This window comes from Lagenorhynchus albirostris, chromosome 7 (assembly GCF_949774975.1).
Source record: "Lagenorhynchus albirostris chromosome 7, mLagAlb1.1, whole genome shotgun sequence".
Taxonomy (NCBI): domain Eukaryota; kingdom Metazoa; phylum Chordata; class Mammalia; order Artiodactyla; family Delphinidae; genus Lagenorhynchus; species Lagenorhynchus albirostris.
In genome coordinates this window covers 79,611,248-79,735,585 of record NC_083101.1, presented here as the reverse complement: position 1 = coordinate 79,735,585, position 124,338 = coordinate 79,611,248, and the positions used below count along the sequence as shown (strand labels likewise).

Genomic DNA, 124,338 nt, shown 5'->3' with positions numbered 1-124,338 from the left:
CCGTGCACAGCAACGAAGACCCAACACAAAAATAAAATAAATTTATTTAAAAAATTAAAAAAAATAAGTAGACTGATATAAATTAAAGATGCATGTTGTAAACAACAGAGCAACCACTATATGTACACATATATGGGTGGGGGGGGAAGAGAAAGCTAAAAGAAAACAAAGAATTTATAGCTAAGAAAGATAAAAGTAAAATATATATTTGATTAACCCAAAGGAATAGAGCAGAGGAACAAAATCAGATGCAACGAACAGCAAAATTGCAGTTTTAAACCCATATAATAATTAAATGGAAATAATTTAATGCTCCAATTAAAAGGCAGAGATTGTCAGACTGGATAAAAAAGAAACACCTATCTATAAGCTATATACTAGAGGTGCACTTCAAATATGAACAGAGAGGTTGAAAGCAATAGGATGGAAAAAGATATGCCATGCAAACAGCATAAGAAAGCTGTTACGGGTTTTGTAATAACACATGACGTAGACTTTGATATAACAAGTATCAAAAGGACATTTCATAATGATAAAGACATAATTTATCAGGAAAACAACAATCCTAAATGTGTATGCATCTAATAACAGAGCTACAAAATTTATGAAGGAAAAACTGATAGAACAAATGGGACACATGGACAAATCAATAATCATAGTTGGAGATTTTAACACCCCCCTCTCACTACTTGATATAACAAGTAGACAAAATTAGTAAGGGTATAGAATACTAGAACCACACTAATAAACCAACCTGACATAATTGAAATTTATCAAACATTATACTCAAGAACTGCAGTATATACATTCTTCTTAAGTGTATCTAGAAGATACTTGATATATCAAGATAGTCATTATATGCTGGGCCATAAGGCAAGTTTCAGTACATTTCAAAAGACTGAAATCTTACAACGTATACTTTTGGATCACAACAGTTTAAAATCAGAAGTCAATAACATCAAGCTGTTTAGGAACTTCCCAATATTTGAAAAATAAACACACTTCTAATTAACTCATAGGTTAAAGAAGAAATCACAAGGATACTAGAAACTATTTCAAATGGAATGACATTGAAAATACAATGTATCAAAACTGATGGGATGTTAGAACTTAGATGAGAAAAGGGAAATTTATAACCTTAAATGCTTATATTAGGAAAGAAAGATGTATAAAATTAGTGATCTAAACTTCTACCTTAACAAGCTAGTAAAAGAAGAGCAAATTAAACCCAAAGGAAGTAGGAGAAAAGAATAATTTTAAAGAGGGCGCTACATCATGACGAGATGGGATTTATCCCAAGAGTTCTAGGTTGGTTTAATATTCAAAAATCAATCAGGGCTTCCCTGGTGGCGCAGTGGTTGAGAGTCCGCCTGCCGATGCAGGGAACACGGGTTCGTGCCCCGGTCCAGGAAGGTCCCACATGTCGCGGAGCGGCTAGGCCCATGAGCCATGGCGCTGAGCCTGCGCGTCCAGAGCCTGCGCTCCGCAACAAGAGAGGCCACCGCAATGAGAAGCCCACACACCACCACAAAGAGTAGCCCCCGCTCGTCACAGCTAGAGAGAAAGCCGGCACATAGCAACAAAGACCCAACACAACCAAAATAAATAAATAAATAAATATCAATGTTTAGTATGTTAACAGAGTATATGATCACCTCAATAGATACAGAAAAAAACATTTGAGAAATTCAACACCGATTCATGATAAAAACTGAGCAAACTAGGAATACAAGAAAACATTAATCTGATAAAGGGCATCTAAGAAAAAACAACAGCCAACTTGTTTACCAAGTGCAAGCTTGTACTGCTTACCAAACGACAGGCCAATAAATCAAGAGATGAGGTGTTGGGGCAAGGAATAGCAACTTTATTCGGAAAGCCAGTGGACTGTGAAGATGGTGGACTAGTGTACCAAAGAACCGTCTTGCCTGAGTCAAAATTCAGGCTTCTTTTATACTAAAAGGGGAGGGGGTGTGGCTGGTTGCTGCAGACTTCTTGGTGCAGGAATCCTTTCTTCTTGCAGCTGTCTAGGTAGGCCTGGTCACATGTTCCTATAAACCCCAACAAGACAAATGTTATTCTCTGTTCTGCAACTTTTAATCTCTATATGAATGGAAAAGTGTTATACCTTTAAAGGTCAGAGCCTTGAGAATGGGCTATCCTGTCTATTTCAGGCTGGAGGCAATATTCTTTTGAGTTTGAGGAGACCTTGGTGCAGAGCCAGCGTGACTAAGCACAGGCAACAGAACACGAAGATTAGAGCTAAAGGAATAGATTCAATATGGAGTCAGGTTTGTTCTTCTCTGTTACAAACTTTGTAATTAAAGTGAAACATTGTTTTCCTGCTGAGACAAGTAATAAGGGTGTCAATTCTCAGCAGTTTTATTCAACTTTCTGTTGGAAGCCATAGGAGGTGCCATAAGGAAAGGAAGCAGAATGAAAGGCATAAGGACTGGAAAAGAAGTAGTAAAAAACATGTATTCAAAAATGACATGATTGTTTACCTAGAGATTTTTAAGAAATCTATAGAATAATCACTACAACTAATAAGTGAATTAGTGAATTCTATATACTAGCAACAAACAATTTGAAAATGAAACTTTAAAAACAATTCAATTTACAGTAGCATCAAAGAACATAAAATAGTTAAGAATAAATTTAACAGATATGTAGAAGATCTGTACTCTTAAAAGTATACAATATTGCTGAGGGAAATTAAAGACCTAAATAAATGAAAATTTACGTTCATGGGTTCAAAGGCTTGACATTGTTAAAAATGTCACTTCTCAAGTTCATCTGTAGGTTCAATGTAATTCTGATCAAAATCCCAATATAGTCAAAATCCCAGAATAGTCAATATAATCTTTACAAAGAAGAATAAAGCAGTATCAGCAACTAGATAAGTGGATCAGAATAGAGTTAGAAATAGACCTGCACACATACAGTCAACTGTTTTTTTTTTTTTGACAAAGGTGCCAGAAGCCATTCAATGGGAGAAGGAAGAGTTTTCAACAAATGAAACAGTTTGTGCCGAACAATTGGAAGTGCAGGAATAAAATGAAACCTTGACCTCTGCCTCACACCACAACAAAATTAATTTGAGATGGTCACAACCTAAACGTAAAAGCTAAAAGCACAAAGACTCTTAAAGAAAAGACAATATATTTATGACCTTGGAGTAGGCAAAGATTTACTAAAGAGGACACAAAAGGCAGTAAACAAAAATTTAAAAAACCCTATAAATTAGATTGCACCAAAATAGATTTGTGCTGAAAAGACACCTTGAAGAAAATGACATGATAAGTCACAGACTGGGAGAAGATATCTGGAGTACATATATTTGACAATAATGCACCGTTTCACACCTGGCAAAAAACCAAACCAAACCAAGCAAGCGAACAAAAAAACTGACCGACGCGTGTATTTCCTGGATGTGCATCACCTGGAGCTGTCTCACACTCCAGGAGGGAAGGGACCATGGGATGGCCATTTTGGAAGACAGGTGACAGTTCCCTGTAAAGTTAAGACACTTGGCCACAGGACCCACACAACCTAGGTAAGGTGGTTACACACGCATACATTTTCCAAAACTCAGAATTGTAAATTAAAATCTGTGCATTTTATTTTAACTAAATTTTACCTATGTAAAAGCAAAATAGAAAGTAAGATGAATAAAATGAACATCAGAAAGCAATTCGCAGGGTTCCTCTTGGGTCCCTCTGGATCAGCCTGCGCCCGCGGGTGGGCGGGCCCGGCAGCCAGAGAGGAAACGAAATCGCGCAGGGGACCTGCGCGAGCGGAGACTGGGCGGCCGCCGCCTACCACCCCTGATTGCAGTTTTGATTTTTCCTTGGCAGTCCTGGTTTCCCTGCAGCTCCGCGTCTCGGCGCTGGGTGCTTTTCTTGGACAATCCCTCTCGGCTTGCTGGGCTTTCTTGGGAGCTGAGCGCAGGGAGCGGAGCGCAGGCGATGCGAGGACCTCGCGGGGAGCGAGGAGCAGCAGAATCTGCACGCCTTCCGGGACCATGTCAGGAACATAGTGGACTCTACCTACATCCTGAGCTACGTGACCCCCTGGTTTAGGGACGGTGAGTGGTTCCCAGCGGCGCTTGCCCCTTGGGGCAAGAAAACAGTTCAGGACTTATTTCCGCCTTGCTTTTCCCCGGTCTTTCAATCAATACAGGTAGCCTGCTGGGAACACCGGGTTTGTGGCAAGATCTCCACAGCGTTTTAGACTAGAGATTGTCAGAGTTTGAGGAGCACTTGGAGGCCCAGATGGGGAAACTGAGTCCCAGCGAGGTGAAACGACTTGCTTAGGGGGGCACATCTATTTAGATTTAAAGCTGGGGAAACAAGTCGCTGTCCATTTCATTTATTTGTACTAATACTTAGCATCTCCTGTGTTTGTCTTTGGGCTGACATCAGAGATTCAGAATAAGATACAAGCCCTTCCTTAAAATACTTTAAAGTCCAAGGGTTTGGAGATGGAAGACTGTTGAGGACAGAAGTACACAAATGATTGCAAAGTGCTGTCAGAACTCAGAGGAAGTTGAGGCTTACTCTGCTGGATCTCGATCTTATTTGCACTACCAAATAACTGGAAAATTTTTTTAAATTTAATTTTTATTTTATATTGGGGTATAGCTGATTTACAGTGTTGTATTAGTTTCAGGTGTACAGCAAAGTGATTCAGTTATACATATATCCATTTTTTTTCAGATTCTTTTCCCATATAGGTTATTACAGAATATTGAGTAGAGTTCCCTGTGCTATACAGTAGGTGCTTGTTGATTATCTATTTTACATGTAGTAGTGTGTATACGTTAATCCCAGACTCTTAATTTATCCCTCTCCCCTAGGGTTCCCCTTTGGTAACCACAAGTTTCTTTTCGAAATCTGTGAGTCTGTTTCTGTTTTGTCAATAAGTTCATTTGTATCACTTTTTTAGGTTCCACATATAAGTGATATCATATGGTATTTGTCTCTGTCTGATTGACTTCACTTAGTGTGATAATCTCTAGGTCCATCCATGTTGCTGCAAATGGCATTATTTCATTCTTTTTTATGGCTGAGTAATATTCCATTGTATATATGTACCACATCTTTTTTTTTTTTTTTGATACGCGGGCCTCTCACTGCTGTGGCCTCTTCCAGACGCGCAGGCCCAGCGGCCATGGCTCACGGGCCCAGCCGCTCCGCGGCATGTGGGATCTTCCCAGACCGGGGGAAGAATCCATGTCCCCTGCATCAGCAGGCAGACTCTCAACCACCGCGCCACCAAGGAAGCCCATACCACATCTTCTTTATCCATTCCTCTGTCAGTGGATATTTAGGTTTCTTCCATGTCTTGGCTATTGTAAATAGTGCTACTGTGAACACTGGGGTGCATGAATCTTTTTGAATTATGAGAGGAGCAAGACTCCCTGGAGTGAATGGCTTTAGGCTTCAATTCAGGTGTTTCCATGTGGTTTATAAGTCCCTTGATGATGGATAATGGCCATTTTACAAATTTGTATTGAAGTGCTTTGTGGCAGAGGTGAGCAGAGGCTTGGGAGAAGAGAAGGGAGGTGGTGCCTGGAAGGGTTGAGATGAGAGAAGGAACCTGCTCTAAGTGCCTACGTAGCTTTCCTGATGTGAGGTGGTTTTTGGAAATTGCATTAAAGCAGACAGGTAACTTGAGTGCTAATTGTTGTGCAAAAGCAAAGCACAGGTTGTGTGGAGTGAGGAGTGAAAGAATGCCACCAACACAAATAGACCCCTACTTTCTAGTTGTACCCAGAGAAAAGTAACAAAAGAGTAGCTTGGGCCCTTGGAGAATGTAAGCCATGCAAGACATCTGTCTTTTCTAGAAATCCTTGGAATGAGTGAAACCCTAACAATGCTAGGAATCCCATTCTTTCATGCACTCATGTATTGATTCAATTACCAGCAACTTAACCCCAGTTAAGGTGTGTGTTAGGCATTAGGCTAGCATTGGAGACAATTAACACATATTACTACATATATTATTTAATAGGAAGCATCCTGTTAGGAACTGAGGGTTCACTGGTGAGCTGGATAGAAATGGTTCCTGCCCTAAGGGATTAGAGTGCACATGTGAAGGCAAGTAACAGAACAATGGTAATAAAGTGTGCTGAGTGCTTTGATGGAAAACCGTAGTGTACTAAGGGAGCACATAAGTGGGATAGCTTTTAATATATATTAGTTTTAATTTATAGTTACAATACAGTCACAATAAAAATACCAAAAGCTAAGTTAGGAAAGCAAGCTGAAGAACACTGTAAAATATTTTCTTATTTTTGACTGTTAACGATACCATAGAGTTTTTAGTTCGAGCCCTTTCCTGAAGGCAGCTGTTTTCATTTAGTTGGTTTACATCTTTCCTGTTCATTTCTTTATATTTTATCACATAAACTCTTTGCTTTCTCCCTATCTCTTTCTGTTTTCTGTTATATTGATAAAGTTCTCAATCCCCTATTTTTTTTTTTTTCTTGGCTGCTTTGGAAGCTCTGGATTCTATTGGTTAACCTTAACTGTGACAAATATATTTTATCATCAGGATTCAGTGAAGGAGCACAGACACTAAAGAGCATTATGGCTGGATAGAAGCTTTTTGACTCATTTTTTTTTTGCCTTCATTAGAAGGCAGTGGAGCTTATCCATACTCTCCTTATGCCCATACATTCCCCAGACACACACACACAGATACACCAATATGTTTAAATTACACTAGCAACATCCACTATCTCTTACTATAATCCTTCTCTCCACATGTTGGATATTGTGCATGAGGTGCCTCTTGCAACAGGAGCACTGCAGCCATGTTTCTTCTGGAGAGCTTGCTTGGTAACTGGGGTACCTCAGGGCTTTGCTTATTCACAAGTTATCCAGGATGTTTCAATGTAGACCTGGGTGTGGGCTACAGATTTTTTGCAATATGCCTTTGGAGTCAAGACTAACCCTTATCCTGGAAGGGTGCTGGTAGGCAATATTCTAAGCATTTCTCCATTCCTTCAGTAACATATTCTGGACACATGCATGAGCCGGGCACTTTGTTGATGATTAGAAGACAAAGATGCAGATAAAATGAGTACAACATGCTCATGGTCATGGTCTAAGGGAGAAGACAGGCCCCCAAATGATTACTATATACTATGCAGTGTCAGTGCTCCAGTCAGAGGCATGTAAATTAACTGAAAGCACAGGGAAAGACCAAGAAATTCTGCCTTGGGGAGCTGAGGATAGCATCACAGAGTGGCCAGGATGGCAAAAGGAGTGAGAGATACTGCCTGCCAAAAATGCGAGTTTCCATGCATTGAACTCCCAGTGCTTTTGAGGAAAGTAACACTACCTAGTAGCAGCAGATATTGGGACCAGGCAGCATCACAGTGGGCCCAACCATGTGCAGAGTAAAACTAAACTGCCCAGGATCTGGCGAGGCAGTTTACCTGGGAAGGTCTCAGTTGTGACTAGACGAATCTGGACCTCCATGTGGACTATCCGTAATGGCTCATAGGTAGCACGTCTAGCAGAAGAACAAACAGCAGCGAAGCCTGGGAGCAAGAACCCAGCTGTAAGGACTAGGTTTAGGAAAAGGATTAACTATTGCAAAGGGTTGTGTGCCCAAGGATGCTGGGATAGGGGACAAGATAGGTTACTGTTATGGATTGAATTATCCCCCAAAAAAGATATATTGAGGTCCTAACCCCAGGCTTCAGAATGTGACCTTATTTGGAAATAGTATCTTTACAGAGGTAGTTAGTTAAGATGAGGTCATCCTGGAGTAGGTTGGGTTACTGATCAAATATGACTGGTGTCCTAAGAAGACAGCCATGTGAAGACATAGAGGAACAAAGAGAATGGCCTGTGAAGGCAGAGGCAGAGACTGTAGTGATGCGGCTGCCAGACAAACAGAGGGGAAGGTAATGTGAAGAAAGAGGCAAAGAGTGGAGTGATGTGGCCGCAAGCCAAGGAATGCCAACAGCCACCAGAAGCTGGAAGAGGCAAGGAATGCCTTGTCCCTTACAGCCTTCAGGGAGAGTGTGGCCCTGCCAGCACCTTGGTTTCAGACTCTGGCCTCCAGAACTGTGAGAGAATACGTTTCTATTGTTTTAAGCCACCCAGTTTGTGGTAATTTGTTACTGCAGACACAGGAAACTAATATAGATGGCTAAAATTAAAAAGATAGTAAAAAGTGTTGGCAAGGATGTATAGAAATTGGAATCCTCATAAATTGCTGGTAAGACTGTAATATGGTGCAGCTCCTTTGGATAACAGGTTGGCAATTCCTTACAGTGTTAAACATGGAGTTACCATAGGACCCAGCAATCTCATGCCTAGGTGTATACTTAAGAGAAATGAATACATATGTCCACACAAAAACTTGTACATGGATGTTCATAGCATTACTATTCATAAAAGACAACATGTAGAAACAACCTAAATGCCCATTAACTGATGAATGGATAGACAAAATGTGGTATATCCATACAATGACATATTATTTAGCAAGGAAAAGGATTGAATGATAACTGATACACAATAGATGAACCTTGAAAACATTATGCTAAGTGAAGGACCACAAGGACCACATATTATCTGATTCCATTCATATGAAATGTCCCAAACCGGCAAATCCAGAGAGACCCAAGAAGATTAGTGGTTACCTGGGGCTAGGGGGAGGGGAAATGGGGATGACTGCTAATGGGTACGAGATCTATTTTTACAGTGAGGAAAAGGCACTAAAATTAGATTTAAAACTCTAAAAACTATTGAATTTTACACTTTAAAAGGGTTTGTTTTAGTGTTGCAGAGGAGGAATGCATTCTTTCTTCTTTCATTCATTCAGCATACCTTTGTTAAGTGTATATTAAGTACTAGGTCTTCTTCTAAACTCTGAAAATACAGAGGTTAACCAGCCAGACAACTGGCTTACTCCATTGGAATTTACATTCCATTGACAATGGGGAAAAAAAATGGAAAATTATCAAATGTCAGGTCATGTGAAGGCAAAGTTTTGGTCACCAGCCCAGGCGTGGAGTTAGTGTACAAAATCAGTATGACCACCAGCTGGTTGGTGGATAGTTTTCTGTTACCTGACCTCACTGTGTTTCTCTTTAGCTTCTTTTGCTTTCTCTTTTCTGCTATATTTCCTACTGTCTGTTGGCCTGAAATGAATAGACTGCCAGATATTTCTTCAGCAAAGATGGGTTTTTCAGGGTCAGCAGAGAATTGCAATCTGGGGTCTGTAACCATGGCAGCTGTGTGCAAGTCCCTGCAGGGCAAAGGGAGGAGAACACTTTTTTAGAGAGGAAAGGAGGCTGGGAGGGCTGTAGTAAACAAAGAGTCCATGGCTTTTCATTGGCCGAGTCGTTACCGGGAAAGAAGAGTCTGTCTTCTTCCTCTTGGGCTCTGCTATGTTCACAGGGCATGAGAGCGACCCCTTCTGGTCTCCTGAATATTTAATTGAGGTTTCTGTTTATTAATTTTTTTACACGTCTTAGCGAAAGCCTGGAAAAAGGACCATGAAAGTATCTCTGTTTATCCTAACTCTGCTTGCTGTGTCCACTGTAACTGTTACTGATGACATGAGTGGTCCTATCCTCACACTCTTTTAGTCCTGTAATTAATTTAGACTTTTGAACAAGAAGCTATCAAAATGTTAGAAGAAGCCTTTGTTCTTCCACCTAACCCGGTGCTACCCTAACTTCTCTCTTTTTATGGGGAGACTCTTGCAAACATCTTTAAGAAGCTCCTTTTCTTAAGGACTGCCCTCCAGCGTGTTCCCAGACTTCCACACCAAACTACTGAGAAGTTTCCAGAGAGGATAGGAGGGGGATTTGGTCAAGAATGGGCGTGATTGGCCTGGGCAGAGAACTTGCTGCCTTCCTGCAGTTCCTTTCGTCGCTGTGATTTGTTATACTCCCCAGTATCATTTGAGAAGGGGTCTGACAACCAACCCTTCCAATGATTAATGGTTTTACTTCCAATGATTAGTTTCTGCATTTTTTTTTTTTTTTTTTTTTTTTTTTTTGCGGTACGTGGGCCTCTCACTGTTGTGGCCTCTCCCGTTGCGGAGCACAGGCTCTGGACGCGCAGGCTCAGCAGCCATGGCTTACGGGCCCAGCCGCTCCGCGGCATGTGGGATCTTCCCGGACCGGGGCACAAACCCATGTCCCCTGCATCGGCAGGCAGACTCTCAACCACTGCGCCACCAGGGAAGCCCAATAAAGTACTATTATTATTTCTATTTCATACAGGAAGAAACAGAGGCTTAGAGAAACTAAATAACTTGCCTAAGATCACACCACTAATAAGTGGTTGAGCTTGGATTAACAAAATGTATTTGTGTCCAGAGCCTGAACACTTAACCACTGGAGTCCATAGCCTTTTTTCTTTTTTTCCTTTTTTAATTAATTAATTAATTGGCTGTGTTGGGTTTTCGTTGCAGCACGTGGGCTTTTCTCTAGTTGCGGCGAGCGGGGGCTACTCTTCGTTGCAGTGTGCGGGCTTCTCATTGCAGTGGCTTCTTTTGTGGAGCATGGGCCCTAGGCGTGCGGGCTTCAGTAGTTATGGCACATGGGCTCAGTAGTTGTGGTTCGCGGGCTCTAGAGCACAGGCTCAGTAGTTGTGGCACATGGGCTTAGTTGCTCCATGGCATGTGGGATCTTCCTGGACCAGGGCTCGAACCCATGTCCCCTGCATTGGCAGGCAGATTCTTAACCACTGCGCCACCAGGGAAGCCCCCTTTTTTCTTTTTATTTGCTAAACTGTTTGGTTGTATTTAAGTTTGCATAAAATATTATTCTCAAAAGTAATAAAAGAATTTTATCTGAAAACAGGGCAAACCTGAAAAAAACTTGCGACACAAAAATTACTCAGATCACAATTAAAAGTACTCTTCTAGGTAATTATGCCTTAGATTTGAGGACTTTTGTAGATTTCAATGATCTTGCTCAGGTCTAAAATAGCATAGAAAATAGAAGACATTACCCATGTTCAAATTTTTTCCCCAAATTCAATATTTAATATTAATTAAAATACCTGAATAACTTCTTCACATTCCTGATTAATTAAGCGTTCAGATATTTCAGGAAGGATACCTTTTGGATTGATCGTGGTTTTAAATTCTGGTTGTAAACACTTTAAAAGTAATCTGTACTCCTCCAACCTTTCAATTTTTTCGAAATCCCAACCTTCAATGGCATCATAAAGTCCAGAATAACCTGAAAAGTAGGAAGAAAATGGGGCTTTTAGAACGCCAACTAAAAAATACTTTGAGATTAATATCTCAAAATCATGATATGAAAGAGAACTGAAAACATATCTGTAAATCACCTCCATTATTTATGATCTTTCAAAAAGAAAATTCAGTATTCATTTTAGGCACCCCACATTTCAGGTCCTCTAACAACGTTTACCATCTCTTAGGAGAAAGTACTAAGGATAAATTTGAAGTCTTACATTTGGTCTTAGTATGAAATCTTCCTTCCAAGGTACCCCATGGACTTCACCTCAGCCTCTGATTTGCCTTTCAAATGAGTCAAACCATCATGCTATTAAGTATCTCCTCAGTGCAAATTAGTAAAAAAGGCAAAAAGAAATAGAAATTTTAATTCCTGCCCCTCAGGGGCTTACCTCCTACATTATTCCAAGAAAAGAATAGTAAGTATAATGGGAAATTTGAGGAGAAAAATTTATTTTCTACTGTAATAATCCAAGAATGCTTGGCCCTAAGATTCTTAGAATAACCAGGCTTGTCTGACTATAAGGCCCACACTCTTTTCATTAGGCTATAAAGACTATAACCACAGGGCTTCCCTGGTGGCGCAGTGGTTGAGAGTCTGCCTGCCGATGCAGGGGACACGGGTTCGTGCCCCGGTCCGGGAATATCCCACATGCCGTGGAGCGGCCGTGAGCCATGGTCGCTGAGCCTGCGCGTCCAGAGCCTGTGCTCCGCAACGGAAGAGGCCACAATAGTGAGAGGCCCACGTACCGCAAAAAAAAAATAAAATAAAATAAAAATAAAATTAATAATAATAATAGTACCTTATTAAAATGGTATTTTTATAGGAATTGAATGAGATAATATATGTAAAGTGCTTACATATCCCTGGCACATAATAAGTGCTCAATAAATTTTAATTATTGTGATTAATAATAAAAGTCATGTAAGTCCCACTACCCAGAAAAAAGCATTTGTTAATATTTTGTCATATCCTTCCAAATATACCTATGCCAATATACCCATATTTTGAATGGGTGTCAGATAGGTTCATTGTCTTCCTGATATAGCTGATGATGATACATATAACATCTCAGAGGAGGTAAGAACACATGGCTTGACATGTTGATATCACATGTAGAGGACAAGGATGAAGGAAAGCGTATCTTAAATGGTTGAGTTGGATGGGGCAAGAACGGTCATGAAGGAGACCTAGTGAACCAAAGTACACAATGATTTTAAATCAGGTAGTAGTTGAATTGATATTTCTTCAGTAAAAACTCATAAAACGAAAACTTTTGAACTTGATCAATCAACTGCATTTGTCTTGCTTAGATTTGTTCCAACAAGGGGCTGATGGCAGGTGCAGAGAAAATGGTTGAATGCCTTCTCAGATCAGACAAGGAGAACTGGCCGAAAACTTTGAAACTTGCATTGGAGAAAGAAGAGAGCGAGTTCAGTGAACTGTGGATGGTAGAGAAAGGTAGGGTATTTGGAAGGGTGGGAGGGTCTGAAAACATGCCCTTCCTCATAGTTCTACTTAGGGCTTCCTTCAGTCCTGCCTGTTTTTCTCTCAGTGTCAGAGGCATTTTCCCTGCAAATACTCATGGTTACATCTCTAGTGAGAGACCAGCATGAAATTGAGTTCTGGAAGGCAGGTGGTTTTTTAATCTACAGAATTAGTTAGGTTGTATATAACCCCTAACAAACCACTCTCAGCCAGAATTAGCCCATCCTGCCCAAAGCATTTGGGTAAGGCAGAGTCTGAGCTCGCTGTCTGGGTTTAGATTATCAGAGAAATAGCTTGAAAATTCTAGAGTTAAAGGTTCAAACTCCAGGACTCACCCTCTTTTCAGAGTAGAATCATGATGGACATTGCCTGGTTCTCTTGCCTGGAAGCCATCAGGAACTGAACTAGAACAGGATTGGAAAAAAGAATCTGTTGTGATTAAGTATCTGAGCCATCATTTGGCTTCCTGAAGCTAATAACATCTTCTCAGAGCATTATTTTAAAGGCTGAGTTTCATAAACCATCTGAGCGTCTGCTCTTAGCCTTTTTGTAGGCTTCTTTAAGATCACAAATTGTTCCAGAAATTATCTGTCTAAATATACATCTGATTTCTTGGGTCGGGTCAGGAATGGAAGACAAGAGTGTCTGCTAAATCGTGCTTCTCTTTGGTTTGATTGTAAATCACAGGGGAGCTTGCTAAAATGCAGATTCTGATTCATTCGGGGCTCAAGAGTCTGCATTTCTAACAAGCGCCTAAAGAAGTTGCTGGTCCATGTTTCACACTTTGAATAATAAAGTTCTAAATGACACTGGAGTTCAAACTCCAAATTGAGATTTCAATTTGAAATCAAAAAGATTCCTTTGGTTGTTTTAAAAGGTGGAGGGAGTAGTTGTGAGAAATCTTAATGGAAGTTTAAAATTTTAGTATTATGATCTCTTTGTAGGGCTTTCACCATCAAGATCGTAATCAAATAATGTAAAGATTCTAAGATGTGTTTTGGTCTCATAAAGGTGCAAAAGATGTCAAAATGAAAGATTTTGAGGATGATGAAATGAAAACTTTGGATGTACAGGTTTTCTACCGGGAAGAAACAGAAAACCAGAATCTTAATTCATGCCCTTCTTCAGGTACTCAGCATCGTTTGTTCTTATCCATAATGATGCTCTTTAGGTATTTTGTGTGGGGTCATGTTTTGCAGTGCCAAAAGTCATAGCCTAATGAAAAGTTATTTAAGGAAAAGTCAGAAAGAAAAGAGAATTTATATTAAAATGGATACTTTCTCTGTAATTAGAAATGTCATTCTCTCCCTTCCATAGCTATTGCTAGCTTCTCCCTTTTTTTTTTCTTCTTTTTTGTCTTCTTTTATCACTAAGTATTTGCATGTATACATTGAAAATGCAAATAGAGTCCTCCCAGAAACTCAATGTCTATGAAATCCAAAATCAGCCCTGCTTTCTAAAGAAATACTTCTACTCTTTGTGAGTCACCTGCTCAGTTTCCTCTCAATATCTCAGGGCTGCAGTGTATGTTGATGAAATGTGTGCCCTGCACAGACCTGTGGAGCTGAGAGGTTGAGTGGGGCTGAGATCCAGCCTGTCTTGTTTGGCAAACAATACACTGAGGGGCTGTGTCCTCCAAAAGGGGCTCCTTTCTCTAATTCTCACATAAGTTAGCAACGGCCCTATAAGGCCCACTTTATGTTTCTTGAAGCATATTTTCATGAGGAGACCAGAAAGTTGCATAATAAGCCATAGTAAAGAGTTACTTATAGGGCTTCCCTGGTGGCGCAGTGGTTGAGAGTCCGCCGGCCGATGCAGGGGACGCGGCTTTGTGTCCCGGTCCGGGAGGATCCCACATGCCGCGGAGTGGCTGGGCCCGTGAGCCATGGCCGCTGAGCCTGCGCGTCCGGAGTCTGTGCTCCGCAACGGGAGAGGCCACAACAGTGAGAGGCCCGCGTACTGCAAAAAAAAAAAAAAAAAAAAAAAGAGTTACTTATAAAAGGGCATCAGGGAAACAATTAGGATCGATAATGAATAGTGTTAGAAGAAAGATGTGATTTGGGGATAACAACACAAGGTGAAAATTTATAGATTACTTCTGCAACCGAATGATACACATTTTTTGTTATTCCAGAATAAAATCAATGAATGTAAATTGCTTTCATTTTTTCTGACATGTAAAGGTCCTTAGTGAACTCACTTAACCTTTTAGAAATTCCCATTTTCTTTAAAATGGGTAGGTTGGACTCAACAGATGATTTCCAAGGTCTTTTCTAGCTCTTAATATTCTGTATGCTTATCTGTTAGTGAGAAAAGCCTCTGATTATTTTTTAAAACTTCTGATTCTATGAAGAGAGAATACCATGTGAGAGCCTGCAGAATTACAAAGCATGGTTGTTTGTCAATAAGAGATTACTTTGGGAGTTCATTATTCACAGTTAGGTGTTTTTCAAAGATCTAGGAGAGGTTTGTGGTTGTTTTGTCTCATACAGCATTTCCTTTAACTGGTGGCCATCTATCTTGCCCTGAATTAGACCATTCTTGCTTTAGTTTCTCCTTATTAGGCTTCCATGATTGTTTCAGAAAGAAATCTTTGTGGGTTTGTTTTTTTTTTCCTTTTTGCCATTGGTACTTTGTCATTGGGGAGAATTCTGTACTTCAAGTCAGTGCAGAAGCTGGAATGGTTAATTAGAGACAAGGATTCTAAACTTTCTTGAATGAGGCCTTTCTTTCTAGAGACAGAATTCTTGTCTGTTGGACAATACCTGTTGCCTTGATTCCTCAGAGCAGTCACTGTCTGGTAACTTAGTTTCTTTTGTTTTACAGAAGTGCCTCATACTTACAGCCCATTGAAGCCAAGAAATTACCAACTAGAGCTTGCTTTACCTGCTCAGAAAGGAAAAAACACAATAATGTGTGCTCCTACTGGTAAGCCAATTGCCATTACTGATATAGTTTGTTTCTCTTTTGCTTCCTTTTTTCCCCTTTATTGAACACTGGGACACAATGGGCAAGTTTCAGTTTTTTGATTGTTCCATTTGTCTTTTGAGACAACCATTCTATTAATATAGTCTCAAGGTATTTAAGGAACATGAGGAAGGAAAGAAAAATGCCCTCATTTATTTTTTTAAATTTATTTATTTATTTTTGGCTGTGTTGAGTCTTTGTTACTGTGCGAGCTTTCTCTAGTTGAGGTGAGCGGGGGCTACTCTGCATTGCGGTGTGCAGGCTTCTCATTGTTGTGGCTTCTCTTGTTGCAGAGCACGGACTCTAGGTGCGCGGGCTTCAGTAGTTGTGGCTTACGGGCTCTAGAGCACAGGCTCAGTAGTTGTGACGCACGGGCTTAGTTGTTCCGTGGCTTGTGGGATCTTCCCAGACCAGAGCTGGAACCCATGTCCCCCTCATTGGCAGGCGGATTCTCAACCACTGCACCACCAGGGAATCCCCTGAAAAATGCCCTTTTTTAGCTTCCTGCAGGCCCTGACTGTCTGAATGCATGTTAACTAGGACGCAGCTTGGTTTTTCAGTCATAGTGTAAATTCTGCAGTTGTTAACCTGCCCACTTCACCAATTTAGTGTCAGCTCAGTGGGTTTAGGGGAGCCTAAAATAATGACCTTTATACAGAAGTATTTTAGTATACTATTAGTTACATGTTGTCTTTCTCTTTATATGTTAAAAGGTTGTGGAAAAACTTTTGTTTCACTTCTTATATGTGAACATCATCTTAAAAAATTTCCACAAGGACAAAAGGGGAAAGCTGTCTTTTTTGCTATGCAACTCTCAGTGTATGGGCAGCAGAAATCTGTGTTCTCAAAGTATTTTGGAAGACTTGGGTAGGTATAAGTTGGTCCAACTTCTTTTTCTCTAGCTTCATGTAACTGATGTGTTTTCTGCTTTGTGTTGCTTTTGGAAAACCATGATTCAAAAAATTTATAGTAGATTAAGCTTTTATATAATCTAGATGTAGTTCCTTCATGGATTCAAGTCTTTTTTGTTAGATAGACCTGAAATCCTAAATTCCTTTGATTAGCTCTTGTCGAATGAGTAAATGACTTAAGATAACTTTTATATTTAAATGGCACATTTAACTTTTTAATGATTTTATAATTTATTTAATATTACTCTTTTCCTTACTATTTTCTTTCTCAGTGGCTTACAAGAGTTACAGTCAGCCCTCTGTATCTGCAGGTACCACATGGAATATATTCTACTAGCAATTCTTCCTAGCTTACATTTATTGATCACTTACTATGTGTCAGGCTTCGTGCTGGCGCTTAACTTTTCTCCAGATCTGTTCCTTTTGAACTTAGGGAGAATTTAATCCCTCGATATTCTGACCTGGTATTTCATATCTTTGTGGTTCGTCATTCACATCATGGTTGGTAATAGGAAATTTCTGTCATTTTCCAGGTACAAAGTTGTAGGCATTTCTGGAGTAACATGTGACAATGTCTCAGTGGAACAGACTGTTGAGAACAATGGCATCATCATTTTAACTCCACAGATGCTTGTGAACAACCTTAAAAATGGGACTATTCCATCACTCTCTGTCTTTGATGATATTTGATGAATGCCACAACACTAGTAAACATCATCCTTATAATATGATCATGTTTAATTGTCTAGATCAGAAGTTTGGAGGGTCTTCAGACTCACTGCCCCAGGTATCTCTAAAGTCAGATGGATTTCTCAGAAGAGTTCTAACCTTCCTAAATCCTGTTTATTTACCCTTGTGGCCATACTGAGGATGTCCTTCTGAGATCCTGAGTGCACATTGTACAACTCATTCGTTAATTTTGATTGATTCATTCATTTATTCACTTAACAAATATGTATTAGGTGCCTCCATGTGTCACGCACTGTGCTAGGCACTAGGGTATAAATATAAAAAGACATAGTACTTGCCCACAAACAGCTTAAGTTTTGTGGGGAGCAAAATATGTGAGAATTATGTTATAATTTATGGTGATGGCACATGGTGGAGTGGTACAGAACAGAAATGACAGAGATCCTAAATGTGCTATGAAAGTAAGGCAAGACCTAACAGAAGTTAGGATAGGCAAAAACTAACAAGAGTTTACAAGGTAGACAGCTAGATGGTTTTCAGTAAAGGCTACTGTATGTCCAGAGGCAGAGAGTTATGAAAGAGCATGGGGTGCTCAAGAAGCTTGAAGTTCTCTTTTTTTTCTTTGGCCACACTGCACGGCTTGCAGGATCTTAGTTCCCTGACTGGGGATTGAACCTGGGCCACGGCAGTGAAAGTGCTGAGTCCTAACCACTGGACTGCCAGGGAATTCCCAAGAATATTGAGGTTCTTGATATTTCCTGAGTGCAGAGCGTGAAGTAGTGAATAGCAGCTGGTGAGGCAGGATGGGGGAGAGGGAATGACTGACAGAACAGGATTCCAGGAGAGACCAGAGGGTAAGGGATAGGTAGGCAAGTAGAAGCATTAGTACGGGAGAGCAGATGAAACACCATTTTTGGTGTCATCAGAGAGGAGTGGCTGAGGAGAGTCAAGACAGAGAGTAGATGGAGGCAGGAAGGGTAGGGAATCCCTGGCGTATAACCTCTCTTTTCTCTCGAATGTAGGAGAGAGAGATCGTTCACTGAGGATAATCAAGATGGGAATGGAGGAGGGAGCTCAGGGTGTATGGAGAGGATTTGAAATGGTCGAGACAGAACTGAGAGGAACACAGAAGAATCGCCTGGTCATATTGGGGCCAAATGAGGTTGGAAACCATGACTATGGCTTACTGATCTCACATTTGAGTTATGTTCTCTAACCTTAATAATTACCCGTTTAGGAAGCACAGTTTAAAAGAAATTCAGTATGGTGCCCATAGACAAAATTCAGTAGAAATCACATTTCTTACAGATTTTTCTTCTAGAATAAAATTGGTAGTTAACTAGATTCCTTGCTTGATTGAATGATTCAGTCATTCAATATTTGAGTGGCTATGAGAGGAAGGAATAAATACTTATTCGGAGACCATTAAACTAAATTCTTTACAAATGTTATCTTACTGAATTCACACAGCTACCGTTTTTTAAAAATTGAAGTATAGTTGATTTACAATGTTGTGTTAATTTCTGCTGTACAGCAAAGTGATTCAGTTATACATAGATATACATCCTTTTTAATAATCTTTTCCTTTATGGTTTATCACAGGATATTGCATATAGCTCCCTGTGCTATATAGTAGGACCTTGTTGTTTATCCATTCTATATATAATAGTTTGCATCTGCTAATCCCAAACTCCCAATCCATCCCTTTCCCACCCCCCTCCCCCTTGGCAACCACAAGTCGATTCTCTATGTCACACAGCTACCTTTTTTTTTTTTTTTAAGTTTTTTATTTTTTGGCTGCACCACACAGCATGTGGAATCTTAGTTCCCCGACCAGGGATCGAACCCATGCCCCCTGCACTGGAAGCATGGAGTTGTAACCACTGGACCGCCAGGGAAGTCCCACAGCTACCATTTTAAATGGCTGTTGTTTCCCAACTTTAGAGACAGCTGAAGATACTTGTCCAAGGACGCACAGACAGTGTGACATCGCTGAGATTGGAATGCAAGCGTGTCTGATTTTAGTCCTGTTCCTTTTCAGTATGTTGTTCTACACATCATGGGGGAAACAAGGGTAAAGAAAAGTCCTGCCCTGAAAGGGTTTCTTCTCTTGGCTTCTATGCTGATTTGTGTTTAGCTGCTGAGTAACTTATTCAGTGCTGAGTAACTATTCTTGCATTTATTCAGTGCTTTGCCTAATGGGGACCTTTCCATTTTTGATGTCATGGAGAATGTCAGAAAAAAATATAACGTTCTTGCTCTTTATCTGAAGTTAGTTTAAAAAACAGAACAAAACCTACTTTAGCGGGAAAGAGTTACATGAAGGGTTGTGGAAACATCATGCTATTTCCCAGACATCTAACGGTTTGGAGTGCTCCTCACAGGTCATTAGGCTGACTGCCTCGGTTGGCACTGGGGATGCCAGAAATACAGCTGAAGCCACAGAATATATCTGCAAATTGTGTGCTTCTCTCGACATATCAGTGGTAGCAACGAAGACAACTTGGAGGAACTGGAGGAGATTGTTTATAAGCCCCAGAAGTGTAAGTGGGATCCAGTAACAAGCCCTTTGGGACTTTGTTACTCTCTGCTATTCTAGTGCAGGGCCATTTAGATGAACCCTGAATTTTTACCCTTCCTCTGTTTAGTGGAAAATATTAACCCCAGACTTGGGAAGTAATCACATTTCCAACTTCTTTCCCCAACGAAGTTCAGGAGTGGCCTGTAGACAGCAAACATTCTTACTCTTCATTTCTGCAAAACTCTTATAAATGTACTGGCAGTGAGAGATGGGTGCTTAGAAAATCATGTAGGTGGCTCAGTCCTTCCCTGCTTTCCGTGCCTGAGGCAGACACTGAGTTCCCATTCATCATTTGAATATGTATCTGGTAATTTTGGTTGAAGTGAAATTATCTGAACTCATATTTTCCCTCAAAAGATCAGAATAGGATTTTATTAATAAAATCAACTAACAAATGTTTCTTGAATATGAATGCTATATTAACCCAGCAAGGGAGATGGGTACAGAAGATGCATATGAGTTCATCCCCTTGCTCTCTGAACAGGATATGACTGAATGAGTAAAAGGCAGAACATACATACCTGAAATAGTCAGGGAGCTGCTTGTAAGGAGTGTAGAGAAGGTACCCGGTCTACACCTTTTAATATCACGTACAAATTTCTTTATAGTCCAGTCCCCGCTGCCCCCTGAGTTTCATCTCCTCTCACGACCCATAAGCCCAACCAAGTCGCATTCCTTGGGCTCCTCAAACGGGTCATGTGTTGTGTTCTGTCTCTAAGCTTTGTCCATCTGAGCATTTGCACATGACTGTGCTCACTCCTTCTTGCCTCTTTATCCCACGACACTGCCTCCCCGGGAAGAATGGGAGAGTCTTTCCCATGCTCCATGACACCTTGCACATACTGTGTCACATCACTCTGTGTGGTCATTTGGCTGTGTATCTTTCTCTCCCCTAAGAAGACAGACCTCTCTGGAGCACAGAGCCTGTTCTTTTCAGCTATCACCAGAACGCGGCATGTGGTAGATGATTAATAAGTTTCTGTGGATACAATGCAAAAATGAATGTTAGGAACATTGTGAACACTCCTGGGGGTTGGGTGGGAAGGGAGAAGATCAAAGAACAGAGACAGGGTTTAAAATGTGGCATTTTCAGGAACAAGATGGATATCAGACTTGTCAGAGCAGGGCCTATGTGTTGAGTAACAGGAAAGCCTGAGTAAGAAGTTGAATTAGACCCAGACAGTGAAAGAGATGTTAGAATCAGTGCATTAAACACTAGGGAGCCGCTGCAAGGTTTCTGAGTATTTGTTTTATCATTCAGATGACTTGCCTGTGAGCCTGAGGCCCAGGGTTTTACAGAGGAAGTAACAAAAGCAGAGAAAGGTTTGGAGAGGCATGCTTTGAACTATGGAGTGTGCTTCCTGAAAAATACTCATTTTCCTTTGATGGCTCTAGTTTTCAGGAAAGTGGAATCACGGACCAACAACAGATTTAAATGCAACATATCTCAGTTGATGATAGAGACAGAGTCTGGTAAAGAGTATCTTTGAAGAACTTGGTACCATAACTCTCGGTGAGAATAACCTCATTTTGTACTCTCTCCATATGGGAACAGCCATCTATTGTTCACTGGTGTCTTGCACTCTCCTTAGTTCAGACAATGTCAAGACCATATCTAGAGGTTGACTTTCTTGATTATAGGTTATTCAGGAAACTTCTTAGTCCTCCTTTATTTTCTCTTGCTTTTTTTTTCTCTTTTTAAATCCAAAGTAAATCCATCTGGACATGCACACCTGAAAAATACTGTATTTAAATCAATTCATTGCTTTCGTGGCCTTCCAAATTAGCTTTCCATCCTGACCTCCCTATTTATATGAATGAAACCACCATTCCCGTGAAGGCTCAGGTTCAAACCTAGGGGTGATCTTTGATTCTTTCTTCTTTTGAGGCTCTCATGAAGTCACTAAGTTCTGTTCTCCTTTTTAAAATTAATTAATTAGTTAATTAATTCACCAGGTGTTGTGCCAGGTACTATGCTAGGTAATGGAAACACCAAGATTAAAGACAATCTTGCCCTCAAGGAACTCACAGTCAAACAATGAGAATCAGATGCGAATAGTTGCCATGCCATCGGGCAGAGTTACACACTGGGCATCATGGGAGCATATGGGAGCTTAGACATGGACTGGGCTGCAGGGAAGACTTCCCGGGGGAGGTGATGCCTGAGACAGATCTTGAAGTCAGCCAAGTTAAGATGGAGAGGTAATCAAGTGAGGTCGAAAAGGCATCAGAGTGACTTCCCTGGTGGTGCAGTGGTTAAGAATCCACCTGCCAATGCAGGGGACACGGGTTTGAGCCCTGGTCGGGGAAGATCCCACATGCTGCAGAGTAGCTAAGCCCGTGCGCCACAACTACGGAGCCCACGAGCCACAACTACTGAAGCCCGTGTACCTAGAGCCCTTGCTCTGCAACAAGAGAAGCTACCACAATGAGAAACCCATGCACCCGCAACGAAAAGTAGCCCCCGCTCACCACAACTAGAGAAAGCCCTCACGCAGCAACGAGGACCCAACACAGCCTAAAATAAATAACTAAAATAAATAAATTTATAACAAAAAGAAAAGAAAAGAAATGGCATCAGACGCAGAAGGAAGGAGAGAGTGCAGTGAATTTTAGGACCTGCAAGATTTCGTGATAATTCTAACAAGTGAGTAGTAGAAAGGAGTGAGGCTAATGGAAGAGGCAAGGGCCAGTGAAGGGCCCAGTAGGCCAAGCTGAGTTTGAATTTTAGCCTAAAAGCAATGGGAAGCAGCGGGTGATTTTAAACTGATTAGTCCTGAGATGAGGACACCAGTGAATGAAGAGAGTCAAACAGAGGCGGTGGAGATGGGGTGGTGAAGGGAGGAGGCTTGTGCAGACAGGAAGTGTTCAGCTTTAAGGGCTAGCTGGCTTTGGGTGGGAATGAGAAGGCGGTGGGGGGCGGGGGCAGGGTGGCGTGGCACCTGTGTGTGCGCCAGCAGGTGGTACTGGTTCTAGCGCTAGGAGCAGCTTTGGCAGACACAGGTGAGTTCAGAGTTTTGGAGATGTTGAATTCTTGATGTCTGCAAGGTAACTCCTGGTGTCTCGCCTTCTCTCACACTTAATTTGCTTTTCTCTTTCCTTTTCTTTCACAGCTTGATTTCAGACTTATTCTAACACCTCATTTGTCCACCTCTGTTTCCCATTGAACCCCCATTACCTGGCTCGTCTGCCTGAAATTACCAGTTTTATCTCGTCAGTGTCCTGCTGGCATCCTTGTTCTTCCAGGCCGAGCTCTAACCTGCCCATTTGCGCCCTGCTCGTGCAATCTGGTTCTGCTTCTCTTGCCAGGTTTCCCCTGTATGCTAGCTCTGTGACTTAGCATAATGATTTTGCTTCTCTGAGCTTCCATTTCCTAATCTGTAAAATATAATATCTACCTCATGGGGTTGTGAACTGAAGTGAAATTTTAAATGTAAGACATGTTGGTTCTTGGTACATAGTAGGTATTCAGTAAACAAGCGTATATGTACACAGACACACTACTGAGAGGAATATCTGTGTACAGAGAGTAAGGAAGAAAATTAGAAGGCAAGGCATGCTTAGAACCTTAAATGACTGGCCAGATGGCACAATGAAAAACTTTTTTTTTTCAGAAAACTTATCTCAAATTCAAAATAGGAATTTTGGAACACAGAGATATGAACAGTGGATTATCACAGTTCAGAAAGCATGCATGGTGTTTCACATGCCAAAGATGAAGAGAGCAGGATTTGTAAAGCACTGTTTTTCTACACATCGCATTTGTGGGTATGTGGCTTCTTTGGAAAAGCATATTTCAGTTGTGTCACCTACTGGGAGCTGCAATGTGGCAGCTGAGAGAGCATCACTTAGGAACTTGCCAGGTGGTTCTTATGAAGCAAACTCCAAAAGTTATCCCATTCAGCGTCTTCTTTGCTCTCTGAAACCTAGCACGAGAGGCAACGGGACAGAAACAAAGGCCGAGGTTGTATGTTGTGCCTCAGCATTCCCATAATTGGCATAATTGGAAAACACTGGGTGGTGATGCACATTATTGTAGATACGTGACCAGTGACAGCCATCTTTAAAGTTCAGTAGGTGGGTTGTGTTGCCATATCCTGAAGCACATGTCTTTCTGCTTTTGGTCAAGCCACATGCTGAGAAATCCAGAGTCTCTGGTTGTTTGCTGGCTAATCAAGAAGGTAAGCAACAACAACCATCATCACCTCTGCTTGTCGTGCCATTGAAAATATTTTAAAATGCACTCAGTCAGTATGAATTTGTAGAATTTTAATGAATTTAATTGACTATCTGGTGTAAGTGGTCAGCACCATCATTCTGAACAGGTACCATTACAATTCAGTGATGGCTTTGGGTGTATAAAAAGGTTAAGTTGAATGTCTGAATTACATTTTTGTGTGATTTAATCTTTGACATGCATTTTTCTTGGAATTTTCTTTCTCTTCTAAGGTAGAATTCTAGAATCCAAAGTGATCCTAATTAATTAATGAGTCTAGCTAATTGAAGGTTTCTTTTTTATAGTGTGGTTCTAAGGTTTTATTATAGTACTGTTAGAGACCATTCATCTTAAAAAAAACTAAGTTGGAATAGATTTGAGACAAGTTTATTATTAAAATTAATTCTGTGTTAATTACAGCAAATTGAACTTGAGTACAGCGAATGCACTAGGCATTAGAAACATACTGAAACTGTTTTCACTTTCAACAGAGATACAATGATGCCCTCATTATCAATGAGCATGCTCGAATGAAAGATGCTCTGGATTACTTAAAAGACTTCTTCAGAAATGTCCAAGCAGAAGGATTTGATGAGATTGAGCAAGCGCTCACTCAGAGATTTGAAGATGGGTAGCATTTCCAGGAGAGGAAGGCCAGTGGAGCCTGGAGACTCCAAGGGCAGCCTACACATATTGTGTCACACTTAGCGACACGTGGTTACGCTCAGGGACTTGTCCCGGGCTTAAGAAGGTATTATACATGTCAGGACTATGATGCTTCAGGGAAATCTGGCGCTTATGAAAAGAATCTGCTGCTTATACTATTTCTTGTTTTGAAGAAGGAAAAAATAATAGGATTTGCAAAGGATACATCCCATCAAAATAGTCAACTGATAGTAGCATTTTTTGGTTTAACTTTTAGTAAATTTATAAAGGTTTAAAAATTTTTTTAAAAGTGTTTTAATGATATTAAGACTGTAATTATATATATGTCTTTATAAAGAAGAAAACCAACATGGCTCATAATCCCACTGCCTTCATATTAAGAAAAATATAGGAAAATATTAACTGAAAAATCTCTCTTCTTCCTCTCTCAAATGCTTTTCCCAAAGGTAATTACTGTTAATTTTTTTTGCCTACCAAAGTATTAACTATACATATGTGTGCTGCTAAACACTGAACAACCAGATTTCTGGGGGAAAAATGTATGCATTTATCAGTATATTTAATGTATGCATTAAATTGATGGTTATTCCTCATAAAATTCTGGTCAGAGATTGGGAGATAAACTGTTTGAACTATAGCTAAAGGTCACAGTGTGTTCTACGTTGCTAGAACTTATAAACCTTTTGTAAAATGTTCCCCTTTTGCAGAGAAGCTGCAGGAACTAGAATGTATTTCCATGGATCCCAGCAATGAGAACCCTAAACTCAAAGATCTCTGCTTCATCTTGCAAGAAGAGTACCACTTAAGCCCAGAGACCAGAATCATCCTCTTTGTGAAAACCAGAGCACTCATGGATGTAAGCTTCTTCCGCTTTGTGGGTAAAAAATTGTCCCAGTACCATTTTATTGAAAAGATTGGCCTTTCCTCATTGCTTTGCAATCAAGCATCCATATATGTGTGGGTCTGTTTCTGGGCTCTTTATTCTATTCTGATTTTCTGTTTGTTTATCCTTACACTAATACTTCACTGTCTCAATCACTCTGATTTATAGTTAAGTTTTAATACCCATAGAGAAAGCACTTCATACTTTTTAATTATTTTCATCAATTTAAAAAATTTTAGCTATTGTATGGGTACCTACTGGTACCTCACTAGGGTTTTAATTTGCATTTCACTAATGACTAATACGGTTGAGCATTTCTTCATACACTTATTAGCCATTCATATATCTCCTTTGGTGAAGTATCTGTTCACATCTTTTGCCCATTTAAAAATGGGGTTTGATTGGGTTAATTATCATATTATTGTTGAGTTTTTAAGAGTTCTTTTTTCTGACAAAAATGTCCTCTGTCAGAAATGTGATTTGCAAATATTTTCTTCTGATCTTTTCATTCTCTTAACAGTATCTCTTACAGATTGAAAGCTTTAACTTTTGACAGAGTCCAGTTTATCATTTTTTTTCTTTTTGTGGATTGTACTTTTGCTATTGTGTCTAAGAAACCTTTGCTTACCCAAGAGCACAAAGATTTTTTTCTATGTTGTCTTCTAGAAGTTTTATAGATTTACATTTTATATTTAAGTCTACAGTCCATTTTGAGGTATGGGTTGAGATTTTTTTTTTTCTTTTAGCATGTGGGCATCCAATTGTTTCAGCATATATGGTGAAAAGACTATCCTTTCTCCATTGAATTGCCTTCATAACTTAAAAAAAATCAGTTGACTGTATTTATGTGGGTCTATTTCTAGATTCTCTATTCTGTTTCATTCATTTATACATCTATCCTTGCACCCATCCTACACAGTCTTGATTACTGTAACTTTATAGTAAGTCTTTAAATCAGGTAGTATGAGTCTTCCAACTTTTTAATTCTTTTCAAAATTGTTTTAGCTATCTTTCTTTACCTTTCCATTTTTATTTTAGAATCAGCTCATCCACATCTACAAGAAAGTGTGCTGGAATTTCATTTGGGATTACATTGAATCTATAGATAAAATTGGGGAGAAATGACACTGTAACAATATTGAGTCTTCCAGTCCATGACCGTAGTATATCTCTTTATTTATAGAGGGCTTCTGTATTAGTTATCTAGTGCTGATAACAGACTACCCCAAAACTTAGTAGCTGGAAACAACAGACATCTGTCATCTTTTAATATGTATGGGTCAGGAATCTGGAAACAACTGGGTATTTCTGTCTCAGGGTGTCTCATGAGGCTGCAGTCAGGGTGCTGGCCATGGCTGCAGTTATTTCAAGGCTTGACTCAGAGGACCAGCTTCCAACCTTACTGTGTGGCTTTTGGCAGAAGATGTGCTTCGCTCACTCACGGGCACCGCTCCACAGGCTGGCCTCGCAACATGGCCTCTGGCTTCCTCTAGAGTGAGTGATCAAGAGAGGTTGAGGTCAATATGGAGGTCACAGTCATTTTATAGCTTCAACTTGGAAGTGATTCCCCTCAGGTCTGCCATATTTTGTTCATTAGAAGCAAGTCGATAAGACACACTGCTATATTTAAAATAGATAACCAACAAGGACCCTGTATAGCATAGGGAACTCTGCTCAATATTCTGTAATAACCTAAATGGGAAAAGAATTTGAAAAAGAATAGATACGTGTATATGTATAACTGAATCACTTTGCTGTATACCTGAAAGTGACAACATTGTTAATCAACAATACTCCAATATAAAATAAAAATTAAAAAAAAGAAGCAAGTCAGTAAGTTCAGTTCACACTTGAGGGGAGGGGATTAAACAGGATCTGAATACCAGCAGGTGGAAATCCCTCAGGGCTACCTTCGAGGCCACCTGCCACATATTCTTTGGTTTCTTTTATCAGTGTTTTGTCGTTTTCAGCATACAGATTCTGCACATATTTTGTTAGACTTATACTTAAGTATTAATGCTATTATAAACCGTACTTCTAATTGTTTGTTGCTGGTATATAGAAATACAACTGATGTCTGTATATGGATCTTGTGTCCCGAGATCTTGCTAAATTCACTTATTAGTTCTACATACCCACTATTCTGAACCTTGCCTTTTTCACTTAAAAAATATCTAAGAGATTAAACCATATCAGATTACAAAGATCTATACCATTATAGTTAATTATTGCATAGACTTCAATTACAAGAAGCTTTTTTCCCTCAGGTTTATTAGTCTGAAAACTACTTAAGTATACTTGTCTGTATACTTTTTTTTTAATTGAAGTATAGTTAATTTACAATGTTGAATTTATTTCTGCTGTACAACAGAGTGATTCAGTTATACATATACATGCATTCTTTTTTATATTCTTTTCCATTACGGTTTACTTTTTTTGCGTATATTCAATATTGAATTAATACAGATAGTATACAAATAGTATCCAACTGATAATTGCTTTGTATTTTCAGGCTTTAAAGAAACGGCTTGAAGAAAATCCTAAGCTCAGCTTTCTCAAACCTGGCATATTGACTGGACGTGGCAGAACAAATCAGAAAATAGGTATTTATATATAGTGGATTAGATTTAGTATACTATATATATATAAGAACATATATAATATATTTGAATTCTTTCTTATTGCTTATATCAGTCGGGGTTCAACCAGAGAAGCAAAACCAGTAGGAGATTATACATACATACATATATACGTACATATATATATATATAGAAACATACATGTGTTGTACACAGACGCACACACAGGGATTTATTACAAGGAATTGACATAGACACTTGGACTGGCAAAGCAAGTCTGAAGTCCATAGGGCAGGTGCAGGACCAGGTGGAACCCCACAGGCATGAGCTATTTGGAGTCTCTGAGCTCAGGGGTCACCTAAGCTCTCTTTTAAAGGGCTGACTTGATCAGGTCAGGCCCACCTAGGATGAAGTCCCTTTTGAGTAACAATGTCAACTGATTTAAGAACTTAAATTACATCTGCAAATTCCCTTCACAGAAGCACCTAGGTGAATATCTGGGGACTGCAGTTCAGCCTAACTAAGTGGACACATCAGAAAGCCATCACAGTGCTCAAATGCCAGAAATTTGTAGACTTTGCCTCCTTCCATAAGTCCTATAGACAAAACCACAGTTTTTCTTTTAATATTGTTTGAGTATGTTACTCTCTTGCTCAAATTCTCAGCCAATAGATTAACTGGAAACAGAAATGTTCTCTTTCTATTTTATTGTTATTCTTTAAACTATAGATACTTTATATAATATTATGTATCTTGTAATTTTTAAAAAAGTCCTAGAGATAATCCTGAAATCTAGGTAGGGGGTTAAAGGATGAAAGGCTGGGCTTCCCTGGTGGCGAAGTGGTTGAGAGTCTGCCTGCTGATGCAGGGGACACGGGTTCGTGCCCTGGTCCGGGAAGATCCCATATGCCGCGGAGCGGCTGGGCCTGTGAGCCATGGCCGCTGAGCCTGCGCGTCCGGAGCCTGTGCTCCGCAACGGGAGAGGCCACAACAGTGAGAGGCCTGCGTACTGCAAAAAAAAAAAAAAAAAAAAAAAGGATGAAAGGCTACCTCTGTTGTCACCCAGGAGGATTCTAGGTGGCCGGTCCTCATCCTGACATTCTCACAGCCGTGCTCCCCATGCCTCAGTGACCGGCAATGACAGGTCCTTACTGTATCTCTTATTTAGTGTTATTTATAATAAGCAGTCCCCTTGCTGCCAGTCCTCGGTTGTCACCCTTGCACTTTCCCCTTATGCAAAATTTAAACTTCATGAATCTAAAAAGTAAAGTCAGATTTTGAAAAGTTGGCTTACCAAATGAAGTCCAACACCACATTACTGTGGTTGGAATTCAGAGTTCTCTGCCATATGACTCCAGCGTGAGTCTAATTTGATTTTCAAACTTTGTTATTCCTCCACACATAAGCACCCGGAAACTATTTTCATACTTGTTTGTTCGTCCGTCCCTCCATTCATCCGTCCGTCCGTCCATCCATCCACCCGCATTCGTTTAGAACTTACTCTGTTCCAGTCACTGTGTATCTGCCAAGCAGCGTTCCCCTCCTCTTAAGACTAGACCACCAGGGAGGGGTATCCCTCCTCCAGGCCCCACAGCACCCAGTTCCGCCCCCATTTCATTGCTCATCACACTGAATTGTAGTTTCCTATTTATATCCTTCTTCCACAAACTAGGAGCTCCTTGTAGATAAAAATGAACCTTTTCACCATTCCAGCCTTATCTGACAGACCATAACTGCTGAATGAATATTTGATGAACAAATGGATAAGTTCAGAAATTAGTGAAGTATGGTGTCTGTCTTGGGCATGTTCATTGTTCAGTAGAAATGATGGTGGAAAAAAATTGTTTTGGCCTCAACAAAATATATCTCAAGATTTTGGCTTTCTATATACTAGGGAAAAAATGGAACTTTTATAAATTCAGGACTTCCCTGGTGGAGCAGTGGTTAAGAATACGCCTGCCAGTGCAGGGGACACGGGTTCAAGCCCTGGTCCGGGAAGATCCCACGTGCCGCGGAGCAACTAAGCCTGTGAGCCACGACTACTGAAGCCCGCGTGCCTGGAGCCCATGCTTTGCAATAAGAGAAGCCCCCACAATGAGAACATGTACACCACAATGAAGAGTAGCCCCCGCTCACCACAACTAGAGAAAGCCCGCAGGCAGCAACGAAGACCCAATGCAGCCAAAAAAAAAAAAAAAAAAAATATATATATATATAAATTCTATTAACTCTGAGGTGGAGACCACTGAAATTCTTTCCTTCTCAGTGTATCAGTGGCTGGGAACTGCATACTGCTGAATCCTAGACTTAAATTCAAAGCCTGATTCTGCTGCTAGCTAGCTGTCAGTTTACTATACCTCCAAAACGTCAAGATCTTCACCTATAACAGAGGGGAATCTTAACGTTTGCCGCATCAACCTAAAATGGCCTTGTGAAATTCCAGTGAGTAAGTAGATGTGAAACGGTCTTGTTAGCTGAAAACTGCTGTGCGTGTGCAAATGTGCTAAAATTAGCTGTTAATATTTTTGCAAAAAAATCAGTATTTGTTTTGATATACCATGACCAAAGCCACATAGCTAGTAGTTGCCACAGCTGGGATTTTAGGTCAGGCAGACTTGTGGCAGAGTCCAAGTTGTTGGATCCCACCTTAAATATCCTCTCAAAAACAAAGACAAGGATAGGCCCTATCGCTAAGGGTTGTTGTAAGATCATGAATGTAAAGCACTTATCACAGTACCTGGCATGTCGTAAGTATTCCATAATTAATAGCTATTTTTTCAAGGGTAAAGTTCCCTCTTGGTGAGTTATACCTGCCTTCTGACTCTGACACAGGAATGACCCTCCCAGTACAGAAGTGTGTATTGGATGCATTCAGAACTGACGGAGATAACAAGATTCTGATTGCCACCTCAGTTGCTGATGGAGGCATTGTCATTGCTCAGTGCAATCTGGTCCTCCTATATGAGTATGTGGGCAATGTCGCCAAAATGATCCAAACCAGAGGTAAGAAAAGCTTTCATACCATTACTAAGTGGCTGCCATTTTATCTGATTTGTGAATGTGTCTGTCATTCCAGCCTTTCTCCTTTACTGTGACCAATGGCACAGTGGACCCTGGTGGCTTACTTGGTCAGGACTGGGTGGCTACAGTTTTGTCCACTAACATATACTCCATTTTGGTTCTTGTTCACAATGAATACTGATTACTGGACCGACATTGGCTGACATATTTATTGAAGGATAATTCCAACTTTGATTGACGCTTTGGCAGTCACATGTGGACCTTTTCTGGTTGTGCTTAGGTGCTGGTGGGCTCCCTGTATTCCAGAAGAGACACTCCAAGGAGTTGTGTCCCACTTGAACTAGACAGTCTCCTAACTGGTCTCTCTTACTTTTTCTAATTTCCATAACAACGGCTGCCACATCTTTTTTCCAGAAAAACAGCTCTGAGCATGTCCCTTGCCTGTTTAGAAACTCCAGTGTTTCCCCCATTTTCTTGGTGTTAAAGCATTTTCAAAATCCAGCACCCACTTATCTTTCCAACCTTATTCCGCATTCTTCCATTTTATTCATTAGCCACTTCAGCTTACCTGACTGTATCATTTCTTCCTTTTTGAAGGAATTGTACGAGTACTGCTTCTGCTGACCTTTGTTTTTCCTCTTCTCCTGCCTCCACATCACCTGTCCCTAATTCTCCCAGCTAGCAATAATCTCTAATTTGAATGCCCATGACCCTTTTATCCATCTTTCTTTTTTTAAAAAAAAAAATTTATTTATTTATTTAGCTGTGCCAGGTTTTAATTGTGGCATGCAGGATCTAGTTCCCTGACCAGGGATATTAAACCCTGGCCACCTGCATTGGGAGCACGGAGTCTTATCCACTGGACCACCAGGGAAGTCCCTATCCATCTTTCTTTTTTTTATAAATTTATTTATTTATTTTTTGGCTGTGTTGGGTCTTCGTTGCTGTGCATGGGTTTTCTCTAGTTGCGGTGAGCAGGGGCTACTCTTCCTTGTGGTGCGCGGGCTTCTCATTGTCGTGGCTTCTCTTGTTTCAGAGCACGGGCTGTAGGTGCGCAGGCTTCAGTAGTTGTGGCACGTGGGCACAGTAATTGTGGCTTGCGGGCTCTCAGGCTCAGTAGTTGTGGCACATGGGCTTAGTTGCTCTGCGGCATGTGGGATCTTCCCGGGCCAGGGCTTGAACCCGTGTCCCTTGCATTAGCAGGCAGATTCTTAACCACTGTGCCACCAGGGAAGCCCTCCCTATCCATCTTTCTTATAGCAGTTATCATTTTCCACCTATATTCCGGTGGTTGTGAACATATCTTATTTCCCCATTTCCCCATCTGTTTATTATTCATCTTTGGGGCCCTCACCATGTCATCCTGAGGGTTCATGCCAGATTGTCTTTAAGCAGTATTTCCAATAATGTGCCTGTCCAGTCACACTGTACCATGGAGACCCCGAGGAAGCCTGCCTAAGGTGGGCTCCTTGTTTATCCGAATGTTTAATATGCAGGTGCACACCTGAGTTAGACTTCACACCCTACCAGCTCAGCTTTTCTAGAAAGTGGGATTCAGTGAACCAAAGTTGAATTTTAGGAATACCCCTATTTCTCTCATATTCTCAGATTTATCAGAGTTTTAAGTCAAAGACACCAAATAAAATATTTATTTTCTAATAGGCAGAGGAAGAGCAAGAGGGAGCAAGTGTTTCCTTCTGACTAGTAATGCCGATGTAATCGAAAAAGAAAAAATAAGCATATATGAAGAAAAAATGATGAATGACTCCATTTTAAGCCTGCAGACGTGAGATGAAGCAGTATTTAAAGAAAAAGTAAGTCTTTGTATTTGTGTTACTCTTTCAGAATCTGACTGTAAGTCACAAACAGTCCCTGTTTGTGAGCATGGCTGGTACCTGTTATCATATTGCTCTGAGTGTTATTTTACTTTACTATTCCATTCCATTCCATTCCCTGCACTGTGCGGCTTGTGGGATCTTAGCTCCCTGACCAGGGATTGAACTGCGCCCTTGGCAGTGGAGTCCTAACCGCTGGACTGCCAGGGAATTCCCTGAGTGTTATTTTATTTTACTTTAAAATTTTTTTTTTAACATTTCTATTTATTTATTTATTTATTTAGGCTGCGTTGGGTCTTCATTGCTGCGTGTGGGCTTTCCCTAGTTGCAAGCGTGCGGGCTTTCCCTAGTTGCAACGAGCGGGGACTACTCTTTGTTGCGGTGTGCGGGCTTCATTGCAGTGGCTTCTCTTGTTGTGGAGCATGGGCTCTAGGCACATGGGCTTCAGTAGTTGCAGCACACAGGCTTCAGTAGTTGTGGCACACGGGTGTCAGTAGTTGTGGCACGTGGGCTCAGTAGTTGTGGCTCGTGGGCTCTAGAGTGCAGGCTCAGTAGTTGTGGTGCACGGGCTTAGTTGCTCCACGGCATGTGGGGGTCTTCCCGGACCAGGGCTCGAACCCTCGTCCCCTGCATTGGCAGGCAGATTCTTAACCACTGCGCCACCAGGGAAATCCCCAGAGTGTTATTTTAGAACCATAAGTTTATGCTTAAAATTTCACCCTGTAGTGAGCATCAGATTCATTCTGCTTTGAGTCTCAGTGAGTTAAAATATATTGTATTAGTGCTAATACCTGAAACTATGTTTTTAGATCTAAAAGGCAAACTGAGCTAAAATTGCTCTTAAGTTGACAGTTCATTATGAGCACTACACCCTAACACTGCAAGACACAGCTCTTCTTAGTCTTTTCCTCAAATCTCTCTCTCTCTAACATCCAGAGTTCTCAGGGAAAAGCTTCCAGTGCACTGTGCCTGGGAGGTGTGCCCAGTGTTGGAAGTACGTAGGTATGGATAATCGTGTGAACTTTGGAGTGGCGCACTGATTCAGTCCAGCATCTCGGTAGTGACCTTAGTTTGGTTGTAATTTCCTTTATAACACAGAAAAATGGGGGGCAGATTGGGGAAACACACACATACACACACACACACACATACACCCATGCTTTCTGCAGACCATTTGCAGAGATTTTATCTCAGACTCTTTGGAAGCATTGAACTCTGCAGGTCTGGGGCAGGAGCTTTAACATTAGGATCAGTGGTTCCAGTCCCAGTTCTGCCACTTACAAAATGTGTGACTTCAGGTAGTTCCTCTTTGAGATCATCATTCTCCTTGTTTGTAAAGTTGGGAAAATAACAGTATTTGACTCACAGGGTAGTTTGGGGGATAAAGTGAGACATATGCATTGCTTCCTACAGTGCGTGGTATAAAATAAGTGCTCAAAAATGGGAGTTGTTACTGGACAGAGGCGTGAGGCCTACGTTAAACTTCATGAAGATGAGTCTTACAATTTAGTAGACTGATTCCATAGGGTTCATGATTTTGAAAAGTCATAATTTGTAGCTCAAAAAAGTATTGAGAAGCAATGAATGATCTAAAGCAAACTAATACTTATTTTAGGAAAAAATTACAGTGTTATGTCAGCGTTGACTCATTTTAAAGAACATTTCTTCCTAAAGTTTGGAGAACAAGATATTTAAAAATACCTCTTCCACACTTTCACTGAACAGAATTGAAGGGCAATTCTTTAGTTCCTCTTAATTTCCCTCCTTAATTTTACTTAGGATAGGGTTTTTTCACTGAGCCACTTCTCCATTTTGTAGCATACAGGGACACTGCTAATAAAGGCTTTAAAACCATGTTAGCTTTGGCATAATTCTTTATCTCCCCCACTGAGTAACAAGGTGCTTACACTCACATGTGGCAGAAGCAATAGAGTAAAAGTCTTGAGGCAGACGGAGGCTGGAACAAACACATAGACATTCTTTTGTAGGCAGTACACCAGGCCATAGAATGGGGTGAGGAGAAAATGGTTTAATATCTGTTGAATTAGGCTATTTAATAGCATTTGGGATTCCCCTAACACCCACAGATCAAAAACCGGCAGAGGTGGTAAAGAATCAGCAAGGGCCCAGCACAAGTGTGGCCACGAGTCATTGGCAGCTGGCAATGCCATGGCAGCTGGGAGCTCAGAGTCTTGGTGTCATCCCTGTCCTATCCTGGTGACCAGCCTCCACTGCTCTGTTGAAAGAAGAAGACCTTGCTTTCAAAGGCTTAGGAGAAGTGTATAATAAGTTAGGGAAAAACGGTATGCTCTTAAAACTAGAAGGAATTATGGTTCTTGGGGTAAGCTCCCTTTCTCTGGTGTTTTGTTAAGGGTTGGGCATTGGATCTGAGCACCTGGGCCCTTCATATCAAAGAAACTCTGCAGAAGAGAGGGAACCAGTTCAGAGATCTCTAGGGTAATCCCTGGGTAGGGGGGAGGGAGACTGTACACTCTCTTCTCTGCACCCACAGCTGCATTGTCCATTGTCTACGTGTGGCTGACCTTCACCAGAGCACTGTGGCCCTTGGGGAATCTCTGGTTACTCTCCAGCCATCTGAACATGTAGAGAGCCCAGAATCATCCAAGAACTTATTTCTATGATGGAAGCTTCAGGATCTGGTAGTATTTCGTTCTGGAGGAATAAAGTATAAAGGATATTTTTCACAGTTCTAGTTGTGGAGGGTCATTTGAAATCAAAATGAGGAAGCCTACTTTCCTTTCTTATGAGTAGAGAATAAGTTATGGGTTGAAAGTTCAATTTGACGGAATAACTTCCAACGTGATGTGTACCCATGACTGCACGCAATCGGGGTTTCATAGTTTCGCTCTTTCCACCTCAGTGCAGGGAGTTAGGCTGCTTCTCAACCACAGGTGGGCAATGGGGAAGCAGTGTGCTCTAGACTTAATTTGTGACTTTGGTTGAACCTCTTTATCCAATTACTGAGTTTTACTTAGTTTTCAGTATAGCAGTAATAGTTAGTTTTAATTTATTAGGATTTATATTTATTGCCTTTAGTGACATTTAAAATATTTGAGGTTATTAATAGTTAATGAATTTTAGTATATAATTGAATATCATTAGATATAAGTGATTTTTTTTAATTGGATGCCCAAAGGGCAAGTTTATATTTTTACCCTCTTTCCTATCAAATCCCCCCCACCGTGAGCCTGCATTAGGTAGTGATCAGAACCGTGTCTGAGAAAAAGAAATTAAAATTGCTCATAGGGAAATGTATATCATGTAACCCAGGAATTTCACTTCTAGAAATTTACCCAAAGGAAATAACGGGATTAAATATACATAATGCAACAGTTTTACGGCAGTGAAAACTTGAATTGAAAATAGGAAGCATTAAGCATCCTTTATTCTTACAAAAACAATGAAGGTAATTTCAAGTCGGATGGGGTGGGGAGTTGGGGGACAGAAAATCATATTTTGATTGTTTTCCTAACCTATATTCCAGGCCTAAATTTTTAAATCTAAATCAAATTTTATTTGAATTTGAAGTGCTTTAGAGATCAATGGATTCTCTATGGATGATCAGTAACCAATACAAGATATATGGGGGTGGGACATTTCCATTCACAGTGACAACAATAACTGTGACTCATACATGCAGAACATGGGCTCTCCACCAAGCCCTGCAAATGCTTGTTTATTTATATCAACGGGCCTCACAGAGTTCCATGTGGTAGAGCCTCTTATTATGTCATGCTCCAGGAGGGAAACAGAGGCATGGAAGTTTTCAGTGTCAGTAGACCACACAGCTAGTTAGGGGTGGAGCTGGCAGGGCCCATCTGTTTAACTACTACATCTATTGGCCTAACCAGAAATGTTTGAAGTGTAAATAAGGACAACTAAAAAAATTTTACTTAGAGATAGAAGGTAGATTAAGACAAAAGAAATGCCATGCTCTTGAATGGAACGCCTGAATATTTTAAAGATGTGCATTTGCTGCAGATTCTCTTATAGGTTTATCATAACCCATAATCAAAGTATAAATGATTTTTTAAAATTTATTTCTTTATTTCTTTTTGGCTGCATTGGGTCTTTGTTGCTGCGCGCAGGCTTTCTCTAGTTGCGGCAAGTGAGGGCTACTCTTCGTTGCAATGTGCGGGCTTCTTACTGCGGTGGCTTCTCTTGTTGCAGAGCATGGGTTCTAGGCACGCGGGCTTCAGTAGTTGTGGCACGTGGGCTCAGTAGTTGTGGCTCGCGGGCTCTAGAGCGCAGGCTCAGTAGTTGTGGCGCACGGGCTTAGTTGCTCCGTAGCATGTGGGATCTTCCTGGACCAGGGCTCAAACCCGTGTCCCCTGCATTGGCAGGCGGATTCTTAACCACTGCACCACCAGGGAAGCCCTAAATGATATTTTAAGTTGGTAAAATGGTTCCTGAGTTTATACAGAAGAATAAATAAATGAAAATAGCTATGACATTTCTGAAAAAATAACTCATGAATGGGTATTGCCCTACCCAATACTAAAGTACAAATCACCATCATTAACATTTTCATGGTTCTCAGCAAAAGACTAGCCTAACAGACCGAGGCTAACAACAAGGAGCATTAGAGCTACGCCAGGCAGCCCTGAGCAATTATTAACTCACCTTACCTCCCAACAGCCCACAAAGTAAATGCTATTACTATTCCCATTTTGTATAATAATTGAGGAAACTGAGGCACTTTCCCCAAATCACACAGCTGCTGAGTGGTAGGAACAGGGTTTGCACCTAGGCTATCTGGTTCCACCTGGAACACTTGATAAAAGAGAGGCAGCGCCACAAACCACTGGGACAGAGCGGATCCTTCTACAGCTGATACTGTGGAAATCACCATGTTTCTTCTTCCTTTATGATGTTTCAAGTTTTCTTCTTTTATCATGTCCTTCTGTTTAGAGAACTTCCTTTTGCTCTTCTTTTAGGGAAGGTCTACTGGTGAACAAATTCTTTTAGTTTCCCTTCATCTGAGAATGTCTTGATTTCCTCTTCATTTTTGAAGGATATATTGCTGGATATAGGCGTCTGCGTTGACAGGTTTTTCTTTCAGCATTTGAAAAATACTGTGTCACTTTCTTCTGCTCTCCCATAGTGTCTGCTGAGAAATCTGGTGTCATCCAGATTGTTTTTCCCCTATAGGTCAGGTGTCAGTTTTTTTCTGGCTGCTTTCAAGATTCTTTCCTATGTCTTTAGTTTTCTGAAGTTTAATTATAATGTGTCTTGGTGTGGTTTCTTTGGGTTTATCCTATTTGGATTTGTCCAGCATCTTGTATCTGTAGGTTTATGTTACATTATGTTAAATTTGGGAAATGTTCCGTCATTATTTCTTCCAGTACTTTTTAAGCTCTGCTTTTTCCCCTCTCCTTCCAGGACCCTAGTGTCATAAATGTTAGATATTTTTAAATGGTCCTAAAGGTCCCTGAGTCTCTGTTTATTTATTTATTTATTCATTTATTTTGGTCTGTTTTCTTTCTGTTGTTTGCATTGGGTCATTTCTATTATTCTGTCTTCCAGTTCATTGATTCTTTCCTTTTTCCTCTCCATTCTGCTGTTGAGCCCATCCACTAAGTTTTTTATTTTGGTTATTGTATCTTTTAGTTGTAAAATTTCCATTTTGTTCTTCTTTATGTCTTCCGTTTCTTTGTTGAGCCTCTATATTTGTTCGTGTTTCGAGTGTTTATGATGACTCATTGAAGCATTTTTATTATTGCTACTTTAAAATCTTTGTCAGATAATTCTCACATCTCTGTCATCTCCATGTTGGCATCAATTGGTTGTCTTTTTTTTTTCACTCAGTTTGAGATCTTTCTGGTTTCTGCTATGAAGAGTGATTTTTAATCAAAACCCAGAGATTTTCATACTATATGATGAGACTTGGGATCTTACTTAACGTTCTGTGTCAGCTGGCTTCTTTCTGATATCATTCTGTCAGGGGAGATGGGGGACATTGTTTCATCACTGTCAGGTAAAGGTAGAAGTCTTGGTTTCCTACTCAGCCTTTGTTGATACCAGCAAGGGGAGGCTCCTTGTTACTGCTGTATGGGGATGGGAGTTCTGGCCCCTCATGTGGTCTCCATGGACGCCACAGGTGAGGGGGGCTACCATTTGGCAGGACTGAAAATCCTGGCTTTCTCTGACACCAGCAGGTGGGAGTGTTGAGGTGCTTTGTTAACAGACCTGCAGAGTGGAAATCTAGGTTCCACACTTAGCCTCAGGGTTCAGGATTTTTTGTTGTTGTTATTGTTGTTGCTGTTTTTTCCTGTGGTGTTTGGTAGAACAGCTATTGTCTGAAAGTTTTCTGTCTTGCTGGCTGCCCCTGTTCTGCTGGCTGCCCCTGTCCTGGTCTTTTGACCAGTAACTAGAGAGATAGGGTTTTGTTGAGATTTCTTTGTCTGTCCCCATAGTCATTTCTGGTTGCCAGCTTCTTCAGCTCCATGTCTGGGATATAAGAGGCAAAACGAAAACCCAGGAAACTCACTACCATGTTGTTTCTAGGGTCCCAAGGTTCCTAGCTGGTCTGCCTTCCTCTCTTCACCCTACAGAATCTTATGTTTATTTTATATATAATGTCCAGGGTTCTTAGTTGTACTTAGCCAAGGCCTAAATTTTGAGATAGAATGTGGTCATCCTATACAGACATTTAATTTTACTGTAATTCAACAATACTCTCTGTGGTTGGAAAGGAAGAGAGAAAAAAGATTTTAGGTGGTGAGGGACTCTTCTGCCTACTGTTCCATTCAGTGAGTTTATGCCTTGAGAGTGGGTGTAATTATTCCTGAAACAGTTAATGCATATCATATGTCTGTTTGTGAAGGATTTTTTTTTTTAAAGATTTAATTTTATTTTATTTTTGGCTGTGTTGGGTCTTCGCTGCTATGCAGTTGCAGTGTGCGGGCTTTGTTGCAGTGTGCGGGCTTCTCATTGCGGTGGCTTCTCTTGTTGTGGAGCGTGGGCTCTAGGCGTGTGGGCTTCAGTAGTTGTGGCACACGGGCTTCAGTAGTTGTGGCACGTGGGTTCAGTAGTTGTGGTACACAGGCTTAGTTGCTCCGCTGCATGTGGGATCTTCCCGGACCAGGAATCGAACCCATGTCCCCTGCGTTGCAGGCAGATTCTTATCCACTGTGCCACCAGGGAAGTCCCTGTGAAGGATTTTTAAAGTTTTACCAACTACTAAAGTGGAAAGCATGGTTCACATCACTATTTCACGGACATCTTTAGTGCTTTTATGGGCATCTTTGATGAAGATATTAAAAGGCTAATTGGAGGCCACAATTAAACATTAACTAACAAAGAATTCTCCTATTAGGAGAATCAATAAAATTACCTATGAGATTTTTATGAACAAAGCCAGGTACTGTATGTTCATGGAAGTTGTATAAGAATGAATGATTATGTACATATATATGTGTGTGTATATATATATCCTAGTTATATTCAAATTACATATTTGAGGAGGTTCTTTTGTTTGTTTGTTTTGTTTTTTTGCATCTAGGTTTGCCAGATACAGATTCATGAAAAATTCATCAGGGATAATCAAGGAAAAGTAAAACCTGTGCTTGATAAGGAAAATAAAAAACTGCTCTGCAGAAAGTGCAAAACCTTTGCATGTTATACAGCTGATATAAGAGTGATGGAGATAGGCAGTCTTTTTAACAAATAGCACTGGGTCATTTTTTAGCACTCATTAAAGCTTATTATCTATCAGTGAGATATTTATAGTAAGAATACTATTATTCTGTTGTTATCATGGCCATGGTCCATGTATTTTTAAAAGGCTAAAAAGTTTAAAAGAAACCCTTGATGTTCAACAATAAAGAAATAGCTTAAAAATTGCTGCACAGCTACTTAATTATATATTACGTAGCCATTACAAATAATGGTTATGCTAAATGCACCATGGTATCCTGGATTAGATCCTAGAACAGATGAAGGATATTATTAGAAAAAGTGGTAAAACCTGTAGTTCAGTGTAAATCTGAAATTACTCGAAAATAAAGTTTATTAAACAAAGTGATTAGGAAGCTTATATAGTATAATGAAAAACTTCTTACAAACTAATGGTACAGTGGGAAAATTAACGAGGATAGAAAGTAGTAAATATGCTATGATCATAGCAGTGCAAAATAATAGCAGCAATACCACCATCACCACCACCACCAAAAAACCACTTATGTTTGTACCAAAAAAGGCTAGAGGAAGTATACTAAAATGTAATAATATTTTGCAGTGAGATACCATGATTTTTTCTCTTTCTACTATTTTGTGTTTTCTAAACTTTCTTCTGAGGATATGGATCACTTTTACAATGGAAGCAAAATCTCCTTATTTTAAAAACATGACATCTGCAGGGTAGCTTTCTAAAACTCTTAGATAAGGGTTAGAAAAATCTCCAAAGACAAAAATTGGATGTAACTATTGCTGCCGATTGGGGAGGGTGGAGGGCCTGGGCCGGGTCAGATGATGAGTTATTACTTTAGGGTTCTGTTTAGTCTTCAGAAAGCTGAGTCTTTAATCAGTCCAACATTGGAGCAAGAAGCATATTAGGGGTAATACTGGCAAGTTCCCATACCTTTCTGAGTCTTTTTCTTTAGCAGTAAAAGGAAGGTCCTTTCAGCTCCAATTTGGGTGATCTTCTGTTGAAATGGCCCTTTTAGACTATGTTTTCCCGAGGGACTGGTTATGTAGGATCTGCGTTTGTTCTGTGCACTGTGGTGTTTGTTCAGGTTTATTCTAACGTTGACTGGGGGCGGGGCCAGTGGACACATTAGTCCCTGAGCCTCTTCAGATACACATTGACCCTTTGTTGTTGTTCTCTGTATCCTTTGGATTCTTCCTGTCAGGGCCACTGGTGAACTCAGGCTTCACAGATCTTCAATAAATACTTCTTTGTTTCTGAATTAATAAGGAGTATCTATTTTGGGGAGCCAGGTTGCCTGGAAACTTCTTAGTCCTCCTCTTCCTGAGGTGTCCCCTGCCCCCTCACTTGCACCTCCACCTCCACCCTAACCTCCACCTGTGTCACTGGTGGTCAGGCTGCGTGGATTCTACTCTGGCCTTGAGGCAAATCCACATTTCCTTCTTACTCCATCTGTAAAAGAATTGGGATCCCGCCTTCTCATCATCTCTGATTATTGTGGAGTTTTCTTTTTTTTAAATCACAGTTATGTTCTGGTTCTAACGTTCTGTTTTGTATGCTACTCGATCCCTTCATCCGTAGGAATGCCATTTCACTATGGTTGGAGTTGCTTTCAGGGAGCATTTTGTGAGTAAGTTACACCCCAGACCAAAGAGCTTTGGGAGTTTTGAGAAGAGAGCAAAGATCTTCTGTGCCAGGGAGGACTGCAGCTATGACTGGGGAATCCATGTGAAGTATAAGGTATTTGAGATTCCAGTTATAAAGACTGAAAGTTTTGTGGTGGAAGATGTTGCAACTGGAGTTCAGACACTGTATGCAAAGTGGAAGGACTTTCATTTTGAGAAGATCCCATTTGATGCTGCAGAAATGTCCACTTGAGCTCAGGACCTCAGTCTGCAGGGAAGGGGTGACCTTGAGTGAGGAAGAAATTAGACCAGTGGGTGAATCACAGATCACTTGTACCACTGTCAGGATATTTTCCCTAAGGCTTGTACTGTACTGAGTATATATCACTTAACTTCTGTTGTTTTCAGCAGTTTGTACTGTATCACTTACATAAAACATGAGTGAATGAATCACAGCACTCAGTGAATCACTTTGTAGGTCAGTAGAGCTTGGGAAAAATGAAAAAGGCTTAACTTATTGCCATTCTTCCCTTCAGAACCCACTGCCAGTGTGCACTGCTAGCCACTCAGTACACATTGAGATAAATGAATGAGTGAATGGAATGTTGAAAGGTTTCCCATGCTTCCCTTTCTTTCCTTAACCTACTGTAAACTGGCTTTTGCCCTTAATAATCTACTGAAATTGTTTTTGTCAAGGTCACCAGCGACTCTGGTGGCCCAATCCACTGGGCACGTCTTAGTCCTTCCCTCTGTTTGACCTCTTTGCTGCTTTTGGCCCTGTTGAATACTCCTTTCTTGAAACTCCCTCTTGGCCACTAGCGCTTCTAACTCTACCCCAGTCTTTTCTATTGGCTCCTTTTTGCTGATCCTTTACACGTTGGTAATTCCAAAGGTTCAATATATATACACATACAGGCATAATAGTCACATACACTTGTGTTCTCTATGTGTGGCATCTGATCTTAAAATTCTACAGTGGACAATTTTTAGTTATGGGGGCATTTAAATAATACAGTACTCATTGAGAAGTTGGTTTCTGTTCTTTTGGTTTACTGTACATCTTGACCGATTAATTTGTTTTCTTAACCTGTGCCATTGTTCCCTTCAAATGGTCATTTCAAGCCATTTTCCAGTAATAGTTGATGGTCAACATTAGGACTCTGTTCTCAGGTAGGTCCCTTGGATGATACTGAAGAGGCAGTTTAATTTGGCTGTCCTTTCTATTTAAAAACTTAGAATACATATCCGAATGGCATTCCTGTGTCATTGAACAAGGCTGATGCTCCAGAGCTTAGTTTCCCATGTCCAGACATGGGGACAACTACCTGAGTTTTACTGTCTCCATCCAGGCCAAGGTATTTTATGTTCCGCTCAGGATAGCCTCTGTAGTAATTTAAGCATCTTCTTAAAACAGATTCAGATTAGTTGTTTGTAATTCACTAGGACCATCAATGGCTTTAACAAACCTCCAAACATCATAAAATGTTAATATGCTCAGCATAAGGGGTCGCATAACTCTTTTCAGATAGCACTTATATCTGAAGGCTTACTGGTGTCCAGGAGGCCACCCAGACCCCCAGGTCAGTCCTGGAGATCAGTGGGGTGACCTGCTGCAGCCACCTCTTCCTCCTTTTGATCTGATGAGAGTCAGAGAACTTGCCAGTTACATAACTTCTCCTAGGCTTAATTTTCTTCATCTGCGAAACAAGGATAACTCGTACCTGTAAGAGTTAGTAGAGAGTTTTTAACTGAAATAACATAAAGTACTTGATATACATAGTAGTTGTTTGATAATGGTTATTAATAGTATTCTTAGTAAGACACAATAAAATGGGTTATTTAAGCCAACTTGCTTGCTAATTTTTATTCATTTTCCATTTATATTTTATTAGAGTATTAACGTTCTGGTCACCAGTTTTAATATGGGCTTTGTTCCCACACCACCAAGCAATTCACCAACGGGGTGTCCTACCATTCAACTCAATTCTGCCACTATCTGCCTGGAGATGGCGTCAGATCCCTACAAGTCAAGGGCTCAGTCCTACAAAACTGCCCCACCTCTTCCCTACTTCAGAAGCCAAATTGTTATTACCTGTGCCTCTGACCAATTGAATACAGATGAGAGGTTACAGCAACCTCCTCTGTGGGCTTAATTTGCTAGAGAGGCTCACAGAACTCAGAGAAACCTTTTACTTACTAGATCATCGGTTTATTATAAAAGGAAGTAACTCAGGAGCAGCCAGATGAAAGAGATGCATAGGGTAAGGTTTGGGGAAGGGGCTCAGAGTTTCTGTGTCTTCTCTGAATCTCTACGTGTTCACAAACCTGGAAGCTCTTTGAACCTTGTCCTTTGGGTTTAATGGAGGTTTCATTACGTAAGAATGATGGATTAAATCATTGGCCATTGGTAATTTATTCAACCTCCAGCCCCTCTCTCCTCCCCTGAGGTCAGGGGGTGGGACTGAAAGGTCTAACCCTCTAATCACAAGGTTGTTTTTCCGGTAACCAGCCCCCATCCTTAGGGGTGGTCCAAGAGTCGCTCCTTAACATAACAAGAGACACCTTTGTTGCTCTTATCACGAAATTCCAAGGGTTTTAGGAGCTCTGTGCCAGAAACTAGGGACAAAGACCAAATATATATTTCTTATAAATCCCAATCTAACAAGTATCTCTTTGTATATGTGAGTGCCCTTTTTGGACGCTGCTATTTAAGGACTCCAATAGGATGTATACAACATCCACTGGAAATCTATTTGAGAAAAGTTCTTGCAAGTATCTAAATAATTCAATTTGGATGAAGGTGAATAGTACAGCCAACAGAAGAATGCAGTCTAAAGCTGAAACAAGAAAAATAATTTCCTTGTTTGACTTTAGCCTGGAGTCAAGCCATTGCAGGCATAGAGCATGGAACAGAGTAGGCATTTGGTTAATATTTATTGAATGAAAGAAACCAGTAGGTAGGGTTTTAAGAATTGCGCACTCTTAACTGATGTCCAAATGCTGGTCGTTGGATTTCTAGGTCAAAGGCTGCATTTCAGAACCAACTGGGGAGTCTTTTTCATGGCACATGCCCAGCCCCCTTAGAACATCCTGCCAGGGTGTGTCTAGCCACGTGTACGTTTTGAAGTTCCTCAGGTGGTTCTGATATAATCTGATAACAACCACTCCATCTTGTTAACTCTGTGGTCCCCACCAGTGCTCACCTTGTGATATTTTCACCTGAAATGAAAAGTCACCTTCAGTCAAATGCCTGATTGTGTCACAAGGCCAGTAAACTGATTCCCACCCTTAAAACTGACATTATTATTTGAATTTAAAAACAAGCCATCAGGTCAGTGTTTCCTCACATGTGTCGTTTGAAACCCAAGTGCTGTGAGATGCTCTGAAGAAAGCAGTTCTGTGGGCAGATAGGATTCTGTATTGTCTGCTGCCCCCTCTCCCCTCAAATGAGTGATTTCCAGTACACACTGCCATTGTGTGTCCTTATGTCAATTCTGTGGTAATAAGGCCCGTTTAACCCAGTGGTTACCAGATACCCTGACCCTGGACCCCTTTTATTCATGGGACGTTGTTAACAGCCTGTAGAAGCACAGTAGCAGATACTCAGTCCTGATGCTGACTAGACAACCAGAACCAAACTGGAGTATTAATTTCAGGATCATACCAGTAACTCTTTTATTATATTATGTAATAAAACTAAATTCCACTCAACAAATCTGTATTTAAAATGTAGATCTCAGTTTTGGGGATGCAAATTATTAAACCTGTTAAAAATATCAGCTGTAACTCTATAATCTTTGTGCACAATGATTAGGCTGTCTGGGTGAACAAAAACTACTTGGATGTTAAATTCTGTTTGTGGTCATGACATTTAACAACTTCCAAAGAAGGTAGCCAGTGGAACCTTGGCTCCTGTTTTTCAGAAGCAGCTCTCCGTTGCTCCTCATAACCTGCAGGGTGCGCCACACTGTCCTAACTCAACCCTGAAAGGCCAACTGTGCCAAAAATAAGGTTCTTCATTTAGGTGACTAGCAAACTTCCAGTATGTTTAGCCTGGGGAATACTGGGAGACAGATCTCTACAACCACAAATTATTAACTGTGACCCCAGAGCTGCCGGTGGCCATATCCCCCCGCACACGGCCCGCCCCAGAAAGAGGCTGTCACAAATGAAGGGCAAGAGGGGAAACGATAGGGAAGGAACCTGTTTGAGTCATAGATCCAATCAGACCTGCCGCCATGGCCACACGTGTTCTTCAAGTTCTTTGAGCCAATTTTTTTTTTTTTTTTTGCTTTAGGCAGTTTGAATTGTGCTTCTAACACTACAACTAAGAGTCATGACTAATATATCCTTCTCCTAGATTATTCTTCACTTACACGAAGGCTGTCCCATAGCCAAAGACACATGTGCTTATTTGCTGCATTAAAAAAGTTGGTCAGTGAACTCACTGTGCCCACCAAGGAGCGCTTGTTTCCCTAGGAGGGATCAGACAGGAATGGATTTGGAAAACTAAGAACAAAGGAGATGGGAACCCCATAGAGAGGAAGGAGGGGCTGGGTCTAGCATAGAGCAGCACACTTCTAATCTGGAGAGTAAGCAGCCCAGTGCCTTCTTGAGAAACCAGGTAAAAGGGGTCTATTTGTTCAGCCTTGTGGAGAGCAAGGATGGGACACTGGCTGAGACATTTTATCAATGAACAAGATAGTGTGTTTGGAGGTAGAGGAGGGGAGTCCAGAAGTGAAGAGACCCCATTCCAGAAGTCATAGCTGCATAACCTGCCTTGTCCGTCATCTGGGAAGAGGTGGAGACAGGATTTGATCCTAGGTGTTCTACTGACCAGCGCACAAACCCTGAGTGCTAAAGTTGAGACTTAAAATTCATTACAAGAAGATTAATTTGTAAGCTGTTAAGGTGCCCTGTTATGGACTGAATGTTGTCCCCCAAAATTCATGTCGAAGCCCTCCCGGACACTGTGACTCTGGAGATGGAACCTCTAGGGAAGTAATTAAGGTTAAAAAAGGTCACAAGAGTAGGGCCCTTGTAAGACGAAGACACCAGAGAGCTCATTCATTCGTGCTTTCTCTCCGTGCACATGCACTAAGGGAAGGCCATGTGAGGACACAGTGAGAAGCTAGCTGGCTGTAAGCCAGGAAGAGAGAGAGCTCTCACCAGAAAATGAATTTGCTGGAACCTCAATCTTGGACTTCTAGACGCCAGAACTGTGAGAAAATAAGTTTTTGATGTTTGAGTCACTCAGCCTATGATATTTCATTATGGCAGCTGGAGTAGCTTAAGACATGTGCCCTGAAATGACTTCAGTGATGAAAATGAGCAGATAACCTAGATGAAAATAAAAAAATTATGATCCGTTCACCAGACTACATGATTGCTACTGCTACCAGGCTATTGCTACCTTCTTGTTTGCTCCCAAATGAGGTTCAACACAGCCATTTAACCTGCATATTACTGACGTGGTTACAAAAAGAGGAGAACTCGAAGGTCATCCAGGCTTCAGGATCCTGCAGTCTGAGATCTGCTCTGCTCTACATATCCCAAAACGAGGGGCACACACACAGCAGAATTCAGTATCAAAGTCAAAAAGTTTTCCTTGAAAATAGATTTAATCGTATTCAAATTAGAAATGTTCTGCATCTCTCTCCAAAACCACATCTAAAGTTCTCTCGATACATGAAACATTTTCTGGGGAAAATGTTTGAATATAGTAAAAGAAACCTCCATATTTCTTCAGTGTTGATCTATCAAAAGGTACATAAAAAATTTCAACCTCTGAACCATCCATGAGGTGTCTGGATCATTCACTCTGGAGGAAAAGGCGGGGCGAGGGGATCACAGTCACGGCTAGGATTTGAAGTGTGAAAACGTTCTTCTCTGCCTTGTCAGTTAACTTTGGGACAGTATGCAGAGGCAAAGGACTCTCAAGGGAAAGGTTTCATTGAGCAGAGGGTAACAGAGAAACCAAAAATCGGGCAGGAGACATTTGTGTTCAGCTGAACAGTACAGGCTAAGAGTGAAAAATCAACATATTCTGTGATCAGTAACTGTAAAGGGCTCAGCTCTCCCTTCCTGGCACAACTGACAATCCCACCATTCTAAGCTTCCAAATTCTAGAAAAAGATAAAAAGATTAACAAAAATAGAGCATGTAGAGACTGCTGATTTTGTGTGCAGAGGATGGGCACCGGAACCTTAGGGCACCCTGGGTTGGAAGCGCCCCTGCGTGGAGGGGAGGAGAGGGGAAAGGCTGGGGTGGAGAGACTGCCATGCCAGGGCCTGCGGGCTGTAGGCACTGCGCTTCCTCCCCGCTGCGGCCAGGATGCCCATCTCCGAGGAAACCAGGGCCTACTTGGCCATCTTGCGAATCATGTAGTTGAGGATGCCCCCGTTGTGGAAATAAGTGAGCTCCACGTCGGTATCAAACCTCATGACAGCCTGGAAGGTCTTGCCGGTATCCAGCTGGGAGGACGAAGAAGCAGAGAAGAATCACTGAGGGAGGAGGTGAGCCAGCCCTTTCCAGAGGCATCCTGCCCGGCCTGCCCTCAGGCTACCCCTCCAAGTGTGGTCCACACTCCGGCAGTGCCGGGGACAGGCGCACGCTGGCCCCAGCCCAGACCTGCTGAGCAGTAAGTTGCATTTTATTTAACAAGATCCCCAGTGTACTGATCTACACGGTAAAGCAAGCACTGCAGAGAATAAGTGATGGAAGTGAGAGACACCTGAGAATTAGAAATAGCCTCTCAGGGCAGTAGCTAGTAGTGGCGTTTGGGATATTTTTTAAACTTCCTCCAGGGACTGCCCGAGGATGGAAGTGTCGGCAGTCAGCAGATGTTTCGTTAAGGTTGTCCATTAGGCACTGGCCCAGCTGCTGACCCTGGGACACAGCTCAGCAGCTTAGTCTGTCTGGGCAGCTAGATCACCCTGGGACCATGGTGCTCGTTCTTCATCCTTACCTCATCCAGGGCACTGTCTTTTTCACCTTTGGGCTAATCAAAGTCGGCCGCTTGGGAGTGAGGCTCAGGGATGGGGTGAGTGTGTCTGTTCACAGGTTTATAATAAAAAGGTGGGGTTTTTTTGTTTGTTTTTTTGTGATACGCAGGCCTCTCACTGCTGTGGCCTCTCCTGCTGTGGAGCACAGGCTCCGGACGCGCAGGCTCAGTGGCCATGGCTCACGGGCCCAGCCGCTCCGCGGCATGTGGGATCTTCCTGGACTGGGGCACAAACCCACGCCCCCTGCATCGGCAGGCGGACTCTCAACCACTGCACCACCAGGGAAGCCCTAAAAAGGTGTTTTGTTTTGTTTTGTTTTGTTTTTTTGCGGTACGCGGGCCTCTCACTGTTGTGGCCTCTCCCGTTGCGGAGCACAGGATCCGGACGCGCACGCTCAGCGGCCATGGCTCACGGGCCCAGCCGCTCCGCGGCATGTGGGATCTTCCCAAACCGGGGCGTGAACCCACGTCCCCTGCATCGGCAGGCGGACTCTCAACCACTGCGCCACCAGGGAAGCCCTAAAAAGGTGTTTTCTTTTGTTTTTTGCGGTATGCGGGCCTCTCACTGTTGTGGCCTCTCCTGTTGCGGAGCACAGGCTCCGGACGCGCAGGCTCAGCGGCCATGTTTCACAGGCCCAGACGCTCCGCGGCATATGGGGTCTTCCCGGACCGGGGCACGAACCCGTGTGCCCTGCATCGGCAGGCGGACTCTCAACCACTGCGCCACCAGGGAAGCCCCTAAAAAGGTTTTTAAGGTAATGTGAAAATGCCCTTTCGCTGAGATTTCATCACCGTTCTCTGGGCTGAGATTGGGAGGAACAGGAGACAGTGGGGCTGGCAGGTTTGGGAGGAAGGATGGAACTGATAACTCTATGAGTAAACAGAATAAATAATAAACCGACATAGTGTGGCATCACTGTGCTGGCAGGTCAGAAAGGTGCTAGTAGAACTCCTAAGTCTAAAGCATGTCTACTGAGGGATTTATTTTTCCTTCCAAATCCCACTGATTTCCTTCTAACAAGATTGATGATGAACACAGGGCCTTTGAGCTGGGCCTGGCATGGAAAGGTGCCGACTTACCTTGACCTGGACTTTCATTCGTGGTTTGAGGGTTTCTGGAATGCTGATAGTGTATCGTTCCCGCCCTGTGAGTCCTAGGGTGTCTGCATTCTCCCCGGGGAGATACTCGAGGGGGATCACCCCCATCCCGACCAAGTTACTTCGGTGAATACGCTCGTAACTCTCAGCCAGGACAGCTCTGATTCCCTGATGAGCCAACAGAGTAGTTTGGACAGTTTTTCTTTCGTTACACAGACACTTTACAAAGGCTTCGTAAGTCAAAACTCTTCTCACACCTAAATTCTTCATAAGTACCAATTAATCGTTTACATAAAATGTTGCCCGCTAGTTATAAATAACACAGTAGCCAGGCTTAACTGATTGTCTGCACTGTGTAGGCAGCATGTAGGCGCTGAAATGAACTCTCCTCCCACCCTCCCCCAACCCTCGCTATTATTGTGCCCCTGTACCCTAGTAGTCAGTGGTTTACCCAATATCTGAACCCATGCAGTCTAACCACACACTTAGCCACTTTGTGATACAACATTTCTCAGCAAACTTCCACTGTATCTGGAAACATCAGCACAAAGAAACATAAAGAAAATTCATTTTTCCCCTTGAATTTTGCTATTATTGTAGGTGCATCAGCAGACACCGAAGATTTAATAAAAACAACTTTCAGAACATACTACAGAGAAAGTAAATGATTACCTACTGTGTGCTGCTTTTATACTTCCTGTTTCAGGGATCAAATTACATTGAATATAATCTTGATATAAAGCTTCCTATAAAGTACATTTTACTATGATCTATAACTGGCAATATACAGCAATGATCAATAAACCAGGATACTTGATTAACTAGAATATCCCATCCTCAAATGTTAGTTAACTGTAATATAATAGTAAGATACCCCTAAAAGGTCTCAATATCTAGGGTACACTTTTAAGATCCCCTGAATCAGTTACTCAGGAAGCTTGTTAAAAATGTAGATTCTTGAGTCACAGATGTAGAAAACAAACTTATGGTTAGCAAGGGGGAAGGGAGGGTGATAAACTGGGAGATTGGGATTGACATATACACACTACTATATATAAAATAGATAACTAGTAAGAGCCTACTGTATAGCACAGGGAACTCTACTCAATATAATGACCTATATGGGAACAGAATCTTAGAAAGAGTTATACATATGTATATGTATAACTGATTAATTTTGCTGTACAGTCGAAACTGACACAACATTGTAAATCTATATTCCAATAAAAATTAATTTAAAAAAATGTAGATTCATGGGTACTACCCCAGGTCTACTGTATCAGAATCTCTAACAGGGAGCATGGGTGGGAGAAGACAGTGATTCTTTTAATTTAGGAGAACCATGGCTATAGAGCAGTAGTTCTCAAACTCTGCTGAATATTAGAATCACTGGAGAGACTTTTAAAAGCCCGATGTCCTGGCCTTTCCCCTTACCAGTCAGACCAGAATCTCTGGGAATGAGATCCAGGCACAGGTGTTTTTTTAAAATATCAAGGTGTTTCCAAATTTAAAAGCAAATTTATAGAGGAAGGGCAGATTCTTTAGGACAGTAGATATTTTGTATGGATTTATGTATATGTGTACTGTATACTTATTTTGGGGGAAGTGGTAATCTTTGTAAACACAGGTCATTCACATCTCAAGCTCTGTGTAAAGGGCCTTGCAGCACTGCAGATCACAGCTGTCTGTCCCTCTCTGCATGAGGACAGCCCGGGGTTGCCTAGTGGCCGAGGCTGGGCAGCTACAGAATGAAGTGTGTACGGCTGTCTGGGCAGACAGAACTTGGAGCAGTTCTGTAGAGAAGTCTAGACGTGTATCGTCAGGCCCCTCAAGATGGCTGTTCTCTTGCTCTTTGTACATCCCCTGCTCGACCAGTCCCTGCTTCACCTCCGCCCTACTCACATGAATGTGCTTGCCCCCTGCCCCTTAAGTCAGAACGGCCCCACCTGCTAGTTTATTAAAGGGAAACATCTGCCCTAGTGGTGGTGGTTAACCTGAGGGGCTGTGAGACACAGGCCCCAGCTGCTGGTTTCCCTGGTAACTGATGAGCCAACCTGACATCAATCCCCCCCTATAAATGGTAGCCTCCTTCTCCCCCAGGGGAGGGAAGACTTGCTGTGTCCTGCTTGTTGCACACGGTGGGGTGTTGCCCCAGGACCTTGCTTCAGATGTGTAAGAGCCCCCCTCTATTAAACCACTGATGTCTCTGTCGCTGTATCCGGGCTCCTTCTTTGGTCTTGTGGCTGGTGCAGCCCAGCGAGCCTCTAGAGAGCCCCTCGGTGCCAGGTCTCTTCTTATTTCCCCAGATCTCACTGTCCCCACCTGACTGCTCCCTGCAGCGCCCAGCTCCCTTCCTAAAATCCTTTCTTCTGTAATTTCTTAGGTTCTTTTCAGCAGTTTCTAGAAAAGGCAGGCCTTTGACAAATTACCAACTAATAAGAACATCTCCCCCCCCCCACTGCAAACTGATTGCCTAAAAAAAAAAAATAGGTGTGATGTTCAAAGACATTTTTCAGAAGCCTGGGAGTCTGGAGGGCTGCCTGCCAGACAGCCATCTTTTTTTTTTTTACTGTACTTGTGGATATCAACTTACTTAGCATCTGCCAAGTGCATTGATTTGCTCGAGCCATCGTTATTTAAATTGATATCTGCTAAGCTATTCTACCCTATCCTGAGGATTAAAGTCAGTCACCAGGAGTGTGCCCTGCTTTCAGGGCAAGCAAATGCTCGAGAGGTAAAAGGTCCTGCGTGGCCCCTCCCACAGGGACACCTGATGTAGGTCAAGCCCTGAAATGGCTGAAGGTTCCAAAGAGCTGACTGTCTACATACAGAGAGGGCTTCCTTTTCTACTGAGCCTGTATGCAGACTTTTCACAGGCAGTGATAAGCAACTGTTAAAAAGTGCATTCCCCGAGCTTATCCAAAGCTCAGGCTCCTTACTTTTTCCCTTCTGTGAACCTGACGATACAGTAGCAGTAGCTTATTCCTCACATTCACCTGGGACAAGAGCCTTGAATAAACTTCAGGTGTTAACCTCTGAGAACGTTATGAAAACCATGAAACCTTCCCCATTAAAAAAAAAAAAAAAAAAGACACATACTACACACTTCTGGATGGATAAACTTCGGGACCCTCCCCCCAACTGCTCTGTAGACACCCCCAAAGATCCACAGCTCCCAGGATAGCAATGTTTGATCTAAGGGAAGCCAGTGAACTCTAGATTACCCTTCACTCAGTGAAGTAAATCCTAATCTACCAAGAAGCAGGAGATGAATAAACATTCCCTGCTTTCCCGAGCTTGCTTTGCTCTTCAACATCTTGGAAAGTAAAGCAAAGCATTTTATTTCTGGCCTCCCTCCCAGCTTCCCTTCCGGTTCAGAGGGGCAGCTGCCTGCGGGGATGTCTCTGCATCCTACTCACCAGTAGGAAAGGGCCCTTGGCCGCCCAGTCTCGGGAGCTGCCTGAGCCGTACTCTTTGCCGGCCAGAACTATCAGGGGAAGGCCCGCCTGCTGGTACCGCTCAGAGGCATCGAACACATCAAGCTGAGGAAGAGAAGAGGAAGGTTTTACAGACACAGTAAAGGCACAGAGTGTGGACACAGGGCAGTGAGTCCTGGTGGGACATGCAGGGGCAGAAGGGTCTGTAGTCGGCCAAGCCAACGTAAAGTCAATGGAACACTCAACCAGTCAGTTGCCTGGTCTACAAATTTCCAGTTAACTCCATCTACGTACCTCTGTCAAATTGAATTTTATACTGTTAAGTGAAATGCCTAATTGTCCTAGTTTTAGAAAAACATTCAAATCCTAGGGCATCAGGGGAAAAATAGGAAATTAGATCAGTTTTTTTTTTTTTAACTCTTCCATTGATTAAAATATTTTACAGCTAAAGCAGAGAATCCCACCTAAACCTGGGTTTTGACTGAGTACCAGAAACTCAGTGATGGTCAGTTGTGAAGGGTAGCCAAACAGAAAGAAGGTCACGTGTTCAGAAATTACATAAAATGCAAACTCTTATTTGTCACCCTTCTACATGGAGGTCAAGGTAAAGACAGTAGAAACACTGATGGAAGCACCAATCAATAAAGGACAGGAAAGGATTAATGGACCTTTTAGTATATATGAGAAACATCTTACACAAATAGATTCATTTGTTTCTCACAGGAACTCTGAATATTCCGCTGAGCTGAGACTTCACAAAGAGATGATATCATTGCTGGTGAGTAATAAAACATTGTTTTCTCCTGGCTACTTAAGTCAGAAAATAAGATCTGTCCTAAAGAAGGAGTATTTGATTTGAAAGGAGCTCTAGAAAGGTGTCTAATCAAATTCTCAAGTAGGCTTTCACAAATTACTATTGCGGTGAAAGGATGGAGACGGTGGTTGATGTCACATGGCATCGCCTAAATCTGGGTAGGATTCTGTATGTCTTTAGCTGGATAGAGCTCATGAATATAGAAACTGTTTAAAAACAAACAAACAAACAAAAAAAAACCAGTGAAAGCCTGCTCTAGCCAAATAGCCTGGATCCTTTCAAAGACCAGAAAGAAACAACCTACCTGATATTTTCAGAGATATCTATTAGTAGCTTTGTATATTAAGCCTGTGGAAGTGTGTGTTTTTTAAAGTGCTTTCAAAACTACCGCAAAGCTGACAATCCCGTGGCAAAGCAGGTCTTGGAACCCAAGATGAGTGGGGCAAAGCAGGTCTTGGAACCCAAGATGAGTGGGACTAAGCAGGTCTAGAATTGCAAGCTCCTGGCTTTTCTCATACATGAGCTAAACTGAGAGTAGCAAGCAGCTTATAAAGCATCAGCTCCTGTACTCTCCCGCTCTTCTGAAGAAAACATAAAATTTAGTGGTTTCTTCTGTATTGTGCCTCTGTATCCCTAAGTATTTAATCAGCCAGTTCTTCATTTCTCCTTTTTTATTGTTAATTTCCTACTTTGATGATTTAGTTCTTTTAACCACCGCACTCCTTCCCCTGCCCCACCCCCTACTCTCCGTGGCCTTCTAATATCATTGTCATACATTTTGATTATGTAAATGCCACTTATAGCTGAGCCATATAATATACTCTGATTTCCTTTTCTTGGCAATTAAAAAATTTTTTTCCACTGGAATAAAATTTTTGTATGTGTGCTCACCTATTTCTGTGTCCCTACCTGTTAATTAATTCCCAAATGCACTGCCTAAAGTATCAGTACAAGTCTTCTCTAAAGACATTCAAATCTAACAGGCAGTCTAATTTAAAAATCTTTTTCATGGGGTGTCACTCCTGGAACCCAACATTCCTATGTGGACTGATGGCTCTCTGAGGACATGGTGCATTCCTATTCTTTCCCCAACATCCTGTCGATTCCCTGTATTTCTTTTTCTTGGATCCTACATCTTCCTCTTTTTTTGGTTTATTACCTCGTTTTGGTGTAATACATTTACTAAGTAGCTTCTTGAGACTGGGACTGAGGGTATTTTTAAAGTTTTTGAATAGCTGAATGTGTTATTACTTTAATCTCACTTGGCTGGAAGTATGAGGGACACAGATTTTAGGGTCCCAATAACTTTCCTCAGTCTGTTTCCTGGGCTGCTGTGAGCGCGTCTGATCCCCAGGACAATGCACATAAGCTGTTTTTCCCTCTCTGAAGTTTCTAGATCTCCTTACCTCTGCTGTTCGTGCCGCGCGGCTTGTGGGATCTTAGTTCCCCAACCAGGGATCGAGCCCAGGCCCTCAAGCCGTGAAATCGCGGAGTCCTAACCACAGGACCGCCAGGGAATTCCCAACTTTGCTGTCTTAATTTCATAATGATGTCACTTGGAGTGGGTCTTCTTTAATCACGTGGCTGGGCACTCAGTGGACCTTTGAACCTGGAATCTCAGATTTTGCAGTTGAGGAATTTTCTTGTGTTAATTCTCTAATAATTTCCTCTCAGATCTTGTCTGTTCTTTTTAGCATCTCTATTCAATCAGATGTTGGCCCTCCTCAGTTCAGTCTTTAATTTTCTTACATTTTCTAATTTCCCCTTTGTCTTTCTATATTCTGGAAGATATTCTCAACTAACCAGCTTTTCCTGTGAAATTTTAGGGGCTTCTTTTTTTTTTAAGGAGCTCTTTCTTGTCTTCTGATTACTTTACAGCAACAGAAAATCATCTCTTATCACTCTGAGGAGACAGTTGTTTTCCTTAGTTTTCTTCTACTCTTTCCATTATCTGTTGTCCTTTATATTCCTCTGTTCTTTGTCTGTCTTCCAAGTTCAAGGCCTGACCAAATGTCTCTTCATCTCTCATTCTGTTTCCTTATTTAAGCTGAGGCACTAAGCAACTGACTAGGAGTTCTGTGCAATGGCAGGGCTGTAAATGAGGGAGATTCATTGTGACAGTATCCTGGAGGCCTCCAAAGTCTGTAACTGCAAGTCCTTCCCCTTCATCTCTCGGGGATTTTACCATTTATTTGTATCTTTTTCACTTAATAGTTTATCATCCCTGCTATTCACTGAACAAATATCTCCTGGGCACTGACTTTGTGCTGGATCCTGGTGATCAGAGTATCTATGATGAATTTGCTTTACAAACATAGAACCAGTTACAAGTGAGGCAGTGTGTTTGGTGGTAAAGAGCGTTGACTTTGGACAGAGCCTGACTCCATGGGTTTTAATCTCAGCTCCTCAGACTTGTGAATTTAGGGAGTTACATGAGCTCTCTAGGCTCCACTTGCCAACTTAAAACAAGGAGAATTATGGTACCTTCCTCAAAGGGTTGTTATGAGGATTGAACAAGTCAGTATATGCAAAGAGCTTAGAACAGCACCTGGGATGGAGTAAGTTCCACAGACGTATTTGGCCATTATCATTTTAAAATAATTTGTGAGGGTTATTTCTTAAGTAGCTTAACCAGTTTTCATGCGGTTTCACAGCATTCACTGGGAAGGGAAGTGACCCTGAGGACCTGCTGCTGTGCCAGATGCCATGCTAGGTGTTTTACGTGTCATTCCATTCCAGGTTAAGCCTCAGAGCCTTAAAAAGTAGATATTATTTCTACTTCTCAAGTAAGGAAAATGAGGCTCAGAGAGGGAGATAACTTGCTGAGGGCTCCACAGCTGATATGAGGTGGAGCTGGGACTTGAACCCAGGCCTGTCTGACTTAAAGTGCAGGCTTCCCCACCTCTCATATGCCTGCCATCTGTGCACGGACAATTCCAGCTGTAATATGCCAACTCCAAGTGGTTCCCATTAGGACCCAAGCAGGCCTGCACAATCCCGTACATTCCTTCTTTTCCTAGTGATATGGTAGATTAATTAAATGCTATTAAAGTTATATTGGGTTGGCCAAAAAGTTCATTCGGGTTTTTCCATACGAGGCCACCGAAAACCCAAACGAACTTTTTGGCCAACCCAATAAAATAGCACTTCTTCATAAATATCCTCCACCTTAACCTGGAATTTCCCCTTCAAGTACTCTGAGCTGACGAACTTTCACTCAGAGGTTTTTAAGCTCAACTCCGAGGAGACTAGACTTAGTTAAAACATGAAGCAGAATCTCTAAGCAGGAAAAGCTTTCCCAGTGTAAAGGGCCTCTCCATCAAGGATGAACTCTGATATACATGGACACCTGGCAAGAGGGACTGTACAAAGCAAGAGGTAGGATGAGCTGTGAAATAAAAATAAGACCAAAAGGAAAGTGATGGTGCCAACATCCAACCACCCAGAGCCTGAGAAATTCTGGCTTCTTAATGAAGTAGAAGACACAATACTCACAATTTCGCCAGTAGGCAGGTGGATAGTCTGTGGTGCCTGCTTGTTCAAGAATTTGTTTAATAAGCGGATATTGGCAAATGTCCCCCGCGCCATGATGGCGTCGTTACCTCGGCGGGAGCCGTAGGAGTTGAATTCTCGTGGAGTCAAGCTGATAACGAAAGCAGGAGGGGAACTGGTTCAGTGAACTGAGAGAAGATTAAACTTGGCTTACCCCGAGAAAAGAGAAAACCCACAAACCTAGGTGTTTCTCTAAGTCTGCTAAGTATTGTTCTCCAAGGCAGAAAAGCTGTTCCCATGGCTTCAACTGAGGGCAGAGTGAGAGGTGGCAGGTGGGATTGTGAATCAGTATGCTCCCAGCAGCAACCTACAGTCTTATAAACCTGAGTAGAGCAATCGGGAGGGACTTTAATAAGAGTATTTATTTTACTGATTCAGTAGGGTAGCCTATAAAGCTTCACAAAAGGTAAAATACTAAAAATGGGTAAAAAAAAAAAAAAACAAAGGAAGCAAAGGGAATACTCAGGATAGGCCAGTCAGGTAGAGCCAAGAATGGGGACACATAAAATACCTTCTATAAACTAAACAGAAGTAGGTTCAAATTTGTCCCCAAGTTACCAGGAGCTCAGTGCAGTGAAAAGACACATAACTGGCGACATGACTTAGAATTCTCGTAAGATCAAAATCAGGGCAGTGCCAAAGAGGCAGACAGGAATAGCTATCGGTGGTCCTAAAATCAAAGAAAAATCTTGTCTGTGGGTCCCAATGAAAGGACACTTTGCAAAATGAGTAACAACATCTTAAAATGAACATGGTGACCAGTTCACTGGGCTGTTTCTTATAATGCTAGGAAGCGTGTGGTTAATGATTTATTAGTTAGATCTAATTTGAAGATTGAGAGTCTATGAATGGGCTTCAGGAGTAGGTGAGTGTGGCTATGAACCCCTGAAATTATGTCCAAAATGTGCATGTACATTTTTATGAGAAGGTATATCTCCTTTCATTCAATTCTCTAGAGTATCAATAATCACCAATCTAAAAAGGTGTTGGTCACTGCTCATTTTCTAGTTTCTTCCTCCAGCCTCAATCTTGTGTTTCTCTAGTTTCTGTTTGTTCTTAGAAGCCTTTTCTCCCATTCATTCACTCAACAACTTTTTATTGAGCACCAACTATGTGCCAGGAGCTGTTGTGGGTGAACAATGAACAAAACAAATTAAGATCTCTGCCTTTGCAGGGCTTACATTCTAGAAGCTGGAGACAAAGAAATTTTTTTAAAGAGCATCCTACGCAAGTGTTCCTAGATTGTGGTTAATACCTCAGAAAAAAGAAAAGGTAGACCAGGGCAAGGAGAACAGGAGTATGGTGGGAGTGAACTCATGGAGGGAGACTTGAACTTGGTGAGAGAGTTAGCTCAGAGGGTATCTTGGGGAAGGGCATCCAAGAGGAAAAAACAGCCAGCTCAACCAAAGGCTCTCAGGCAGAAGGGTACTTGGCCTTGCTTGGAACATTCAATGAACAAGGTGGTGGGCAATGTGTCCCGAGCAGTGTGGGTGAGTGGAAGAGCAGGGACTCACTGACTCATCTTGAATATCACCTGCCCTTTTCTACTTGCTGATGGACCTGTGTCTCCCACTCAAAGCAGAATCATATCCCTTTAAAATCTCACAATATGTATCTGTGTATAGGCAGTTCCCACACATTTTGAAAAGTAGTTGCCCTGCGTTAAAGAAAAATCTTGACACAGACCCACTGTGCATCATCTCCTCTAGATGTGGGCTATCTTCTTAAACTTACAACACTCACATTTCTGGGGAATATGAAATATTCTTGGTCTGAATGAATAGACTGTCCCATAGGGTGCACTAGGAAAAGGCAGAGATGAGTGAGCAGGATAGAAAGGGAAATTCATGAAGAAAATGGGTTAGTCACCAGGCAAGTGAGATGAGGGGCAAGGCAGCTATCCTCTCCTACTGGGAAAAAAAAAGTGTTGAATTTCGTTCCTCAAATTGGCTCTGGGCCCCATCCCTGAAGAAGCTGATTCAGGAGGTGGGGACGGGAACCAGGAACTTTTAAATCCCCAGATGACTCTCATGGAAAGTCCCATTGGGGACCGACATTGATTGATAGTGGTATACTAAATAACAGTGGATAATACTGCTAAAATCGGTATGTGACTGAAGGATTGCTGAATGGATGCGTAAACTGCAAGTCCTTGAAGTGGATCTCTGTAAAGAATATGTCTCTCAACCAGGAAATATCAATGCATTTCCAGTTCTAGCCCTGTCGAGTGCTTCAAGTGTAACCAGACTCTGCCACAGGTGAAGAGCAGAGCCTTGTACTTTAACAGTCAGCCAAGCTGGGGGCTGGGATGACAGCTGAGTCTAATGAGTACACCTGCTCAGAAAGAAGGTCCTCATCCCTGCTGGGGTTCACGTGCTGATGGATCCTCCCAGGGAAGCTTCGAAGCAGCAAACAGAAAGACCAATTGGTTTTCAAGCCCCGGGGTTCTGTGAAAAACCGAAGTGTGACTCCAAGGAGACCTCATGAAAAGAGAACTGCTGGCCTCACTCTCTCCATTTCTGCCTTCAGGCCTTCCTCCCCTTATTCATTACTTACCCTCTGTTAGTTAAGTAGCGAGCAGCAGGGCTATTTCTTGCAATATTTCCAGCTGGAGAGATGTGGTCCGTTGTTACTGAATCTCCCAAATTTAACAGCACGTAGGCATCCACTATAGATTTAGGGGGCCGAAGATCCAAAGTCTACCAAAGAACACAGTAAGTCAGTGGTTGCCCAGGTTTTCTCCAACATGTCACCAGGGGAACCCCAACAGTAGCAGTCCGTGGACCTGAACCAGATGACAGCCCTATATCAGCGCATAGAAAATTCTAGTTTTATTGGTTTTTTCAGGGGTGTTTAGAAAGGTGAGGTGAATTTATGCAAAATATTCATATCTCACTCTTGAAGGGAGGTGAAGTATTGGCACTGTCCCCTCGAAAGCAACAGGGATGCTGCTGCAAACGACATTCTCTTTCTCCACATCCAGAGAAGGCCTCAGATGCTAAGGACAGCAGGAGTCCTCCCCGTCCCACCCAGGGCAGTGCAGACTCCTTGATCATCAGTTTCAGAGAAGATTTCCCTTGTTTTTATGGATATAAGGTTTAAATATGGATTTTGCAAGGCAAGAAACTTTTTGAAGAACTCATTTTGTTAAAAAGTAAAAAGTCCTACCAGGTCTTCAAAGAATGGTGGTGACTTAATGTATGTAGATTTGGGATTCCAGTAATATAGCTTATCTGATGGGGCTGCTAAGGCATTCCAGCTCTCATTCACAGTCTTGGGGAAAAAAGAAAAAAGGAAAGGCAGATCTAATCACAGTCCATCCTAAGGAAAATTTAACATGCGAACACAAACATATATTCAAGCTAAGAGCACAGTGAAAACCATTCTTATTCTAAATGGTCACACAACAGAGTTCCTCTATACTAAGACAACACCATGCTAAGTAATTTAAAAATACATGTGCTCTGTGATAGGCAGCCTCTGGAATGGCCCCCACGGACCTGCCTTCTAGGATTCACACCCCCAAGTGATCCCCTCCTGCTGAGTAGGGGCTAGGCCTAGTGACTCACCTCCAGGATTAGGTTATAAAGAGACTCTGCCTTCTGTCACTTTCACCCTCTTACCCTCGCTTGCTTGCTTACTTGCTCTGATGGAGGCCAGCTACCATTCTGTGAAGAGCAGGTGAAGAGACCCACTAGTAAGGCACTGAGGGCAGCCTCTAGCTGACAGTCAATGAGGAGCTGAGGCCTTCACCCACAGCACGTGAGGTCCTGTATCCTGCCAACAACCACATGAGTGGTCTTAGAAATGGATCTTCCCCCAGTTGAGTCTTCAGATGAGACTGCAGCCCCAGATGACACCTTGACTGGGGCCTTGTGAAGGCACACACACCCTGTTAAGCCGCACCTCCATTTCTGACCCATGGAAACTGTGAGATAAAAAAATGCTTGCGGGCTTCCCTGGTGGCACAGTGGTTGAGAGTCTGCCTGCTGATGCAGGGGACACGGGTTCGTGCCCCAGTCCGGGAAGATCCCACATGCCGCGGAGCGGCTGGGCCTGTGAGCCATGGCCGCTGAGCCTGCGCGTCGGGAGCCTGTGCTCCGCAACAGGAGAGGCCACAACAGTGAGAGGCCCGCGTACCGCAAAAAAAAAAAAAAAAAAAGACCAACACAAACTTGCTGTTTTAACTCACTAAGTTTGGGGGTAATTTGTTGCAGAGCAATAGATAACTAATACATATACTTATAATTTATGAAATAATCCAGATTGTACCCCAGGGGAAATTATGTATGCTCTGAAGATTCTGGGAAGTAGACCTCCAGGTCATAAGGACATTAGCTAGTAAAAGACAGCTGCTATGCATTCAGATTGGCTTGAATTAGCTCTACATGTCCACTGACTCAGACTTTGGAGGAATACATTTAACCCAATATCTACCAAACTCCCTTGTACCATTTCCCAATGAGCAGCTTGTGGGATTCACAGTGCATGAATATGACCCCCGTGTGACTCTGCTCCCCAGTCTGCCCTCTTGTTTCATTCAAACCACCAGCCCCAGGCTGAAGCCCTTGGGTCAGCCTATCACAGAGACTAGGGAAAGTGGTAACATCCAAGGGGCTCAGAAAATGATGCTGGGCCCCATACATTTTCCCTGTATTTGTAAAATGCACACCAAGTTTTTTTTTTTATTTCGGTAGTTTGATAGGGTGGTGTTTCCTACTGAGTGGCTTTTATTTTTATTATTATTTTTTAAGCATGCAAATACATCTGAGAGGTGCATTCAACCATTTGATGCCTCAGTGACACACTACAGTGACATCAGGGGGTCCTCAACCATAGTTGATGCACGCCCCAGGCTGCCTGAGGAAGCGAGGAGCTGTGGAGAGCTGGCCAGGAACCACACACAGCTGAGGCCTTTCCTCCTGAGGCTGCCGCTCACTTGTCCAACTCTGGGAACATCTGGGGAGTGTGGGGTCTGGAAAAACGTGAGTCTTAGGAGAAAAATGATGGATAACCACTTCCCCAATCATCTGAAGAAATGTTACTTTGTATAGCTGACACCGCCACTGGCCTCAAGGGTGGCAGAGATGATGCATAAGAGCAGCTTTCCCTCACAGGTGGGCTGGGACCTCACCTCTATTTTCTGATAGACCTCCTTAAACATCCCAGGGATGACATACTGACGCTCCACTGCCTGGATCTCATCTCTGGTTGGCCAGATATCTCTCAGAAATACCTGTTGTCCCTTTGCATTTACCCCTGGGGAAAAAAATGTTTATTAGTGAGAAAAACATCTCATACCCCATTTTCATCGCCACATACAGTCAAGTCTCGTTCAGGGTAGTTACGTTCTGTAAAGCCTACGTGCACACTCAGAGAATACTCAGTCACTGCCCCCAGGGGACACACAGGTTAGGCTCCCAAGAGCCTCCATCCACAACACTGTCGTCAACTGATCAAGACATAACCCTGTTTTATGTGTGTTTCTGTTTCATGACACCTTACTTCGTACATACTGTTGATGCATTCACACTGAACTTGCGAGCCTGTCTAACACGAGGCCTGTCACAGCCTTCTTGGGCTTAGGAACGCTACACAGCACTTTAGCACTACTCTTGGTCATTTTAAACAGTGAAATCACCAATAAAAAGCACAAAAATGTGAAAAACATGGTGCTAAACAGAGCTCAAACAGGACACTTGTTTGCAGTATAAGACCTGCAACAAAAAGGCAGAATGGGGCTTCCCTGGTGGCACAGTGGTTGAGAGTCCGCCTGCCGATGCAGGGGACACAGGTTCGTGCCCCGGTCCGGGAAGATCCCACATGCCGCGGAGCGGCTGGGCCCGTGAGCCATGGCCACTGAGCCTGTGCGTCCAGAGCCTGTGCTCCACAATGGGAGAGGCCACAACAGTGAGAGGCCTGCGTACAGCAAAAAAAAAAAAAAAAAAGGCAGAATGTTGCCTTGTTTGACCTCAGCTGAGAGCAGGCACAGTGAGGGACTCAAGGTTTTCACACCTGCACCACTCCCCGCCCCCACCCTGTGCACATTTGTGAGTGACCATGGGAGAGTGATGAGCATTGATTTTGGGGTTAAAACCCATTTTAATGAGTAGTCAAATTTGCAAATATGGAATACATATATAATGAGGATCAACTGTATGTCTAAAGCTATGATTTCCTGAAAGTAAATTCCAGGTCACCATTTTCATATTATCTAATCTGCTTATTAGCATAGGTTGAGGAGGGTACAGCAAAGAGACCAGAGGAAAGGAAACAAAGCATCCTGTCCCCAGAATTTCAAGAAGCTGTACTATGTGGACGTGTTCCTACAGAGGAGACATTAAAACAGTGCCTATCATTAGATTAAAGTGGGAGCTGGAAAGGAAGGGACTGGAGAAGAAGCCAGAATGGCAAGATCTCCACTACTTTGGGTATTTCTTTCCCTTTTGTTGTCCCTCCCCCTTTAGTAAATTCTTGTTTAACTATTTCAGTTATGTCTTAGCTGTGTATTGGGGCATAAAGAAAAGACTCCTCCTCTGATCTCTGGAGGGCCTAGCCTTCATTATTTATTAAGGAAAGCAATAACTTTCTCCCAGTAATGTTTTCAGATGCATTGGAAAAACTGTAACCCCCCAGAAAAGATCTTACCCAGTGGTTCTTTCTCAAAGTCGATCCGGATGGTCCCGGCAATTGCATACGCTATTACTAAAGGCGGAGAGGCTAAATAGTTGGCCCGGGTATTGGGGTGGACTCGCCCTTCAAAATTCCTGTTCCCAGACAGTACTCCAACAGCAACAAGGTCCCCCTGTGTGAGGCAAGGGGAAAAGCAGGTCGCAAAGAGAAGAGAATGCCTAGGCTCCATTTGTCAAAGTTTTCCCTTTAAGCTTCCCCTTCACCTGGTCCTCTCCCTGGGAAGAAGAGCACACAGGGTGACCCTGTGGGAGACACTCTGGGTCAAAAGCAGCTGAGAGACACATTCAGTGGTTTCTGCTCATGAGAAAATAGCAGGTTGGTCAGGAGGCGGCATCCTGGTTATTTTGCTGCTGGGGCCTGAGAACAGGCGGGGAAGACTGCAAGTTGAAAGCTAAAGGAAGCCACACTGACTGATAGGGATTCTATAATTAATGCAAAGCAAACCAAATAGTATTTCTCAACGCTACAGAATTTATGGGCCAAAAATCAAGCCAATGCAATTTAGTTTACATTCATTTGTCTGACTTGGAACCAGTTTTCAGACAACAGGAACAAATGATTTTGGTGCCTTCTGCAGTCAAAACCATGTTTAGGGAGCACACGTGTGCCAGGTGCTGCACTATGTCCTTCGTGTCCACTATCACCTTAATGCTCACAACTCTATGAAACAGGTGCTATTATTGTCTCCAGTTACAGTTGTGAAAACTGAGGCACAGAGGTTAATTAACTTGCTCAAAGGTATACAGTTAATAAGTTTCGCTCAACTCCGAAGACCGTACTCTTAACCACATCCCATACTTCCCTGGACCTTCTTAAAATTACCAGCCTTTTGATCACACATCATATGAAACATGACAACAGCTCTTAAGACCCACAAATTCCTCTGTAATCACCTGCGTGATGGCTTCTACCACAGCTTCAGGTAAGGGCCCACTGTTGCCAATGCAGGTCATGCAGCCATAGCCCACCACATCAAACCTAGGTGCAAGAGAGAAGCACAGGATGGAGAATGACTCTCAGTGGGCTCACCTGTTGGTTACAGTTCCTGGAGACCACTGACTTAAGTAAGTTTAGTACAGGGCTGTCTCTATAAAGCTTTCATTCTTGGGAACATTTTGATCTACTGTTCATCCATTCTAAATCATTCAATTGAGTCCTTTTTATAATTTACTTTTTTAAAAAACTGAAGTATAGTTGATTTATAATATTATGTTAAGGTGTACAACAAGGTGATTGTCATATATAAACACACACATTTTTTCAGATTATTTTGCACTAGAGGTTATTACAAGACATTGAATAGTGTTCCCTATGTTATACAGTAAATCCTTGTTGTTTATCTTTTTTTTTTTTTTTTTTTGGCCACGCCACGCAGCATGCGGGATCTTAGTTCCCCAACCAGGGATCAAACCCACACCCCCTGCAGTGGAAGCCCGAAGTCTTAACCCCTGGACTGCCTGGTAAGTCCCATATCTATTTCATATATAGTAGTGTGTATCTGTTAACCCCATACTCCTAATCCCACCTCTCCCCACAATCCCTGCTTTCCCCTTTAGTAACCATAAGTCTGTTTTCTATGTCTGTGAGTCTGTTTCTGTTTCGTAAATAGATTCATTTGTATTATTTTTTTTAGAGTCCACATACAAGTGGTAATATATAATATTTGTCTTTCTCTGTCTGACTCACTTCACTTGTACGATATTCTCAAGGTCTATCCATGTTGCTTCAAATGGCAATATTTCATTCTTTTTTATGGCTGACAAGTATTCTATTGTGTATATGTATCTTTAGCCATTCATCTGTTGATGGACACTTAGGCTGTTTCAATGTCTCAGCTATTATAAATAGTGCTGGTATGAACATGGGGGTGCATGTATCTTTTCAAATTAGAGTTTCTGTCTTTTCTGGATATATTCCACTGACTGCTGGATCATATGGTAGCTCTAGTTTTAGTTTTTTAAGGAAGCTCCGTACTGTTTTCCATAGTGGTTATACCAATTTACATTTCCACCAACAGTGTAGGAGGGTTCCCTTTTCTCCACACCCTCTCCAGCATTTATTATTTGTAGACTTTTTGATGATGGCCATTCTGACTGGTGTGAAGTGATACCTCATTGTAGTTTTGATTTGCATTTCTCTAAAAGTTAGTGATGTTGAGCATCTTTTCCTGTGCCTGTTGGCCATCTGTATGTCTTCTTTGGAAAAATGTCTATTCAGGTCTTCTGCCCATCTTTTGATTGGGTTGTTGGTTTGTTTGTTTTTGATATTGAGATCTATGAGCTGTTTGTATATTTGGAAATTAATCCCCTGTCAGTCGCATCATTTGCAAATATTTTGTCCCATTCGGTAACTTGTCTTTTCGTTTTGTTTATGGTTTCCTTTGCTGTGCAAAAACTTTTAAGTTCGATTAGGTCCTATTTGTTTATTTTTGCTTTTATTTATTTTGCCTTGGGATATTGCTACAATTTATGTCAGAATGTTTTGCCTATGTTCTCTTCTAGGAGTTTTATGGTGTCATGTCTTACATTTAGATATTTAAACCATTTTGAGTTTAGTTTTGAATACGGTGTGAGACAATATTCTAATTTTATTGATTTACATGAGGCTGTCCAGCTTCCCAACATCACTTGCTAAAGAGACTCTTTTCTGCATTGCATATTCTTACCTTCTTTGTTGAAGATTAATGACCATAGCTGTATGGGTTATTTTTGGTCTTTCTATTCTGTTCCATATAATTTACTTTTATAAGTAATTTACTTATAAGAAAATTATAAGGAGTCTATCTGAATGATCTGGAATTTTTAAAAGTTGAAATCAGATATGCCATTTGATGTCTTTATTCACTACTCTTATTATGTAATCCCAAGGACTTCTGACTTTTATGAGGCACATAACAAAAATCTATGTCATCCAAATTAGGAATAGTGGATTAATTAGAGAAACTGTATCTGGCAACAAATAACTAATTGACTTCAAGGAATCAGAACATTTTCAGGCATGGGAAATAATTATTTTCATACCAAAGGGCAGATTCAGTTGCAGAGCCAACACTAGCCCATAGCACACCTTCATACAACTGAGAAAAGACGCCCCCTGCCCCAGGAGTGCAGCGCTACAGCAGAGCACAGGCTTGATATCAGCCCCTGCTCTCTTCACAGACACCCTTGTCTGATGAACAACCAGTACAACTGTACAGGAGGGCCCTGCTCTGTCGGAATGTGAGGGTTTGTCTGTTAACCATCTGACAGAAGACTACGCAATTAGACACCATCAGATAAGCTTACATCCATTACAAGGTGACTTAGCAAAATACCTGTGGAATACAATAAAACAAAAGCAATGGTGCAAGAGATTTCTCCCTCACCCAAGCTGAGACAGGTAAGGCATGACTCCACTTTCTCGCAGGTAGTAGGTGACCACACCACTTCCAGGAGATAGGCTAGTTTTGATGTAAGGCTTCACGTTCAGGCCAGCATCCACAGCCTTCTTTGCTAACAAGCCTGTGAAATGGTAAACACAGACACGGTGTGTGGGGCTGCCCACTCTAGGTGCCACGGACATTTCAGGAAGGAGACTGACTTCAGTCTGCACTTCCTGCACTGCCTGACAGAGCCCCATTCATGTTGATGCTTTCTGCCATCTTTGTTGCCTGACAGAAATCAAAAGCTCGCTGGCCCAAAGTCATTTACATGTATTCAGTAAACTCAAAATTAGCCATGGACATGAAGAAAAAGATAAAAAGAGCTGTGCCTTTTTTTTTTTTTAAAAAGAGATAAACCTGAACCATTCATGATTATATTATAGAATGAGTTTTTAATTTTTGGAGGGAAAGCAGTCTTTCTAATTATATTTTATTTAGATGAAAAATAATAGGAAGGGCCCCTTCTTAAAGTATATGAATTGTGTACTTGTTGGTGAGGAATACAGTCTGCCTAGAAGGTAAAATCTAGTCCTCAGATATTTCTTGAAGAGGAAGATCAAGGGCTCTTGGGCCACTTGACTCTGGGCAAATACAGACTATTTATTACAGGGACACTGGGTGCTCTGACTTAGGACATATCAGGGAAGTAGGAAAGAAATAAGGAATCAGGGAAGTAGGAAAGAAATAAGGAGTCAGGGGTATAAAGAGACAAAAGGCTACAGACAAGCTGGTATCTTATCTTAAGGAAATTGGTTTGTCCAAAGCTTAGGTGGCAACAGATGAATTCCTGGACAAAGAAGGTTCTCCTTACGCACTTGTCCAATTCATAAAGAAAGAACTGTTTGTGGACACAAGAGGAACTCTTAGGGATATTTTAAAATTTGGAAACTAAAGGGACATTAGAGTAATGAAACTCTGCATGTAAATATTAAATAATTAAACAGAATTGCATAATAGGTAGATAAGTTTTATCGACCAGTGCCCTGTGCCATAATTCAGATGCACTTGACAATGCATCTAAGACAGACTAAATTCTACTGTACAAAAAGGCCTATCAGGGATTTTATGGAGAAAACAGTCTGTGAAATGAAAACAGGTTTTTTCTTCTAAAGTCTGACATAAGATTCTAGGCTTTACCAGAAATTCATCTTTCTTTCCTCTCTTCTCCTTCTTTTCTGTGTTGATTCTAAAGACTATACTACTTTAAATACTTTGCATTATTTATTGTATAAACATTTCTGGGCCAATTAATCTCTGCATCTGGAAAGGATAAGGCTCAGGGAACTATATGTAGAACTCAGTTAAGCCCCTGGGTCATGTCTTGGGAAATTTTCACCCACACGTCCACATGGCCATCAAAGGCACTTACCTGCTCCTAACATCACAGATGGATTACTGGTGTTAGTGCAGCTAGTAATGGCAGCGATTACCACAGAACCGTGAGCAAGGGTGAACTCGCTATTATTATAGATAAATGTCTTATGGTCATTATGATGGTCCAGAGCAACCTGGAATCCTTTAAATCCTTGCTATAGGAAGAAAAAAAGAAAAAAAAAATATATGGTCAAAAGTTCTCACTTTGGAAGAAGAAATACTTTGGTAACTATAGTTTTAAAGGCCAATTCTTAACAAAACATAAACATCTCAGCTGGTAAACTCTGAAATGCTACAGAAAAATTAAATTTACTCTTTTTAAATCTTTATAAAAGGGAGTCATGATTTCTGAATCTGATTTTGCTTTGAAATTATTAACAATTCTTCCCCACCTCAAATACCGAAAGACTAAAACTACAAATTTAGCTTAGTCTCATTAGAGCTAATTAGTACAGATGTAATGGCTACACTGAGGGCGCTGATACTAACCTTTATGGAAATTTAGAAAAAGGTGCCATTTTGGCCAGATTCAACCAATCATAAGCAGTAAGGCTAACACAGTGCCGCTGAACATTTGGTAAAATGCTGGCATCCCGCGGATAAAATCCATCACAAATCTTATTCATTTGAAAAATCTTCATTGAAAATCTACTGTGTACAAGATACTATGCTGGGCACTTTGTGGGATACAAAGGTGACTGTGTATAAATCCTATCCTCAATCCACAGTGTAGTAAAGGAAATCAGACATGCACATATTATACAGTACCAACAATGAAAGTAAAGGCTACGAAACACCATCACAGGGTTTCCCACTGATGCCATGAAGGTTCAAATGAGGGAGAGATGACTTTGTGCTATGGGATCTGAGGCCACATTGTGGAAGAGCTGAGAGATTAGGGCATGCAGACGGGGAAGGGACATGCAGGCAGGGGATGGCATGAACAAAAGTACAGTGGCCAGAAAAGTTTGGGCAAGCCGAGTGAACACCGTGGTGAGTCATGTGAAAAGGGGGTATGCTTTGGAAAAGGAGGGTTGAGTTGTGTTTACAGGCAATCAAGTGCTCTAAGGAAGCTGCCTGGCTCTTAGCTAATGCAGAGGGAGGCATCGAGGACTACAGGATGGAGAGGAAACGCCCGCAGCACCAAGGCTTCAGGAAGACTCATCATCGAGGGCAGTGAAGCCTGTGCACAAAGAAGCCAAGCATGGGGCAGGACTGGGGAGGATTTCCATCCACCTCTCCCAGGTCCCTACCTTGGCTCCAAGGCAGCTCTCAAAGTCCTTTTTCATGTCAGATACGGCAACTTTGTCCTGAGGCCTTTTGGGTCCACTGCAGCAAGGCACTACTGTTTTCAAATCTAACTCCACAACCTGTGCACCCAAAAGAAAAGGAACCGTGGAATTGACATTATACTCACAAAGAAAAAAACACAGCCATGCCAGAGAATTTAAAACACCACAACAATAAAAATAAACTAAACTACCACATTCAAAACCAAGGAAGTCAATGTCCATTTTACACTGAAGGGATGAATTTCCAAAGTTCCAGATGAGCACTTCGGTAGCATGGGACAGGCAGAAGCCTTGCCACCTCTCAGAAAGACCAGGGTGGGCATTGTGGCTGCCGCCGGGGTCTTTCACTCAGCCATCTTTGCAAAGCAGCTCATACATCCTTTTTATTGCTTAAGTTAGTCAATGAGATGGATTTTCTACTGAAATGATAGATAAACCATTGTAATTTTTCTAAGATGACTGGGGGAATGCAGCCATTAACTCATCAATGCCAAGAAATGGGCCCTAGTCTAATTGAATATTTCCTTCCATCAATGTAATATGAAACAAAACAAGGATCCTGCATCTGGTTTACCCTCCAATCTTGGCTGCTGAGAAAAATGTGGATTCAGTTTGCCCCCTAGAAAATGAATGAAGATAAGTACGTCGATGGGTAAATCAGAACAAATTGATTCGCTTGCACCTCCATTTCTTTCCCCATCTATAATAATGATGTGCTTATCAGCCTTTAAATAGCTCCAGTCCTTCTAAACTCCTTTTCCAAAGATCTTCCACATAAGAGGAGTAAAGCAAAAAAGGGGAGCAGGGCTTCCCTGGTGGCGCAGTGGTTAAGAATCTGCCTGCCAATGCAGGGGACATGGGTTCAAGCCCTGGTCTGGGAAGATCCCACATGCTGTGGGGCAAGTAAGCCTGTGAGCCACAACTACTGAGCCTGCGCTCTAGAGCCCACGAGCCGCAACTAATGAGCCCACACACCGCAACTTCTGAAGCCCACACACTCTAGGACCCACGTGCTGCAACTACTGAAGCCCTCACGCCTAGAGCCCATGCTCTGCAACAAGAGAAGCCACCGCAATGAGAAGCTCGCACACCGTAACTAAAGAAAGCCCGCGCGCAGCAACGAAGACCCAACGCAGCCAAAAAATAAATTAATTAATTAAATTTATTAAAAAAAAAAGCGGTGGGTGGCGGGAGCATACTCAACCTAATGGCCAGGAAGAATGGGACAAGTTACGTTATTTTATGTCTACAATTCCTTATCTTTTTGATTTTTTTAGCCTTAGTTCTTCTGCGATAACTTGGCAGTGACTAATTTCCTACAAATACACCCCCCAAGAAAACACATTCACAACTAAAACCACAGGCTTGAGAAAGAGGAAACACATGCCCAGCACTGTGTGCTAAACATTTTAAATGCATTATTTCATTCTCTAATCCTTTATCATGACCTTATGAAAGGCACTCTCATACCTGGGCAAAGTCTGGGTCTTGAGCGGAGTCACTGAAATCCCGAAACATTCCTACAGCCTGAAGATACTTTTTAATATGCTTTACTTTTTCTTCATCACGACCTAATGGGCATTTTAAGAAGTAACAAGTAACAGATGTTAATATTTCCTGATTAAACTAATGCCTCTACCAGAAGCTATACAAGTAATGGGCATTTCACGTAAACACACACCAAGAGCTCTGCTGATATGGCAGCTTTCAGGCTAACAGTCTGACTCTCTAGCCGATGCTGCTGTTTACTAGGGGCCATTAACTGATCTGCTGTTCTATCGAAGTGACCATTTTCTGTAGAAGATTCTCAGTTATAAGCACTCGTCTCTCTTTGGTTATGGGTCTTAATTAAGAGGATCCTAAGCCTCAGCGAATTGTCAAAGCATACCTCCGACGCATCTGCCTTCAACTGGCCACAGACCCTCAGCATTCCACATTATTCTTGTTATAGTAATCCCCGCAGTCTCCCACCACAGATCACCAGCTGTGTTCCCAGCACTGTGTGCTAAACATTTTAAATGCATTATTTCATTCTCTAATGCTTTATCATGACCTTATGAGAAAAGCACTGTTATTATCCTCATTTATGGATGGGGAAATAGTGGCTCAAGAAGATTAACTTTCCCATGGAACACGGGCCGTAAATGGCAGAACCAGGATCCGAAGCTGAGTTTAGATTTGAGTTCAAAGTCCTAACTCGTGATGCTATATCACCAGGAATATGACCCTGAAAGCTCTGCTGTTTCATTCTGATCAAGACCCTGGTTGCAGGAGATAATACGCACGGTTTGCCCAATGGACACGGAGTTCTCCCAGTTCTCTGACAGTTAAATAAGCCTGTTTGAGAGCTTGATTCTTGGATCCACAACAGATCAGCATTCTTTTTTTTTCGCCTCTTCATTTTAACTGAATTGTAAAGGTCATCAGCTTTCAGCATGGACCTTATAACAGATGACTGTCTGATCTTCGTTAACATTTATCATGACCTGTTGTTGGGCCCCAGTGTTCATTACATCCCCTGTCATCCTCTCCACGAAGACATGCAGGAGAAATTTCTTTTAGGTTTCAGTTTAAGAAAGTGTTCAACTTCTCTGAAACCATTGGTTTCAAATCAGTAGATGTTACAAATTCGGTACCAGATCAGTAAGAGGTTCGGTGGCCACCTCTAGAGCCATAGAAGCTAATCTCATCTCTGGATGTATTTTGCAGCTTTCCCCTCCCCACCATCCCTTCCCTTCTCTTCTCTTCTTTAGGTTGAATGCCTCAGCTATTTAATCGAGGGACAGAGGCAGAAGGTAGTGCTCCAATTCTCAGCGTTCTATGAACTTTAGAAACGGCCTTCTGTTTTCAGGGTTCTGCACTTACCTGTCTGCACCAGGTACTTGATACTGACTTCATCAACCGGGAAAAAGGCAGCAGTGGCTCCATACTCTGGACACATGTTGGCAATTGTAGCTCGGTCGGCAATGGACAACTGGGCTACCCCTGGCCCGAAGAACTCGACAAATTTGCCCACTACCCCAACCTGGCGGAGGTGCTGAGCAACAGAACAACAGCAGAGTTTGAGACTTGATAACCTGTATTTAAAATGCAGAACTATCCCCTTGCAATTCTCATAAAGTAGCCTTGTGAGTAAACACAAAAAATGAATTAGCCCAACATATGTTTGATTACTTTTAAAAATAAAACTTAAAAAGTAAGGCCAACTAAATACAACGTGGTATCTTGGAGTAGATCCTCGAACAGAAAAGGGATTACTGAAAAAACTGGTGAAGTTTCTCGTTTAGTTAAAAATGTCATACCGATGTTAACTACTTCTGTTTCTGATAAATATACCATGGTTATGTAAGATGTTAACATCTGGGGAAGCTGGGAGAAAGGTAACAGGAACTCTGTATTACCTTTACATCAAGTCCCCTGTAAATCTAAAATTATGTTGAAACATTTCTTTAAAAAGAAAGAAAAAGTAATATAAAAACACAAATAATAAGAAAAGTTTTGCCAAATGAGAAAACTTCTTTCTAAAAATTAAATAAATTCTTTCAACTTGAATAAATTATGATTTGCACTTGTTGAATAAGCAAATGCCTTGTTTTCAAGGGTATAATGAACAAATATCCTGAACACAGGTATAAGTCAAAGGTAACCAAAAGATCCAGGCAGTCTGACTCTCACACCTTTTCCATACAAGCCATCAGCCAGGGCTGGAGCCTCATGACTGGCTTGGCTCTGCATGAAATCAGCTGTATGAAGTGTGGACAACCACACGGACAGGCCCTTTTGGTTACATGGAATTCTGCCAAATTTTGTGGGCAGAGCCTATATTATTCCACACTTGAATGATGCGGACATCTCTGATGAGCTGTAGTGTTCAAATAAATCCGATTCCGATGTCCATGACTATTAAATCAAAAGTATAGCATCCATCCCACATAACCCAAGCCTTCAAACTATACAACCAGAAAAACTTGCGTGATAATAAAAAAAAAATTACTTTTCTAATAGTCTTTCAAAATGAAACTGCCTTCTTTTTGCAAGGCAAGCAAATCACCAAAAAGGATTATTTCTGACAAGGGCAAATGAAAAACAAAACAAAACTAATATTTTCCAGCTTGGAGAAACATCTGTTACAATAATGTAACTTACAATACAGAGAATGGAATTTTAAATAGTCAAAAATTATTCGTAGTTTGTTATTTTCATATAAAGAAGAACCATGTGGAAAAAATGTAGAAGTAAAACATATGCATGGAAATGATTTCTTATAACCTCAAGACAGTGATTATCTCTAGAAATGAAGAGGTGGCTTTAGCCATAAATATTACATTTCACTTCTTAAAAAATATACATACAGAGAGAGCTCTGAAGCAAATACAGCAAAATGTTACCATCTGTTAAGTCTACATGGTGGGCATATAAATGTCATTTTAACTTCTGTGTATTTAAACTATTTCACAGTTTCAAAGAATTTTTTTAAAGAAAAAGATCCATGCAGCAACAGAAGAGTAAAATGAACATAATGATCTGGAACCTAACTGCAGAGTTCTCTCCTTATGTCATCTCTTTTAAAGTCATAAACATACTGTTTCCTAGCACTTCTAGAGCACATGGAAACCAAGAAAGACTCCATCATGGACTTTCCTCCTATTTGTCACTGCGACTCAGACCACAGAAGAGGCAGCACATTGTTACCTTGGTGATGGTGAGCACGATGTCAGTGGATGTTACCAGGGGGTGGGGATTTCCCATCAGCCTGTAGCCAATCACCTGGGGAAGCACCATGCTGATTGGCTGGCCCAGCATGACAGCTTCTGCTTCGATACCACCCACACCTGTGTGGAAAGGCGTGACAGAGTAATGCTTTCCTTAGTCCTCACAATATCCCTCAGGCATAGTTCACTGTCATTAACAAGTAGTCAACCCACTTACAGTGTTTTACTAGTATAGAGTTATATTTCCATAAAGGACAGTTATCTTTTCTCTATTTCCCTCTATAGAATTTTTAACAAGTGTTTCTCAAAGTGTGGTCCCCCAAACACCTGTGTCAAAATCCCCTTGATTCCACACTAAAAAGAAGAGTGGGCTTCAGGAGTCGCTGTTTTTAACAAACACTCCAGCTGATTTTTGCCTATTCTAATTCCAGCTGCTTATTCCAATTCCAGCTGCTTATTCCAATTCCAGCTGCTTATTCCAATTCATTCTTCCAAACATTATACTGAGTGCCTAAAAGGCATCAGACACTTTTCCGGGTACTGGAAATTACTGGAAAACAGACCAAAAAAACCTCTCTGATATTTGTGGTCACTCAAATTCATGCTGCTGGGATGTAAGGGTATCAAAGTAAATCAAGGTATTTACATAGAACAGCATAAGTGGAACAGGAACCCAGAAGAACACTCACCCCAACCGAGAACGCCCAAACCATCAATCATGGTAGTGTGCGAATCCGTGCCCACAAGACTGTCTGGGTAATAATATCCATCCTGATCAAATACCACTCTTGCCAAATACTCCAGATTCACCTGGTGGATGATTCCTGAGCCAGGAGGAATAATCCGCATGTTGCGAAAGGCCAGAGAGCCCCACTGGGATTGAAAAATGGGGAGAACACTGTGAATACCAGCACACCTTTATGCAGCTCACCTCCTTGGCACCTCTTCCTCATACCCCACACACATAAAGAATCAACCAATGGAGCCAAACTCTGCCCATACCTTTAAAAATTCAAATCGTTCTCTATTTCTTTCAAATTCCAAGTCTTGATTCTTCTGTAAACTGTCTGCCCTGTCAAAGAGAAAGACTAAATGTATAAATTTTAAGGCGTAAAATGTTACTGGTCAAATTTATAGGTGATAATAAAGAAAATGGCAGTTTCATCTGCAGGCTTGCTGGGTGGTGGTATGCGTTCGTTAACGTGGGAAAGAGGTAATTAAAGAAAGTAAAAAGAATAATTATTTTTTGGTTCAGGTGATTTTTATAATGCCTTTAAACATGGTGGGTAGAAAACATTAAGTGGATTTAAGTTAAAACTATTCTAATCATAAAGTCTGACTCTTAGGAACAGACTCAAGACATTTATGATGACAACAGCAGCTTAGATATTTAAAGAAGCTTTCTTTCTGTACTCCTTTCTTACCTATGACCTTGTTACAACACCTCTCTGAGCTGAGCCATATCTGGGCTGGCATTTTCATCTGTTTTATGTTGGGAGGTAGGGAACCAGTGATGCCAGGAGGCACGGGAATTTATAGAATCACAATCTCCTATCTTGCAAAAGGAGGTTTATGAGGAGGATGGTGACACTCAAGAACATGAGTAAAGCCCAGATTATATACCGAGGTTTGCTCCTAGTCATTCAGTTCATCAGGACTGACATGGACAATTCAGGGCATCAGGAAGCTTTTCCAGAATTTTTATAATCAAACTACATTGTTTTGAGGTAGAGTAAGTCATAGTGACAACTCGGCATGGTTAGCACACAGGAAGTGCTTACAAACTGTCATGGGTTGAGTGAACATAGGAAATGATAGTGAAATTAATAGCTAAGACCCAAGTCAGACTTCACTAATTAATAGTTAACACTTACTGACATTACTAGGAACTAGGCACCAAAGTGCTTTACATTTATTTTCTAATTTAGTCTTCAAAATAGCCCTTTGAGCTAGGAGCAACTAATATCCACATTTTTCAAAAGAGGAAACAGACACAGAGAGGGTAAGAAACTTGTTCAGGACCTCACAGCTAGTAAATGATGGAATTGGTATTGACACCCAGGCAGTCTGACTCAAGAATGATGCTCTAAGTCCCTATGCTGCCTCCCTGTAGTAGTAGTTGCAGAAACTGTAGCAGCGATGGTGGTGGTGGTAATAGCAACAACTACCATAATAATAATAACAGCAGGAGCCAAAGTGCAAGACTGCACGGTGCATCGTAGGCTCTAAGTGCTTTACACACATGAACTCATTCAATCATCCTAACAACCCCTCACGTAGGTACTACCATTACCCCAATGTATGGAAGAGGAAGCGGAGGCACAGAAAGATTAGTTAACTTCTCCAAGGTCAGATGCTTGTACATTACAGAGTGGTCACCCGAACCCAGGTCTGACCGGTCCTGGAGCCTCTGCCTTAACCACTATACCCACTTTCTTCTGTCACTTGTTAATGATCTACAGAGCCTACCTGGTGCCACATGCTGGGCATACAAATGTGCAGAAGGGGCATGTGCGCTGCCCAGCTGGAGCTCAGAGCCTAGCGAGAGACACAGAGCAGCAACCAGGCAACCATGAGAGTGTGATCATCAATGTCATGATACGGGAAGTACAGGGTGCCATGGGAGCACCCAGAAAGGGCCATGAACTCAGACCAGGGAGCCAGGGATGCCTTCCAGAAGGCGATGACATCGATGTAGCCTGGAGGGCGAGGGGGAGTCTGCCAGATGAGCATGGGTAGGCGGGCACTCCTTGAGAAGAAAAAGACTGGAGGCACGCACTATTTACTCTACAAATACACATTCAGTTACCATGCGGATGTTTTTCTTTTTCTCTTGATGTGAATATTCTTCCAGATAAGTGTCAGTTGCTTTGATGGGATCAATTTCTGAGAGTATCTTACAGCAGGGGTTGGTCCACAAACTATGGTTCATGAGTCAAATCTGGCCCAATACGGTATATGTTTGGCTGTCAAGCAACGAATAATTTTTATATTTTTAAAGGTTGGAAAACAAATAAACAGAGACAGTATGTGGCCAGCAAAACCTGAAGTATTTACTGTTGGCCCTTTACAGTAAAAGTTTGCTGATCTCGGGCTTCCCTGGTGGCGTAGTGGTTGAGAGTCCGCCTGCTGATGCAGGGGACACGGGTTCATGCCCCGGTCCGGGAAGATCCCACATGCTGCGGGGCGGCTGGGCCCGTGAACCATGGCCGCTGGGCCTGCGCATCCGGAGCCTGTGCTCCGCAATGGGAGAGGCCACAGCAGTGAGAGGCCCGTGTACCACAAAAAAACAACAACAAGGTCCTTCAGTCTGACGTCAGACTTCCTTTATGAGTCCTCTCCCATCCTCCAGTCCAAACTTTTAGTTTCAGCTGCACTGTGGCCCTCATACTCTCTCAAACCGCACTTTCCTCATGCCTTTGCATGCTCTGTTCTCTCTGTGTAGAATGCCTTTCCAGCTCTTTGCTCTTTGGTAAACATGCCTGGGGACCCAGATTAAGTGACACTTCTGGAAGAGCCCCCCTGACTCTCCAAGTTAGTGATTTGGTTCCTACACTTACTAACTGCATTCAAGCTGTGCATTCCCGAATCTCTCTACTTTTCTAGACTAACCTGCTTCTTGAATAAATACTGACATACAATAGGTCTGTTAAATGGATTTAATTTTACAAAAAAGAGGGAAGGCATCTTGGAACATTATTCTTAATCATGTATGGCCCTGCCCCATCTCTTCTGCTGAGCTCTGAGCACATGTGGACTCCCAGTCATTATGCCTTGTCCTCTTGTCTCCAGAAGGATTTCAGAGTTTCTCAAAACAGAAGCAAGGTTGGAAGAGGACCATTTACCCCAGAGAATGCTGGGACCATCAGTTCGATATACATGACATAGTCACAGGACAAGCAGAAGCCAGAAATGCTTAGGCTGCTTTAAGATATGTTAAATTCTAGGTAAAAAAAAAGTTAAAATTAAAAATAAATTAAAATTTAAAAAACAACCCTATTTACTCACTAAAACAAAAAATCTTTTATGCTAACCTTGGCTCGTTAACTCAGTTCTAGTTATTCGAATGAATAAACAGACCTAGAATTCAGATTTTTCCACCACTCAGAACTTTCCTAGATTTACCCAATCTGGTAAGCTTTCAATAAGATCTCTGAATGTGAATGGCCTCACACACTAAAGAGGAAATTTCTCCTTATTTATGTAAGTTGAAATCAGATTTGGATGTAGTTCAAAGTTTCTGAGTATTACATTTAATGGTACTCCAGAAATTCACAGACAGTATTTATAGAGAAGATAATTTTGACACTCATGAAATCTGGTCAGAAATTGCTATGATATTCTTGTTGGGATTTTTAAAAAGGTTATTTCTGAGATAACTTTGTAAAACATTACAATAATGCATTAGTTGGATCCTAGATTCCTAAAGATGGTGTGAAGCCAATTACTACTATTCACAGCAGGGAAAGAGCTTAGAAATACTTAACTGAGAAAATTCACCATCCCACCACTCCTTACTTCATTCTGGAAATAGCTGGAAATAAGCTCACAGCACACAGTTCCACAAAAACTGAGACATCACACTTAATTCCTTACAAAAATGAGGAAAGAGACTGGGAGGTCAAATTGCAAAACCAAACTCAAGAAATAAAAACAAAACACTAGCAATGAAAATACTTCTCGGGCTTCTCTGGTGGTGCAGTGGTTAAGAATCCACCTGCCCATGAAGGGGATACGGGTTCAAGCCCTGGTCCGGGAAGATCCCACATGCCACGGAGCAACTAAGCCCATGTGCCACAACTACTGAGCTTGCACTCTATAGCCCGCAAGCCACAACTACTGAGCCCATGTGCCACAACTACTGACTAGCCCATGTGCCACAACTGCTGAAGTCTACGCACCTAGAGCCTGTGCTCCGCAACAAGAGAAGCCACTGCAATGAGAAGCCTGCACACTGCAACGAGGAGTAGCCCCCGCTCACCGCAACTAGAGAAAGCCTGTGCGCAGCAAATAAGACCTAACGCAGCCAAAAATAAATAAATAAATAAATTTATTAAAAAAAGAAAATACTTCTCATAGAAGTGTTTCTCTTTAATTAAAAAAAAAGAAGTGTTTGCTAGATTTGGATATCATTTTGGATCAAAGTTCACCACTAGACTTTGCTATTTTCATCATAATGTTTTTAGTATTACAGTATAAATGAAAAAGGTCCATAAAAAATTGAAACCAGAGTTGATGGATGTCAAGGTTTAAGGAGGAAACCAAGTCACAATGAACTTGGTGCTGACTCAGATTCTTTACCTGCTTAATTGTCAGGAGCTCTTTTGAGTTTTGAGTCAAATAACTTTAGAAATTAAAACAATTACAATTCTGTCTCCACCAGTACTTTCACCTTCCAGGCCAGGGAAATGAAGGTAAATCCATCAACACCAATGAGTCTTCAAGAAAAAGTTGCCCATGATTTTGTGAGGCTACTTTTAATAATTTCTGAAGTGGGACTTTAGGAAACATACTCTCCAATAGGATAATAGTTTGTGTATTTTTAAGTCTTCCCTTTGAAATCAAAACATTAAATTGAGCTTATGTGATTTAAGGAAGAAAAAAAAAAGGACATGTTGCCCAAGGATGGGTTGAGTCCAAAGAAAAGGAAAGAGCTAGCAAGTATCCAGTCTGTTTGTTCCAAGAACCATCAATTCAGGAGACAAAGCAGTTTTCTCTCTATTCCTGAATTTCTCTGGTTTGGATATTGGCAATACTAATTTGAGAATGACCAGTGTCTACATTTCTCTTGAGGCTGTATGGAACCCACTTAAATCCCCAAGGAAGCAAATAAACGTTTTTGCTTTTTTTTTCCTTTGAGTGGTTGGTTTCATATTCTTAAATGACTTTCTATTATAAAAACAATAGCTTTTTATTGTAAAAATAAAGAATAGTTACAATCGCTTAGCAGTTTGGCACTTCTCTTTCCAATTTTGTAATCTTTGCCTAGAGTTTCATCGAGCTGAGATCACTCTATACATGTAATTTTTATCTAGCTCATTGAGCCAAGACATGAGCATGTTCCAAATGTTATTAAGGATTAAAATATAACCGTAAAGGTTACTTAATAATTTACTTTAAGGATGTACCATAATTTAATAAATCACTCTCCTTTGTTGGACACCTAGAATGCTTTTAAGTTTTCACTATTATAAATAATACTTTAATAAGCACTATTTAGTCATTAAGCTTTTGCTGAATTTCAGATATCTATAAAGTGTATGTTTAGAAGTGGAAATTCCAGGACAAAGGATATGGCACATTGCTTTCATCATTTCTAATTTGTAGTGCTATCAGCAGTGTATAAAAGTGTCTCCCTCATGACACATTTATAATTAATAACATTTATTTTCTAAACTATGTTGATAAGAGAAAATGGTATCTCAAGGATTTAATTTACCTTTTTATTACTTGTAAAGTTGAAAAGGCTTTATATACTGTTTACCATTTGTATTTCCTTTTATTGTGAAATGTCCACTTTCCTTTGCCCATTTATTTGCTGGGTTTTACTATTTTTTAATAGGTTATACATACTCTTTATATATTAGGGATATTAACTCTTTATTGAAAATATTTTTCAAGTTATCTCCTGGTAACTTTGAAGTCATTAAATCTATAGATTTTTTTTCCCCTTTGTTTCATTCATTGCTTCTAAATTTAGAAAGGTTTTTCTTATCAAGACATTTGACACTATATAATTAAATTTTCTTCAAAATCTTTGATGATTTAATTTTTAAAATATTAATGCTTTAAATTATATGAACTGTTCTCTCTACCAAATAATTAATTTTCCCAGCATTGTATGCAGAACAGTTATTTCTTTCTAACTAAAGTTCTATCTAAAGTTGGAAATAATTTTATTTAGTTATACTTCTAGGTTAAGATATCAGCCTTCTAGTAGTACCTGGTTGCCCTCCTTGTATCCAAATCCTCGTTGTGTAATCTTGCAGTTACTGGAGTGTACTCCTTCACCCCTGACTTTGGGCTAAATTGTGCAACTTGCTTTGATTAATGTGATTGTGAATAGAAGTGATCCTATGTCAGTCCTCATCTAAGCCTCAAGAGATGCTGCAGGGTCCCGCTTGCCTTCTTGAGCCTCTGTGATCACCACATAGCTGCTTTCTCCTTTAGCCTGGGCTCCCAAAGAAGCACACATAGAATGGAGCTGTCCCAGCTGCCCTACCGATGTGCAGTGCAGTGTAAGCAGTCAACCCAGCCAAGGCTGGGTGAAGCACAGCTGCCCAACTGCATTCAGCTGAGATCAGCTGAGCTCCCACCCAACTTGTAGATGTGTAAGAAATAAATTCTTATTGTCTTCTGCTACTGAGATTTTATTGGTAGGATTGGTAGGTTTTTGGTACGATTTTAGCAGGAAGAGAGAAGTGGATATCCTGAACAATAGAAGGAAAAAAGGAAAAGGATAGAGTTTATGGACACCCATGTGGAGAGGCAGAGATGGCCAGATATGAAATAGTTACTTGGAATCAAAAAGGAATAAGACTCCAGTGGTTGGGAAAAAAAAAAAAGCCAAACTCTTTTAAAGTCAAACACATACTTGTATTGACAAGCTCTCATGGCAGAATTTGTATGTGTTTTTCACCCAGACCTCAAGCTTAAACACAGGCTGTTCTCACCCAAGAAGTAAATAGAAAAAAAAAAAAAAGACTTAATCCCCCCTGCCCCAACCCTGAAAAAAAAAAAAAAAACTTCAGGGGAAAATATTTATTAAGTTTGAGTTTTCCTGAATATACTTTTTAAAGATTTTTCTTCTTTTATTAATTTTTTTAATTTTTAATAGATCTTTATTGGAGTATAATTGCTTCACAATACTGTGTTAGTTTCTGTTGTACAACAAAGCGTATCAGCCATATGCATACATGTGTCCCCATATCCCCTCCCTCTTGAGCCTCCCTCCCATCCTCCCTATCCCACCCCTGTAGGTCATTGCAAAGCACCAAGCAGATCTCCCTGTGCTATGCTGCTGCTTCCCACCAGCCAACTATTTCACATTTGGTAGTGTATATATGTGGATGCTACTCTCACTTTGCCCCAGCTTCACCCTCCCACCCCGTGTCCTCAAGTCCATTCTCTATGTCTACTTCTTTATTCCTGCCCTGCAACTAGGTTCATCAGTACCTTTTTTTTTAGATTCCATATATATGTGTTAGCATACAGTATTTGTTTTTCTCTTTCTGACTTACTTCACTCTGTATGACAGACTCTAGGTGCATCCACCTCACTACAAATAACTCAATTTTGTTTCTTTTTATGGCTGAGTAATATTCCATTGTATATATGTGCCACATCTTCTTTATCCATGCATCTGTCAATGGACATTTAGGTTGGTTCCATGTCCTGGCTATTGTAAATAGTGCTGCAATGAACATTGTGGTACATGAGTCTTTTTGAAATATGGTTTTCTCAGGGTATATGCCCAGTAGTGGGATTGCTGGGTCATATGATAGTTCTATTTTTAGTTTTTTAAGGAAACTCTATAGTGGTTGTATCAATTTACATTCCCACCAACAGTGCAGGAGGGTTCCCTTTTACACACAAAAAAGACTTACACTCAGATTCTGCACAAAGCAGAAAACCCAACTATTCATCCTAGTCTCTCACCTTCTGTTGAAATCAACCTGGATGGAATGATCAATGACAAGGTCAGCAGGACAGACAGGGTTTATTTTCTCTGGATTTCCTCCTAACTTTTTCACAGCATCACGCATGGCAGCAAAGTCAACCACAGCTGGCACACCCCTAAGAAAAGGGAGATTAAGCAGAAAACAAATCTGTTAAACAAGTGCCATGGGATTTTTCAGCTTTTGCCTCTGCTGATAATATTGGCAATGGGGCTGTTTCATCGGCTGTTTCATCAGTGGTGCTAACAATGGATGTGTTAGAAAAGTGAAAGTGTCTAAATACATTCCCTTCAGCAGAAATCACATCAGTAATAAGTGCCGACTGAGTGGTATCTCTATATGCAATTTTATCCCTGCATTGAAGGTCACAGCCAATATGGTCTAAACAGAGAAGCTGTGGGAAAGCTGGCAATTAAAAACTCTGGAACTTTTTCTGCCATCACTGTTCCCTTTTCATATGGTGGGCTGACAAAGACCTGTACAAGATCACACCCTTCAACTTCAGACCAAATTTAAAGGAATGGATATAATTCAGAAAAGTAGGCTGTGAATCAAATTTATACTAAGTGAATGCTTCCTTTTTATTAGAGAATAAAATTTGGGTGATCTTTCCTCTAAAAAAAATGAAATTTGCTCTCCAGAAGGAATAAAATAACATCATTTCAAAATGAAACGGTAATGTCTCAAAATGAAGCCGTGATAGGGAGCAATTCCTGGGAATAGCAGGATGTGAACAGAGGCTTAACAGCAACACATCATGCCTTGTGAACTACGTATCTCCCCTCATGTGACACATATCAACGTTCCAAGGACAGCTGTTTGAAACCTGGCTCCTTGGGTGATAGGACATAGGGGCGAAAAGATTCCGAGATAGCTCCACTCCATACTGTTTCTTTCAACTTTTGCTAGTACACTTAGGACTAGGATCTTGAAGACCAAGGACAAAGATCTTAGCCACTGGAAAAGGTGGAGTGAGTATGCATCCTGATTTGCCTGAGATTATCTCTTCCCGTCTGGGATGACTGCCCTCTTTTGCTTTCAACCGTCTCTGAATGTTGAGTGAAAAATTATACAGTCACTGTGTTTTTTATTTTTGCTTTTAAGAAGCTTTCTTTAAAGGCTGACAAGGGATGCAGAGAAAAACAGAGTGAAGTGACATGAGGCTCACGTGAAGTCCTGCAGGATGACGCGGGCAGGCTTAAACGGCACTTCTATGTTCTTATGCTGCATGACATTCCAATTTAGGATATTTTCAACATCATTTTTCTTCACCAAAAATTGATCACAGTTCCGAATGGCTGCCTCCAGGAGAACTCTGATAGAAAATGGTAGTCGTCCTAGGAGTAAAGGAGAAAGTATAACAAAACCAAACCCATGAGACATCTTATTATAAGAGCTCTCTAAAGCCAAACTCCATACAGACTTGATACAAGGCATCACACTATTCTTCCAGCAGGGAAAGAGTAAATTTAAACTGATTCCAACAGTTTAAAATATAAGACTATTGAATGGATTTAGGAGACATTCGGTACTAGAAAATACCAACAGCCTAGGCAAAAAGAAAATATCACACTTAAATCTTTCATAATAAATGGTTGCCTAGCCTTGGAATCCAGTAACAGAATTTCCCTTAAGTCATCATGAGAGACATGAGTCTAGATAATTTACTGTATTACTGTTAGCAAGTACACACACATACAGTAGTATGTCTTATGAAACCTAGTGTTTAAGAAATGAGAAGATAACCCCTTTACAATTATTATAAGACTAAAGAATAGTCAGATACATCTTTCAAAGGAAATAAACCCCTAAACACCATGTAGTGTGGTCATTGGTAACTGTGTTTTCTAGAATAAAACAATGGTAATTCATTAAGAAAAGTTATTTTGTTTATAAAAGAAATGGTCCATCCGGATACATGAGAATTATTTACCAGTATTATCCAGAAAAGGCAAGACTACAAAGGTAGAGAAGCATAGGAGTTGGAATAAAAAAGGCTTGTGTTTTCATCCTCTTCTGCTACCTACATAGTTGTTATTTAATCATATCATTTACTCTCTCTGGGCCTCAGCTTCCTCAGGACTTCTTATGTTTTTAAACATAACATGATAGGGTTGTTATTCAGATTAAACAATATATATGTACAAACACTCTCTATACTAAATGTTATGTAAATGTTACATATATATAAGCATTATTATCTACTTGAAAACGAGCAATGTAGGAAAGGTGTGTATTTGTGTGGTTAATCCAAGACCATTCAGCCATCTCTGCTACTCCCTCTTCCAACTCTCCTAAAGCCTAATTTATTAAGTAGCTTACTTATTATGCAAATGATATTCCAATTACTATCAGAGCACTTACATCATAGAGCCATGTACCTACCATATCTTGAATCCTCCAATTTATTCAAATTGAAGAATTTCTTTCCTGGTTGTGCAGGATCCAAAGGCTCAGCGAGGTGTGCAAATGGGTTGCTCATTATTCCTGATGGCCACGTGTCCCTGAAAAGGACAGAGAACATTTAATTTCTACTCTCAAAGCTGGACCTTATTTATTCAATGAGTGTTTGCCCTCTTTAACGATTATGATACATTCACTTCAAGAAATCACTTATCTTCTCAGAGTAGGGGAAAGGTGGAACATAAATGAATAAAAAATGATATCCTTAGCAAAGAAAGTGGGCTCTGTGAAGCTATTTGTGAAAGCTAGGATTCACCTCTCAAGGGTGCATACAATTCCAAACTTCTTTTGCCTTATCTGTATACAACTTTCCAAAATTCTTGCACTGATAAGTCATGAGGAAGAAGGGAAATGAAGGATGTGTTGCATGGTGAATCTCGAATATGTGGACAGACCTCTGAACTGGACTCATGTTTTGCTTGATAGGAGGTTAAGAGGTCCGGAGCAGGTGACATTGTGCAACCGTATAAAACTCGAACTCTGGAAGAGCGGACTTGAAAGCAGCTGTTTTCTGTTGTAACTGTCTCTGCAGCGTTTTAAATAAACCTGTTAGTTGGAAGTCTTCCCAACTCACTTTTGAGTTGGTAGCAAGAGTGAGTTCACATCAGGTAATCTTTAAGGTACACTGTGGTGGCATAAATGCCCAAACTCCCCAGATATGTTTGGAGAGGACCCTCTACCCCAGCTCTGGGCAGAATTTCTCCTTATCTTTTTTTTTTTTTTGCGGTACACGGGCCTCTCACTCTTGTGGCCTCTCCTGTTGCGGAGCACAGGCTCTGGACGCGCAGGCTCAGCGGCCATGGCTCACGGGCCCAGCCGCTCTGTGGCATGTGGGATCTTCCCGGACCGGGGCACGAACCCGTGTCCCCTGCATCGGCAGGTGGACTCTCAACCACTGTGCCACCAGGGAAGCCCTCTCCTTATCTTTTTATAAATTATAAGTGGTGAACAAGAAAGGACACTGTTCCTGGCCTCCACCACACAGATAAACAGCGATTTCAAATAACTATATAACTTAGAGCAAAACACTCCGGGGTGGAAGTCGGAAGACTTGCTTTCTAGTCCTACCCCTTGGGCAAAAGTCTCTTAATCAATCCATTCTCCAATAGTCTTAATTTTAAGATAATTGTAGTAACATTCCCCTGTCTAATCCAAGGTTTTTATGAATAAATATTCATAAAACCTATTTTGGGGATGACTGATATGGAATGATCAACATATTACTATAAAATGAAAACAAAGTAAAATATCTTACTCAACTTATGATTGGATAACACCCTGATAAACCCGTTGTAAACTGAAAATATCGTAAGTTGAAACGCATTTAATATACTAAGCTACTGAACATCACAGCTTAGCCTAGCCTACCTCAAATATTCTCAGAACACTTATGTTAGCTTACATTTGGGCAAGATCATCTAACAAAGAGCCTATTTTATAACGAAGTGCTGAATATCTCATATAATTTATTGAATACTGTACTGAAAATGAAAAACAGGGTAGTTGTCTGGGTACAGAATGGTTGTAAGGGTGTCTGTCGGTTGTTCATCCTCCTGATCGTGTGGCTGACTGGGACTCGTCACAAGAGAGTATTGTACCGCATATCACCAGCCCGGGAAAAGATCAAAATTCAAAATTCAAAGTGTGTTTCTACTGAATGCCTATCGCTTTTGCACCAAAGTGGTCAGAAAATTGTAAGTCAAACCATTGTGAGTCGAGGACCATTTGTACAGAAAACAACTGTTTGTGGGGATAAAAAATGACAAGTGGGCCTTGTCTCCATAGACAGGCCCATGTCTTCGTTGAGACACAAAAGAGACTGGTTCCTTTAAGAGGGACAGCGGCCTCGAAGTCAGGATTGGGAGAAAGACTCAGCTTCATTGTATATCCTTTGGTATTATTTGCATTTTTAACTGTACAAATAGAACTGTTTGAAAACTAGTTAAAAACTTAAAAGAGACAGATGATGAGCACACCCACTGTGTCTAAAGTCCAGTGCCAGGCAGTTCTGGGGAGAGGCAGCTGAGTGAGAAGCAACCCCTGCCTTCCTGGAGTTACGAGCGCAGAGACAATGGGATGAGCCGGGCACCGGCAACAGGCGTGAGAGAATGAGAAGGAAGAGTGCGGTGGTCTGCCGAGCACCTTTTTACTGGGAATCGCCTCTTTCCCCTAGTCCCACGTGGTTTTTGCAGGAGCTGCCATTTGGTGGGGGAGAGGGAAGGCTAACTGACTTCTCTAGGAATTCCGGAACTGAAACTAAAGAAAGCCTAGCACGGGATGCTGGGGCGTGCCCTAGATCATCTGCAGTAGAATTACCTGGGGCTCTTTCTTGTTAAAAATAGGCTCCCGAGTCCCACCGCGGAGCTACTGAATCAGAAGGGACTGGGGGAGGCGCCAGGAATTCGACAATCTCCCAGGTGTCTCTAGCACGTGTCCAGTTTGAGAATCATTGCTGGACACCGTGGAGGACCAGGTGAAGAAGGTACACTTGATTCAGAAAGTAGGGAGGTACCATGGAAAGTATATGTTTGAGAGGGGGAGTGAATCGCAACCAAAATACCATACGGTTCAGGAAGGGGGCCTGAACAAGTGAAGCAGGCAGCACAGGGGCTTGGCAGCCTGGGCAACGTTTGCCCGGCTAAGGGAGCGGCAGCCACTTGGCTCCAGCCGCGGGCTGCATGCTGGAATATGCCAGCCCAGTGTGGACAGAGCCAAGTTTTCAAGCGAGGCTGGCAATCTGGATTTCTACACGAACATTCTTGATTTATAAATGTCAGTAACTAGATTTTTCTAAACTACTGAGTGGGCCTTCAGCACAATGGCCAAACCAAACATGCCTGAGGGGCACTACCTGAGCTGTGTTCTAACTTAGCCTAGCAGATGTTTTGGAGGAATGGGAGGTAACTACAGAGAGAAAACTCAGGCAGGAAACTCTGGAAGTGGTAGGAACCCCTCACTGAACTGGGCACGGTGGGCTGTTCATATCTTTCAAAAGCCTTAAGTCACTGAATCATCCCTAAAGGGGCTCAGTTTGCCAAAATTCTATGGTTAAACCAGTTGCCAAATTGTACCCATATTTGCCATGATGCAGTGAGGACACAGGACACAACGTGTCAGTTTGCTTCCCCGTACCTTATAAATGCCCTGGCAGAACTCTGGAAGCCTTACACGATTCCTGCTGTTCCTACCACCCTACAAAGCCAGCTGGTATTTCAGGATGGATATAGTGACCAGTATGGCTCTTGTAGAAAATGTGTCATATAAAGCACTCTCCATCTGCCTCCTTTTTTCCTTAGAGACTAGATAATTGTGTAGTTTCACTATATAAATGAAGGAAATTTTACTTGCAGAAGTTAGGAGAGAGAAGAGCCAGTGACTAATTACTAAGTATCAGCGCGTGCCAAGTGCTTCTATAACTCTGGCAACATCTCTGTAAATTCCAGCCTATCATTACTCCCATTTTACAGCTGAGAAAACTGCAGCTCAGAGAGATGGAAAAACTCGCCTCAGGCGTACATCCAGTAAGAGGCAGAGCTAGGTTTTGAACTCTGGCTTTTTCCACCAGCCCCTTGGGGCTGCCTCTCCAGGTGTGGCAACTCCTGGTTTGAAGATGGCGCTGGCTGGAGGTCACCAACCAACCCCCAGAGCTGAAAAAAGCCAGGAGACGCATGGGCCTGAGAAATCCTCCTCCAAGAGGCAGTTTTGAATACTAGAGTTGCCTTTCCTTCTTTCTAGGGGTCACCCAGCACAGTGGCCTGAGCCAGGCATTGATTGTCACATGTCCCTTGCCACTCTGAGCCACAGGTCAGTGGAAAGCAACAGGAGCTGTGTTTTTGCAACCCCAAACTGGTTTTGCTTGGAAGTTGGGAAATGGACCTCCCCCCCCCACCACCCCCTTATAAACCTGTTGGGTTCTGGAAATCAGAGCCACTCCACAGTTTCACTCATTCTATCACTCTTGTTTCAAATGACCTTATAGGAGTTCCTAGTGCTTTAGTAGTCCCAAGAGGGAGCCAAAACAACCACGTGCCAAGCAGGGTGTGAGGGGAAAGATCTTTGGTTTGGGAACAGTCCAGATACAAAGTAGAATCTAGGCATTGTGAATGTACCTAGGTCTGCCTTACCCTGGCCAGAATCCTAGCCCATCCCCAAACCTTGAGTATTACCCCAAATTATCCCAAGATCTGTGATTTTGCTAGAAACGCCACCAACTGGCCAGGGAATCCTGTCTACTTCCACAACCACAGAAAGCACAGACCCCACTGTTTCAATTCCTTTCTTATCTGCATTGTTCCTGCCTTTTTTTCTGTTTTGTCTAATCCCCATTCAATACTAATAAAAGAGAGGAATGAGCAAACAGAGAGGATCTGGGGGGAGAGGGTGGAGTGTCATCCTAGGTTTTTTTCTCTTTTGGAAGAGGGAAGAATTAGTATGCATGGAAATATGTTCGGGTTGCTGCCTCTTGTGTTCCACAGAATAAGGTGGTACTGCATGGAGGCAAAGGAAAAAAAAAAGAGAAAAAAAAAAAAAGGAAAGAAGGGCAAATGATATCTTTTAAGCAGCGCGTTTACAGCTCACTCAGAACTTGCCCTTCCTGAACACTTGTGTTGAGAAGGCTAGGACTGCTGATATCTGCCTGGCCTCTGAATCAAGTGGGACCCATGGACAGTTCTCAAAGAAAAGAAATCCAAAAAGAGACACTTGCACCATCTCTGAAACCCTTCACTACATCTGTTCACATTCGGAAAGAAAAGATAATTATTTGGTAGCAAAACGGTGTCTCTCAAAGCTAACCCATCCTGAAATACCAGCTGGGTGACTTGGCATGATCCTTACAGATACATTTTGTGCATCGAAGAGTGGGGGTGGGGAAGGGAGTGCTGGACACCAGATTTTTAAAGTAAATTACTAAAAATACTCAATAGTAGGCACAGGCAGGCAGATCTGAGACACTTAACACATGAACTACTCTCCCAGTGAAAAAGGTTGAGGGAGTTCAGTGGTGGGGATCCTCTCCAGCCACAGAGAGTGTTGCTGCCAACTGACCTTTGGCCTCAATTTAGGACACTGGCATGTGACTTACTTGGAGAGGCACCTTCACTTGTACATGTGTGGCTTGGCATTGATCCGTCACCACAGGCTAGGGACACTTTGATCTTAGATGCTAAGGAGGTAATGAGATACATCAGAGAATGGTGAGCCTACCTTAAAGAACTTTACCTAGGACTACATCAGGGGACCAACATTCCCCTGATGAGAAAATAGAGGCCCTAAAAGGAAGTTGATGGCCTGGGGTCACAGGATTATAAGGGGTAGCACCAGGAGAAATATAGCTGATTTTCCCTCCAGTAAAAAAGCAAATTTCTGGCAGAGAAAACAAACAAACAAACAAAAACACCTTAAAATCCTTCATAAGTAGAGTTGAAAAAAGTACTACTTAGGCGTATCAGTCTTCTGGCACTTTTCTAAGTTAGTTCTATAATCATTCACTGAACCTTCCGTGGTTCAAAATTCCAGAGAACTGACTGACAGCTAAACTTTGGGAAAACAACCTGTGGTTAAGTTTTTAACTGCTCTTGATGACTAGTTTATTCCAAGAGAGGCAGAGGAATGACAAATCAATTCTGTTGATGTAAATATCAGACCCACATACCATTCATATGCAAATGAACACAAAAAAGAAAGATACAGAGTAAAGTTAAGATATATAGATTGCCAACAGGCACATGAAAAGATGTTCAACATTGCTAATCATCAGAGAAATGCAAACCACAATGTCAGTGGTTTTGCAAATGAAAACCACAGTCTCACACCTGTCAGAATGGCTACCATGAAGAAGACCACAAAAAACAAATGTTGGCGAGGATGTGGAGAAAACGGAACCCTCAAAACGGAACCCTCGTACGCTATTGGTGGGAATGTCAATTGATGCAACGACTGTGGAAAAGAGTATGGAGGTTCTCAAAAACTATAAACAGAACTACCACATGATCCAGCAATTCCACTGCTGTGTATATACCCGAAGAAAACGAAAACACTTATCTGAAGAGATACATGCATCCCGATGTTCAAAGCAGCATTCTTTACAGTAGCCAAGATATGGAAGCAACCTAAGTGTCCATCAACAGATGAATGGATAAAGAAGATGTGGTGTACATATATACAATGAAATAGTACTCAGCCATAAGAAAGAATGAAATTTTGCCATTTGTAACAACTGGACTTGGCGGGTATTATGCTTGGTGAAAAAAATCAGACAGAGAAAGGTTATCACTTACCTGTGGAATCTAAAGAATAAAACAAATGAATGAATATAACAAAACAGAAACAGCACAGAATAGACACTTAGATCAATGGGACAGACTATAGAGCCCAGAAGTAAACTCACATACTTATGGTCAATTAATGTACAACAAAGGAGGCAAGAATATGCAATGGAGAAAAGACAGTCTCTTCAAAAAGTGGCGCTGGGAAAACTGGACAGCTACATGTAAAAGAATGACATTAGAACATTTTCTAACACCATATACAAAAATAAACTCAAAATGGATTAAAGACCTAAATGTAAGACCAGAAACCATAAAACTCCTAGAAGAAAACATAGATGGAACACTCTTTGACATAAGTCATAGCAATATTTTTTTGGACCTGTCTCCTAAAGCAAAGGGAACAAAAGCAAAAATAAACAAATGGGACCTAATTAATCTTAAAAGCTTTTGCACAGCAAAGGAAAACATGGACAAAACAAAATGACAACCTATAGAATGGAAGAAAATATTTGCAAATGATATGACCAATAAGGGGTTAGTTCATATCCAAAATATATAAACAGTTCATACAATTCAATACCAAAAAAACAAACAACTCAATTAAAAAATGAGACCAGTTATAACCTATGTGGAATCTAAAAAATAAAACAAATTAGTGAGTATAAAAAAAGACTCACAGATATAGAGTATAAATTAGTGGTTACCATTGGGGAGAGGAAAGGGAGGAGGGCAAGACAGGGGTAGGGGTCTTCGAGGTATAAACTACTATGTATAAAATAAACAAGCTACAAGGATATATTGTACAGCACAGGGAATATAGCCAATATTTTATAATAACTATAAATGGAGTATAATCTTTAGAAATTGTGAATCACTATATTGTACACCTGAAACTTATATAATGTTATAAATCAACTACACTTCAATTTAAAAAAAAACTTAGAAAAAAGATCAGAAAAATACATTAAAAGAAAATTTTAAAAACAAAATTTTTATGTATTTATTTAGGCTGCGCTGGGTCTTAGTTGGGGCACCTGGGATCTCCGTTGTGGCATGTGTGATCTTTAGTTGCAGCATGTGTGATCTTTAGTTGTGGCATGTGAACTCTTAGTTGCAGCATGCATGTGGGATCTAGTTCTCTGACTAGGGATCAAACCTGGGCCCCTTGCATTGGGAGCATGGAGTCTTAGCCACTGGACCACCAGGGAGGTCCCTAAAAGAAAATTTTAAAAATAGATGCTCATTGTGGAAACACTATTAATCAGCTATAAAAAATGAGGTGATCCTACCATTTGTGACAACATGGACTTTGAAGACATTATGCTAAGTGAAATGAGTCAGAAAAAGACAAATACTGTATGATCAGATTGCACTAATGTATAGAAGCAGAACCTAATTAAAAAAAGAAACACAACTCACAAAAAAAAAGAAAATGCAAGTGAACAAAAAGAAGAAAATGAAAGTCATCTGTAATACCATGGTTTGGAGTTTCATTTAACATGACTTTTAAATGTACTTGGATTTTTAAAAAATGATTAGACCTCACATTGTTTTGTAACTTGCTTTTTTTTCCACTCAGCAGTAGACCACAAACATCTTTATAGAGCCATCATGTGATATTTTATATCACTTTTAACTACACCATAAAAATCTATCATTCAGATATATAATTTATTTAAATCTCTTATTATTAAAATACACAGGTTGTTTCCAAGTACTAACATTCAAATACCGCTTGCAACTTTTGTATACATTTCTTCGAATAGCTCCTTAATCCATTTCCTTAAAATAAACTCGTAGCTCTCAGTTCCTAGAAGTAGGACAGCTGGGTGAAAGGATCTGATATCTCCATTGGCTTGCACATCACCAGGTTGCCAGGGAAAGGCTGTACCAATTTTATGACCCTTCTCTGAAGCAGTGAGTAAATGAAGGTGCCTAAACCAGGCAACATAATTGGTCTTTACCTTTTGCCAAACTGAGAGATTAAAAAGCTAACCTTGGGCATTTCTCTAATTGCTAGTGAAGGTGAATACCTTTCCATCCCTCTGTTAGAATCTGAATTTCTTCTTTTGTAAACTCCCTGTCTGCCAGAAAGGGCAAACTGAGGGTCACTAAGATGGCCTCTGGAGACCAAATGTTCTCATCTCCGAGGGGACTTCACTGCACTGTTCCTGTGGGTGAGACTCAGCTCTGTAGTCCTGGAGAGGCAAGGACTGCCTGGGGCCTCTACCTGATCTTGAGACTTGCAGTGTGTAAGATTCCCCTTTACCTGAAGGGAGCCCTAAAATCTAATGCACAGTTTGACCCCATGCTCAGGTGCACTGGGAACCTAGTTGGTTATAGCTAAGTAAGTGACCAAGTAGCTTACCTCACAGGCAGAATCCCCACTGGGGTCAGTGAGCTTTGCTACCTGTAACCCAGACCATTTCCAAGCCCAGGCAGCAGTCTTGCCAATGGGTTTTGTGAGGGAGCCCGAGTACAGCATATGGACAGTACAATGCTAAGTCACTGCTCTTGCTAGAGGATCGCCTGGGACTATACCCCAGCTGACAGTCATGATGCCTGTTTGGTACAGCCAGATTTGTAGAGATGTTTGGAATAGTCGACTGATTTTAGCTAAATGCCAACGATCAGATAAAATAAAGAGTCACGTTTTCGGGTGTTTTTCCAGCCTTTGGAGTATATAAATCTAAGATTTAGCTGCTTATGCTGTCGGAGTTGAATCTTCTTAGGTCTTATGATAGAGAAAGAGGCATGCATATGAATGGGCCCTACCACCAACCACAGGATTTACACGCATCAGTGGGAAAGAGCAGAGGACAGGCATAACCCTGGGCAGCAGAATTCCCCTCAGTAATGGGATGGGGAGAATAAAGTTGGGGGGTGGGGTGGAGATTGTGTGTAATCAGCTTCCTGGAGAGTTTGGATAGTCTGAAAGAGCCTTCAGGTGATTAGTTGAGAATCACTGCTCTGTGTGGTCTAAAGTACAGACAACACACCCTCAGAACTGTTTATTTAGGATATCTAAAGACACACAAGAGTAGATTTTTTTTAAATCTATGCTAACAACAGAAAGAGGTTTCTTCTGTATTCATGTGGTTTACCCACCTCTCTTCCTCTCTTCTCACATTTTGCTAAATATACCCTCCCTGAATTTTCATGGCTTCCAACTCCGAAGTTAAAGCAGTATCACTGCATCTTTTAGGGTTTACTTCAGTTCACTAAAAAGATTAGCTGTGCTTCATTTTTTTCTGTTTAAAGAGAAATTAATTGGTCCCACCCCCAAACTGTTGTGTATCTAAACATCATGCTACTTATAAACAACTTTTTGTCAAAAGTGAGATTCCAAGGATGTCTATAAACAAGATTGAGGTCAGAACCATTCAGGCCCTCAAACCACCATGGCTTGTCAACTCGGTTCTTTTACAAAGCGGAGAACTAGAAATATTAGTTCTTTGCTTTATTTGTTGCAGACGCATCTGGAAAAATGGAATAGCTGAATAGCTCTGAATTTTCCCAGAGACCAAGTCACTTCTTTGATCTTCTTAGCTGTTCATAAAAGTATTGAAAAAAAAATACACACACACCAAAAACAACACAAAAATCTCTTAAATGTGATACTTGTAACCAAAAGAATTTTAAAGCCATAAGTGCAATTGTATATTTTGGGAGAGAATGAAAAAGAAAGAAAGGAAAAAAAAAAAACAAAAATGGAAAAAGAGTAGTACTGTTGTAGGGAAAATGGGGCATGAGAGAATGGTCATGTCCCAGGCCTAGAGTCCTTGGGATGGCTGGCCAAGTGAGTGAGCCATAGTAAAGTGAAAGTGGGTTTATTTACAGAGGTACACACTCCACAGAAAGAAGCAGCCCCAGGGGTGGGGTCCTCTTGGAAAGTGAGAGCAGCCCCTGAAATGTGGGGCTGGTTAGTTTCTATGCGCTGGGCAATTTCATAGCTAACAAGTGGAATATTCTATCTTGGAGAGGGGGTGGGGATTTCCAGGAATTAGGGCACCACCCACCTTTTGGCCTTTCATGGTTGGCCTCAGAACTGTCATGGTGCCTGTCTGTGTGTTGTTTAGCATATGCTAATATATTACAATGAGTGTATAATGAGGCTCAAGGTCTACGGGAAGTTAAATCTTCTGCCATCTTGGACCTAGTTGGTTTTAACGAGTTTTTGTCATATCCTCAGGATATGTCATTCTTTTAAAGGTTGTGCCTTGCCCCTGTCCCTCCTGTCTCAGTGCAGAAGGAGGGTCTTAGAGAAAGAATGACATTATGACAGTATAACCAAATCCATCAACACATTTTTCTTGGGCACTAATTAATGCAAAGTGCACTTTACACCACAAAAGTCAACAAGACTCTGCTTTCAAAAAGCTTTGCCATCACACAATAACTTGCCACTTTTTGCTAAAATTTTAAGTTATCAGTCTGTTTTCACTAACTCTTTTGTCTCATCCTGGACCACTGACCAGAATGCTCCACATATATTCCTAGAGTTCTAAAAAGAGCTATAACAGTTTTTAAATGATTCAGTTTCATTCTGAATAAGCCACATAAACTTTCTGTGCCTCAGTTTCCCAGTCTGTAATATAAGGTTACTTGATGATCTAAAAAGTCCCTTCTGGGTAAAAAAATTCTGTTTCATTCATTCATTTGTTCAACACATATTTATGTTAACTGCGTAATGTGTGCCGGGAACTGTATTAGGCACCAGGGATGAACCCGGGAACAAAATTGACAAAGCCCCCTCATGGTGCTTCCATTTCAGTGGAGGTAGATGGACTAAACAGTAAACAAACATAGAAGCAGAACGTTAGACTGTGACCAGTTCTGTGGATAAAGCAGGACAGGGCACTAAGGAGTGTCGCCGTGAAGCGTATCAGGAGATCAAAGAAGGCCTCACTGATATGGAGCCACTTGAGAACGAGCTTGAAGGAAGTGAGGGGGCAAGCTCAGCGCAATCTTGAGGAGGGGTCAGATCATGTGCAAAGGTCCTGAGGTGGGTCTGAGAGAAGGCAAGGAGGCCAGAGCAGAGTGAGCGAGGGCAGAAAAGGAAAAGATTGAGGTGGGGAGTGGCAGAGTCAGCTACTGTAGGAACTCTGACTAAGGACAAAGTACTCTCCTAACTTTACACTTCGTTTAAATTGTACATTTCCAACATCAGAATTTAGGTTTGGTAAGATATTAACTCATACTATGAAAACATTAAGTTGCCATTTAAAAAGTAGCTACTTCCTGAAATCTAACCCTTCTGTTTCCCTGAACTTCATTAAGTAACACTGGAAATTTTCAGGATGTATCATAAAAATGATCATGACTCACTCAGCAGATGTCCATAGCCACTGCCAAAGGTAATGGTCAGGATTTGGGGGACCAGAGCCGTGACCACGGCACTGTCTGATCAAGCAGCCCCTGCCCCAGCACTGTGCTGTGCTCAGTGGCCAAGACAGCACAACATCGTATGAAATTCCCAAGAGAAAACTTCCCTGACACATCCTTTAAGCTCATTTTAAATTAACTGCAGTAGCACAAACTCCAAAGAACAGAAATAGTTACCTTTATTTTCTGGTATTACTATGAACTAATATAAACAGAGTTTCACAAAAAGTCTTGCTGAACTTCAGATTTATTATTCCAGAGATGCACTGAGAAAGGAAAGTCTTTGTGGGGTCATGAAACATTTGTCCAGAAAGTAAAGGAAGAAGCAGGGCAGGACCCCCTCAGAACCAGGTGTCCTGGCCAGTCCTCAGCTCCTGACCTCATCCTCTCCTCTTTTTTTTTTTTTTTTTTTTTTTCCGGTACGCGGGCCTCTCACTGTTGTGGCCTCTCCCGTTGCGGAGCACAGGCTCCGGACGCGCAGGCTCAGCGGCCATGGCTCACGGGCCCAGCCGCTCTGTGGCATGTGGGATCTTCCCGGACCGGGGCACGAACCCGCGTCCCCTGCATCGGCAGGCGGACTCTCAACCACTGCGCCACCAGGGAAGCTCCATCCTCTCCTCTTTAAGGCCAGTCCTCAGCCCCTTCTCAGACTGTGGGTCCCCTACCCTGCAGCAACCCACCATTGCCAGCAGGGCTTCAAAAATGATGCCTGCAGAGCCCCGAAGTCCTACTGCATCTAAGTCCTAAGAGTAGGGGGTGCGAGGGGGCAGCAACTGTAGTTGTTACTAGCATTACAGAGCAGGCCTCGTCGATAGCCATCCTTTAAGAGTGGCATGATTTCCTCAAGCTCCAAACTCATTTCATAGATCCTTGGTAACAAACTTTTCTAACTCAAATTTTAGGAATTAGAAAGAGTGTCACCACGAAAGGCTGGGTGTCAGGCTGCCGGAGGTCTCACAGGGCAGCATTTCTCTCCATGAATTCACCATGTTTCTGAGGTCATCTACCCCAACCCACTTCAGCACTGCTCAGACCCAAGAATGATGACTCGTACTAATAGAGTTCCCAGAAGCTTGTGGTATAAGCCTACGTTTCTTGGTTTTCGAGAAGAAAGGCAGCTGCCGGGAGGACCTGAAGCTCCTGTTTTCTGACCAGCACGTTCTTTCCCCGCAGTGGTATAACCATGTGGTTAGGAGCTGGGAAGCTGCAGCCAGACTGCAGGCGTGCTGAGAGGGAACTCAACCCAGATGGAGGGAACGTCCATCTGGCCTTAAGCCCAGCTCTTAAGCAATGATGCTCTAGTCCCATCTCAGCGCCCCACAGAGTGGCATGGCATCTACACGCAATGGCCATTTCATTGGGTCAAAGATGTGACAAGTAATAGAGCAGCATTCGACCATGACACATCTACTAGCTGGGCCTCGCCAGCTTGTCTAAGGAAAGGGACTGACCCAGATTCATTCATACATTTGACATTGATAGACACTGATTTGACATTGATGGGAAAAAGAGATGAGTCCGCTTGCTCTTCAGTCACACACAGACTGGTCAGGAGTTTATGAGACTATCAAGCAGTCCATGCTACAGCAGCAGTGGATGGAGAGCGATAAGCACCTAGGGGTGCTGGAATTCCTTCGCGGTCCAGTGGTTAGGGCTCCGAGCTTCCACTGCAGGGGGCACGGGTTCGATCCCTGGTTGGGGAACTAAGAGCCTGCACGTTGCACGGTGCAGGCAAAAAAAAAAAGAAGCATCTAGGGATAGCACCTAATCCAGCATGGGAGGGGGTCAGGAAGACCTCCGGGGACAGGCACGCCATGCACAAGCCTTCCAGAACTACACTGAGGGAAGGAGTCGGGGAAAAAATATTCCGGGCAGAGAAAACAGCACATGTAAAGGTGCGGAAGGGCTTCCCTGGTGGTGCAGTGGTTGAGAGTCCGCCTGCCAATGCAGGGGACATGGGTTCGTGCCCCGGTCCGGGAAGATCCCACATGCCGCGGAGCGGCTAGCCCCGTGAGCCATGGCTGCTGAGCCTGCGCGTCTGGAGCCTGTGCTCCGCAACGGGAGAGGCCACAACAGTGAGAGGCCCACGTACCACAAAAAAAAAAAAAAAAGTGCGGAAGCGTGACCCTGTGGGAGCCATAAAGCAGTTCCATGTGGACGAAGGACAGGGTTCACGATGGGCAGGGTAAGAGGAGAGGGAAAGGGAGGGGCGGGGTCCACATCATGAGGGACCTCGCAGAAAGGCTCGGATTTATCCTGAAGACAGGGAAGCACATTAAAAGATTCTAAGCTGGAATCTTCAAGACCTGATTTGATTTTCAGAGATCACTCTGGTAGTGGTTAAGAGCTGACTTGGGAGAAGGATGCTAGATGGGTGTCAGGGAGGCAGGTTATGGTGCTATTACAGTCATCAAGTCGGAAGAAGGGGGCAGGGGCAATAAATCCCAGGGAGAGTTAAGAAAGGAGAATGGACTGAGGGTGGGTGAGAAAGAGAGATCTGGGATTTTGGGCAAACTGGCAGAGCCAATGACCACAATGGGAACCGGGATGTCGGTTTTAGACATGGGGAATTTGGGATGAAGAGGAACAGCAGGCAGCAGCATATATGTGCCAGGGGCTCAGGAGGTCTGGGCTGAGAGAAGTTTGGGCAGGCATTCTGCCATGAGTGCTATATCACTCCATAGGCACTGCAGCCTGCTGACATGTGCCGAGTGCCCGTGGAGTGCCAGATATCTTATCCACATTGTCTAATATGGTCCCTCAGCAACTGTGAGATAGGGACTACCATCCCATTATACAGATGAGAAGACTGAGGATCAGAGAGGGTAACTTGCCAATGCCCTGTGGCTGGTAAGTGGCCAGATTGGGAGTGAAACCCAGGGCCCCTGATGTCAGGGCCAACTTCCTTGCACCCTGCTGCTTCCAAATAGGCATAGCATTTTATAGCCACTCCTCATCCCAAAACCCACATTCACCAAATGGACTAAAAAAGTTAAATCGCACTTTAAAACAGTCTTCAAACTGTAGGGTGTATATGCGAGGACTAGATAGTCAACCTCTAATTTCCCCTAAAATATCCTTGATTTTGGCAAAATTTGTATGACAGATAACTTTTAAAGTATGGGTTGATGTCAAAAACCCATCACCAGGCATCACCAACCCTTAAAATGTAACTGATTCCTTATCTAAGCAAATAAGGCTTTTATGAAACATAGCAGTTCTTAAGACCAGTCTGGAGGCTGGTCTTTATCCCACCACTATTATAGAACTGTCCTGCACGTATCTGTGTAGCTCTTGCATGTAACCGACTGTCCACAATGATTCGTTCACTTCTCCGCTTCTCAACCAAAAATTCAAACCTGGCAATCCTGTAGGAGGACACTGTCTTCGACCAACATGCCTTCTTCATGAACTAGGCCACAATGTGTACAATTTGCTTTGTAATTTTACAGTAATGGTCATGAAAGGATGACGAGGTTAAGGAATAATTAAGGGTTCCATACATGTCAGTCTGAGCAACAGCTCAGGCAGTTCACACTGTTCAAAGATGGGCTTCCCCAGATTTCTTCTTAAGTCACGAAAAGAGAATGAGAGAGAACCCCAGCAGCACGCAGGCACGGCAGCCTTGCCAATTCATCAGAAAGTGGATTAACTTCTAAAGCAGAACCTGAGGAATCTGGGAAGTGATTGGCTCAGAGAGTGTGATATCACTTTGATAGTTCTACGCAGTGGGATATACATACTTACTTCAAGAACCTAGTCTGGCTCCCAAATATATGTAGTGCTTGGAGAGAGAGTTTCCCGTCTTTGCATGTTCCCAACATCCAATCCCAAAGCCCTTTGGTTTCCAATCTACACTTAAAATCAGACTCTGCCACTTTCTGCCGTAGACAAGATTCACTCTATCTGCCTAAGCCTCAGTTTACTTCTTTGCAGATTTAAGGCAACAATAGCTGCCCTGCACTGCCCTGCCCAGCTCACAAGGGCCACTGTGATAATTAAAGGAGGCAATAGATGAAAAGATGGTGCACACTGGGAGCAACTCTGTACCTGTGAGCTGCCGTTATTCATGAGATTGATACCAACTTACTTCATGGGGCATGTGGACCCTAAACATAGCCAGTTTCTTCTACTGAAGATTTAAACCTACATCTTAAAACATAATAGATATTCTAATGTTGTCAGAGTCACTCTTCCCTACCAAGGGAAAAAAAGCATTCTAGAATAAGAGAAGACCTAAACGCTCCAGATATATGTGAAAAAAATGACAAAAGACCATAAAGACCATTTTCCTCAAAAAAAAAAAAAAAAAGATGTCTTCTTTATACTGGTTCAAATTGAAGATTCTTTTTGTTGCAGTACTTTAAAATCTTTAAAAATCTTGCAGGTGAGATAAAATGTCCGTGGTCCTAGGCAATATCTGAAATTTTTCCTTTGAACATAATGCATTTCTTTTGTAATCAAAATTTTTCTCCAATGAACTTAATCAATTTAAATTAATTTAGCATCTATTTCTTGAGCATCTTCTTTGCATTAAGCATTTTTAAGTAGCATAGGAGAAAGGGAGATAAGGAAAATCTTGTTTTACACGAAGATTATGATCTAAGGAGACTGAGATAAGCTCACAAAGAACTATAATATGCTAAGGGTCATAAGAGAGGTCAGAGGAAAGTGACAGCTATAACTAAGGGAGTTGAGAAAGGCTTAACAGAGAATTGGAAGAAGGAAAGAGGGAAGACTGATTTAGCCTAGAAGGCAGAGAAGAGAGGAAATGCAGAAGCAGAGGAGGGGGACCACACAGCAAGTATTCGAAGTCTGCCCGGGGGTTCGGTTGTGCTGACATTAGGACAGAAGTTTTAAGATTTTGTTAAAGCAGTTAGTACATGCTTGTTACTAAAAGACATAACAAAGATACTTTGTTAGTTTATACAGTTGAAAATGAAGATGCTAACTCCTGGAAGAGGGAAAAAAAGAAGTGAGTTTGAGGAAAGGTCCCGATGAAACAAGATCGGTCAAATGCTAATGTTCATAATTGTTGAAGCCGGAGGTGGGGGTATACTCTCCACTTCTTTGGATGTCTGCAATTTTCCATTAAAAATGGCTAAAAAAGAAATGAAGGCCATTCAGTCTGGTCAGCTGATGGCTTCTCAGGTGATGGTGCTGATCCGATAAGAACATTCTAACCTCTAGGTCAGTTGGAGGGAACGGGCAGGACTGAGGCTGCAGCTGACTCCACAGGCAGAAGTAGATACTGCACAACATAACTAAGGGCTGTTTTCGGTTCCCCATGCCTCTCGCTCCATACTTCTTTCTCAATTTCCCACTGGGAGGAAGGGAGTAGCAGGGGTCTGCTACTGGCCAAGTTGGTGCTAAGTCAGTCTAAGAAAAACGAAGCCAACTATGTTGCCCTCAATGTACAAATAACTGTAGGAGTTATTTTTGGTCAAGTCAAATTTTTTTTAAATTTTTAAATTTTATTTATTTATATTTGGCTGCGTTGGGTCTTCGTTGCTGCGCGTGGGCTTTCTCTAGTTGCGGCGAGGGGGGTCTACTCTTTGTTGCGGTGCGCGGGCTTCTCATTGTGGTGGCTTCTCTTGTTGTGGAGCACAGGCTCTAGGTGCGCAGGCTTCAGTAGTTGTGGCGCGGGAGCTCAGTAGTTGTGGCTCGCGGGCTCTAGAGCACAGGCTCGGTAGTTGTGGCACCCAGGCTTAGTTGCTCCGTGGCATGTGGGATCTTCCCGGACCAGGGCTCGAACCCGTGTCCCCTGCATTGGCAGGCGGATTCTTAACCACTGCGCCACCAGGGAAGTCCGGTCAAGTCAATTTTAATATTTGTTTAGTACTTGCTAGAAAATATTAATAAGCAAAGTGAAGAGAATTAAAAACCCACTGTACCCCGCCACCAAGAGAAAAACCACCCAGCGTTTGGCACATCCTTTGCCTCTGTCCACGCGTGTGCACATCTGTACATACACGCACATGCTTTCTCTCCTCGTCACGGTAGGATCACAGTCTTGGGTAACATGTTTTTCAATTTTAAAACTGTACTTCATGGCATTTAATGAAACAGCGTTTTACAACATCAGTTTAAGGGCTGCACAGTAGTCCATTAGAAAACAGTCTGATCTGTGTGGATGGACCTAGAGACTGTCATACAGAGTGAAGTAAGTCAGAAAGAGAAAAACAAATATCGTATATTAACACATATGTGGAACCTAGAAAAATGGTACAGATGAACCAGTTTGCAGGGCAGAAATGGAGACACAGATGTAGAGAACAAACATATGGACACCAAGGGGGAAAAGTGGCAGGGGGGTGGTGGTGTGATGAATTGGGCGATTGGGATTGACATGTATATACTGATGTGTATGAAATGGATGACTAATAAGAACCTGCTGTATAAAAAAATAAATAAAATAAAATTCAAAAAATTTTTTTAAAAAGTCTGATCTGGTGCTTCTAACCTTGGACAGGGGCTTACGTCAAACAAATATTGTTCAGTAAAATGCTTTGGTCTGAGAGGGCTCTCTCTCTCAATATTACTTTGAGTTAATATATACTAGTATCATATATACTAGTTTAGAAATAGGATGCAGTAATTTGTTTTAGCAGGAGAGAGGGAGTGATGGTAACATTCTAACAGAAATAATCCTATCTTCCTTGAAAAAGTATAGGTTGTTGGGATTTTAGTTTTTTGTTTTGTTTTCAGGTTGTAAAAGCAAGACATGAATGCTGCAAGGCAGGCAGACATATGTTACCACAAAGAGTAACAAAGATAATTTCCCTGCCTTCCTTCCGACTCCACTGTCCAGAACTGGCTACTGTTGATAGTTTGGTATGTCTGTCTTCCAAACATTTATAAGGCTAAATATGTATGTAATTTCTATCTGGAATTTGTGCTGACAGAACAAGGAGCCACGGAAGGAATCCAGTGAGTGATCCCACCTACCACACAGCAGCATGCAGGGCACTGGGCTCTGGCAGAGGCTGAGGAAGGACCACTCACAGGGACACCCCTCTGAAAGTGGAAAGTGAAAGAGCACCAAGGCTGGGTGCTCTTATTCACCAGTCATATTCCAATAAACTCAAGGCTGCTCAACCACAAACAGAAATGATCATGGAGGACAGGAAGGCAACAACACGCCTCCCTATTCTTTTGCAAATCACTTCTCAAACACTTGCAAACTCTCACACAAACCCCTCCACACTTGGCATGGGGTCCCCATGGGCATGTCTCCGAATGCGTGGGTCCTGTGTGCCACATCACTGCTACAGTCTGGACTTACGCACAGGTCACCTCTGCAGGAACAGAAATAACCAAAGGCATCTGAGAGCCTTGCCAGTTTTCAGGAGGCCAGCAGGGCTCATCATGCCTTATGTGGGGACCTAGTTCTTGGTTTCCAGAGTGGGGTCAAGCTTGGTTGCAACTACCAGAGGTTAACCATCCATGCATGGTGTGGTGTGTGTTCCCATTCAGAGGAAGGATCACAAACAAGAAGCAGGCCCAATGATTTAAGCCTCTGAAGCATTTCCTACACCGGTGGCTCTCAAAGTGTGGTGCAGGGGACTCTAGGGATCCACAAAGTCAAAACCACTTTCGGGGCTTCCCTGGTGGCTCAGTGGTTGAGAGTCCGCCTGCCGATGCAGGGGACATGGGTTCGTGCCCTGGTCCAGGAAGATCCCACATGCCGCGGAGCGGCTGGGCCCGTGAGCCATGGCCGCTGAGCCTGCACGTCCGGAGCCTGTGCTCCGCAACGGGAGAGGCCACAACAGTGAGAGGCCCGCGTACCACAAAAAAAAAAAAACAAAACACTTTCGTAACAATGCCAAGATGCTATTTGACATTTTCACTCTCACATTTTCTGGAGTACACAGTGGAGTTTTCCAGAGGCTATATGACATGTAATACTGAAACAGACTGAATGCAGAAGCAGATATAAGAATCTAGCTGATGAAAAAGCAAATGAAAAACAAAAAAGGAATCTAGCTGCTGTCTCTTAAACCTGACATTAAAGAGATTTGCAAAAATATAATTAATACAATGTCACTCATCTCAGTAACGTTCTGTTTTGAAAAGGATGGTTATTTTCATAAAGATACGTTATGTACAATATGTCCACTATTATGTCTAAATGCATTACTAAATATAGTAAAATATTCTCAGTTTTAGTTATATTTGGCAAATATTGAAATATATAACCCACATAAAAGTTCCTTAGTATACTGATTTTTAAGAGTCTAAAGGGGTTTTTGAGCACCGCCCCCAGAAAAGTTTGAGAACTGCTACCCTAGAGGCTGTCCCCGACTCCCTACCCCCATCCCCACCAAGACACACACACACACACACACACACACACACACACACACACACACACACACACACACACACACACACACACACACACACACACACACACACACACACACTGTAAGGAGGGTTATGTATGTGGCAGGAAGGAAGATGTGCCATTCTGATGTGCTGGCTGAATTTGTTAAGGCAGCCCGTGCTCCTTCCTGGATCTCTGAATCTATTAGGATGGGCTCTATCCCCACCCCTTCCACCGAGGGTCTCTTCCCCCCGCACTCCGTTTTCCTCTTACCACTTGGTGTGTTTTCCCCCATCTGTCAGAACCTCTGAGGATTTCCCTATCCCGCCACCCCCAGCTCGGCGAGGACTCCCCGGTGAGGCCCGCACACCCTCCCTGAGGTTAGGACTCCCCAGTTCAGTCGGCCGGAACAGTCTCAGCGTGGACTCTGGGCGGCCCGCACAGCCCAGACAAAGAAGGCCTAGGAGAGCCATTTCCAGTCCCCAAGACCTGTCCTCGGCTCAGCACAGGCTGGGGACAGGGCGAAGGGGTCAGTCCCCAGGAACTAGTCCCCGATTTTCCCCTCGGCCTTCCCCGGATCCCCGCCCCGGGCCGCCCGGCGCGCTGCAGTCCGGGCAGTCCAGGCTCAAGGAAGGTGCCCGGGGCGCCGCGGACTCGCGCCCACCCTGCCAGGGCCAGGGCGGCCGGCGCTCCCGCCCGGGGCCGGACGTCGGTCGGGCCGCGACGTACTCACTTACCGCGAACTGCACTGCAGGCTCCGACCGGCGGCCGGGAACCAGGCTGCGGGGCACGATCCCGTGCGCTGCGCGATTCCAGACGCCGAGCTCCTCCCCTTGTCGCCCCGGGGCCACCGGCCGAGGGGCGGAGCCGGGGCGGGGCGGGGTCTGCGGAGCGAAGGAGACCTCGCCCCCCGCGGGAGGGAGGGTTGCTAGGGGCCAGCGGCAGGCTCCTCCCATGCGGGCCCAGGCCTGGGACTCGCTCACTCGGCCTTGGAGTGTGACTGTTCAGCTCTCTAGGAGAGGAGCCGAAGGGACGAGGGGAAAATGCCACTTTTTAAAATGATTTGGCCGTCAAGCTGGAGGCTTCCCTATCTGGCACCCCGGTACGTGTGGTCACCTCCCCTCTCTCCCTTTTGCCCTCACCCCATCGCCACTTTAATGCCTTGTAAAGCGTGCTGAGTGACCTGGCGGGACTTCAACGTTTCCGTGGCTAGGAGTGCAAAGTTTCAATGTTTAATCAACTTATTTATTTTTAACGTGTAACAACTCTTCCTAATGTACGCTGTTCACCCTGTCAGAAGTCAGAGAAATGGCTCAGCATACACTGAGAGGGCCTTCTTCACCGCACCTACTTTCCGTAGGTTGGTTGGAGTTGCGCCCGCTGAGGTAAATGTGGGTGATTAGATCTTTCTAGATGAAAGGTGAGGTTTTCCTGCCCAACTTATATAGAGAGTTATTGTCGTTTTTTATCTTATCTGAATAAACAGCTTATAAGATGACTAACTAATAGCTGATACTGATACTGACCTCTACTAGTTACCACGCTCCTACTCTTTGCAGGCTTCGATGATGGGGTCTTTACATATGTTATTTAGTTCGGTTCCTCCAGTTGCCCCATGAAGTGAGGAATATGACCCTGTTTTACAGACATCCATAGCTGGGATTCAGTCCTCAGCTCTATCTGACTCCTAAGCCCACACTTCATCATGTTGCACTGCAGGGTACAGCTATTCCCTGGTTATATTTAATTTTGAAAGAGAACATATTTGCTATATTTCATATTACTATAGTAAATATTACGTATTTACTGTATGGGAGAAGACTTTCTTCCCACCCACTTCCTAAAGTCCTTGCATTCACATTCATTGAGCAAACTTTCCTTGAGTGGCCACCATATACCAGAGGCTCACCACAAACCCCGAAAAATAATACTGGGGTCGCCTCAGAAGTTAGAGTGTAGGGAAAACTGAGGGGTAGGGAGAAAAGACATTCAGCTACATTTTGGTTCTTACTGAGGGAGCCCTTCAAAAAGCAAAGTTTCTTAATGTTCAGTGATAACATACATATAATATAAGAGCTGGTAATCCTTGACAGGAAATAATTAAATCAGAACTATAAAAGGAATTGAGATTTATTAGTAAACACTCTGGCCAAAACCATGAAGGAAATAGTTCCCACATCACTCTGCTCTTTTGCTCTGGGAAACGTCACCAGTGATGTGCGGATTGCAAATCCAGTGACCTCTCTTCTGTTCTTGCCCTTGCTGACTGCTCTGTGGTGTTTGACACTGGTTGACAGGTCTTTCCTTGAGATGTTAACCTCCTTTGGCTTTAGAGCCTTCTGCTCTCATGATTCACTTCTGAATTTGGTCCCTCTTTCTTAGGCCCTTTCACTGCACTCTTTCTCCTCTCACTTCACATGTGACTCCATACATTGATGAATTCTGCTTCATTTACTTACTCTGTATGCAGACTTCCAGCTGAAGTCCCCTCTGCCTCTGTCATTGACCTTAACCCTCTTCAGATCTCCACACTCTTTGTCAGCAGCCATTTGTGGGGCACCACCTCCTGAGTATTCCCAAGGCACTTGCCATTCTTCACATCTAAAGGGGCAGTTCAGTGTCTTCTCTAGACATCTGCCTGTCCCCTCCAACCCATCCAGTTTCTTCCTCATCCTGAATCCCACATCCTGAGTTTGGATTTCATGGTGTGTTGAGAAAGCATTTAAGGGGGTTAGAACCATATCACTATGCTCATACAAGTTTCGCCTAATAAATATTTCGGTCATGATACAAAAGATTCTGCAAGTGGCCCAGAGGAATGTGTAGACTTTAAGGGCCTTCTGAGAGGAAGCCCTCCAGGTGTGGTAACTGCTCAGGCACCATGAATCCGCGCCAGGGGCCAGTGGCAGAAGGGCCTTCAGTGAGGTAACACCACTGTTCTATCAGCCTTACCTGCCAGAAGCTTATGCTACTATAAAGAGAATCATGAGGACTTCTCTGGTGGTACAGTGGTTAAGAATCCGCCTGCCAATCCAGGGGACACGGGTTCGAGCCCTGGCCCGGGAAGATCCCACATGCTGCGGAGCAACTAAGCCCATGTGCCACAACTACTGAGCCTGCGAGCCACAACTACTGAGCCCGCATGCCGCAACTGCTGAAGCCCGCACGCTTAGAGCCCATGCTCTGCAACAAGACAAGCCACGGCAATGAGAAGCCTGCGCACTGCAATGAAGAGTAGCCCCTACTCACTGCAACTAGAGAAAGCCCGCTCACAGCAACAAAGACCCAACGCAGCCAAAAATAATAAATAAATAAAGTAATTTAAAAAGAAAAAAGAGAAAGAATCATGAGGTTTTGGTCAGAGACCTGTTAAGCTGTGAGGAATGCCTCATTATACTCCACATTGACTTCAGTTGCTTGTATAAACTGGACCCCACTAACTTGGCATCATGCTTTGCTGTCATAATGTATTTTCACACATATTATCTAATAGAAAGGAAGTGATGTAAGAGAAAGGCAGTCTAGGGACTTCCCTGGAGGTCCAGTGGTTAAGACTCCGCTCTTCCACTGCAGGGGGCATGGGTTCGATCCCTGGTCAGGGGAACTAAGATCCCACATGCCATGTGTGGCCGAAAAGGGAAAAAGAGAGAGAGAGAGAGAGAGAGAGAGAGAGAGAGAGAGAGAGAAAGGCAGTCTAGCATGGCAGTTCTCAAACCTCGAGGTTCATTGAAAAAACACATTCCTATACTGCACTCTTAGACAGACTGAGTGTGAGGGTCTGACTACCCTTTGAGTAACACCAGTGGTGGTTCCCAAACTGGGTGTTAGAATTTATTAAAAATACAGCCTCCTGTGCCCCGACCTAGAATTAGTTCAGGAGTAGGATCTGTGCTCAGAGTTTGAGGGCTGTAAATACTACAGGTGATTCTGCTCTTGCATGTTCAGCAGATTGCCCCCAGGGAGCTGCAAGCTGGAAATGTACCCTCCCTGAAGGTGGGATAATGTCAGTTTGCTCATCACCCCTAACACAGAGCCTGGCGCATAGAAGGTGCTCAGTACAAGTTTGCTGACTAATTACTGCCTTCTACTCTGTGCTCTCCATTGGTGTTCAGTGTTCTCTAGCATAGTAGAACCATTCAGTATTCTCTAGCATAGTAGAGGGGAGATATCTGTATGGCAATGAATGAAGTATAAAGTGGTCCCTTCTGAAATTCCTGTTTGGTATGACTCAAGAATGCCTGAGTTCATCACTGAGTGTATTTCTTCCTCATACCAGAGGAAGTTTGAGATAAATGTTTTCTGTTCTTCTACAAAAAAATGCTACATTCATAAAAACGAAAGGCAGTTCTTAGGCTTATGTTGGCCCCCCACAGATATCCAACTGCCATCCCCTTCCATGCCTCTCATAGTCTTAATTTTTGTGCTTTCTTACTGCCTAAATGCCTGAACTCCTGAGCTGCCTTCCCCGGGAACCAGGGTCCTCTGGCCATTGGCTTTACAATTAAGCACCGTTCCCCTCAACAAAGCTAATAATAAAAACCAAATGTGATTAAATGTCCCATTGAATCTTTACGAGAACACTTTGTATCTGGTGGCATGTTACCATTTCACAGATGAGGAAACTGAGATTCAGAATGATTATGTAATTTGCTTCAGGTCACATAACTTGTAAATGGTGATGCTGGGATTTGAACAAAGCCTGGTCTTAATTCCAGAGCTTGTGCTTGAAACCCTGTGCAAACAAATATAATTTTATTTAAATGAAATCATTGGATACCATGAGATTATAAATTATTAATTCTTTGCAGAAAGGAAGAGGAGCTTAAATGTTCTAGGAGGGAACTTTTGGTCTGTTCCCATATGGTCTAGAATTCCTTATTCACAGATTTTCAGGGCTGCTTCTCCCTTATGGTAGTATGGAGATCCCTGCTGCTGCCCTGTGATTTAGGTGCACACAGGTAAAGAAACTCCCCATCCTGGGATGGAGGTGTTGGAAATCAGGAGCAGTAATTTTACTGTTCTGAGGCTGCTCCTACTGACTTATTTAATACTTTTTTCCAGAAAATGATTTGGTAATGAGTCTTTCACTGCTGAACATCTACTTGATATTTATGTTGTACATGTTTGTATTGTAAATGTTCATGAAGTCCAGAAGGGATTCTTTCATTCAGGCACTGTGGCGTGTAGAGAGGTAATCTCTGTCCTCTTCCCGGCCGTCTCCCAAAAGAATATAAAATCTGAGAAGAAATGGAAATCACAGCTCTAAAGACTTAAATGGTGGCAGCTCAGAGAGGCAATTTCCCAGTACAACATCGCCACCTGCCGGATGCAGGCACTAAGTACACCCCTTTTAAAAAGTGGGGTGGCTATTAATGTGTTGCCAAGCTGAACGCCTGATCCATGCATAGAGGGCTTAGGACTCTGCAGCCTGCTGTCCCCACTTTTGGGTGGGTCAATTCAGACTTGACAACTAATAAGGAAAAGTTCCAGTCTACTTGTTTGTCAAATGGAGATTGTATATTTAAGGACACAGTGACCTGGCCCCAACAGCATCTCAGTGTATATGAAAAAGGGGCAGCTATTGTTTTGGAGAAACTTCCTTCTCCATCACGTATACGACCTGAAATAAATCCATTGGTTTAATGGGGCCCTTGACTCACAGAGGTTCTCCTTAAAGCCTAACCTTTGTTCACTGATGGTTTGGCTTAGTTGGATCCTGTTAGTGTCCACCGGGCTGCTTCAGCTGTTCAAATGCTGCTCAATATATACCATCTTGAAAACTGGTGTGGTTGTCCACATAGTGGGCAGAACTCAAGGCCATTCTCATAACTCTGGCCAATACTCCTTTTGATGAAAGATTTTTTTTATTGATTCTTGGGATATTGCCAATGAGTTAGCTGCCTGGTCTGCTCTCTGGTCTGCCAATTGAAATACTATAGACTCATAGATTAAACAACCCTGGCACCTCTGATGGGAACACTTTAGACCCAAAATGTGTAAGGGTGGGGGCAATTAATAATCTCTTTGTCCCCTAGATCCACCACTGCCACTTGAGTCACATAGCAGCTGCAGCTGACATTCTGCGGACATGGCTTATTCTTAACTCTTCTGCTGTGCCTGATGCCATCGATAGCAGCTCTCAACACGGACCCCCTTTAAGCAGGTACAAACACACGGGCTGGCACAACCTTGTTTCATTCTGACTGTTATAAATTCACGTGCTTTTCTGATGCTTGAGAGGTTTTAGGTTATGCCAGCTACAACCACTCGGTGACACTGCCCGTGTGACTTAACCAATGTTAAGGCTGATCCAAATCAAGTTTAATGAAAAACCTGATCAGAATTACCTGTGCCTGTTTGGGTTTGCATATGACTGGAAATGGGCCATAGAACATCTCTCCATTGGGGATGGATGTTTTTTTTGTTTGTTTGTTTTGTTTTGTCTTGGGTGTTTTTTGTTATTTTTTTTGGCTTATCTGTTGCCTTCTGTAATTATTGGCAATGACACCAAAGATCGGCAGGTCTGTGTAAACTCTGTTTCATGGCTTGTAATGGATAATGGACTGGCCTTACACTAGACTACATCCTGACTGTCTGAAATAAAATCCTCTGGTCTCCCCGGGCCAGTTGTCTGACTCCAGGACCCCCAAAGGCATATTTGAGGTCAATACTGCAGGCTAACTTTGTCTGGCTTGTTTGGAGTCCTATTGATAGTAACCTTAATTAAATGCTGTATGAGGCCATTTGAACAGATTTAGTTCTAGCCTCTGTTGGTTAAATTAATCGGAGTGGTCAACAGAGTGGCATGTGTTTGTGAATTTTGCCAGAAGCCAAGACGTGGAGGGACAACAGGTAGATTGATGGGGAAGGCAAACTTTCATGGGCCCTGAGCAGCCCTGCACATTTTTGCTGGGTATGCCAAGTACGCAAGGTCCTGACTACTCTTTACCCAGGCTGTTCCTTAGGGTGGTGATGACAGAGAGCGGCTTTGAGCACTGCAATTATATAGTCAGGCATTTGCTTCAAAATTACTAGGTGGGGGGAAGAATTGAATGAGGGTATAGATGAAACAATATTGTCCAAGAATTTATGATTGTTGAGTCTGCGTCATGGGTACATGTGGGTTCAAAGTGCAGACTTTGTTATCACCATAAAAGCAGTGAATTCCCAAGCTCAGTGCTCCTCTTCTGCAGCACAAACCCATTGTATGTATTACATCCTTCTGGACCCTCCACATCTCTCCCATGGGACCCGAGGCAAGGACTTGATGCTCATGCTGCTTGCTGTGCCTTGAGTAATAACATTTTTCTTTGACTTGGGAGTCTCCTGTCTCCTGCCAATATTCATAAAATAGTAACAGGCTCTTATTAGCTTGTAAGTAGGGTAAAATCCCAAACCCTGATAGGTATCTGTGTTTTTGGGGGAGGGTGAAGGATGCTCTGGTGTTTGCTTGAAATCACCAGGCACAAATTTAGTTGTGTAATTTTGTTTTTACATTGAGGGGAAAAAATTCAGTTTATTAAACTTGTCTTGCAGCTGTGCCAAATTCTGCAAAGCTGGAAATTTAGAACTTTTTAATTTCATCACTTTTTCAGCTTTATTTAAAAGATTTAAAATAATGAAAAATCTCAGCCATTTACAAAAGTAGAAATATTAGTTTTATGAGCATCCATATAGACATCACTCAGTTCAACTGGCTCATAGCCAGTCTTCTTATTTCTATATCTGCTTCCCGTCCCTGATAATTTTGAAGCATGTTTATAAAATCATATAATTTCATTTGTAATATATTTTATTTTAAAATCATTAACTGGAGTTTGCTTTGTTTTAAAGTATCTGTATTCTTTGAATTTCTCAAGAGCTATTTTGTGCACATAGGATATATTGCTCCACTAATAATAATTATAAAAAAAGCATCACAATTCTCCTTCTCCCTGACACGTGAAATATTTTGGAGGTAACCAAAGCTGTACATAGTGGTAAATGTATCGCTTAAACTTTTTATTTTAATAAATCTACATAAATACACATGAAGTTGACATTATTATATCACCAAAAGTTGACTCTAGAAGAAATGAAAAACTTGGCTAGTACAATAATCACTCAAGTAATAGGAAAAGTTATCAAAGAGATACATTCAAAAATGTTCTTAAGTGAGATGATTTCGCCTTTTAAATGGACTTTTTTTTTTTTTTTTGCGGTACGTGGGCCTCTCACTGTTGTGGTCTCTCCCGTTGCGGAGCACAGGCTCCGGACGCGCAGGCCCAGCGGCCATGGCTCACGGGCCCAGCCGCTCCGTGGCATGTGGGATCCTCCCCGACGGGGTCACGAACCCGCGTCGCCTGCATCGGCAGGCGGACTCCCAACCGCTGCGCCATCAGGGAAGCCCTGGACTTTTTATTATGGAAAATCTAAACGTATAAAAAACTTTATAATGAACCGCCATGTACCTGTAAACAAAAAGAACAAAGAGTGTCACCCTGATCCAAACAGTCAAATGGAAACCCGCTGCAGTCTCCCACGCCTTAGCACGCCCAGTCTTAGCAAGCCTAGTCTTAGCACGCCTGAGGGGAATTCAGGATGGAGAAAAATGGGAAAATGGCATTCTGTGCTTTGGGTATGGGGGCACTAGATAGTTAAGATGCATATCTAAGGAAGAATTTCAACGACCCCAGATTCTTGCATCTTCCCATTCATAGAAAAACACTAAAGTCATTAGCTTGATTAGCTTGAGATATCTTTTTTTGTAATTAGCAGTAACCTTTCGCCAAGATGTATGCTTGACTACATGTATTTTCCAGCCAAAAAATTCATATATAAACTAGTTCCTCCCCTACCTCTTCAGAGCAGTTCCTCAGAGCTACCTGAGAGGCTGTCTTCTGGGCTATTGTCCTCAATAAGGTCTCCAAATAAAACTGAAACTTACTACTTTTACATCATATGTTTTTTTTTTCAGTCAACATACCCATGACCCAGACTCTACAATTATAAATTCTTGGACAATTTTCTTTCTTCTATATCCTCACTCAATTCTTCCTCACATCTGACAGTTTTTTTTTTTTTTTAATTTTTACTTTTTAATTTATTTTTTATTTTTGGCTGTGTTGGGTCTTTGCTGCTCCGCACAGGCTTTCTCTAGTTGCAGCGAGAGGGGCTACTCTGTTCCTGTGCGCAGGCTTCTCATTGTGGTGGCTTCTCTCATTGCAAAACATGGTCTCTAGGCACGCGGGCTTCAGTAGTTGTGGTGCGTGGGCTCATTAGTTGTGGCTCTCGGGCTCTAGAGCACAGGCTCAGTAGTTGTGATGCATGGGCCTAGTTGCACCGCGACATGTGGGATCTTTCTGGACCAGGGCTCAAATCCGTGTCCCCTGCATTGGCAGGCAGATTCTTAACCACTGCGCCACCAGGGAAGCCCAACCTGACAGTTTTGAAGTAAATACCTGTCTTTATACAATTTCATGTATTATATATTTTGTTTTAAAAATGTAACTATAGTATCATCACGTAACAAAGTAAAAAATAATTCAAAAAATCATAAAATATCCCATGTTCAAATTTCCCTGTCTTATAAAGTTTTTGAAACAATTTATTTAAATCAGGCCCATTATCTTTTTTCTGTTAAGTTACAGATTTACACTCTATTTTTTTTCTTGTAGTTTATTTGTTGAAGAAATAATTGTGTTCTACCACCTGGATTTTGCTAATTGCATCTCCATGATGTCATTAATATGTTCTTCTGTCCCCTGCAAATAGATACATGTATCTTGAAGCTTGATTAGATTATGGTTCCCATGTTTTGCACAAGAATACTTCAAAGATGATACTGTGTACTTTTATCAGGAGGTATATAATACAGTAAGTCCAGTACATACGAACCTTCAAGTTGTGAAATTTCCAGTTGCAAAATTTCAAAGATGCATTGCATCAAAGTCAGGCGTGAGTGAAACTGCAGCTTGCCCTCCGTCTCCTATTGCTGACGATCCTTCAGCTCTACCATCTCCCACCTCCTCTCCCTCCTCCAGTCAGTAACTCTTCTTGCCTGTTCACTAGATGCCACCTCCTGTGTCCTGTGTCCTGTGTCCTGGTCTTTCCTGACCAGGGATCGAACCCGTGTCCCCTGAATTGGCAGGCGGATTCTTAACCACCGCACCACCAGGGAAGTCCCTTGATACTGTTCTTGCTTTCTGGTGTAACAAGAGCTTCCTTACTTGCTTTGTACATTTTCTGCTCCTGACCTAGAATCTGCCATTTCTCAAAGGAGCCCTGGTTCCTCTTAGTGGGAAATGGTATTTAGAGTCATAACCTGGGCCCTAGGGGTCCTCATTGCTGTTGGATTGGTCTTTGTAGAAACACTGCCTTTTCAGTGGATATAGTTTTTGTTTATTTGTTTATATAATACATCATTTAAAAAATTAAATATTATTTATGATTATTTAAATGATTTTTATGGTTGCAAAGTTGTGATATTGTGATTTGTAGTAAGAAATATATGTTTGGTCTTTGTCCCTGATCCTGGCACAGAGCTCCTAAAACCCTTGGGATTTCCTGAGTGATAAGAGCATAAAGGTGTCTTTTGTTGTGTTAATGACGTGGCTTTCGGAAAGCACCTAAGGATGGGACCTGTTTGCCAGAGGAGCTAACCTGTGATTAGGGCTGGAACTTTTAGTCCAAACCCCTGGTCTCTAGGGAGGGGAGAGGGGCTGGAGGTTGAATCAGTCATAGCCAATGATTTAATCGACCCAGTATATGTAATGAAGCCTCCATAAACCCCAAAAGGACAGGGTTTGGAGGGTTCCAGACTGGTGAACATGTGGAGATTTGGGAAGACTGGTGTGCCTGGAGAGGGCATAGAAGCTCCATGCCCTTTCCCCATACTTTGCCCTGTGTGTCTATTCCATCTGGCTGTTCCTGAGTTATATCCTTTTATAATAAATTGATGGATCTCGTAAGTAAAATGTTCCTCTGAGTTCTGTGAGTCATTCTAGCAAGTTAATTGAATTTGAAGGTCATTGGAGCCTCCAATCTACTGTTGGTTGGTCAGAAGCACAGGTGATAACCTGGGCTTGTGATTGGTGTCTAAAGTTGGGGGTGTCAGGGGGACAGTCTTATAGGATGGAGCCTTTAACCTGTGGGATCTGATGCCATCTCCAGGTATAGTCAGTGTTCAGTTGATTTGTAGGACACCTAGCTGGTGTTGAAGAATTGCTTGTTGGTGTGGGGACTCCCACTCCACATACACACCTACATGGTGGAATTGTTCACCAGAACCTCTTAAAGTCAAATCTGTAAAACAAGGTAAATGTAGAGAAGTCTAGTTTCTGTCCCAATCTTCTTCAACCTATTCTTTCCTACCTCCAATGGGTATCTTGTTTTTTGTTTTTTTGGTTTATCCTTCAACTTAATTTAATAAAAGTAAATATGTGACCGTGTTCTTATTCTTTCCTTTCTTAGACAAACAGCAGCATCCTACACACATTTTCTCCCTCTTGCCTTTTTTTTTTTTTTTTTTTTGCCTAACCACGTATCATGGAGATCACTCCATGGCTGTATATAGTGCCTTTTCTCATTTCTTTTTATGACTTTATAATATCCTATTATGTGCATGTACCATTGGTAGACTTTTGTCTCCAATCTTTGCTATTATGAGTAGCATTTCAAAGAAAGATCATATATCTTTCTGCATAGAGTACTAGCAGTGGTATTGATGGGTCAAAGTGTAAGTCCATGTCATTTTTGCTAGATATTGCCCACTTCTTTTCTGTATTAGTTGGGTTCTACAATGGACTGAATGTTTATGTCCTTCCAAAATTTATATGTTGAAATCCTGACTCCCCTAATGTGATGGTATTTGAAAGTGGGCCCTTTGGGAAATGATTAGATCATGAGGGTGGAGCCCTCATGAATGGGGTTAGTGCCCTTAGAAGAAGAGTCTAGAGAGCTAGCTAGGTCTCTTTCTGCCATGTGAACATACAATGTTAGCAGTTGTAACTTCTTCTGCAACCCAGAAGAGGACTCTCACCAGGACCCGACCAGGCCAGCACCTTCATCTTGGACTTTACCTTTCAGAACCATGAGAAATAAATGTTTGCTGTTTTAGCCACCCAGTCTATGGTAACTTGTAATAGCAGCCTAAACTGACTAAGACAAGGTCACATTTGGAAACAGAGACCACACCAGTTATATGAACCAAAAGAATTTAATATAAAGGCTTGTTCATTAGGTATAATGTTATTAATAGCTGAAGGTAAAAAGAGAACTTTAAGGTATCAAAAGGCAGCAACTGTAGGCAGCTGCTCCCAACCCCCAGCTGAGGAAACTTAGAGGAGAGGTCCTATGGAGCTGCAACTCAGAACTCCGAGGAGATGGTACTGCTGGACTGGTGGGAGGTTCTGAGTCTGATACGGGGAGGCTTATGGGCCTGGGGCCCAGGCCTTGCAGGAGGAGAGGGCCAGCTGATTCTGATGTCTCTGTGGGAGACAGGGGTTTGCAAGTATGGGGAAAACTGAAAACTGAATTTGGCTGCTGCTCTGCAAAGGTACCTGCTGCTGCAGAGTGAAGGCACTGCAGGGCCGGCTCCTGGGAACGGCAAACAAACAGGAAGCCCCCAGGAAGCAGACAGGAAGAAGCAAGTCCCTTCGTCTTCCTGTAGCCTCTCAGGCTCCCACTGACACATCCTAACTTAGAGCCACCTGACCAAGCAGAAAGGTGGTTGGAGAGTCCTGGCCCCAGGATCAAAAAGCAGAGTACGAAAGGTTAGATTTGGAGCTGAGAGGCAGCAATTTCATAATCTCCACAGGTGTGGTAGAACTGTTAAGCATTTCAATTACCCAGTGCCTTTTCACCACAGCCTTAGCGATGGAATATTTCATCAGACTTGCAGATTTTTGCCATCAGATGGTTCTTTTAAACAACAGGTAATTATCTGCCCTATAAACTGTTCTGAAGTAGAGAAAAAGATGGAAGATATAATAGTTCTTACTGCTTTTATGTTTATCATGCATAATGGCTTTAACAATGCTTGTAAAACACTACACAACTATACAGAAACACAGCTGACACAGACTAATGGACAACTCTATGACCAAGGATAAAATAGTTGTGCAAGATGGCCTAAACCATCTGTTGGCAAAAGCGAACAGTGGAATCTTCTGTATTTCTATCCCTTGGAAATTTTAGTTTATCCTGCTCAGATTTAAGCCTAGAACAGCTTTTGCTATAAATTAAGACTTTTCGTTAAAAAACGTTTTTACTCCTTGCTTATTTTAAGATTACTTACATAAAAGGGACCAATTAGAAAATACCCCCGTAGTTTGTTTTCATTTCATGTATATTTTGACATTCATACATATTTTTATGAAGGCCAATTTCTCATCTACAATTTTTATACCTGTACTGATAAAATAATTTTTTCTTGACTTCTCCCTAGCTAGGCATCCCAGTCTTTTAAGTATATTGAGGATCAAAATATGCCTCCTGCTGGGGAAAATCACTCAGAGTTACATCCTCTTACATTCTAGACACATTCTTCATTAAGTTTTGAAATCTTTGATTGAAATCTGTAAAGGTTAAGTCATCATATAAATAGCAGCACTATTAACAATCACAAAATTAATGAGAATAATAATGAGCTCAAGCATGTAAAATGCCAGAGTTAGCATAAACATTGTAATGCCTCTTTGTATGACATTTTTGTTTTGCCATAGGGAAAAGTTCTGTGAGCTTTTTCCCTAAGTGGAGCCAATACGTTATTACTGCAAATAAACTGCTCATTATCTAAGTTGTTTTTGCAACTTTTGGAGAAAGCAAAATGAGGTATTCATGAAGGAGACATTTATGGCTGTGCAGTGAAATAAAAAAGTGGTTTTAAATAGAAATTAAGAACAGTTTTGTATATCACTTTCATTATCATTGTAAAAGTAAAACACGTACACTGCAGAAAACTTTGAAAATATACCCATGTGCACATGCACACACACACACACACACACACACACACACACACACATACACACTCAATTAAAAACTGCCCATAATCCTACCACCCATGAATGACTTATCACTGGCAGTATGTTTAGTTCTATTGGTCTCTGTCTTATCTCAATAGTGGGGAACACACAACAGGTAGTTTTGTATGTTGCATTTTTGTCAAAACATAACATCAAAAACTTTTCTCAGACCATTGAAAGTTAATTGAAACCATGATTTTTGTATTGCTGCATAATATTGCATCACACAAATAGATTGTATTTCACTGGGTTGGCCAAAAAGTTAGTTCATGTTTTCCATTAAGATGTTACAGCAAACCCCGAACGAACTTTTTGGCCAACCCAATATTTAACCATTGACCATTGTACATTTTTAGCTATGTAAAAATTTCCTTATTTTTCCATTATAAAGATGAACATTTTTATGCATAAAATTCTGACCACATTTATAATTATTTCTTTTGCACAAATTCCTAGAAGAAGGGGGTCTTCCCTGGCAATCCACTGGTTAAGACACTGTGCTTTCTACTTCAGGGGGCACAGGTTCGATTCCTTGTCAGGGAACTAAGATCCTGCATGTCACACAGCATGGCCAAAAAATAGGAAAAAAAATTCCTAGAAGAATTGCTGGGTCAAATGGTTTGTACATTCTTAAAACTTTTAAATTATGTTTATAAATTATCCTCCAGAAAACTTATAATAGTTTAAATTTCCACCTTCTTAGGCAGAATAACTGTCTTTTGGGATCCTTCATAATGCTGGATATTAATTTTTTTTAATTTGATGGGAGAAATTGATAATTTGTACTTGTTAAAAATTTCTATTTCTTGAATATTAATTTATAAATAAAATTATAAGATCAAAATATTCCTGATTTAGCTTTGATCAAAATTATAGCTGAAACCAGAGGCCACACATTTCAGTAGCAGGAATCTTGAGAAGAAAAATAATTGTTGACAAGGATGGTTTGAAAGTGTAAAGCACTGAGATTTTATGCTATTAAGGAGACGAGGGCAAAAGCTGAAAACTTGATGTTTTTAAAGTGTAATATTAACCAGAACCACACTGTTTTGGTTACTATAGCTTTGTAATATAGTTTGAAACCAGGAGATGTGATACTTTCAGCACTGTTATTTTCAAGATTGCTTTGGCTATTTGGAGTCTTTTGTGGTTCCATATGAATTTTTTTTTTTTTTTTGCGGTACACGGGCTCACTGTTGTGGCCTCTCCCGTTGCGGAGCAACAGGTTCTGGACACACAGGCTCAGCAGCCATGGCTCATGGGCCTAGCCGCTCCGCGGCATGTGGGATCTTCCTGGACCGGGGCACAAACCTGTGTCCCCCGCATCGGCAGGCGGACTCTCAACCACTGCACCACCAGGGAAGCCCTCCATATGAATTTTAGGATTGCTTTTTCCATTTCTGTGAAAAATGCCATTGGAATTTTGGTAGGGGTTGCATTGAATCTCTAGATTGCTTTTAGTAGTATGGACATTTTAACAATGTTAATTCTTCCAGTTCATAAACGTGGGATATCTTTCCATTTATTTTTGTCTTCTTCAGTTTCTTTCATTAATGTCGTATAGTTTTATTGGTTAACCAAGTAGATCTTAAGTGTTTCACCACACACACAAAAAGGGCAACAATGTGAGGTGTTGGATGTGCTCATTAGCTTGCTTGTGGTAATAATTTCTCAATATACATATATCAAATTATCACATTGTATACCTTAAATATACAATTTTTATTTGTTAATTACACCTCAGTACAGCTGGAAAAAATGGTTTAACCCTTTGGGAAAAAGAAGTATAAATATTAATTAGGTTGGAGAATAAAGTTCTAGTCAAATTTTTTATATATATATATATGTATAAATATATTTTTGTCATCATGAATTTGGATCTGGCTAGTTTATTAGCAAGATTTTCTCCAGTGACACACTGATTTTTAACTTTGAGACTATTTTAAAAAACTATTTTGGAGTAGAAAATTTTATTTATTTAACACAGGTTATAGACATTTATATTTGGATTTCATACTATTTCACTAACTGATTATGACTTTATTGACCTTGTTATAATCAAACAAAAATATAAAAGATTCTCTTGGATATACATGGGCTATATGGTAGAAATATTTGGTATTCAAAGCAGAAACATTTAAAAACCAAACACAATTAAAAAATTACAATAGCAAGTATTGATGAGGATGTGGAGAAACTGGAACCTTCATACATTACTGGTGAGAATGTAAAATAGTGCAGCCACTTTGAAAACAGTTTGGACATTTTTCAAAGGTTAGACACACTTACCATATGTCCCATCAATTCTGCTTCTAGGTATAAACCCAAGAGATACGAAAACATATGTCCGTATAAAAATTTATACATGAATGTTTATGGAAGCATTATTTATGATGGCCAAAAGTAGAAACAACCCAAACGTCTGTCAACTAAAGAATGTATAAACAAAAAGTGGTATATCCATATAATGGAATATTATTTGACAATAAAAAGAAATGAAGTATTGATACATGCTACACCATGGGTGAATGTTGAAAACATCATGCTAAATGAAAGCAGTCATAAAAGACCACATATTGTATGATTCCATTTGTATGAAATGTCCAGAACAGGCAAATCCTCAACAAAATATTAGCCAATCAAGTTTACCAACTAAATAAATAGGATAGTATATCATGAAAAAGAGATTTATCTCAGGAAAGCAGGAGTGGTTCAACATTCAAAAATTAACCACTGTAATTCACTGTATCAACAGACTAAGATAAACTATAACTACCTCAATAGATGGAGAAAAATCATCTGACAAAATTCAGCATCCATTCATAATAAAAACTTCAGCAAACTAGGAATAGAAGGGAACTTCCTCAACCTGATAAAGGGCATCTATGAAAAACTTACAGCTAATGTCATACTTAATGGCAAAAGACTGACTGCTTTCCCTGTAAGATCAGAAACAAGGCAAGGATGTCTACTGTTATCACTTCTATTTGATTTTGTTCCATATACAAGCCAGTGAAATAAGCCAGGAAAAAGGATAAAAGGTATACAATCTGGGAAGAAAGAGCTATATTCTATTCATAGGTGACATTAATGACTATGAGGAAAATCCCAAAGAATTTACAAAAAGATTACTAAAACCAATATTAAGTTTAGCAGAATTTTAGGGTACAAGTTCAATATATAAAATTCAATTGTATTTTTATAAATTAGCAATAAACAGTTGGAAATTAAAATTAAAGACCAGTACTATTTATAATAATATGAAAATTATACAATACTTAGGTATAAATCTAAAAAAATATGTGAGGGATCTATATGTGGAACTACAAAACACTGATGAATGAAATCAAAGAAGAGCTAAGTAAATAGAAAGCCATACAGTGTTCATGGATTTCAAGCCTTAATATTGTTGGGATATCAGTTCTTTCCAAGTTGAACT

At 41.7% G+C, this 124,338-nt stretch overlaps 2 protein-coding genes and 1 long non-coding RNA gene across 4 annotated transcripts; 1 reads left to right on the top strand and 2 right to left on the bottom strand.

Moving 5' to 3' along the window:
* Window positions 1-13,770: 13,770 nt before the first annotated feature.
* On the top strand, window positions 13,771-42,696 carry RIGI (RNA sensor RIG-I). Its single transcript, XM_060155189.1, is given in 18 exon segments — window positions 13,771-13,861; window positions 15,560-15,661; window positions 16,414-16,567; window positions 17,145-17,288; window positions 17,290-17,398; window positions 19,686-19,794; window positions 19,797-19,844; window positions 21,278-21,355; window positions 23,355-23,378; window positions 23,494-23,592; window positions 23,595-23,650; window positions 24,590-24,723; window positions 25,470-25,620; window positions 28,160-28,250; window positions 31,059-31,229; window positions 32,910-33,061; window positions 40,608-40,749; window positions 42,331-42,696. Coding segments are annotated over 18 exon segments (2,139 nt in total). The 5' UTR covers window positions 13,771-13,785; the 3' UTR covers window positions 42,630-42,696.
* Window positions 37,153-46,847, bottom strand: LOC132523708 (uncharacterized). The gene is made up of 3 exons (XR_009541618.1): window positions 46,753-46,847; window positions 43,927-44,073; window positions 37,153-37,480 (listed from the first exon to the last, which is right to left on the bottom strand). It is a non-coding gene; the product is annotated as an uncharacterized LOC132523708 (long non-coding RNA).
* Window positions 46,848-47,978: 1,131 nt separating this feature from the next.
* Window positions 47,979-107,716, bottom strand: ACO1 (aconitase 1). Of its 2 annotated transcripts, XM_060155187.1 has the most exons (21): window positions 107,631-107,716; window positions 86,836-86,954; window positions 85,619-85,787; window positions 84,431-84,568; window positions 76,775-76,844; window positions 76,462-76,645; window positions 75,753-75,892; window positions 73,926-74,097; window positions 72,531-72,631; window positions 71,022-71,138; window positions 69,764-69,923; window positions 68,338-68,473; window positions 65,867-65,951; window positions 64,929-65,085; window positions 63,415-63,539; window positions 61,449-61,553; window positions 60,837-60,979; window positions 58,224-58,371; window positions 53,897-54,019; window positions 50,460-50,645; window positions 47,979-48,849 (listed from the first exon to the last, which is right to left on the bottom strand). In XM_060155187.1, the coding sequence occupies exons 2-21, from the start codon at window positions 86,930-86,932 to the stop codon at window positions 48,736-48,738; spliced, it is 2,670 nt and encodes an 889-aa protein (XP_060011170.1). In that variant the 5' UTR covers window positions 86,933-86,954; window positions 107,631-107,716; the 3' UTR covers window positions 47,979-48,735. The 2 variants fall into 2 exon arrangements, with proteins under 2 accessions (XP_060011170.1, XP_060011171.1); XM_060155188.1 differs by lacking the exon at window positions 71,022-71,138.
* Between the last annotated feature and the right edge of the window lie 16,622 nt (window positions 107,717-124,338).

Excerpts from the sequence above, each read along its gene's own strand:
- ACO1 (XM_060155187.1), bottom strand. The coding sequence starts at position 86,932 with ATGAGCAACCCATTTGCACACCTCGCTGAGCCTTTGGATCCTGCACAA. Across the intron at positions 72,632-73,925 it reads CAAGTACCTGGTGCAGACAG|GTCGTGATGAAGAAAAAGTA; the intron begins GTAAGTGCAGAA and ends AATGCCCATTAG. Across the intron at positions 63,540-64,928 it reads CTTTGAGAAAGAACCACTGG|GGGTAAATGCAAAGGGACAA; the intron begins GTAAGATCTTTT and ends TTTTTTCCCCAG.